Source organism: Bidens hawaiensis, unplaced genomic scaffold (assembly GCF_021521415.1).
Source record: "Bidens hawaiensis isolate Kalapana, Puna unplaced genomic scaffold, B.hawaiensis_p1.1 tig00010132_1, whole genome shotgun sequence".
Lineage (NCBI taxonomy): Eukaryota > Viridiplantae > Streptophyta > Magnoliopsida > Asterales > Asteraceae > Bidens > Bidens hawaiensis.
This window is the reverse complement of record NW_027491767.1, coordinates 280,770-394,916: the sequence shown is the minus strand read 5'-3', so window position 1 is coordinate 394,916 and position 114,147 is coordinate 280,770. Positions and strand designations below refer to the sequence as shown.

Here is a 114,147-nt window from a genome sequence, read left to right as displayed (position 1 = left end):
TTTTTTTTACACTTTTGAGTCACTAACGTTTCATTTCATGACATTGTTCATATATACCTTAACGTTTACTATCCTAACCATTTTTATAACTCACACATGACCCTCACGTGAGGGGTAGTTTCGTATTTTCATCTAGGTGAGTGTCACTCGGTGAAGGAATTGTTGTCCTTTCCTTTAATTTCAACTGGGCTCGACAAGAAAAAAAAATGTTATACTCGATTGTTCTTTACAATGTTCGCGGTTATGGAAGGTTATTGAAACTTACTAAATCATGAGAATATTAAAATTTATCATATCATATATTTTTTTTAATTCTTAAACATTAATCATGTGTTATCTAGATTTCTTAAATATTTATTGTTTGACTAATGGCTAATGGCACCCAACATACAAATCTCACCATAAAATGTGGATTGATTTATTCAACTTGTGGTAATATATGAGTTTTTAACGACCTAGCTAGTTATATAATAAATATCTACTTAAGAACCGTTAAGAGTTTATTTTTTATCGTATAAAATGCCAACAAAATTAAAAATTGTTTTGGTCTAGTAGTTTGTGTGAATTTGGTAGGAGTTATTGGTTTGATAATTGACAAAGTGTTTTTATTAAGAATATGTGTTATAGGTTAATTTTCTCATTTTTCATTATTTTAACATCATCGCCACTCAAGTGCTTCATCCATCATTCAACCCCACCACTTAACCTATGTTATAACTTCATTCTCTATTATTCTTCATTATTTAATAACAAATATAAATAAAAATAAAGAAAACAAAAACAAAATAGCTGATTGGATGAAGAACAATGATGAACGTGAAAGTGGTCATTGATACCCAATCACTAATAAACAAAGGGAGAGGACACGGTGTTCTACACGACTACACCCCATAGCCTAAAGATTTATGTGCACGAAAACGAAAACATGACATTCGTAACACATTCTCAAAATTAGGTACTCCCACATGTAAGTACTTTTATATCTTTTAAAATGCTTTGTAAAAAATTAAAATCAATTGCTTTTAACTTTAAAAAATATGCATTACTTTAAAGATTGATCTAGGTATGATTAGGCCATGATCTATCATAAAGTTGCTGTAGTAGTAGGAGTAAAACTTTTTTTTATTTAATGCAAATGCAAAAAAGCCAAAAAGCAAATATTGAAAAGTGATACTACTTGTCCCTCCAATGCTCCAATACAATTTATATATTAATTAATCATCATTACTTTTTGCAATTTCATTATTTTACTCTAAAATCTTTTATTTAAAATTTTTATAGAATCAACATTTTTAAACAACCACTAAATAAATTTGATTCAAATAACATAAAACATACGAGTAGGTGGTTTGTGGTGAAATGATAAAAAGAGATTTGTTGTTTCATGTGACCTAGGTTTGATCTCTGTCCCTATTATTTTGTTTCAGCGTCATCAGGTGATAATTGAAGACTAAGCGAGTAGGTGACGTTTATTAGTTTAATCCTTGAACTGAACGAGTTTTATCTCACCGCACTATCGTGTCTTCGGATGAGTGTTCAAGGGCATTGGCCTTAGGTGAGGGTTTTCCTCAGATTGGAAGGCGAGTGTATGTGATGAATTTAGACGGTAGTCTATTTGGAGAATTCATTGTTTATTCAAAATAAAAACATAAAACTTACAAATAACACACCATAAACAAGCGTTGGGCCAAGCTAGCAGCTACCCGCAGCCCAAACCGGAAAAATAACAGTCCACCAAACTCCAAAAACAGCCCAAAAATTACATTTAAAGCCAACCCAATCTTCCCACAAACCAAGACTGGCCCAGTGGCCCTGATCTATTTTATAGATATCAATCTATCGTTAGTAAATTTCCCGGCAACTAAAAGTAGGGGTGGTGTTAGTGTAATATTTAGGTTTAGGTTCTCGGGTTGTTCACGTCGGGTTAATCAAGTTTCGGCGTTATGGAGTTAAATCCAAAGATAGACCCATTTACGAGTGAGTTTTTCATGTTTTGGACGGAATTTTAACTTGGATTGATCCAACGATTGTAGGTTTATTCAAATTTGATTGAATGGTTGCTCCGCTACTAATGAATTCATTAAATAACTGCATAACAAGGCCGACTAAGGCTGATTGTTGTGTAGGTGTTTTAATGCTCATGTTAAAGTGTCATGTCACTGTCATGTAGGCAGTGAGGCTTTAATTCTTTTAAGCCCAAATTTCGTAAAACCCGGTTGTGGTTTCATACCCCGCCACCATGTTAACATAAATTATATATTTTAATCTTAATCTTTTAAACAATCAAACATCATGAAATGTAAATTAAAATATAAAACTAGCTAAATTAACAAATTAAAATTAAACAAACTACTAAAAGTTACAATAAAGTACTAAAAATTTTACAACTATTTTAATCACCACCATCATTTTCGAACCGTAGCAAATATCAACTCATCATCTGACTATGAATTAGAATAAGTGTGGTGCCCGGGATAATAAAAGTCGGAAATAAAGAGAAGAATTGGTAGAGTGTTGTACATAAATGGGAAAATCAAATCAATCCATTAATAACTATAAATGAACTCATAACTATTATTATTATTATTATTATTATTATTATTATTATTATCCTTGTAGGAGTTGAACCATTAAACCAGTTGGTCCTGAACTGTTTTATTGACCAATTTTATAAAGAGAGTCCAAAACCTGAGTCGGTGAGTTCAGTTGACTTGTCAGACTTCACTTTCGGTTCAGAACATAGTAATTTTGTGGGACAACAAGAATATTAAAATTAACATTTTGGTCGTAACTGGATGCCATGATTTCAGTTTCTAGCTATCACATGTAACATGCCCGCATGTGTCATCAATTATGTTGGATTATAGAACTTTGGCCTTGTGTGTCATTTTCTTATCATTTTCTATTCCTTGTTCAATACTTTTTAATCATTGGTCTGACTTATGAAGATGAAAATGGACATATGGTTGATATTTATATATATTTAAAGTTAGTTTATGTATAACTTATAAGGATAAAATAGTTATATGACATGGATTTCACATAATTTTATCGTCTTCTGGTTAGCGAACAGTTAGGAGTAAATCCGTAATTTATAAGAAAATACATAGAATTATAAGTACATACCAAAAAAAAATCATTCAAATTATGTAATATGAAGAGTTGGTGTATCAAATAGTTATGTCTTAAGTTTTTCAATTGGAAACAAAAAAACAAATTAATTGGTGTGTATAAAAGAGTTACTATGTTGTAGGAAATGTTACTTCAAAAATAGTCATTTTGGTTGATAATGAGAGAAAAGGTGAAAAAAACTTCATGATAAGCTTGGCTACATTAAATAAATATCAAAATGACTTGTCATTTTTTTAAAGTACTCATAAATATAATTATACAAATTTTTTTAACAAAACAGATATATTGATTTGCGTTTAGTATTTTTATGAGCGAAAAAAATAATATTGATTTGCGTAAGAGATCATATAGAGAATGCAACACCCTAATATGGCAAAAGTCTAGTAGCCGAAACTCAAAAGCATCACTAGCTTATACTTTGACCCGAGTAGCATGGACCACGTAGTACCCCCGTTTAATTGAAATAGACCCACATTGACATGGACCATGAAATTTGTCGATACAAATAATAAAAAAATGGGTTTTTAAAACGTTTTTATAAATGAATAATGAATATTTTAGTATTAAACCAAATTATGAGTGGTTTGGAACTCTTGTTTGGTTGATGTGAAGCATTTAATGCCTTAATGGGATGTTTCACTGGTTTGCAACATGCAACAAGCGTTAACATTTAACAACGCTAATGGGCCACACTCAAACCGACTACACGACGCCGTTTCTGCCACCGACAGGGACCAACTATATTAAGGCACACAGTTAAGGTTATTTTCATTAGAACTGACTCCTTGAGTATGAGTAACTGATTACAGATTTACGACGAATACGTTGCTTCGTTAATTACATATAGAATCGCATCTACAAACTACAGTGACGTCTTACAATGGTCCTCTTGTCGGGATCATTAGATGTCACCATTAAGGAGAATCTTTATGGCCTTTAGGTCCTGTTAACAATAGCGACCTATAACCATTTTTAAAAGCATACGTTGTCGTTGTCTCTGTCAATGTTATTTGTCTTTTTTTATTACAGTCATAACATTCAATGTACAAGTACAAATATTATCTTTTTTTACTTTCTTTATATAAATTAAATTTGTAGGTTTGCTCTTTATCTTTCGTATACAACCAAATCATGATCGGCTTTAGTGGTTATAGTCACAGTAAAATATAACAAACCTTGATTGAAAATCATAAATACTTTACAATATTTAAAATAACAGTTGAATTTAAAATTTTAAAGAATCCCATTAAATATTAGCCATAAATAAATCACCTTTTAACATTCAATCATACAGACGTGTACTCATGTTTCATAAAAAAATTCTAAAAAAAGCATAGAATTAGAAATTTTTTTCGAACGGTAACTTTAATTTAATCGGCCGACGGCCAACTAACAAAACGTTATAGTCAAAGCAAACTTACAACTAAATTACAAAGAAAAATTACACAGATCGTTTTAAAACTCTTGATGGGTACTTGCAACCAAATACCTATTTAGAATGACAACGGTCACACAAACATGAAACTACGAATGTCGGTATCAATACTAGTTGGAACTGTTTGGTAGCCTCTGAATGAACATTAAAAGACTACATCTTAATGGTTAATATTATCTTAATGGTTAAGAGGTAGGCATAAGTCTGAATGGTTAAGAGATAACCATTAAGAGATAGCCTCTTAACCATTCAAACTTAAGGTAACCTCTTAACCATTAAGAGGTTATGAACTATTAAGAGGTAATCTCTTAATGGTCATTCAGAGGCTACCAAACAGCTCCTCGGCATATGCTCATCCAGTCATCCTAAAATTTATATCAAAAAATAAAAAGTATTACATACTTACATGGTAACATATATTCATAACAAAATTTCAATTTCCAATCATAGATTAATCAAAACAAAAGCACATCCAAACTTATAACGTGATCCCATATATTGTGGCATATAATCCTGTACCTAAACACATGCAAACTATACTAATGTATTATTATTATACTATTATCATCACCGACAATAATAACCACACTAATTTTGACCAAAAAATTGACTAAAACCAATCAAATCACACCTTTAATCTACACCGTCCATTTCCATATCTTAATCCTGACATCCACCTTACACTTACCTCCGCCACTCGCCACCGTCGCCGCCGCCGTTTTACCTACCGGAACCTTAATCCCGTCACACGTAACTCTAATCGTCAGTTTCTTCGTCTTCAAGCTTCCAATCTTCACCTTCACTTTAGTATCCATCTGGGTTTTCAAATCCACACTCTTCTTATTCTTAAAATCAAATTTCAGATTAATATCATCAACGGTTTGACCGGTCAAAGACACGACGGTTCTCAACGCCGTCGTGTTCTTCTTCGGCGAGACAAACGCCGGAATATTCCCATCTCCGACGTTAACGCCGTGGGATTTGAAACTAATAATAACCCGATCGTAATATAATAATATCTTCTTATTAGGGTTATGAACTGTAACAGTGAGATTGAATTTGGTGGTTAATTTATTTGATGACGTCAGGTTGAACTGGGTGACGTGGAGTTGGGATATTGAGAACATGGGACGGTGAGGACGGTAGATGACGTATGTTACGCCGCCGGCGACGGCGGCGATGAGGATTAATATTATTATGGTGACGGTGAGATAGAGGCAGATGGAGCAGCAGAAGCTCCGGCGGTGGGTTCGGCGAGGTTGTGGACGGTAGACTGGACGGGTGGTGCTGTGGAGTAGGGGTTTGGTGGCCGGAAAAATGAGGTTTGTGGTCGGTGCCGGAGCTCCGGCGGGTTTTCCGGCGGGGTGGATTTTTTCTGCCATTGGGGAATTGAGATGGTGAATTGAACTGGGTGTGTGTTGGTTTAAGCTGGTTGTGTGAGTTGACGGTGATGGTGATGGTGACGGTGATGGTTAACCGAAGAGGTGGTGGAAGGTAGTTATTGGAGTTGGAGGGAATATTAATATATCAAATTCTTATTATTATTGTTTGTATTTATATTGTGTATTGTGAAAGTTGGGGTTTTGACGGTTTTGGTCCTTTTGTTACTATTATTTTGTGATTGTGATTGTCACCAGGGTTGTAAACGGGATGACCCGATCTACTATAGGCTTGAGCTTGGTTCGATTTTTAATCGAGTCTTTTTCGAGTGTGATTTGAGAGAGGTGCGAGTTTTTTTGAACAACTATAATTGCCACTTTTGTAAAAGATAAGGATTTGTAAGTTAATTTGAACATGTATAGAAGATTACACGAATGCGTCTATCTAAAAGTGGTATGTTTTATATTCCTTGATTAGAGTTGTTGTAAAGATAAAGATGTGAAAAGATAAGTATCTTTGGCGATTTGTAAAGATAACTAGTAAATCGTCATGTCACCGTCACGTAGGATAATTAGTCACTTGATTAACTAGGTTTAAATATATACTAAAAGAATTAAATAAATAAATAATAATTTGTGATTGGTTGTTAATGGGATGGACCAACTAATACTTTGTGGATCACCGATCACACTTTTACGCACATGGCACTTGGCTTGAGGTCTGGTTTGTTTGAGGCGATGAGGTGTTCACGGAGCCACCATGCCATGGTGGATGGCGCCTTCAAAACACACATGCTTATTAAACAAATTATTTCTAAGTAAATGCATCAAATGTTTAATAAGTTGTACATTAACAATTTTACAAAACGTTTGTTTATTTGATAAACAAGCATACACAATACAAGTATATTATTTAGGTATATGCAGCTCTAGTTAAAACTGAAATCGAGTTTTCTTTTTTTGAATTTTGAATTTCTGTCATCTATAAGACTTAAAGTCAAACCCCTTGTTGTTTTAAAGGTTTTGTCTTTACCAATGAGCCACCAGCTCCTTTGATAAGAATGATATTTGGTTAAATGCATATATTGAAAAATGTTATAAATATATTAACATTATGGTTATCAATATATAATATAGATTAGTTTTCTTCCCAAGTTTTCCTATCCTATATATACATCTCATTGTACATCTTTGTATGATACACCTTATTAATGAAATCTCTCTCTTTTCTTCCCACATCTCTTTCTTACATGTTTGGCTATTAGGCTTGTTTCACAACAAAAATATTATTTATATTTATTTTTCCTTCCCTAAAAATAAGGGAATTTGGTGTATATACGTACATTAAAAGTTGGGCGGTCTTTTCCTATTTTTTATAGTTGGCTTTTGACAATTTTGCATGCTTGCATGTGTTATTAGTTTAATGATATTAATTAACAACAATATGAGCATTAAATATGAATTTATATAAATAACCTATGTGTGATATCAAAAAGGGCATTCGTTTATAGAAGTATATTTGGGTTGATTAACAGTCACGAAATTGTCAAGTTGAATATCAATCGATATATATACCAAGATTAGTTGTATATACATCCGCTAGTACATATATTTAAGCATTTTTGAATAAACTAGGGTCACATGATAATCTTGTAATTTACTATATTATATTATTTATTTTATTACATATATACAGTATCGTCTATATATAGTATCGATCCTATGATATCAATTAATGAGATAAAAAAATCAATAGAAAATAACGTAGCATTTTAGTCAGCAAAAAGGTTACTTTAGGCAACAAGAGAAAGTTTGCAACACTTTCTTATCTATTCTATATCATTTTCAAGAAACATGATTAATTAATTTGAGGTAAACATTAACTTATTTAACGAAATAAACATTTTTCAGTTCCTTGGTATGTAAATTTTATACACATATACTATATATACATACAGAAGCCGTCACTAATTACCACTAGTACTTTTTGTAATTGTTTTGAGGATGTTAAACTTTGAATTCGAAAATATATCCGCAACTTGAAGGATATAAAATAAAACTTTACGTACATGACTAAGTTCAAATCAAGTGGTAGAGTTATATCAGTTTATTAATTAAGGTAACATTAAATTGTTACTGAGAGATATATGATTTCAGAAGTGAATCAGTGATACATATTTATTGGTTGAAGGTCGTTTACAATAAGGTGTTGCTTATGAAGAGGGTTAATCATCAATAAAGTTTTGAGGTTCGGATATTACCCCCACACAACCATTTTTTATATTTCTGCTGTCATAATAAATTAAAAAAATATGAAAAACTACACTTGAAATAGGTTTAAGCTTGGGTCAAGGTCGGAGTTCAATTCAATAGCTTTGAATTGTTGAGGTGTAAATGTGAAGGATTATCCGTGAGCTACTCTAGATCAACTAACTAAAAACTTGAACCATGTCTTAAGCAACCTCAAACCTAAACTAGAGCTCATATAACAAACAAGCTCAAGAAAGGATTTGACTAAACTCGCAAGGTTAAACGTAGCTATTGATTATATAAACATAAAATCCTATATTCTCTATATAAATAAAGAATATATTTTATTATCATGTATAAAGCTATAAGATACATTTTGTTATGTATAATGATCTTAGCCTCTTAGGATAAATTAATAGCCGTAAATATGTGCTGTTAAAATATAATATACAAAAGCCCAATAAAAGACTAAAGGACAACAAATGCGATACTATTATTGAACTTATTGCTATGTGCCTATATTGTTATTGTGCTTAGAATTAGATGAATTACAAATTTATAATTAGAGATAATTGTAATTTGCACTTGTAGTCAACACCATAATACATGAAACACCACCACAATAGGCTTCTCAAAGATATCAAATAACCACTTCATATAAATGCTTCATACCGAAAGTGGACATAACAATATATTATTATCAATAAATAATCTTCATAGGAATCAAACGTAGTAACATAAAACTACTAACTATTAAGAAGACAAGCGTGTTAGTTAAAAGTTATTGTCGGATGGAGGCGGACACTCAAAATAACAATGGCAAAGGTCACGACCTTTGCATTGTGAAGCAGAGCGTTTTCCATAGAAAGAATTGCACAACTCAATGCATAAGTCAAATCTACACATAGGCATAGTGTAATCCTTTTCACAAACTTGTTGACTCATAACCACCTCACTACCTGCAAACATAGATACATGCATGCATGGTTTTAATATCATATACAATATTGTTATGCTTTAATTATTAATAGTAAAATATAGTGTTTACATCAAAACAAAAAGAAAAGGAACAACAAGCTACGCCGCAAGATCTTGGTGCCATAACATTATATTGTCACATAATTCTTAAAAAAACATAATAATGAATAAAGGGAAAGATATTTTTACCTAGTGTCATGATAACCAGAAGAAATACGGTGACAATCAACGACCTTGCCATTTTAATATGTTTGTGTATTTTTTTTTTCTTTAGGTTCAATAGTACTACAATGCTTATATAGGAGAAGATATATATTGATGAAAGTTAATTATGTACATCTTAATTGTAATAAATGAAAATATTTATACAATATAGGAAATGATTGAATGCTTCCTAAAATCAAGCTTTTAAAAATCTGGCTGTCTTGTTATTTTATTTTTTAATTTTAGGAGTAAATTTGGTTCTAAAATCAAGCTTTATACGTACATCAAAAAAATTTTATTCTTTTCTTGACCTCTTATTATTGTTTGTATTTATATTGTGTATTGTGAAAGTAAGATTTTTTTTGGACAAATTTACCCCTCTTATAATTATTGTATAATCATTACTTGTATAAAATATACGAGATTATTAATGTAATCCGATCGCGTAGAGAAAGTGACGAGTATATCTTTACCTAAAATGTGTAAAGATTAGAGGTGTTGTAAAGATAAAGATGTGAAAAGATAAGTCTCTTAAGATGAAAACCAATTACAGTTATGTTAGTTTATAGTTTTTCTTCAATATATGTTCAACTATGTTCGTTTGTGTGTTTTGCATTCTCGAATGCTCGTTCATACTATTAATGAACGAATATAAATTAATTTATTTTCTTAGAGAGTGAACACAAACAAGAAAACATTGTTCCTCTTGTGATTGATCGTTTGTGTTGTTAAAGCAAATTAACAAACATGAGCCTGCCCCGTTAGATTCGTTTATTGACCTAGCAAGAACATACACGAGACACATAATGTTTTTGTCACACTCTTTCTAACCTTATTGTACATATAACTAGATACAGTATATTTCTTAGTTTCTACGAATCTCTAGTTAAAATATAAACCCTTGAATTGCGTGAAAACATTAGTTGTATTTTCCTATAAATAAAGGATTTGGTGTATATAAGATTATTATAAGTAATATATAACATTTATTACAAATTTAGTTTTACTTTGTAGACTAATAAAAGTTTAATAAGATGCAAATATGCGATGCTATAATTTTATTGTGCGTATGGCTATGATTATTTTCAAATGGAAGCTAAAATAGATCGTCACTAGTGTTGAAATATACTGAAGTTTCAGTTCAATAGTAAGTTAATATTAAAAAGATTAATGAGTTAATTAATTAGTTGTTGGGCTTTTCTAATACCAAGTATGGCATTGGCCTTAGGTGAGTTTTTTCCGGATAAAAAAACGAGTGTATCCGATGTGATGAATTTAATCAGCAGTCTATTTGGAGAATTCGTTAACCATTAAAAAAATAAAAAATGAGCTGGGCTATAGACATATCCAATTTCCGATAATTTATCTTCTTGGGCTTACTGTTATGAGAGAAGAGATATTAGTCAACGGCCCAAATAAACCCAAACAAATATTGTTCGGCAAAAGCCCAATAAGAGCCTTTAGTAAGGACAACGATTGTATTGTTATTCAATTATTGTGCTAATGGCATTAGATGAATTATAATTATTTGCAGGTCATTTACGTATTTACAGGTCATTTACGTAATTTGACATGTGAAGACAGGCTCAAAGACAATCAAATGGAAGGGTCAACTGAAATAGACCGTCACTAGTAGTGTTTTTTTTCTTAAAGGTGACGAAATATCATTGATAAAAACGACTAGCCAAAAGCTAAAAAATACAAGTAACTTACAGTGGAAAGTGGAAAAAGGGAAAAGGAAAACTACACCATTTAGACCATTCAATAGACGGGATATTCACCCAAATTTTAATCCAAAACAAAAAACAATATTGTACGTATATCCTCCAAAGTTTTTGAAACTGATGTCGCCTTCTTATTATATAGAGTCGACATACGTGTTTTGTTCATGTGGTTTGATCATTTTCGTCACTTTCATTCAAATTCTTTTTGTTACAAAGTTTTTGCAACCGATGTTACCTTCTTACTCAATATCTTTAATCCAAAAGAACAACATTATACGTCTTTATGTCCATATTTAATTCATCAAAATTTATTATCTTACCAAAACTATTTCTTAAAAATATCATTTTTAAAGTGGGTGGATGACAAATTTTAACTGAAATTAAACATTTAGTTTGTTATTTAACAAAACTATACTAATTACTAAGTTTTGATGAAATCTCATCATGTTTACTGATTAATCTTATTTTATAGCTAAGAAAACCCTGTTTCATTCCATTTTTTGTTTGAACAGTGTTAAGATTTAAAATAAAGGTATGCGACTATTAAAACATTTATGGTTACCGACAATAGTTAAAAAAGAATTAACAGAAAATAAAATATAAATGGGGTAGGTGATATCCAACACCACATTCCAAAACAAAACATCTGACCACGACCACTATTGCGGTCCTCCTTTGCCGTTTAATGGGACATTTTTTTTATGACTCGAGATCACCCTAGCAAATAAACTCACAACTAGAAAACTCCCTGTTCAACTTGGAGCAAACTGCTTCATACGAGACTTAAACACACGAGCTCTTATTTGGAAAGTCATAGCCTCATAGGTCTATCATTGAACCAAATGACCATTTGATAGGACATATTAACCTATAACAAAATAACATTGGAATTAACTTTAGAAAGAAAAATTGTGAAAATATAATTAATTTTTACATTAAGCTATAATAAAAGTTGTTTTTTATATTATTAAAAAGACTAAATTTTATTGTATTTTGTGTTATGTACCGATAAGTTTAAATTTAAAGAATGATCATGTGGTAAATTTATTTTAAGTTTATTGCATTAGGTTTAATTGTCATGGTTTTATAATGTAAACTATAAACTAAGTTAACTAACCATATAACTAAGTTCAAACTTTATTTAAATATATTATTTAATATAATAAGGTTTTTTTTATCAACAAAAATGTCAAAATCTATGTAGCCATCACTCATTCACTCACTCGCTCCCTCTATTTTCCTTTTTCCCTTATCTTGCCTTCGGATCATACAATAAAGGACAATGGATTCTGTTTGTGAAATGCATAGCCACAAATAAATATATATGTAATATTTTTTTATTTAATGATATGCATGTTTAAAATTATGTGCAAGTCATTTTCATTTTAATAATTTGCATAAACGGCCTGCATATTTTCTTTTTTCTTGCATTTTTATTTAGTTTGATCATATATCTTTGTAAGACATATTTTTAGACATTTAAATAATTTTCTTTAATAAAAGAAAATATAAGCACTCTCACCTCAATTAGATATATCAAGACATTAAGTTATTTAAATCAAATTTACTTATGTTATTAGCTTATAATCAGTATAATAAGTAACTTCATATATCTTTACATATAATGTTTTATTAATCCTTTATACACCACAAGTATATGATTAAAGCATAATAATTTCTTTATCAATTAACATGTACCAACTAGTGAAAATTATCACGTGCGGTGTAGCTGAAAACATGTATTAAAAAGTAGAAAAGTAAAATATTTACAATGATTAATAATACAAAGGTTTTCAAAGATTGTAGATGATTAAATCTCATCTCCATACAAATAATAAATTAAATTTAATGGGTTTTTAACTTCTCACAATAAATCTCCAAACAAATGATTAAATTAAATGGTTATTTTTCTACATTTCAGATAACTTCTTAGAGGAAGTCATAATCATCCTTAATGGGGCACTGAAGAAAGTTTAAAAAGATTTAATATTTAATAAGCAATATCCCCACTTTCTCTCCAATCAAAATGTTTTGGTCAAATAAAGTTTTTCATAAAAAAAAAAATAATAGAAACTAAAGTCTCATAAAACTTCTTGCAAAACATGTTTCTAGCCTTTCCTTTTGTTTTCTTGATTTCAGTATCAAAAAGATACCAAAATTCCATGAATATCTTGGCACAGTACAAGTGTTTAATAATTTAATTCAGTTATTGGTTATGGAGTGATCAAAGATTAAAGCTTTTTCTGTTGTGGCTTGCTAATGGAGTTTCAAGTGATTTACTGGTTGATCACATTCTTGATTTTGTTTCTTGGCTGTGAATCTTTGTCTTTTAGATATACAGGTATATATGTTTTTGAGTTTATAATTTTAATTTCCTGAAGAAATTTAGATGTTTTTAAAGCTCTTTAAGCCATTGGGAACCATGATTATAGTTTTGTTATTGTACTGTGAAATCAATGTTACATAATATCAATAAGTTGACAGTTTGACTATTATGGTCAAATTAGTCAACTTTTTAATCCAAATTTGTCATGATCAGTAACAAAAGGTCAAGAACTATGGTACTATTAGATCAGAATTTTTTTTTCAAATTCAAATTAACAAATGATATTATATTTTGTTCTACATGAATATATTCATATCAATTTGGAATCCTAAAAATAACTTGTTTGACCTAAAAAGTCAAACTATCTACAGATCATGGTGTCTCACAGGCCCAAACTCCCACTAGTGATCAATCTTTACCACCCTCAAAGCATCATGCAACAACATGGATCAAACGACATCATCATCATCACAATCATGTCGCTCCTACACCCTCGTATCCAGCTCAACCTCCAACTAACATGCTGCAGGGTTAGTTTTGTCATTATAAATATATCCTGAAAACTAGTTATCACATAAAGATTACTAAAGCTTTGATCTTTTTATATTGAATAGGATCATCCGGTCCTGCACCATCACCGGTTGATCTAATAAGTCAATATGGTAGGCTAAAGTTTGATCTTTTTATAGTTTCGTGACTTTTTTATTACTATATCATTATAAATTTATAATACATTGGTTAACGATAATATTATAATGTTTTAAGGGCCTGCAATATCTCCATCAAGCTCATCTTTGACAAAGGACACTGCGGCTCCACCCTCGTCGGTTTTCATGCTACCTTCACCACCTCCTAATGAAGGTAAACCGTATAGGTGATTAATATAGGTGACAGTTTAAACTCTTTCGATTACAAATTGGTGATTTTTTCGGTTATATTATAAAGCATATGGTATTAAATTATCAAAAATCTTGCTTTTGTTCCATTTTGGTCATTAAAGTTTATGCGTATTTTTTGGGTCATTTCTATTTTTATTAAAGGTGACCGAGTCAATCTAACCCACCCGTTTTAGCTAAATAAAAGTATTAGGTCTTGACCCGATCCCATTTAAGTTGTGACCCGTCTTTAGTAACACTATTAACCATAACCGAAGTTAGGGGTGTGCGTGGTGCGGTTCGGTGCGGTTTTTGGTTAAAACTGAACCAAAAACCAAAATTTCGGTTTTTGGAGTATTTGAAACCGTTCGGTTTCGGTTTTTCGGTTTTCATTTTGGTTTAGGTTCGGTTTCGGTTTATTCGGTTTTTGTCATTTGATCTTGAAAACTTTAGGTCAAAAAAAAGTTTTCAAAAAATAATAATTTTGTTATAAATAGTTTTGTTAATTGTAAAATAATAGACTATTAAACATTTTACCAAATATATTTGAGTTACATGTTTATTAAATACTTATAAATTACTTAATATAAAATATAAAAAAACAAAAATTTAGGATTTCGGTTCGGTTCGGTTTTTTCGGATTTTATTATATTCAAAACCAAAACCAAACCATTAATTCGGTTTTTACAAAAATATAAAACCAAATCGTCGGTTTTGTTTCGGTTCGGTTTTTTCGGTTTGGATTTTTTCGGTTTCTTGCACACCCCTAACCGAAGTAACTTAGTTGATTAAGAAAGCAATAATTTAATTATAAAATTTTTATAACAGATTTTTACCGCTCACTTATGGTTATATGCGTATAAATAACTTACCATGTTTTTCAATAACCGAGCCATTATACATTCGGTTTTAGCCTATAACCGAAATACCGAACCATGCTCACTTGTAAGTTGTAACTAATTTCAAACTTTATTTGTAGATTGTACAGCAGTTACCTGCACACAGCCATTAACATACACACCAGCAGGATCACCTTGTGCTTGTGTATGGCCAATTGAAATCAAACTACTCCTCATGATATCTCCATACCAATTCTTCCCATTAGTCTCTGAACTCGCCCACGAGATCGCCACCAGCGTTTTACTCAATGCAAGCCAAGCCCGAATCACTGGAGCCGATGCTGCAGGCAACCAGCTAGACAGCACCATCGTTCTTATCAACTTAGTACCGCTGAACCAAAACTTCGATGAACCCACTGCGTATACGATCTACCAAAAGTTCTGGAAGAAGCAACTTTCGATTAAAAAATCTCTGTTCGGAGCGTATGAAGTCGTAAACGTTACATATCCAGGTTTTGAACAACTTCAAAATATTGCTATAAACAAACGAACACGAACACATAATTGAACAAAGACTTTCTTTTCATGTTCGTTCGTTAAGAAAATTGGCATGTTCGTGTTCATTTATGTTTGTTCATTTAAAACCTAAATGAACAGTTTACAAACATAAACAAACAAACTTAAACCAACATGATTGAACAAACATACTCGAATACGAATGACAAAGATTTTCTTTTTCAATAAAAAATAACTAAAGTATATGCATATAATTATTCCTGTAAACGAATCGAACGAACACGAATGGAGGCATGTTCGTGTTCGTTCATTCAATATTAACTGAACACAAACTCAAACACAAACACAAACACGAACACTAACATATAATCGGACAAATTTTGTGTTCATGTTCGTTCATTAAGAAAACGGGCATTTTCGTGTTCGTTGGTTTAAAACTTAAGCGAACAGTTCATGAACACAAACGAAGAAAAACAAACAAACTTAAAAGAACATAACAAAACAAACACAAATATACATATACATATACATATACATATACATATACATATACATATACATATACATATACATATACATATACATATAATCTAAAAGAGCCCCTTTTAAGTTCATATTTATATAAATATAACTACTTACGTATTCATTAACATTTATGCAAACATAAACAGACGTAAATAAACGAACGGACGTTCATGAACATAAAGCCTGTTTAAACGTGTGTTCGTGTCCGTTCGTTTAATTGAATGAACATAAATATTTTTTTCATGTTCGTTCTTTTTTTTTTAATAATATTAACACAAACCAAGCTACATCTGGATAATGGGTAGCTTATTATTATTATTATTATTGTTATTATTATTATTATTATTATTATTATCATTAAAGAAACGAACTTCCCACCTAACAGTTCATGAACGTTTGGCTCGTTACAAGCCTACATATAATTTAAACGAGCCCGTTTTATATTCATATTTATAAAATATAACTACTACTAATGTATTTGTTAAAATTTAAATGAACATAAATGAGCGAACATAAGCGAAACAGTTGACGGTATATCTGATCTGAAACAGGGCTTCCGCCTTATCCGACTTCGAATCCTTCAAACTCCGACGTAACAATTGACCAATCGGATCCTGCAAATGATAATAATAACGGAGCGCATAATAAGCCGGTTGGAGTTGACATACATAGAATTGGAAGAGATAATAATAATAATGATAATGATAGTAAGCTGAATGGAAGCATACTCGTGGTGGTTATATTATCTTCTGTAACCGCTATTGTTGTTCTCACTGGATCTATTTGGCTTCTGTTGTTGAAATTAAAATGCTGTGCTTCTGATTTTGAACCGGAGAAGAACCGGCGTACACCAACGCCGTCACAATTGCAACCGTCAGGTAACGGTGTGCTGTGTGCAAGTTTAGGTTCAGTTAATTCGGTTACTTTGTCGTTTGTTGGTTCGGTTAATGCGGTTGATAATCAAAACCAAACTTGACGTAAATTTTTTTGCTTAGAAAACAGGGCGTGCATTGGTCGGTTTTAAAACCATTTTGTTTCGGTATTTTCGATTTTGTCGTTAGAACTTGAAACTTTTCGGTTAATTTTAGTTGATAATCAAAACCGAACTTGGGCTAAATTTTTAAAAATTGAGGTGTGCATGGGTCGATTTTGGGCTTGACTTTTTCTTAAAACTATTCGGTTTCGGATTTTTCGATTTTAGTTTTTTTTGGTTTTTGGTTTAGGTTCCCACCTCCCAGTGCTTTTAGTTTTGTCATTTGAACTTGAAACTTTTAGATCCAAGAAAAAAAATAGTCTGAAAATAATGAACTTGGGCTTACATCATTTGCTCATTGTCATTAGTAACTATCACATTTGGGCTAAAATATGGAGTTACATATTTAATAAATTCTTATAAGTTATTTAAAAATTAAAATAAAACATAATAATAAAGTGAAAATCTATAAATTCGGTTTCGTGTTTTGTTACATAAGACACCAGTTCAGTTTTTAAAAAATATAAAATCAAACCGACGGTTTTTGTTTCGATTCGGCTTTTATGGATTTTAGGTATCCATCGTTTTTTTGGTTTCATGCATGCCCCTGTTAGAATTAATGAAATGAAGGTATAAACACATGAAATGGATGTATATATACATTAGGTGAAGGTATAAATACATGAAATGGAGGTATAAAAGCTAGAAATATATAAAAAAAAAGATGAATGGTTTGGTCCGGTTAACGCATGGTACAAAAAAACCGATAACCGATTTCGGTTATTTTCGGTCTGATTTCATCAGTTTGGTTTGGTTTCGCTTAACTATTTGGTTATTGCTCATCCCTATCAGGGACCGGAGATTCATTGATTGTTGGAAGCAGGAAAAGTTCAGAAACGATGTCATTTAGCTCGAGTTTAGCTGCTTATGCCGGAACAGCTAAGATTTATAGCTTGAGTGAGATTCAAAAGGCTACATTAAACTTTGATTCCAGTAGAATACTTGGAGAAGGTGGTTTTGGTGTTGTTTACAATGGTGTTCTTGAAGATGACAGAAAAGTTGCTGTCAAAGTGCTCAAGAGAGACGACCGGCAAGGGAGCCGCGAGTTCTTGGCTGAAATCGAGATGCTGAGTCGTCTTCATCACCGAAACTTGGTGAAACTGTTTGGTATTTGCACAGATGACCATTTTAGATGTCTGGTTTATGAGCTTGTTCCAAATGGAAGTGTTGAATCTCATTTGCATGGTAAAACAACATGTTTTGCACGTAGTGGTGTAAACGAGCCGAGCTAGAGCTTATTTAGGCACACAGTCATCTTGTTTTCGTTTAAGAGGGTTCGAGCTCGTTTATTATTTATTAATTTATTAATTATTTTATTTTAATATTTTTATAATTATTTACATATATTTTTATAATTATAGTTTTTGCATATAAATATATTAAATTAAAAATTTATAAATAAAAAGCTTGTTTAGGCTCGCAAGCTGGCTCGAACTTGATATGCGAGACCCAAGCTCGAGCTCGTTTATTATATGAGCCATGATAAAAGCTCGAGTTCGTTTAAGCTCGACTCGATTCGAGTTTTTAATGGGCCAATCTCGAGTAGCTCACGAACACTGGCTCATTTACACCAATTCTACCATTTCTTTTGAATTTTCAGGTGCTGATAATATTGCGCCTTTGAACTGGTGTGCAAGGATGAAAATCGCTTTGGGTGCAGCTAGTGGTTTAGCTTATTTGCACGAAGATTCAAGTCCTCGAGTCATTCATCGTGACTTCAAGTCAAGCAACATTTTACTTGAAAATGATTTCACACCTAAAGTTTCGGATTTTGGTTTGGCTAGAACCGCATTAGATGGTCATATGCACATATCAACACACGTCATGGGAACCTTCGGGTATGTTTCCTCACTACCGTGTGTATTTTCAGTTTTTCACCATAAACACACACTAAAAGAAAATTATCAACACTTGTTTATACAGCTACCTAGCACCAGAATACGCCATGACGGGCCATCTTCTGGTGAAAAGTGATGTCTACAGCTACGGTGTGGTTCTTCTCGAGCTTCTAACAGGAAGAAAGCCCGTGGACCTGTTGCAGCCACCGGGTCAAGAAAATCTAGTCACATGGACTCGACCAGTACTCGCTAACAAAGAGACCCTAGAGTCGATCGTTGATCCAATCATCATAAACTCAAACACCCCATTTGATAGCATACTAAAAGTTGCAGCCATTGCATCAATGTGTGTGCAGCCAGAAGTATCACACCGTCCGTTTATGAGTGAAGTGGTTCAAGCGCTTAAACTTGTCTGCAACGAGTTTGATGAAATAAGAGAAATGGAATCTAGAATTTGCAGCCGTGATGATTACCTCGACTTCGAAACGTTTAATCAATCCGAGACTCAGCATGAAACGAGTGGCTATGATGCACGAATTGGGTTATCGGCTCGGATAGAAAACATCGGGGGCTTGGAGTCTGAATCATTCAGAAGACAATTCAATTCGGCTCCATTGAAAATGGGGAGAAAGAAGCGGTTCTGGAGACAGTTACGAGGTTTGTCTAGAGGAAGCACGAGCGAACATGAACATGATCATGGGTTTTCGTCTAATCTATGAAGATGTAAGGTTTAAAACTAGCCTGAATCTAACCGGTGATATATGCACCGTCAATTTCAACAATTATATTTTTAAAACAAACTCGAACACGGATGATATTATATTATTATGTCCATAGTATACAACAAAACCATTCTAAGTTTGACAAAATGCATGGCTCCTTGTACACTCTATGCCCTCCCTCTTGAATAACCGCCGGCTAAATAAACAAAGCTTGTCGTGTAGATTACAAAAGTAGGTTACCATGTGGCGGGACGTTATTTGTTTAACTGATGGTGGTTAATCCTGGTGTTTTGAAGGGCTTGTATATTCCGTTTCGTTTTCCAAGTTACCTGAGACGAGGCTGTTGATGTTTGTAGCGAATGTTGGTGATTTCCGGTGCTGGCGGGTGTTTGACCTTGTTCTGCTAGTTTTCTAAGAAGATTTGTGACTGTTGGAAGAAACTTGGTGGTTAATGAAAGGATTGCCGGAAGCTGTAACCACCAAAAAGACTAATTAGGGAAAGGCGTTACTATGTAACTAAACCATGGACTTTCAAATATTGACAAAAAGTCATTTTGTAAAGTTTTATGAACCAGATTTTATATAAAAAAAATAGAAAGGGATGTTTTTGTTATCCTTTAAAAAGTTTAAAAAAACTTGATCATGCAAAACAAGAAAGATTATTTTGAAAAAGTAATATCCAGGGACTTTATAGTTGATCACTTCATTAAAATAGTACTCATAACTCAAACCGACCAAAGCTGTACTATAACGTTGTTCGTGTGACCCGTTAACAATTCAAGTTCTTGAAAGAAAAACTTACCGCGCCATTACGGAATTCACCAGAAATGTCTAGTTGGACCCACAAGGCCTTGGCAAGCAAGTAACTCACAAATATAACGAGTAGCCACAAAGGATTCCTGCAAAATAAAATTCAGATAAAGTAAATCCTGATTTTATGTAAATGAAGAAATATGGTGGGAGAATTGTAAAAAGACAAAAAAAAACCTCAAAAGAGTCATGAACTCATTGAATCCAAGGATCACCATAGCAGCAATCGCCCATGGCGGTGGTAACCAATTGTTATTCCTCTTATTCGCTTCCTACAAACCATACCAGAAAACCTTTAAAAACACAGAACGGCACTGGCAAAGTCAAAACAAATGTGAACGGAATGGCAAATCCGTACCTGGGAAGCAATAGCTTGAGTGATGGTATATTCAGTCTCTCTTTGAAATCGACTCCACAATGATTTACACTGAACAGGGGTAATAAGTGTCTTTGTAGGTGGAACCTGGAAATTAGTCATAAAATAATGTATAATAAGATATTTAAATTCAATAACGGGAAAATGGATAAACGCTACACTATCATGCTGATAGGGTTTGATAAGTTATAGATTGAATATAGAAAGGATAATAAGGATAAAAAGAAAGAACGATTGTATTAACGAAAACGTAATGGTTACAAGTTCCGGGCCTAGCCCTATCTCACTGCATAAGCAGGAGCCATGGCAATGCCATATTCAACATAAACATACTCTCCTCTCCCTATTAGCTATTAATATCTATTTATAGAAATATAAATTGCACTTGACCCCCTCCTAAAATAGACAAACGACATTTAGACTAGAAACTAGATACGATTCCTATCACATGCAGAAAAAGAAGCATGTATGAATCACACAATACCTCTTCCCATATGCTTGAGGCTAATGGGTCCTTACTAGTGCCTTTCTTAGGATCCACTAATGTGAGGACAAGTGTATCCCCGATTTTATCAGTGTCTTCTTCATCCAAACGAATTGCAGCCAAGACAGAGAGCAACTTTAAGGACTGAGATTATAAAAACATAAATAAACAAGATTATCAGCCAGTGAAACACTTATCAAAAGACTAATAGGTCCAATATCAAAATGATTCTTACAGAAGAACGGGCAGTTTTAGTTATTGCTCGAATGTCCTCTTTTCCAGTCCAGACTAGTGGCATCGAATCGTTATCATGGTTGAATATAGATATAAACCTGTCATTTAAAAAAAATACAATTGAGTTATAGGAAAATATAAATGAGGTCACTGCAGCTAGTGCACATGCATTAGGGATGGCAATTTTGATCTGCCTATTTATGAATGCATGCATTACCTTTCCTTCATGCGGTACAAAACTTTGGCAGCTTCTTCTCTCGTCTTCCCTTCAACTAATCCTCTTGCATAATTCTTCAAATTTGAAATTAGGTTTTCTTCCTCTTGTTCATCCATTTCAAAACCAGTAAGTGCCAAAGAGAACTCGGAAACAGCCTTTTCAGTTTCTTGACGAAGAAGTTTTCTTATTGCGGGCCAGGTGTCATCACTAGCTCCTTCTAGAAGAGCTTCTACTGGACCATATAACGCCTCTTTCAATTTTGACTGCCCAAAAATGCACAAAAAGTTTTTTAGAATCTCCAGATCAACGAGTAATCAGTTCACAGATTATAAACAGATATTAAACTTACCTCATATAATGCGGTAAGTTCAGATAGTTTAGAGGTTCGGACTTCAGCAATATGTGACTCTAACTCACGTGAGAATTTATCCCTTACTTTACCAGGGCCCCAATTTGCTTCTTTGATGACAGCATCTGTAGAAATGTGTATTAAAGCCAAGAACTTGAATCAACATATAGTTTAAAAAAGAACTTTATCACATCTAAAATGCATTTTAATAATATCAAACTTGTGAAATATACTGCAATATGGGCGCAAGTTCAAACGTGAACCACTAAATATTTATAAACTGTTTTAGAAATTAGAACCAAATGATATATGAACATCTACATGTGAGAAAAGAGTCTATTCATATGTGAATGTGCATTTATAATAATATGTATTCATTCGGTTTCTATATATTTGGTGGTTCCATCTCCAGAAATTAATAGCTATATACCTTGGCATCGCTCATCGAATAGTCTCATAAACTTTGTGGTACAATCACGAGCAGCCACTGCAAACCCTAGCCCTCCATCCAAAGCATCATTAAGGGCTTTTTTTAGATTTTCCAGTGTCTCCGATCGTATGTGTTCCAACATTAATTGGTAAGATGGTTGAACAAGCTGAAAATAAAATACAATAATGAGATAAGAAAAGGATCATATCTGGCAAAAAGTCAGCCATATTGATATGAACAACCAACAAGAAACATTACTTGCAACAATTTATCTTCCAGCTGCTTTCTTTTTGCAGATCTAACACCGTCTTCAAAGTACGTAGCCTCTTCATCATAGCTGAAAAAATATTGTAGCAATTAAATATCAAGATGTTATGAATAATAAATGCTTGAAAAGTAGATTGTTATTACCTGGATAAACACTTGGAAAGCAGAGAACTAAGTTTCTTTCCAAAGCCTGGAACAAGATGAGATTGTATAGCCTCTTCTATATCAAGCCAGTCCTGCAACAATTACTTAGTTCAAATATCTTTAAAAAAGCATGTTTTGGGATAATTAGTTACTAAAATGTACCTCATTTGTAGCAAAGAAAGCATATTTCTCATTAGCAATTTCTTCACATCGTACAGTTGCCACCATAACCTACCAAATAAAGGAAAAATAAATAGTTTAAAATCCGACAGAATGTCAGATTATACTAAAAGGGTCTAGAACTATTACCTTGTGAGCTGGTAAATCAAGGTCTTTATTCTCCTTGATAACCTTCCAGATTTGTTGTGCACTGAAAGAAAAACCTGAAGCAGGAACCACCCCTCGCCTATCACCAGCTAGACCACCAGGTGCAATAGAGTGGAAGAATTTTTGCCTCAAACTAGCCACCTTCAGAAACCAAGGAAAAAAATAAAAAATACTAAACCATATGAATACATCAACATTCTTCTAAATGCTTCAATTGAACATGATCCTTAATCCTAAAGGCAAACAAGAACATGGTCTGGTTGTGTTGACCGATAAAAACACCTTTTGATCATTTTAAAAAACATATTTAGATATATGAACTAATGTTTCAACTTTGGTTACAAAAAGAATATGAATTCAATAGTAATCCACATCTTTCAATACAAACAGTTTAGGAGGTCGTGTGCATCAAAAGTACTTTTGAGCAACTTTCAACCTGCTTGACCCACAACCACCTTTTATTCATTTGAAAAAGAAAAAAAACAGATACATATATAATGTGTTAATCATGATTACAAAAACAATATTATTACAAACAATATTGCAGGATAATCCATTTGACCAGTTTGACAATAGCTAGCAGTTCTTATTTCACCCATTTGAAATATACAAAGACCCACACTGACTCATTCATAAGTATATGTGTACAAATATTGCAGGGTAAGTAGGTAAGGATCACATTTGTAAAATGTCCATCATGCATACCTGCTCTTTAAATTGGTCTTCCCTCTCTTCATAACTAGACAGTGCAACAACTTGAACCTGGCCATTCAATCAGTGAGAAGTTGTTATTTGATAGATAAGAATAAATAAATTATTGAATAAAATATACCAAGTGTTATATCTATGTTCTTACATTAAAAAACTCGCTCAATGGGGTGTGCCTGTGGGCTTCTGGCTTCGGAACAGAATCCCATATCTACATATTATCATAAATGGTGTGTTGTAATATTTTGTAAGATGACAGGATAAAAAAGATAAAGCCATATATGTATAGAAAGAAAAAAAAAGATACCTTCTGGATATCTTCCCTCAAAACAGGCTCTAGATTTTCAAGAGGAGTCTGTAAGAAGTATTGAGACATATATCAAATTCACATTTATGTTACCCTTACACAAAGTATAGACATTTTTTCCTGACATGTTTTTAATATAATAACTTACTCTTGTTTTATCACGTATTCCAAACATTAAAGTAGTTTTACGTGGGCTAAATAACCGCAGCATAACCTGGAAAACATAAACCACATGATCAACAAACGCACAATAAGAAATGAATAATATACATACATGTGTACACGCATATATATAATGTACCTGAAATACGGTTTTCAGAAGAGGTTTATTTGCAGCCTGCTCACGTCCAATATCATGACACCACCTACGTAACACAAATTTATCAGAAACACAAGTTGCTTCATAAAAAAAATAATTGGGTTAAGTGCTCCAACATGTGACACACGTTCCACATTTATTCTGTTATAGACAATTTCACTTCTTACAATTGTATGTTTTAAACATCAAAATTTGGGCAACTGTATGTAACTTTCTTACTGCAAAGATTTTACATAAAATTGCAAAAAAAAACAAAAAAACAAAAAAAAAAAGCAAAATGAAAGCTTGTTACATACAGTGGTAAGAAAATAAGTTGTAAAATTTTGGAACATTTTGGTGCAATTAACCGTAAAATTTTCAGATCAACAACACAGCTATCTGGAGCTAACAGCAGTCTTACATATTAATAAGCACTATATCCGAAACAGCAAGCGCAAAAAGGGCACTTTGTTTCTCGAATGCGGTATCATCCTGGAAATTTATAAATTCTTATTAAATAATATCAAACCAAATATAGACAAAACAGTAACTAAGACCAACCTCTCCTCGTTCTCTTCCATCGGTACCCTCAAGATCCATTACAATGGTGCAAGGTTCGATACCTGGACATCTTGCTATCCAAATACCTTTGGTAGTTTGGGACCTGATAAAAAAGATATATAATTTAAGCAAAGGAGAAGCTAAAAAACATAATAAAAAAATGATAAAATGAAAACATACCTTCCCCTGTAAGCGTCCATTTCCTTAAAGTTGGTATGAAATAGATGATTTAAAAGTGTGCTCTTCCCTGTAAAAAACACATTAATGTCAAGTTAAACTTGGTAAAGAAGTTATTGTTATTGAATTGTGATTATATTTGCTGAATATACATGGGTATATATAGAATACAATATTACACTCTAATCCCTCTAATATAACATAATATTAAACTATGTCTAATATGTCAGAACTAAAATAATTGTCATGAATTCATAGGCAAAAACATTGAAGTACACAATCACCATGGATCGATTATACGTGAAACTAATTTACTTTTGGATCGCATAAACTATACATACCACTGCTTTGTGGGCCCATGATAGCAACAACAGCATAAGAAAGTCCACATTCTTTAAGTTTAATTTGTTTAATGAAATTATCAAGTCCAACTGCATTGAAGGTACCATCCCCTTCTATAAGGTGAGTGGAGCAACATTCAGCTTCCGTGTCTGCAATAAGAGATCATTTGCATTTGCATGATATTAGTCAAGTATAGCATGCTCCCTTTAAACTAGTTCCAATTCAAAGCATACACACACATGACCTAAAGTTTATTATTTGAATTGTCACAACTTTCAAGTAATCACAACAAAATAGTCACTGGTTAAGTCTTAGTAATAACACAAGTAAACTTTCAGTTAGGGGTGTCCATGAAACCGAAGAAACCTATCCAAACTGAAACAAAAACCGACAGTTTGGTTTTACGTTTTTGTAAAAGCCAAACTTACAGTTCAGTTTTGGTTTTGCAGAACCAAACCAAATTTCTAGATTTTCATTTTTTATGTTTTATTTCATGTAACTTATAAGAATGTAATAAATATGTAACTCAAATACTTTAGCCTATAATAATAATAATAATAACAATCAATTAGTTATAAACTAACAAAATGAATTAAGCCTATATTCATTATTTTGAGCTAAAAAACTTTTCGGCCCAAAAATTTCAAGCTTCAAGCGCAAATGGCAAAACACGGAAAACACCAAAACCGAACAGTTTAAAAAATTCCAGATCCAAACATAGGCATGATAGTTTAAGTCAAATTTAACTTATCGTGTACTGCAAGTAAACAATCAATTAAGTTAATCAAACATTCAGCATGCTTATGCGGTTATACAGTTATACGTCTGCCGAAACAAGAACAATTTACACCTAATTTAACATCAAACAGTAGCATCAAATAGTAAAAAACCTAATTGAAAACAATAGCAATTAGCAGCATCAATTGAACTAAAATCATCAACAATTTCAAACTCCTGGTGCTATAAACCTAGCATAATAACACTAACAATCAGTTTAAAAAGCCTCGGTTGTATCAATTTTAGTCACCTAGGGTTTTGGACTTGATAATTGAGGAATTAAAGCATTAGGAAATGAAATTAATGGATCAAATGAAGTGCGTACTCATAGCTAAGAGTGTGATTTGATGTTTGATTTGTGGAAGAAGATGAAGAATGAAAGTTATGAAACAGGGTGAGATCTCAGGCAAGAATAATAATATTATTATTATTAGTTGAAAGGTGGGCGTGAGAAATGAAAGAAAATAATTGGAAAATGAATGAATGAGTATTGAATAGTGAATACTAGTATAATATAAAGCGGCGGTATTTTTATTTTTATTTTTATTATTTTTATTGTTTTTATTTTTAACGGTTTACAAGCATATAATTATCTAGTTATCGGAGTGATCTAATGGTAAAAGTAGTATTGTACAAATCGTTAGTCGGACAGTAGAGTGAGGACTAACGATTAATCGAGATTAATTGGATCAGACTTTAATATATTTTTTAATTTTATAAATGCACGCACACATATTTATATGTAATTTTCAGTTTTATGCATACACAAACATATTTTGGCCAAAACTGGTTGAAATCTCGCTGAAAACCGTTGGTTTTTGTTGGAATCTCGCCGAAAACCGCTGGTTTTTGTCGGAATCTCGTCGGAAACCGCCGATTTTTGCTGGATTTGATCGTTGACCGATTAATTAGCCGACTAACTCAAATTTTATCAATGAAGCGGGACTAGCGATTAATTAGTGCATAATCCGGATTTTTGCAACACTGGGTAAAAGGCATCACTGACTAGGTTACCCTAGCCGAACGAAACCTAAAAATCAACTGGTGGTAAAACTCGAATGCCATTAAAATCGAGTTAAGGATCACAAAAGCTCAATCTTTTACCCATTTCCTTTTAAAATATTGTTTTTGAAGTTTACAATTATAGGCTTTCTACCCACTATAGCAGGTAGGCTGAAATGAATATTGAATACTAGCATAATATATAGGCGGCATAAATAACAAGTATATTATTATTATTATTATTATATTATTATTATTATCTTTGTATTTTGTATTGTGTACCAAAAATAGTTATCGAAATTGATGCACGTGGGTTCAATGAAACATTTGTGTGAGACTAAATTCGCGTTGTTCTTATTGAGTAAAACTAAATTGAATTAAAACATAATGCAGTAAAACAGATCGAATGGAAGAGCTAGGGTTTGGAAACACGTACTCTTTGGAAATCACGCGGAGCAACACCTGGAAGGTAGAATGATTCGGATAATGAGACGAAGAAGAAGACTGAGATTAATATGAAGATGAATCGAGTCATTCTCGACTCCATCTTCGATCGATTGATCGATCGTAGTGTTAAATGAATATGATGAGATCTCGATGTGAAGATGATGGATGGAAGAAACCAGAAGAAGAAATAGAAATGGTGGTTACGTGAGACGTTTTATTATTATTATTATTATTTTCTTTAATTTAATGAGACTAAAGAATTATTTAAATGAGTTACCGGTTAAATTCACTCATCGAAATATACTAGAGGTGCACAAACCAAGTATTTTTAGAAACCGGAATTGGGATATGGTCAACAAAAAACAAAACCGGGTCGGGAAAGAACCGGTTCCGGGTATAGTCAGGTATTTGACCGGGTTTTTTTTGGGTTTCGGGTATGGCCGGGTCGGGTTTTGACCGGGTACTTCCGGTTCCGGTGAGTCCGGGTCGGTTCCGGACTTCCAGTTCCACGTATGGCTACGGGGAGAAATCCTATACCAGGTTGTACCCGCGGTTGGGTACGGATAGAAACCGCATCCGGGTCGGCTCCGGAACCATGTATTTTGTGCACATCTAGGATACACTCGTCTTCCAATCCGAGGAAAACCCTCACCTAAAACAAACGTCTGTAAACACTAACCTTAAGGCACGACAGGTCGACAATGATATAAACCTCGTTCAATTCAATGACTCAATTATTGAACGGCAGTACGCCACCTACTCGTCTAGTCTTTTATCATCATCCTAGTACCGATAAAACTAAATAATAAAGCGGGAATCAAACTTGAAACACATAAAACACATAAAACACAAGTCTTTTTGTACCACTCCATTACCGGTTTATTGGCATGAGACGTTTTATTGTTATTTGTATTGGTTTATTTTGTTACTTCCACTCTGCTTTTGGAATTGATTTTGTGTCTGGAAAATTATATAATTAAATATGATTGTGAGTACGGACACCGACGCCGTAGCCCGACTTTCGCGGTAATTAATCCAAGACTATTTTTTACTATTAGTTTTTATGACTTTTTTTTATGTTATTTTATTAATGAAGTGTTACTTTAATTTCTTATTATAAAAACTAAAACAAATAAATATATTTTCATAAATGTTTGAAGCTAATGTTATCAATAAAAAAAACATTAATTAAAATAAATGTTATTTTTATGACATTTTTACTATTTTTTAATGAAGCGTTTTTTTATATTATTTATAATCTACAATCAATATTAATAAACACTAGTTATTATACATGTGCATTGCTGCAAGCTCAAGTTTACGGTATAATAAATGAACCACCAAGTTTATATGGTATAATGGATGAACAAAGTTAAAATTCAATTATGTTTTAACATATCTCCAAATATACTCGGTAAACCAAAAAGAAACTAATTTACTCATCTCACACTTGAGAGTTGAGACGCACATTGTCTTTAACGTGTCTATGTGAAGAAATAGAAACAAAACCAAAAAAAAAAAAAAACTGGAGAACTAAAACTCCCATAATACATATGCAAGTGCCTTTTGATCACGCGTCCAAAGCATCGACTGGATTTACAACGCGAGCTATAACTAATATATAACGAACCTCACCCGCTCGCAAATAACAGTGTACACAAACACATCAAAAATGAACATAATCATAAATATTAAGTGCAGGCCAAATCAAAATGAGAACAAAACACAAACCGGCGACAAAAACTCACCCCCCCCCCCCCCATATCCCCTTGTTGTCGCGGGGGGGGGGGGGGGGTCACTTCAAATATCGGCCATTACGGATAGCCTAAAGTAACTAGAAATATTCCTGCTAGCATGCAAATGAACTCCTAATCTTCATATATAGGCTGCTGTTAATATTATGCCTCTGGCTGTTGACAATATGGTGTTGAGATACCGAAGAAATCAACGATCTGCTGCAGCATCATCCCTTGCTTCTCTAGTAACTCTCGCTGACTAACCAGCTCGGCATGTAACTGCTCTAACGTGACTGGCAGAGCCGTCGCAGGCCTTGCATTTTCCCTCGAACGTAACTGACGTGGTACCTCAGCCGCGTCCACAGGCTGAATATCAACAAACCTCCACTGGCCACCGTATGGGCAAAGTCCCATCTGCTGCATATCCTCAAACTTAAACCGTGCGGTCCTCTCACCCTCTGTCAACTTATCCCTCGGGTAATCGCTAAATACCCCCAAACTCTGCGCCAACGTGCCAATGAACGTCCCCATCGCAATGCGAGACCCCTTTCCACGACCTCTTTGTCTAGTAAAGGACGAAATCATGACCGTGGCCAGATTTGCCGGCCTCTTATGAACTAAACAATAAAGAATGAAAAGGTCTAGCTGGCTAACCTTATCGATACTCATATAACGTCCAACGACCGTGCAAGCTATGATCCGATGAAGAAAACGGATCAATGGATCACAAATTAGCGATGCAGGAGTGGCCGAGCGGTAAACACCATCTGCAATTGTAATCCAAAACTTTTTCAACTGCGCTAGTGTCACGCCATCCGGCCTCTCCTCATTGAAAACCCCTCTTAAACTGTCGGTGAATATCGCCTGCCTCGTTTCCTCAGCTGTGTACAAACCTAAATGAACCGCAAATTCAGGGATTGTCATATGATGTAGCCGACGTCCCAAGCTGAAAATGATAGCGTGATCGTTATCAAAATCGCTAGACGTATGCCTGAACGATGAAAAGAACTCCAAAGTCAGCTCGTGGTACTGGCGCCCGGGCGTGTCTAATACTCTCCTCCATCGCTCCGTAACCATCTCCTCTAAGCGAACTCTTTGTCCTAGATCCTCCATGAGCTCCCAATCGATCATGCGTGGCTGATGGTGCTGCAAATCTATCATCCTCATAAGACGTGTATGCTCCTCAGTGCCCGGCTCAAACTGTAGCAATGGGTGGTCCTTGAGCTTCGGCTGCTCGTCCAAGTCAATCTCAACCTTGGGCCGGGCGCCTTCTTTCTGTATCTAATCTGAGGCAGCTGCCTCACAACCTCCCTCGTAGACTCTACCTCCCGGCCCCTCTTGCGGTTGGATGCTGCTGCTGTAGACATAGGTGCCATATTCTGCAAATTTAAATTTTAACAATAAACACATACACAACAAATCCTTATTATTTTTCAAACATTTTTTGAATTTTTAAAAGCAAAATAAATTAAAAAAAAAAACAAAACAGAGAAAAATATTTTTAGAATTTTTAATTTATTTTTTTTTAAAATAAGCAAATAATGAGATACAAATCTGATTAAAAAAGGGTGGCGGTCCAAGCTTAACAATTGATCGACAACAAGAGCATAATGATAGTTCTGACTTTAAATTTTGTGTTGTTTAATGCATTTCGAGTTTTTGACCATAATAATAGTTTTAATTTTAGAACTTGTGTGTTTTATTGCATTTAGCTTGAGTTTTGCAATGTTTGTTTGTTAACCAGTTTTCAATACACGATATCTTTAGCCTATGTTTGAGCCTTTACACCACTTTTCCTTGTTAACCCGAGATTTAGAACCCGATGTCAGCTAGTGACATGTTTGTTTTCAGTATTTATGTAATGTTAGTCTTTGAGTTTTCAGCAAGCTTTAGTTGATTCTTTGTATTGAACAATAATATAAAATAAATAAATATATGTATTGCGTGATCCACCATTTGCAGTCTTACCTGGGAAGCAATAGCTTGAGTGATGACACACTCGGTTTCTTTTCGACATTGGTTCCATAGAGATTTGCACTCAACAGGAGTTATGAGTGTCCTTGTAGCAGGAACCTGAAATGAATTAACATTGATCAACTAAAGACTTGATATATAAAAGCTAAAACTTTCATGCAGATCGAAAAACACATGGTACCTCTTCCCACGTGCTTGAAGCCAATGGGTCGTGCAAAGTGGTACTCTTACTATTGTCTATCTTAGGATCCATTAAACTTAGGACAAGTGTTTCCGTAATTGTATCCGTTTCTTCATTCAAACGAATTGCAGCCAACATAGAGAGCAATTTTAAAGACTGAAAGATAATATTTGACGAGACGTGTTAAAAGACTAACACATATATCCTCTAATGAAAAATTATTCTTACTTCATACTGGCCAGTTTTAGCGGTTTCTTGAATATCTTCTTTTCCAGTCCAAACTCTTGGCATTGAACCTTCATCATGCTTGAATATAGATGTAAATCTGTGTGATTAATTTAATAGATTTAATATGAGTTAATAATAAAAGTTTAAGTGAAATAATCCTCATGTATTATGCTAACATTCTTGAAATCATTCTTAAACGATAACTATATGTAAAAAAATTTAAAAGTTTTACGGGTACCTTTCTTTCATGTGGTACAAAACTTTTCCAGCTTCTTCTCTAGCCTTCGCTTCAACTAACTCTCGTGAATAATTCTTTAAATTCGAAATAAAATCTTCTTTTTCTTGTTTTTCGATTCCAAAATCAGAAATTGCAAAAGAGAATCTAGAGACAGCCTTCGCGGTTTCTTGATGAAGAAGGTTACTTATCGCAGGCCAAGTATCATCACTGCTTTTTACTAAAAGAGCTTCCACTGAACCGTATGACGCCTCTTTTATTTCTGACTGCAGAAAAGTATATGAAGTTAATAACAATCTAGATCACAAGGAGAATATATAAAGTCATAATATATAAAAACAAATTTTAACTGATAGTACCTCATATAATGAAGTTACTTCAGATAGTTTGGCGGTTCGAATTACAGCAATATGTGAATTTAAATCACATGAAAATTGTTCCCGTAAATTAGCCGAGTCCCAAAAGGCTTGATTTATGGCATCTGCATATTCAGTACATGAATAAAACTGAGATAAAAACCTTGTAAAAGTAGCCCTTTTATAGAAAAACAAATATATCATTACATTCTTCATCAAATAGTCTCATAAACTCTTTAACACACTCACGAGTGGCCACCGCAAACCCTACTCGTCCATTCAAAGCATCATTAAGTGCTTTTTTGATCTCGGGTAGTATACGTTCCAACATCAATTGGTAAGCCGGTTGAACAAGCTACGTATAATAATACAATAGAATACAATAGAGTGAATTAAAATCAATAAAACGGTAAAACTTTGTTATTATTTTGTGAATATATATATATAGATATGAACAAGAAAACATTACTTGCATCAACTTCTCTTCCAAATGCTTTCGCTTTACGTATCTAACTCCGTCTTCGAAGTAAGTAGCCTCTTCATCATAACTGAAAACCAAATATTATCGAACCACATAAAAAAACAGAAAAAATTGGAACAAGCCCCCAGAATATAAATTCTTAGCCAGTCGATTATTATTTACATAATAATCGACCGGCTAAGATTAATATCATTTAGTTCTGTAATATGATAATAGGTTGTTATTACCTGGACAAGCAATTGTAAAGCAAAGAACTAAGTTTCTTTCCAAAGCCAGGAACAAGTTGAGACAGTGCAGCCTCTTGTAACTCAAGCCAATCCTACAAAACTTTAGTTAGTTCAAATATAAAAAAAAATATAATAAAAAGTATTCGCATGTATACCCTTGTATACTTATAGGGTTGAGATACTGTACAATAATGCCTTAACGTACGATAGGTACTCGAGACGCTTAAAGGCAAAAATACTAAAACACTCAAAACGCTCAACCAAAAACCTAAAACGCTCAGCTAAAAAGTAAAACGCTCAAAAACGGTTTTCGTGAAGAAAAGTAAAAAATTGATCGTTAACGATCCAAAACTGTTTATTTCGGTGAACCAATGATTAATTGGATATATATTGACGATTTCGAGATCTTGTGATGTGATTTCATGGATCGATTTCATGAAATATAAGTATTCTTGTATTTTTGTACGTTAAGCAATTATTGTATTGCATCTTTTCTCTATACTTATATATATATTTATATATATATATATATATATATATATATTAATCTAAAATGTTTATATTAATATGAACCTAAAATATGAACCTTGTTTGCAGCAAAGGAAGAATATTTCTCATTAGCAATTTCTTCACATTGTACAGTTGCCACCATAACCTACAAACTAAAAAAATCAAAATCTATACGACATGTCCGATTTTACTATAAGGGTCCATAACCATTACATTATGAGCTGCCAAGTCAAGATCTTTATTTTCCTTAATAATTTTCCAGATGTGTTGTGCACTGAAAGAAAAACCTGACGCCGGAACAACTCCTCGCCTATCGCCAGCTAGACCGCCAGTTGTTATAGATTGGAAGAACTTTTGTCTCAAACTAGCAACCTACAAACAGTAGAATTAAATAATTAAAAAAAGAATAAAAATCATGTATATATAAGTCACCAGGCAAACCAAGTTTTGTTTATGCAACTCTCTATATGAATATTCAAAACATATATTCAGGGGCATTTTTGTCTTTTTACAAATGTAACAGAAATCTTTAAAATTGTGGCGTTTCGTCATTTTCAGTTTCAGTGCAACTTTTGATGCATAAACCAACATATAATCAAGTTGATACTTGTAAATATTTAGGTGACCTTAAATCCTTAATGATAACTTCTAAATATTTAGGTGGTCTATGTCTATATCGCTAGCATACCTGCTCTTTAAATTGTTCTTCCTTATCTTCGTAACTCGACAATGCAACAACTTGGACCTGGCCACATAATCAATGAGAAGATATTATATAGTACATATGCATGCTATGCTATCTCAAAAAAACAATCAAAATGCGATAAAAGTTTATAAAAAATCAATAGGTTCTTACATTGAAAAATTCGCTCGGTAGGGTGTGTTTGTGAGCTTCCGGTTTGGGAACAGAATCCCATATCTACAATGAATATCACATTAGCACAAAGTAAAATTTTGCCACTTTAAAGGTGACAATATAAAAATAACTTATATATAAAAAAACAAGGGTAAAAAAAAGTTACCTTCTCGATATCTTCTCTCAAGACCGGTTCTAAATACTCAAGAGGTCCTATAGAAATCGAAAGATACTTTAATCAAATTCTCATCAAAGTATGTTATTCTTACAAAAGAGACAAACCTTACCCGTGTTTTATCACGTATAACAAACACTAAACTTGTTTTACGTGGAAAAATTAATCGCAACATAACCTGAAAAAAAAATCATAGCATAAACAAAAGATCCATGAATATAGACTAATTATATATATATATAGGGCTAGTATCAATTAGGAACCCAAATTTAATTAGGAACTTTAGGAACTCCTCTTGACCAATCAAACATTTTTATTCATTTCTTTTAATATTTTTAAAATGGGGGGTAGTATAGTCTTTTGAAAAACTAATTTGTAGTGCACGGTTTTGCGTCTAAAGTCTTTGTATTTATCATTAATGTTTATTTGATATTTAAATGTTTATATTTATCTAATTCGTTAAAGTTATGTCTAGTTCGCTAGGAATGTTAGCGAACTAAGACTAGTTCGTTAAGATTGAGTCTAGTTCGCTAGGGATGTTAGCGAACTAGGACATTATAATGTATTCCCTCCTGATTCGTTAGGGGATGTTAACGAATCAGGGGGTGGTTCATTAAGTTAAGTTATGTAACGAATGGGAAGCTGGTTCGTTAGGGGATGTTAGCGAACCAGGTCACCTTCTATATATAGTGAACCACTGTTCACTTGTAAAATAGAGAAGTTTGGAGAGAAATAATATTATTAGGAAAAGTTTAAAGTATTTACTCTCCCTCAAGCTTCAATTAACATTATAATTACATACATACATACTGATAATATATACTACATACTAATAGCAATCGAACTAAGGTATTAGAGAGTTAGATCCGGATAATTAATATTAACATATAGATCTAGATTAGATCTAAGCATTAGATATTGATTAGAACGAGTTAAACGGGATCAAACAAGTGGTATCAGAGCTTTCGGGGCTCAATTCGCTTGGTTTGATTGTTATTGTTATAGTTTTCGTGTTTATTTTCTGTTTGGATTGATTTTGAATCAATTTGAGCTGATTTGGATTGAATGTGGATGGATTAGAGTGAATCTGTTTTGGTTAAGGTATTATTGGTGTTTAAGTAAGTGGAATTGGATTGTGGATTGGATTTGTGATGTTTATTGTGTTTTCGGTTTGAGTCCGTAAACAGGGGATTAGTTTTTGTCGAAATTGGTTAGTGTATTGTGATAATCGGTTACGAAATGTGTTGAGCAGGATTCGCGTTGTGATTACGAAGATTTTGGTATATTATTTGTTAGATTTGGTTGACAATTGAGTGTGTATTACGGATCTGGCATTATTAAGTTTCTGGTTTGATCTTCATAAATCTGGAAAAACACGTTGAATGTTTGAAGATGCATGCGATTCGCTATAAAGTTCCAGGCGATTCGCTATGTCATTTAATTTGATTCGCTATCAGTTCTTGCCATTCGCTGATCAGTTCGCTAACTGATTCGTGTGAGGTAATCAATTCGTGTTATCTAGTTCGTTAAACTAGATAACTGATTCGTTTGACACGTGTTTGTCTTGGAATTTGTGTCATAACAACCTTTGCCACGTGGCATAAGGTGTCAGAGTTTGTTACAAACGGTTGTAACAAACTGATTCGCTATAGTGTTGATTCGTTATCAACTGTAGCTGATTTGTTAAGCTTAATTCGCTAAGTTTATCTAATTCGTTAAGTTGACTTGGTCAATTCGTTTGATCAATTCGTTAAGTTGACTTGGTCAATTCGTTTGATCAATTCGTTAAGTTGATTTGGTCAATTCGTTTGATCAATTCGTTAAGTTGACTTGGTCAATTCATTTGGTCAATTCGCTAAGTTGACTTGTTAAATTCATTTGGTCAATTCGTTAAGTTGACTTGTGATTCGTTAAACCTACATTTCATTCGTTATCTGTTTCGCCATTTGGGTGATTCGTTAACCTTATTTGTGATTCGTTAAGTTGACTCGCTAGGTTAAATTTTGATTCGCTAACACACTCACCTCATTCGTTAAGACTTGATCCGTTAAGACTCAATTCGCTACACTATTCACAGTTCGCTCAACCTTGTTCATTGATTCGTTAAACACAGTGTGTAGTTCGCTATAACTGTACACTTGTTTATTTTCTAATATGGCTGGTATGTATGCATTGGCATCTCAAAACATGTTGATGCAACAAATGTTGCAACTTGATACTGAAATCGGTTCACATTCCAAATGCCCTAGATTAATGAAATTCAGTGATTTTGCCAAATGGGAACCTCGGTTTCGTGCACATTTGGGTTCGGTTCATCCTGACTGCTCATATTGTCTTGATGAGGTTTATGTTGCACCAATGATTGGTGATGATACTATTGGGTATACTCCTAAAGCTGTCTCTCAATACTCACAAGAAGAGAAGAAAGCTTTAGAAATCGAGATAAAAGCATATTCTACTTTGACTATGGCTTTACCAGAGAATATCTTTCACCAAGTTGGAAGTATCAAGAGATGTGCATCTTTGTTTCAACATCTGCGTATGAGAAGCATGGGAAACACAGCTGAGAGTAAGAAAGTGATGCTCAATTTTCAATTTCGAAACTTTAATTTATTGAAAGGAGAAACAGTTGAAGAGATGACTACAAGATTTAGTCATTTAATTGCTGAAATGGACAAGATGAAAATGGAAATTTCTGAAAGAGATAAAATTGACACTATCAAGAGTGTGCTTCCAAGTTCCTACTCAACATTTCTCATGGTTTTGAAAGAGAATGATTATTTTCTGAATAAAGATTTGACAGCACTTGAATTTCTACAAAAGATCGAAGCTAGAGAATATGATCTTAAGTGTCAAAAATCTTCCAAAGAAAATCAAGATCCAGCTTTCTATGGTGGAAGTATGCCTCTCAGTTCAACAATCTCACCAATCACTGCTTTTCTTACTCATGCCGCAAGTGAAAAAGAATCTGCTATATTTAATGATCCAAAAGTTTGTTTCTACTCTGCTGGTAATTCAGGTGGTTCTGGAAGTTCTACTAGTACCAATCCATTTGCTACACCACCTAGTGTGAATATGAAGGAAGCTGAGCAAAACTTTGCTTTTCTGACGGCATTTATGTCTTCATATGAAAATTTGGTGAGTAGTAAAATTGCCACAAGTGAGTTAACTGATGAGGATTATGATCAGATAGACCCGGATGATCTAGAGATCATGGATTTGAAATGGAATATGGCTATGATCGTTCGTAAAGTTAAAAGATTCATGCAAAGAACTGAAAAAGATCTTCCAGCGTTAAACAAGAAGTTGGGTTTTGACAAATTAAAGGTGAAGTGTTATAATTGTCAAGAATTCGGGCATTTCGCGAAGGAATGTGACAAACCAAGAAAAGAATACACTGGACCTCGTGGTCAAAGTCAAAATGCTTCTTCACCACGAGGAAGTGATGCTGAAAAGAAGCTATCTTCTTCTACAACACAAGCAATGTTAGCAGACGAAACTGATTGGTCACAACGGCTACTATGCAATGATGTTCAAGCAAATTTAGCTATGTTTGGGTTACATGAAGATTGTCAAGATTCTACTGGTAGTGTGATGTCTTCAGATAATGATTCTGGATCTGATTCTGACGACTCTTTCGGCAAGACTTCTGAATCAATGTTTGCTTGCATGGCTAAGATCAATGAAGTTAGTAATTCTATTTCTTCTACTTCATTTGGTAAAGCATCATGTGTTGAATGTGAATCTAACAACTCTAAGTTAGAAGCTTTGAAAAATCAAAATGATAATCTTATAAGAGAAATTGCTTCTCTTAAGGACACTTATAGACAATCTCTTGAGTCTCAAATGAAATCTCGAGAAAAGATTGAAGCATTTTCGACAAGTAATCACGATCTCAAAGCCGAATTATCTGTGAAAATGACAATAAATGACCAAAAGTTTCAAGAAATCTTGAAACATCGCTCTAAGATAACTGAACTTGAGAATGAGGTTCTTGAGTTGAAGAACAAGTTGGGTAAATTTCGAAATTCTTCATTTTTGTTAAATGAAATTATTGAAGTTTCTGGAAAACAAAAGGACTCTAAAAAGGGTATAGGTTTTGTAGAAATTCCTCCACCATTTCACAACGACTATAAAATGAATCCTTTTGCTAGAAAGGAAGAAGAGGTAATTTTGAAAGAATCTGTAATTTCAAAAAATGTTGAATCTGTTAAATCTAAAGATGTTAAAACCCAATCTGTTCCTCAAAAATCTCATGTCCAAAGCAAAAAGGTGTTCGTTGAACACAATGACGAGGTCATTATCGAGGATGTGTTTGAACCAGAGATTATACACAAAAATAAGAACATTCCCAGTTCTAATCATATTCTGTGCGAACCTCACGAATTTGAGGAAGCAGTGTATGGTTCACACAAACCTCAAGAGAAAAAGGAAAATTCAAAGAAAGTGAACTCTATGAAGGCAAAGAAGTCAGTTAAACCGAAAATTTCTTATGAGGATTTAATGCGTTTCATTAATCCTTCTAGTTCTAAGCCATCTGCTGCTAGAGTTTTTAAGTTAAAGGGAATGGACACAATGTTCACTGAAAAAGATATTCCAATTGGTATCATTAAGCCTGAGCTAATTGAGAGTGTGTTTTACAATGAAACTTCCAAGGTTCGTGAACTTGAACGTGTGTATGCTCAAGCGAAAACATCAGTCTCATCTGATCCATTGACTAAGGCAAAACAATTTTTAACACAAGAAAAGAAGATTAATTTTGTGAAATCAACTGGAACAGATACACTAAAAAGCTTTTCAAACCATTCTAATTTAGATTTCTATTTAAAGAAGAAAGCTGAATTGACTGATGAGTTTGCTAACTGCATGACTAAAAATGTGAGTCATCATCAATCATCTATTCCAATTTCTTCTAAACATTATCATGTGGACATGCGAACGTGTTTTTTATGCGGTCAACAAGGTCATATTGTGAGAAATTGTAATTAGCAAAACTTTCAAAATCTTCATCCTTTTATCAAGGACAAATCTAAGTCAATTCCAGTGGTTAAAAAGATTCTGAAACGACCTGTGTCGTATGCTGATGATACTCATATTTTATTCTCTGATGTGAATCCTCAGAAGGTGTTTTATATCAATGAGACACACGGTCAAGTGAAACCAAAATTCATTCCAACTGAACCTATATGTCAAAACAGGAATTCAAACATTGTTCAGGAAGCATACTTAAGACGAAAGTCTAAGAAGCCTGTAACTTATTCACAAGTGGCTGAACAACAACTGAAAACTGTTAAAGTTAATGATCAAAGAGAAAACCAAAAGGTGCCCAAGACTAAGGCCTGTTTGAACTAATCACTTTTGTTTATGTGTAGGGTCCATCCAAGACTATTTCTGGTGAAAACTGGATCATGGATAGCGGATGTTCTCGTCATATCACTGGAAATCTCGACCTATTAACCAACGTAAGAAATATTCAAGGGGGTTATGTAGCGTTTGCTGGGAATTCTGGGGGCATGATCACACAAGAGGGTGATGTTTCAAATGGTCAGATTACATTTGAAAAAGTAAATTATTGTGACAAGGTTGATCATAACTTATTGAGTGTATCGCAGATTTGTGATAAAAAGTACACTGCAATATTTACTGACAAAGAGTGTCTTATCTTGAAACCGGGTTTTATTATTCCCGAGGACATGGTTGTCATGCGATCACCACGATCAAATGATATTTAAGTCTTAAACATGAGTTCTAAGATATCAACATCGATCGAAACATGTTTTGTCTCGAAAGCAACTGAGAAAGACTCGATTCTATGGCATCGAAGGATGGGTCACATTCATGTTAGAAAGATGAATTATTTAATGGCAAATAATTTAGTTGTGGGTGTTTCGTTAAAGAACTTTAAGTTATCTGATCACTGTGTTGCATGCAAAAAGGGCAAGCAGAAGAAGAAGACACATCCTTCTAAGTTATTGAATTCCATTAATACTCCTCTTGAACGACTTCATATGGATTTGTTTGGTCCAGTGAATCGTGCGAGTATTTCTGGAGACTGGTATTGTCTGGTAGTGACAGATGATTATTCAAGATATTCATGGGTGTTATTTATGAGTTCAAAAGATCAAACACCTGTTTTGGTACAAAACCTTATTACTAAGATAGAATCACTGTACAAACAAAAGGTAAGGAGAATCCGAAGTGATAATGGTACTGAATTCAAAACACTATTTTGGATTTCTTTTGTATTCAAAAGGGAATTCACCGAGAATATAGTGCACCTCATGTACCACAACAAAACGGTGTTGCTGAAAGGAAAAATAGAACTCTGATTGAAGCTGCACGTACAATGCTTGCTGATTCAAAGCTTCCTATTAAATTTTGGAATGAAGCAGTGAACACAGCTTGTTATACACTTAATCGGGTTCTAACAGTAAAACGACTCAAGAAGACAAGCTATGAAATATTAAATAACAGAAAACCTAATTTAAAGTACCTGGAACCATTTGGGTGTCCGTGTACAATGTTGAAGAAGGAATCGGGTAAATTTGATGAAAAGGCTATCGAAGGATATTTCTTGGGATATGCGTCTCCAAAGAAAAGAGTATTTAATTTTACATCTGGCTGTGTTGAAGAATGGTACCATGTGGACTGTCAAAAGTACACAACTCCTCCTCAAGGGAAAGGTCCAGACTGGATGTTTGACTACGATAGTTTATTTAATTCTTTTACTCCTTCGGCTGAACACATCGATGAAGATCTGGTTAGAGCATACTTTGAAGAACATTTGAACATTCCAAGCTCTTCAAGTTCTAATGCAGTTGAAGTTCAACCAGATGCTCCAACTGAAGAATCTCAAGTTGTTCCTCCAGTTGTTATTGACAGTGCTTCTACTTCTTCCGATGATGATCAAGCTGAGATTCAAGTTATTGATCTTGATAGTGATAATGCTTCATCTCCCGAATTGGGTGAACATTACACTAATTTATTTGATAATGTTGTTGTTCATAAATATCCTACTCTTCGGATGCATGGATATCATCCACAGGACAATATCATTGGAGAACCTGATGTGGGCGTTCGTACACGTCATCAAGTTGCTTCGTCAAGCGACAATAACGTATTGTGTGCTTACACTAATTTACACTCTTCGGGAATTGTGAATATTGCTAAATTCAATTGCTTTCTATCTCAAGTTGAGCCAACGACAGCTCGTAAGGCACTTGATGATCCTTCTTGGGTAGAAGCTATGCAAGAGGAATTACAGCAATTTGCACGATTGGGTGTTTGGGATTTAATAGACAAGCCTGCTAGAGTCAAGAAAGCTATTCCGACTAAGTGGGTATTTAAATGTAAAAAGGACGATCGAGGAGTGATTGTCAGAAACAAAGCACGTTTAGTGGTGCAAGGTTTTCATCAGCAAGAGGGTATTGATTATACTGAGGTATATGCTCCAGTTGCAAGATTAGAGCCGATTCAAATCTTCCTGGCTTATGCTGCTTACAAGAATATCAAGGTCTATCAAATGGATGTTAAAAGTGCTTTTCTCAATGGTGAACTACATGAGGAAGTGTTTGTTCAACAACCACCTGGTTTTGAAAATCCTGATTATCCAGACCGTGTTTACCGTTTAAACAAGGCCCTGTATGGTCTACATCAAGCCCCGAGAGCTTGGTATGGCATGCTCGCCGACCATCTGACTGATAATGGATTCAAACGAGGAACTGTTGACTGCACTTTATTTCATAAAACTGTTGGTGATGATCTTCTTCTAGTCCAGATTTATGTTAACGATATTATTTTTGGGTCTACAAACGACACTTTATGTAAGGAGTTCGAGAAGTCCATGCAAACCAAGTTCGAAATGAGCTCGATGGGAGAGATGAATTTCTTTTTAGGGCTGCAGGTTTATCAGTCTGATAAGGGAATCTTCATTCATCAGACTAAATATGTGAACGACGTCTTGAGCCGATTCAAGATAACTGCCGGAAAAATCCCTTCAACTCCTCTTCCAGTGGGTCACAATTTATCACCGGATGAATTGGAGGATACCGTTGATCCGACCCTTTATCGTGCTATGATTGGTTCTCTAATGTATTTAACTGCTTCTCGACCCGACATAATGTTTGCTGTTTGTGTGTGTGCTAGGTACCAAGCTAGTCCCCGAGTGACTCACCTGGCAGCGGTCAAGCGTATTTTGCAATATCTACGGGGAAATTCTGACATCGGGTTATGGTACCCCAAAGATAATACTTTCGATTTTACCGCCTACTCAGACTCAGATTATGGAGGATGCAAGATCAACTTCAAATCAACGACTGCAGGATGTCAATTCTTAGGAAACCGGCTTGTTTCCTGGCAGTGTAAGAAGCAGACAACGGTCTCTACTTCAACCGCTGAAGCTGAATATGTTGCAGCCTCGAGTTGTTGTTCCCAGGTTCTGTGGATACAACAACATCTTCCTGACTACGGTTTGAAGTTTCTTACTACTCCCATCTTGATTGATAATTCTGCTGCTATTAGTATCACCAAAAATCCCGTACAACATTCTAAAACGAAACATATCGAGATTCGATATTATTTTATACGGGATTGCTATGAAAAGAAATTAATTGATCTTGAGAAAGTACACACAGATTTTCAAAAAGCCGATCTATTTACCAAAGTGTTTGATAAAACACGTTTTACTTTTTTGCTTGGTTTAAATGGATTGAAGACCCTTGCTGAGATCCTAAAATTAGGATAATTATCTTTTAATTGCTTTATAGATTTAGTCTTATTTTTTATGTTTTAGGTTTTAGGGGGTGAAAATTCTAGAAAATACAAAAAGAATGTGTTTTTAGCTTGTATAGATAAAATCCAAAAACATTAAAAAATTTCAAAATTAAAAATATTGTGATTTCTGTTCTTTAATGTTCTTACTTTAAAAATTTTGAAAAACCAAAAAGAATGTGATTTATATTTTGTACAGAAAAATTTTGAAAAAGACAAAAATATTGTGTTTTAAAGTTTGTATTCGAAAAACCAAAAGATTTTAGATTATTTTCTCGCTGAAAATTAAGTCGGTTATTTAAGTTTATGAAGCATGCTTGCATGTCTTGGTCCTATGATCCACTCGTGAATTGTTGGTTAGCCATTTATTTAAACTCTTAAGTTAACTGGGGCGATTAAATTTATCTTTTCTTTATTTTTTTTATGCTCCTCAAAATTTTGAGTTTTTGAAGCAAAAAGGGAACATGATAGTACATTGATTATCTTGACCCAAAATTCAGTAAAAAGTAAGCTTAAAAGACTGCGTGCTTAATTGCATTGGTGCATTGGTAGGTCTTAAAACAACCCAGTAGAGTAAAGTATGTGATATAAACATAAAGAAATGCCAAATTGAAAGGGTGTTAGTCTCTAGCAAAAGTCTTGGTGAGGATGGCAGAAATGTAATAACCATTCATACTCAAGCCTTATATTTGTTGATCACCCAAAACTACAATAAAGCAAATAACAAGCGTTAGGATTCTGGACACTGTGAGTCTTTATGCGGCTTAACCATCTGGGTATTCATATGCATGAATATTTCACTCGCTTTCTAGAGCAAACCCAAAGTCATTAAACTTGATCACCGCTGTACTTCGTACAATGTAAATTACTGACTTGATCAAAATCCGCTGTTAGTCATACAAATGTTCCTCCCTTGCGTGCGTCTTAATACCATTAAGAAACGGACCCCAGGGGATACAATGTATGTAAGCCGACAGATGGACTCGTGCATACTCACTCACAGTAAAGGAAACTTGATGCATTGCTCAAAATTTCTACAATTGGTATCAAAATTTTGATCAACAATATAATAGTTTAAGTCAAGTTGGGGTGATTTGGCAAAAATCAAATTAAGCTTGAACCGAGATTAGAGGCTGATAATTTCTGATATTCTGTGCTCTAATTGAATTATTTAATCATATCACAAAAAAATACTTGAATGTGTGTTATTAGACTTATGTGGACAACAATACCAATGACCGACTTATCGTCAGTCATAATATCGCTGAAATATAAAACTGTGATGGAAGGGCAATTTGGTCAATATGATTCTCTGCTCAAACTCAACAAAATTACAAAAATATGTAATGCTTTTGATAAAAATCATTGAAAAATACAAAAAGATTGTCTATTTTTTTTATATATAGTTCGGATATTCTTCTATAAATACATTCTTTAATTCTCTAAATTTTTACAAAATACCAAAAATATTTTCGTCTTCTTTATACAAAATATTTAAATAAATATTTAAGTTAAGTTTCGGAAATCTGAAACAAGTTTAATGTATTTGGTTGTCGGGTTAAAAGGGTTTCTCGATAATTTACTTAATTCTTTTATTTAATTTTTATTATTATTTAATTCTTTAATTTAATTATTTAATTTAAAATTAAATAAAAGAGTTTAATTCGCTAAACTTCCATTCGTTATTTATGGTTAACGAACTAGGTGATTCTTTAGCGAACTAGCTTCTGGTTCGCTAACCTAATTCGCTTCCGCACTCTGTAACGGATCATCCCTTCGTTATACATATTTAACGAATCATGACACGAATCATGTCTTGATTCGCTATCTTTAATTTAACGAATCACATTGTGATTCGCTAACATAAGGTAACGAATTGAGTTAGCGAATGGGCTAATTCGCTAACTTTAAGTTAAACGAATAGTCTGATTCGTACAAGTTGTGCCTAGGGTTTCGTGCACTGCTATATAAGACAAGAAAATGAATAGTATTCCACTGTTCGTCTTCTTTCTTCATCTTTAAGAAACTATTCAAATTCTCTCTGATATTTTCGGTCTTTAAGTTTGAACATTTCAAAGATCAATTTGAGTTTCTAAGGTATAAATGTTCTTGGCGATATCATTTTCGTCAAAAATGACAATGAATTAACTGTTGAATTATGTAATTTTTGGGGTTAATGGGTTTTGAACTTTTGAAAACCATTGATGTATAATCTATGCTCATAACTGGATGATTTTAATGTTATTGTGATCGGATTCACATTCCGATACCCTTGGTGGACTTCAATCACGTTTGATTGTTGTTTGCCGGATTAATTATTGTTTGTGTTATTGTTGTGTACTGTTGGTTCGTTTTACCCTCAGTGCATATAGGTATTGAGTCTCAATCTCATCCACCTATGCTTACCAGTGTGATTCCGAGCTCAATGAGCTGTTTAGTGTGATGATTCGACGTTGGTCATGGCCTAATTGTTTCTGGGTTTATGATGATTGACTATTGTTGTTCATCTTAATTTTGACTTTGACTATCAGAAGTCAAAGAATAAGTCTTAATTATGACCATTCGTTAGTCTTAGCGAATTGGAACTGTTTCGTGTCCAATTCGTTAAGATTTTACACGAACTAGCTTAGCGAATAAGATGTCACACGAATCAGAGTTTGATTCGTTTAAAATATGACGAACTAGAGTTTAGTTCGTTAAAATTAATTAGTGATTCGCTAGGTCCAGTTCGTTAAGATATTTACTTGATAGCGAATCGCCTGATTCGTTATCTTTGTATAACGAATCAGTGTGATTCTTAACGAATGACATAAAAAAAATTTACTTTAAATTAATAATTTCAATATTCATTTAATTTAATTAAAGGATTTAAATCGTCTAATACGCGTAACTAGATTAATTACACATATCTTTTGATTATATATAGTGATATCTATTCTCATATTCGGTTTTTATTTATATAGTTAAACATGGCTGATCAAGAACAACAGAATCAACCACAACAGGAACAACCTCGTCAAGAACAACCACAACAACAAGATCAACAAGCTGACATGATTTTATTACCGTCTGATAAGAAGCACAACATCTGTGCTTATGTTGATCACGACGTGACTGATTTGAGAATGTTCGGAGCTATGTTGACTTTCTTACGCCGTTCGAAGATACATTATGCAATCACTGCTAAACCTAAGGTGTATCTTAGTATAATCAGGCAGTTTTGGAACACGGCGGTATATGTTGAAGAAAATAATTGGGTTTAAGCTACAATTAATTAGATCCCTATTACGATTGATGTTGGGGTCATTCGTCGAGTACTTCAATTTGACGATAGTGATGATTACCCGAGTGAATTTGACAGGACGTTGGTTAGGGGTCTATTCACAAGATTAAATTATGGGGGTGATATTCGTCGGTCTATGTTGAACAAGAATGGTTTGTGTCCACCTTACAAATATTTGCTGCATGTCTTGCTTCACTGTATGAGTGGACGTCGCGGTGGTTTCGATGAATGCAGACTAAGCTTGCAATCGGCATTTGTAGCTTTAATCCTGAACAAGCCCTTCAACTATTCAGAACTCATATTTGATCATCTGAAAGAGCAAGTTCAGCAAACTCTACCGTCAAAGATGTTCTTAATGTATCCTCGCTTTCTACAACTTATCATTCAGGATTTGATACCGAATTTGGTGATTGATCGATCATTGGTGAACGATGTTCTTGATATGGAACATATGAAAGCTGAAACGGTGCATCGTATGTTAATATATAGAAAAGACAAGCCACAGGACAAACGGATGATTGGTCATGTAATCAATCCGGATTATGTATGTCCTCCTAATGAGCGCTGGATCCATGATGATTCGGATTCCGAGCGTGAAGGGGGAGTAGGTGTGAACAATGATGATGGAGATGATGATGGTAACAATGGTGATGGTGATGATGGAGCTGGTGAGCGAGCTCTGAAAGAACAACAAGATGCAGTCGATGCTGCTCTAGCTGCCACCATGAAAGCTCAGCAAGAAAGAAAACGAAAGGGTAAAGCTGTAGCTACTAGTGAGCCACCAAAGAAGCCCCGTGTGTCTGCTAGGGCTGGAGTGATTATTGGAACACCACCACCACGTCAAACAACTACTCAAAGCTCGGCAGTGCCGCTAACTACTAGCACTCCGATGCTTACTTTGACCACGACGATGGTGTCACATGAGAGGCTCGGCTTAATTCCTCAAATGGCGTTGACCGAGATACCGAGGCTTCCTGCTGTGTTGTCTACAGTATCTTCCACCATTTCAATGAGACCTCCTCCTCTGCCAACAACTACTCTTCCTCCACCTCCGCCTAGTGATGTCTCATTCATGAGAATCACTCGGCCTCAAGGACCTGTTCAACCTGTTCATCCATCTGTATACAACTTGCCACCAGGTCGACAAACGGAAATGCTGCTTAATCTGCTACATTTATATGAAAATCAAATGGCAGCTGACCGACAAACTCAAGAACGACTCATGGAGAATCAACGAAAGATGATGAGTTATATTTCTTTCTGTCAAAAGGAGACCAAGGCGTTACGTACGTTTGTTGAGTCTCAGGGGGTGAAATTAAAAGAACAAGATGAGTTAATTTTACAATTAACTTGTAAAGAAGATGCCCTCAAGAAACTCAAAAATGATGATGATGATCCTGACGAGTCTGATGCAGGAGGTGAGCCTAAACAATCGCACGGTTCATCCTCTGGTACTGGTGTTAGTGGCGCTGATGATTCGAACAAGCAGATAATTTCATATCAAGATCCAACAGCTGCCAAGCCAATAGAAATGATTGAGGCTAACACGGTGATATTTATTGATGAATTGGGGATGGTTAGAAGTATGGTGAACAAAGATGAGATACAGATCGGTGAGTTTGTGGTTAGATCTTTGACACGGGAGCAGATTTCGATTCTGCTTGGGCTAAATGACGATCAGCTGACTGCATTAGAGACTGAGTCCGATGTCGAAGTGATCAATGAGGAAGAAATGGATGTTGATCCATTATTTATGAATACAGATTTTATTTATGAGAACGAGGAGATTGAGATGGAGGATGTTACAGCTGAAGAGTACCCGGACTTGTATCAACACGCAAATGCTGATCAAGGTGCTCCGGTATTTCATGAAGACGTAATTAAAGAGACTGAGGATGATCTGGAGAAGATTGTGCAACGGACAGTTCCTTCACTCAAAGAAGTGACTGATGATGACATTGAAAGATGGTTCAAACGCCAGAAAGTGGGTAAGATCATCAGTGCTTTTCGGTATGTAGATAAAGAAAGAAAGGATACTGCTGCTGCTTGGAATTTAATAATCCAAACTTTGGCCTATTGGCCGATATTAATCCTAACTTAAGAAATTCCCTAGAATAATTCTAACTTTCACTCTATTGGCCTCCACTGAGCCTTTTGTTAACAAGAACTAACTCAGTTAGTTTTATGACAAAATATGTCATTTCTACAAATTGAGAAGGACAAACGAAAAATAAAAATTAACTTACAAACTCAATGACACGGGCGCCAACACTACTGCGGTTGCCGCCACCGACACTGTGATCCTCGACACCGCCACCATCATGTCCGCCGCCGTCGACACCGCCACTACCACCGCAACCTCCGCCACTGCCTACAACCCCGCCATCGGTGGCGGAGGCTGCAGTGGTGGTGGTGGTTACGGTGTTGACGGCGGTGGTTGTGGTGGTGGTGGTGGTGGCGGTGTCGAGGGTCGCGGTGTCGGTGGCGGCAACCGTGGTGGTGGTGGCACCCGTGTCATTGAGTTTGTAAGTTAATTCATATTTTCCGTTTGTCCCCCTCAATTTGTAGAAATGACATATTTTGTCCTAAAACTAACTGGGTTAGTTTCTGTTAACAAAAGGCTCAGTGGAAGCTAATAGAGTGAAAGTTGGGATTATTCTAGGGAATTTCTTAAGTTGAGATAAATATCGGCCAATAGACCATAGTTTAGATTATTAAATTCCAATAAACCTTGTTTAAATTGATATTTAAGTTGATTATGTTTAGTGACAATTTATTCCACCCGCGTGTCACGCGGGTATATACCCTAGTTTATAAGCACTATATCAGAAAGCGTGAGTGTGAAAAGGGCACTTTGTTTTTCAAATGTTGTTTCATCCTGTACAAGTTATAAATTGTTATCAAATAATAGCCAATAATGAGATAATAGTAAAAATAAAATGTAAATTTTTTTTAACCTCCCCTTTATCTCTTCCATCAGTACCCTCCAAATCCATTACAATAGTGCAAGGTTCGATACCGGGACATCTTGCTATCCAAATACCTTTGGTCGTCTTGGACCTAATAATCAAAAATGTTGAATGATATATATCCATTCCACGAAAACATAATAAACGAGTGAAAAAAAAAATCAAAACATGCCTTCCCTTGTAAGCATCCATCTCCTTGAAGTTGGTATGAAAAAGACGATTTAGAAGCGTGCTCTTCCTTATAAGAAACACCTTAACGTCACAAATTTATATGTAACTTTTAAAAGATAGATTCCACATAAACAGCACATACCACTGCTCTGTGGACCTATGATCGCAACAACCGCATAAGAAATCCCACATTCTCCAAGTTTGACATCTTTCATAAAAGTATCAAGTCCGGTCGCATTGAAAGTACCATCACCGTCTATGAGGTGAGTGGAACAACATTCAGACTTGTCTGTCTGAAACAAAAGATTAAAAGTATACATTCACATGATCATTGATTGCGTAAATTAAGTTAAACTTGGAAGTGATAAAGGGTACAAGACATGAATACATGATGAAGCTTAAGTTCCACTTATGCATAAACTAATAATCTAGAAACATACCATTTCCGCCTGAACCGTTTATCATATAATGTGAAAACATATTAAAATCAGCCCCACTATGCAAGTCATGAGAAACATCTATTAATACAGTATCAATCGCATCGCCATCCTCCATATCCAACTCATATGGGGTCTGCTCGGCTCGAATGTGACATCCATTGAACAAAAACTTAACGGAGTTAAGGTCAAATGACTGCCTGTTACAATATGTATCCATCAGCCTTTTAAATTGCATGCTTCGTCTGATTCTAAACACAACTTCATTTTTATCCTTTGCTTTCACAGTCACACTGATGATATGACCACTTTGATCTCCAGCCAGCTTCTTGTTTTCCTCATTCATTTTTTTGCAAAATTTCACCACCAGTCAAAACTTTCTGAAAAAATTTAAATAAAAAAAAATAAATTAGCAAATGTTGCTGATTTATTGTTGCAATGAATCACATTAGAGTATTTGAAATGAGCTTCAGGGCATTTTTTAGATCAAATGTATACATACATACATGCATACAGGCATGTGTGTGCATACTATACAAAGATTCTTTAATAATGTGACTTTGTTGCAGTAATGATATTCCAATGGATGCATTTTACCTGGGGAACAAGAAGCACTCACTGTGTGACTTTTGGGATAACTTTCTTGAAACATGTTAAAAGTCTTCTTTATATTGAGTTTTAACTTTTAATTGTTTGGCTGGTGTTGTGGTTTGCATATTTTGCAAGTGTGCTCCTCATAGTTTAATAATAGTTACAAAGTTGGTGGTCTTGATTAATAGTTAAATTTTTCATAACTTCTTAGTAACTAACGTCGTTAAAACTTCAGTTAAATACGTATTAAATTACTTATTTACCCTTGAAAAAAAAAGGATAAAAAATAATAGTAATATTAAATCCGTGTGGTCCCCACTCCCCACGCAACCTTACTTCTTCATCTTCAACCAACAACCACCACCATCATCATCCCCACATACCACAATCATCGTATGACCATTTTTTGATAAGTCCCATACCATAACACGTCAAACGACCACGGGTCGACGATGAGTATCATGAAGGTGGAGAAGAGGTTGAAGGAGGACAGAGAGTGAGATGAAGCCATGGCGGGGGTGGTTGTAGTGCATGGCGGTGGTGGGTAAGGGTGGAGGTTGAATATGAAGGTGGGTGGTGTTATGAGTATTTAATTATTTAATATATTTTATAGTGTTTTTTTTAATCTTTTTGAACGTTTTTTTTTCTTTTATCAAGACAGAATTACAAATTTTGTCCTTTAAAAAAAGCCAAAAACCGGTTCGTGTCCTTTTCTAAGTTTCCTTGCAGGCGGTGTCCTTTAAACTTTTTTTTTCTACACGTTATGTCCTTTACGCTAACTGGGTTAGAAAAACTCAGTTAAATGCCCTCACGTGAGACGCATGTGAGGGCATTTTTGTCTTTTTGCCTACCCTTCTTCTTCTTCTTCTTCTTCAGATATGAACACCTCTAAATAAACCCAGATTCCGGTCAAACTCGCCAAGGGATCACCACCGCCACCATAGCTCCGCCACCAGCCACCGCCGGAGAACCCATAAACCCAGATTCCGGTCAAACTCGCCGGAGAAGACACAAACCCATCTCCGGAGAAGACACAAACCCAGATTCCACTCTTTATCCCCATCTCTTTCTCTCATCTCTCTTTCTCTCATCCCCATCTCTTCCAGATCCAACATCAGGGCAGCCACAAAACCACAAAACCTAATTAACCTACAACAACAATTCAACATAATCGAAGCAGCCACTTGCACACCATACCACCAAACAACCATAATAACACCATCGCACTTAATATCTAAAATTAGTGTTCTAAATAGCTTATTAGGTATGAAATTAGGGTTTCCGACGGACAACAACCACATCGCCGTTAAGATCTAAAATAAGGGTTTCCGGCGGAACACTAATCGAGGTCTTGGTACACTTACCGTCCCTTTATTCATTTGGTCACTAGTCCGATTGGACTTCTAATCATCGTCTAATGCTTCAATCACCACCAATCGCTACAAAGGGAGCTTCTTTTGGTCGCCGGAAACGAGAAGGCTTGTACCCTCTACTGTCGTCGCAAACAAGCAACCTCGTGATGCCCAAACCATGTTAGTATACACCGGTTTTGTGGCTGCCCTGATGGTGGTGGTGTTAGTAACGGTGGCAGGTGGAGGTCATGGTGGCTAGGAGAGAGAGAGATGAGAGAAAGAGATGGGGATAAAGAGTGGAGGTCATGGGAATACCGTAATTGTTACCGGATCTGTGTGTTAATAGATACAGAAGAAGAAGAAGAAGAAGAAGGGTAGGCAAAAAGACAAAAATGCCCTCACATGCGTCTCACGTGAGGGCATTTAACTGAGTTTTTCTAACCCAGTTAGCGTAAAGGACATAACGTGTAGAAAAAAAAAGTTTAAAGGACACCGCCTGCAAGGAAAGGACACGAACCGTATTTAATATATTTTATAGTGTTTTTTTTAATCTTTTTGAACGTTTTTTTTTCTTTTATCAATGGTAAAATGAATATTTCACACTCACTTAACGGATAAAGTTAACTGTCATCCATGGCAATAAGTGTCATTGTTATGAAAGTTGAACCATAGAAACAAATGAGTAGTAAATTGTAAACCTTTAAGAGCAAATTTGTAATTAGTGAATTATGGGGATCAAGCATGTAAGAACCCAAAACCACAAGGACCAACCAAGTAATTAGCCAAAATATAATACGGCATGAAAGAAATTATTAATCAATTTATGATACATGAAAAAAAATTAGATTACTAAAGAGTTGAATTCAAATATTAGAGATATAAACAGGTTGATCTTAAGTTTTTTAGGCTTGAGCTCGACTCATTTTGAGTTATATATCTATTGCTCGAGCTCGATTCGTTTTTTATCTATCAATTATTATACTTATATTTATTGCATTTTAGTTTTAACAAATATCTCTATATGTGCGTTGCGACGGAGTAGGTAAATGCATTATGGTAAAAATCTTGTGAAAAAATTTGCATTCCCAAAGTTGAGAGACTAAAATGTAAGTAGTGAAGCTAAAGTTGAGGGGCCAAAGACGATGGTTACAAGCATGTATGATCGACTAATCCATTGGTGTTAGAATTTGCAGAATCACCGTCATGGCCATCTTGTTTATGAAATACATAGCCAGGACTCTCGTATTAGAACATGTGAGCTCTAAACACGCATATCAGACCGTCTGATTTGCTCATGCTTGATAAATAATTTTCCTTTTAATTATTTTGTGTCATTAAACTTTTGTCCTATTATATTTTATCACATGCTATGCCACTATACAAGCGATCCCCACTCGTGGCTTGATTGAGGCTTGGATTCTCCCGGCAATATTCAAGTTTAATTCTTGCTTGTACCATTTTATATGAACAATTGAGTTTGGCTTTGTGTAAAAATTGTCAGTTCAAATCCCGATTTACCCAGGTTTTCGTCCCACCGTTTGTTACGTCACATAGTTCTGCTCTCTGTCAAGTGGCAGCCGATGGTATGATCTCCTGAGGAACACACAAGCCAAACTCCGAAGCCAACGTGGCCCAGTTAAGACAACAGAGTCTACCCGGAGTGGTGGCCTAACTAGAGGTGCACAAACCCGGTATTTTCAAGAACCGGAACCAGGTATAGTTATTTGAGCGGGTTTTTTCCAGGTTTCGGGTAGGGCCAGGTCGGGTATTGACGGGGTAAATGTGGACCCATTCCAGAGAGAATACCAATACCAGATCATACTCGCAGGTAGATATGTGTAGAAACCGGTTCTAGATCAGTTCCGGAATCAAATATCATGTAATAATAATAATTTTTTTTCCTAAAAGAACAACAATAATAACATAGACAAGTTCATTTATTATTCAGACGTATATAAAAACAAAACTTACATACATTCGTGTGTATCTCTCATAGCAGTGGAGCTTGAGTGACAAAAATGAAGGATCGAGTAGGTGGCGGGAAACAACAGCAGCAGCCGTCGGTGAACGAACGGTACTCACAGTGGAAGTCACTCGTACCGGTTCTCTACGACTGGCTCGCTAATCACAATCTCGTCTGGCCTTCTCTTTCCTGCCGGTTAGTATCGTACATTCTAGGGTTTTGTTTTGTTTTACAATTTCAGTTGCTGTTTAATTTAAGCTGCCGTTTGTTGCTTAAATTCATTAACTGTAGCTGCATTTTGTTAGATGTGTATGATAATATTGTTGAAACTTACTTTGGTTAGGGTTTAGGGTTTATGGTTTAGGTATGGTGTGTTCATGGTTAGGTTTGGTTATTAGCTGAAACTGAAATTAAAGTTATCGGTTAGTTTATTTTGTTAACCAATTGGTTTTCGGTTAAGTGGTTAGGTTTATTTGGTTAGTTTGTCGGTTTGGTTCGGTTAGTTTTGCTTACAGATACATGAAATGGAGGTACTGTATATATACATGAAATGTAGGTACAAATACTTGAAATGAAGGTATAAACACATGCAATGGTGGTATGAATACGTAAAATTATGGTGGTTTAAATACTTGAAATGGAGGTATAAATAGTTAAATACACGAGGTAGAGTTATAAATACATGAAATCGAGGTATATATACATGAAATGGAGGTATAAAACTATACATACATGGAGTGGATGTATAAATACATGAAATCGGCGTATATATGAAATAAATGAAACAGACATATAAAAGCTAGAAATATATGAAAATATGAATGGTTCGTTTCGGTTAATTTCGGTCAAAAGATCACTGATTTTCGGTTACTCGGTTTTTGGTTAGTTTGGTTTTCGGATAATTTCTGTTTGGTTTCGTCGGTTTTCGGTTAACGGTTTGGTTATTGTTCACCCCTGCCCCTGGTAGAGTAACTAAAACTTTGATTATTTTTTGTTGATATGACAGAGGGCAGGTGATTATTAATTCCCAATATTGTTTTAGGGCATAAATTTTTCCCTTGTAATGAAATGTGGATAAAGCGTGTACTGATTTTGAAATTTTATAAGTTTTATTTTTAGTTGGGTTAATTGCATGCTACTCACATTGGCTATTGTTTTGTTAATAGATGGGGGCCACTGATAGAGCAAGCTACTTACAAGAATCGCCAACGACTCTACCTTTCGGAACAGGTGTAATATTAGAAGTTTTAATTACCAGATATAAGCTGTTTTCTATTTGTTGTCCTATTTAATCATCCTCAAATGTTTTTACAGACTGATGGAAGTGTTCCAAACACACTCGTGATTGCAAATTGTGAAATTGTCAAACCAAGAGTTGCAGCTGCTGAACACATAGCACAGGTGAGTTACAGTGATCTGAAGTGGTTTGTTTTTTTCTCACACAAGGATGAATTCTTGATTTCTAATTTTTGTGAAATTATTTATTTAATGACTGTGTTTGACTTGTTGTAGTTCAATGAAGAAGCACGGTCTCCCTTCGTTAAGAAGTTTAAAACCATTATCCATCCTGGAGAGGTAATAATCCTTGCAATCTGATCATTTTAAAAGATAATACATAATATGACCAAAAGGACATTGTTGTGAAATATGAATATAGGTTATTTTGAGAAGGGAGTAAAAGTCCTTCAAACTTGGTTCTTTATTTCAAATTATATTGTAATCGTTTTTATTGTGTTAATTTGAACTCTAAAACTATTTTATCAGATGCACTTGTTTCTCCATCTACTTATCATATATGTTTATTTGATGTTCACTATTATTTGTGAAGGTAAATCGCATCAGGGAGCTTCCTCAGAACAGCAAAATTGTAGCTACACACACAGACAGTCCTGATGTATGCATTGAATCTCCTTTTTTATCCATATTTAGTTAGTTTTTATAGTTGAATCAATATATTTTATAATTCGTCCTTTTCCCCTTCAAACCAGGTTCTTATCTGGGATGTTGAAGCTCAACCCAATCGCCATGCTGTCTTGGGAGCCACAGAGTCCCACCCTGATCTGGTGAGTCGAACTGTAACCCGATTGACTCATTTACTCATGGAACGGGTCAAAGGCATTTTTTCTCAACTTTAAAGGCAAAAAGTTCATATTTTTTATATTCTTTACCTTGCAGATCTTGACTGGTCATCAAGAAAATGCTGAGTTTGCTCTTGCTATGTGCCAAACTGAACCTTTTGTACTATCTGGAGGTGATGTACTGCAACTAGATTTTATGTTTTGTTTTGCTAAACCAAAGTTTTAGTTATAATAACAAGTTTAGTTAATAGTTAATTTAATTTGTTGTTTTGGTTGTGACAGGCAAGGATAAATCAGTTGTGTTGTGGAGTATTCATGATCATATCTCGACTTTGGCAACAGATTCTGATGCCGGTGGTAAAAGCCCAAAGGCTACTGATGATAAACCACCTACTGAGAGCCCTAAAATTCAAGCAAGAGGTGTTTTCCAAGGGCATGACGATACTGTTGAAGATGTGCAATTTTGCCCAACTAGGTATGTCACAGTTTTTCTTTCTAACGTGAACATGATTTCTTTTATCCATATTGGTGGCAATCTCGGCCCGTTTACTTGTGTATGGGTTGATGCCGGTTGAGCTTTATCTCTACTAGGCCAACCTGGTAGCTAAAAAGAATTAAATTAAAATGAAGTTGGTTTTACGGTTACAACCTGCTAACAGAAATTTTATTTATTTGTTATCTATGTTATGAAGTGCACAAGAGTTCTGTAGTGTTGGTGATGATTCTTGTCTTATTCTATGGGATGCAAGAACCGGGTCTTCTCCAGTTGTCAAGGTAATTATCACACTTGTTATATAGGATTTCAACTAGTTCGTTTGTTTGTCTGTTATGGTAATCTTGTGTCGTATTTTTCTGGAACATGGGTTATATAGAATATACAAAGATATATGCGTGTATACACAAGTAACACAACAAAAGCTAGTGATTTGTGCTTTTCTCCTATCCTAAAGTACCATATATGAACTAAATGTATCCCATGTATAAACTTAAGGTTAGTTTATATGATTATTTGCAGGTTGAGAAAGCTCATAACGCTGATCTCCATTGTGTTGACTGGAACCCAATTGATGACAACTTAATCTTAACAGGGTAAAACACATATATGTTATATTATGCTGATTTAGTTACTAGTTTACTACATAAGATCGTATATTGACATTCACTAAAATATTTGAATATATTTCTTTTCAGGTCGGCTGATAACACTGTTCGTTTGTTTGATCGTCGAAATCTCACTTCTAATGGGGTTGGATCACCTGTCCACGTATTTGCTAATCACAATGCTGCAGTTCTTTGCGTACAGGTATTAACATTTTGGAGCCTTTTTTTCTTTTTGTTTTTTACACCGTTCTCACTATAGTACATTATTCATGGAGTTAAATAAATATATTTCAGTGGTCTCCCGATAAATCGTCTATCTTTGGAAGTTCAGCCGAGGATGGTGTGTTGAACATTTGGGATCACAATAAGGTGGGAAGCTGTATATAACTCTTCATGGTTAATTAAGTTTTATTTACATTTAAGGTCTTCTATTTGAAGGATAAAAAGAGCATTTATATGTAAACATGTTCTTTTAAATACAGATCGGTGAACGCTCTGGCCCAGCCTCTAAATTCGCACCGGGCTTACTGTTCCGTCACTCTGGCCACAGGTACAAAGTGTTGTTTTTCTTAGCATTTGATAGAGATTGCAATAATGGGCCGGTCGGGTAACCGATCAAACATGTAAATATTAAGTTCGGATCAAAACCGTTAGGACACCCACCCAAGAGTTGCACTAATAATAAACGTATTACATATGATAATAAAATCTATGCTTAATGGTGTCTTTGACCGTTTAATTTCAATATATTACTTTCAATTGCATTTATACAAATCAAATCAATGGTGTGTATCCTACGATCGCAGGGATAAGGTGGTTGATTTTCACTGGAACTCACATGATCCATGGACAATTGTCAGTGTGTCTGATGATGGTGAAAGTACTGGTGGCGGTGGTACACTACAGGTAGGGTCTTGCTATATAATTTAATAACAATGACTGATTTTATATGATAACCGTGTACTTAATTATTTTATTTGATGACTGTATTTGTAGATATGGAGGATGATTGATTTGATTTATAGACCACAAGAGGAGGTTATCGACGAGCTGGAGAAGTTCAAGTCACACATCCTCACTTGTTCAACTCCGTAGGGCGGAACTTTAGATTCTGTAAGCGTGATATGGTGTTGCTGTACTTTGAAGTTTCGTTGTAGTGTTGGGATTTGAAACTTGTACTTTTGTGTGTTAGACTCATGTGGTAGGAAAGACGGATTCACTTGTTAACGTAAGGGCAGTATTGGAACCAGAAATTCAATGCAGGTTGGTGCTCGTTCATGAGTGGGTCGTGAGTTCAGTATTAGATCATCTGCAACGTGAGGGCTTACGGGCCTGCCATCTCAGCATTGCACCATAGACCCTTCTTGTCTCTTGTTTCACGACCGTCCTTGTCTCTTTCCTTTCACATGAACATGCTTTCATTTTAAGCTCACACGTCCCGATTTTGTATAGCTGTTAAAATGTGATCTTATTATTAATATTATTATAATTAGTAGTAGTTTTTATATAACTGTTAAACTTTGATTTCCTTTATTTTGCTTCATTCACATGTACTTAGAGCCGAGGGTCTCTCTGGAAGCCACCTCTCTATTCCTTTGGATAGAGGTACGGTGTGCCTACATCCCACCCTCCCCAGACCCTACTTATAGCTTTGCTATCGGTGGGATTTTACTGGGCATGATTGATTGATTGACGTCCCGATTTTGTGTTTCCAACAAATATTGCTGTAGAGTTTTTTTCGTCCAAACATGAGCGCCTGAGCGGACTAGACTGTATTTTATGGGCGTTAATCATGTGTCGCCATGTGCTCTAATACGAGAGTTCCTGACTATGCATTTTGTAAACAAGGTCTTCCGGACAGTGTTTCCGCAACTTCAACACAGGTGGGCTAATCGAGCGTACATGATTGTAAGTTTGTAACCGGTCTTTGGGCCCTCAACTTTAGCTTCACTATTTACGTTTTAGTCTCTCAAACTTTGGGAATGAAACTTTTTTCACAAAACATTTACCATAATGCGTTTACCCATTCCGTCGCGACGCCCAAATAGAGATATATGTTAGAATTAAAATGCAATGAATAAGTATAAAGTATAAGTAAAATAATTGATAGACAAAAAAACAAGCCGAGCTCGATCATTACATGTATAACTCGAAATGAGTTGAGCTCGAGTCTATAAAAACACAGGGTAAGCTTGTTTACATCTATAATATTTGTAATCAGCTCTTTAATTATCTGAGTTGCATTATAAATTGGTTAATTGCTTGGTTGGTCCCTATGATTTTGGGTTCTTGCATTCTTGATTCCCATAGTTCCCTAATTACAAACTTGCTTTTAAAGGTTTACAATTTACTAATTTGTTTTTATGGGTCAGTTTTCAAAACAATAACACTCATTGTTATGGATGATAGTTGACTTTATTCTTTAAGTGAGTGTGAAATGTCCATTTTACCATTGATAAAAGACAAAAACAATTAAAAAAAACTTAAAAAAAAACATGTTATAAAAAATATTAAATAATTAAATACCCACTACACCACCCACCTTCATCTTCAACTTCCACCCTTACCCACCACTAGATCTCAGCCACCAGTGGTCGTTTGGTGTGTGATGTTCTGGGACTATCGAAAAACGGTAATGGTGGTTGAAGATGAACAAGTAAGGTTGTGTGGGGCCCACATGGATTTAATATTTATTATTATTAAACTTAATTTTTTTATCTTCAAGAGTAAATAAGTAATTTAATATGTATTTAACTGAAGTTTCAACGACATTAGCTACTAAGGACCACATATGTTACGAAAAATTTAAATATTAACTAGGACCACCAACCGTGTAACTATTATTATACTACGAGGAGCACACTTGAAAATATGCAAACCACAACACCAACCAAACAATTAAAACTTACGAAAAGAAGACCTTTTAACATTTTTCAAGAAAGTTATCCCAAAAGTCACACTCTCTCTGCATGCTTATTGTTTCCCAGGTAAAATGCATTAATATTATTCATCGATTTTTCTTTCTTTTAGTTATTTTGCTGGAATATCATTTTACTATAATGTTGATATCTTCACCACCATGTTTTAGTAGATGATTCTAGTATCAACTTTTGCATGTTTATATTTAGTTGCATTATAAAAGAATCTATCTCTGTATAGTATATGTATGTATTTATGTATACATTTGATCTATTTTTATGTTCTAAGGGGGTGTTTGGGATTCTTTATGAAACCATTTTATAACTTTTCAATAAGTTAATAAGTTACAAAACTGTAACTTATTAACTTTTACGTCTCACTTAAAAAACAATCCCAAACACCCCTTAAAGCTCATTCCAAATACGAGCATTCTCAACCCGTTCTCTAAAAATATGGGAGTGAGATTTGCAAACTATATGGTATGACCAGTGGTTGTGAGTAGAAATTAAAGAGAGAATGTTATACGAGAAAGTTAAATTTGGAATCTCACTGTTCATGCAGTATAATTTTTTAATATTTTCTGAAAGTGGCTGTGAGTGGAGAAAAGAGAATAATTGAACTGAAAATGCAGTGATTTTTAGTATAATTATATGATATATATATGAATAATGTGATTTATTGCAACATAAAATCAGCAACATTTGGTAAGTTTTTTTTTTTTTTTTTCTCAGAAAGTTTTGACTGGTGGTGAAATTTTGCGAAAAAAATGAATAAGGAAAACAAGAAGGTGGCTGGAGATCAAAGTGGTCATATCATCAGTGTGACTGTGAAAGCAAAGGATAAAAATGAAGTGTTGTTTAGAATCAGGCGAAGCACGCAATTTAAAAGGCTGATGGATGCATATTGTAACAGGCAGTCATTTGACCTTAACTCCATTAAGTTTTTGTTCAATGGATGTCATATTCGAGCCGAGCAGACCCCTCATGAGTTGGATATGGAGGATGGCGATGCGATTGATACTGTATTAATAGATGTATCTCATGACTTGCATAGTGAGGGTGATTTTAATATGTTTTCACATGACATGATAAACGGTTCAGGCGGAAATGGTATGTTTCTAGATAATTAGTTTATGCATAAGTGGAACTTAAGCTTCATCATGTGTTCATGTCTTGTACTCTTATCAGTTCCAAGTTTAACTTAATTTACGCAATCAATGATCATGTGAATGTATGCTTTTAATCTCTTGTTTCGCACTCGCGCTTTCTGATATAGTGCTTGTAAATATGTAAGTTTGCTAGTTGCTGATTTGACTTGTTTAGTTGTTTTAGATTTAGTTTATAAATAAGTTTGTGCTACATATATAGGTGGTGTCATGCTTGAGCAGGCTGCAATTAAAACTCTTCTGAAAACTGTTTTCCAGGTACATACATCATCTAGCCCTATATAGGGATGGTATTCTCTAAGAACCCAAAAATAATTAACAACTAAAAGAACCCATCCTATCCATTGATTTACATATCTGCTGTTAATAAGATCAGTGGCATGTTTGTAATTATAAATCAAACTGAATATTATTTATTTAATCTGGTAAGGGTAATATCGTCAAAAAAATTTATATACATGTGTTTGTATCCATGATATTTTTGAATTCTATTAGGGTTGATTCCAAAAACAGAGAAGACGATCAGTTTATCACCCCGATTGTTATGTAAATTGAAATTGAAATTCAAATTCGTATCCCCTTATCCCTAATTATACAGATTAGGAGTAATAAATATTCATCCAAATGGAAGTCGATTTCCACCAGTTAACTCATCGTAGGTTGGTCATCTGCAACATTGAATTTAGAGTAATCAAATTTAATTGCTTCATTATTTATTTTTTGTATTAGATTTTTGTCTTATCAATTGCTTTATTATTAATTTTATGCATAAGATTTCAGTATATTTCAATTATATTATCATAGCCATTACGTTGACTTATATATATGATAGTGTAAAGTTCAATTGCGATTCAATTGAGTTGTTAGGAAGTAGATTTGATTTGCAATGTAAACCAGGACATCAGTAGCTTTAAATTTTTTCAGTAGCTTTATTGTTATGAGATTTGCTTGTATTAATTAAAATATGGCTGAGTCTAGTATATTTTGCACGCGTGTAAGTTTTTGTGAATTATAAGGAATGTTATAAAATTTATATCGGTGTAAATTATAAAAATTATAGATGTCAATGTTAATATTATGGGATTTGCTTGTATTATTTAAAATATGGCTTAGTCTAGTATATTTTGCACGCGTGTAAGTTTTTGTGAAATACAGATATCAATGTTAATGTCAATGATATGGCTGAGTTTGTATATATTTTTTAATATGTTGATATACACAGGTGTATGTCATGTAAATTATAGATGTCAATGTTAAAATTATGGGTTCAATTTAATGTTTATTATCATGTGTTTCGGTTGTCAAAGTATCATCTAATATTGTTTTATCATGTGTGTAGGAAAAGCTACTGAGATATAGGGAAAAGTAATAAAAGATCTTTGAAAAGATCATCCATATTAATTGGAGATGAGAACAAAAATGATGGTAATGATCTGTTATTGTATTATTATTAGTAACACATTTTTAGATTTTGTAAATTATGGACTCAAATCCAACATGTTGTGTTAATGTGTACAGACTTTGTCATTGATAATCGTTCATGGATAGATAGTATGCAAAAACAAAGCCAAGGTATGTTACGTTTTCGTTAGTATGTTAAGTTTTAAGAAGTGTAAAGTTTTTGGTAATTGTTTGTAGTGAGTGAGTCTAAAAGGATAAAAAGGTCTGCTTCACCTTTAATGGTGTAAATGTAGATCATAATAAAGGTTAGAAAGTTACTTTGTTTGAATTTTATATATATCAAAATCAAGGGATATAAATATAAAATAAATTTTACATATAATGCTTACTTTGTTTGATTGGCTAATTATTGGATGTAGTGAGTGATTCAAAAAGGAGGAAGGTGACTGCTACAAATATGAGTTCTGTAAAATTTGAGGAGATCGACGGTAATAAAGTTGTTTACATTGCGTGAATATTTCATATAAAAATAGTAGGAATTATGACGTTTAACAGGTATTATCTTTCTATTTCAATGTCTTAGCTGGTGCTGGTACGGGTACAAGGAACAAGGTGTGACAACCCCAAATATAGGGCTATTTTTTATTTAATATAGATACCGAACATAGTGTTGGTCGAACCGAACCGTATGTCGATAGGCTTGGCCAAATAAAAACAAAACGAACAAGCACTAGTTTAACCGAAACGAACCCGAGCCCGATAACTCGAAAGTTTTAAGAAACATTCCAAGAATTATTTAATCATACCGGTTATCCAAAACATATAACTCAAACACCAAACGACATTCTATGTTATGTCCGGTGACCGAATAAAATGAAACAAAAACCAATAAACGAGAATCGTGATTTGTAAAACAATCACCTACAATATATTACCCATGATTTTTATACAAAGACTAGCCCCATTGTTAATTATCTAGAACATTTTATGTATAATAATAATAATAATAATAATAACAAAAGATATTATATACCAAAAATCAAAACAAATCTCCTGCAGCCCAATTAAATCTGCTAACCATCTCTGCCCCCATTCACGTTCCACCAATTCTCTTCCCCAATCAGAGCCTGTGCATGCCTTCAGTATCCAAGAAATTCTCTAATCAAATCTTTCCCTCTTCTCAATTTAAATCAATGTTATCATCTTTATTCTCACAACATCTTCAAGTAAACTATCTGTTATCTGCTTCTCTCTCTGACTCTCTGCTGAAGATTCTGAACCAGCCAAGAAACATCCATAATCTGGTAATCTAGTGTTCTATTATTATTCTATTCCGATTCTGAACCCCATTCGATTGTTGCTAATATTCTGGTCCCTCACAGCAGCCATATTCTTCCGTGTGTCTCGCTGTCTTGCTGGTGGAATCAGTCCAGAAGCAAGGAATCCGGTTGCTCGTGAAACCCTAACACGCACCAGGTACCACCACAGCCAATATTCGTTTCTGTTTGTATATTATTCTAAGTTTTGGCTCTGTGTTAAACCCGCATGTTAAACCGTGAACAAATAAGAAAATAACCTTGCTTTAAATTTATCTAAACAATGTTAATAAACAGATTAATAAATCAGATTCAGAGCAATAGGAGAGTAAATTTCTGAATAAATTAGAAATTATAAACAAAAACCTTGTTTTTAAACAAAACGGGCCAAGAAACCCGAACCTTAAAACTTCGTTTACATAATAACCGGAATCTGCAGAATCTATAACTGGTCTGGAACCTTAAAAATCGCGCATCATGCAGTCCCAAAACCATGGCCAAAATAATGGCCATTCGGTTATTCGTTTAAAGTCAAACTAGTTCAAAATCCGAGCAAAAATGCGATTTGTAACTTCTGAACTGTTAGCACAGGTTCCAGAAGTTTAAAAGTATTTGATTTTTGTCATTAAACGGAAAAATAACCAAACCCAAAAGCTAACAATAAAACCGTTCGGTAACTCGTTTAATAGATAAACTAGTTTGAAAACCGCACCAACAAGTGACCATCTTAGCTTCTAAATTTTAACATAATTTCCGGAAGTTTAAAAACAGTAAAAATAAGCCCAATAAGCTGCACAAGTTCAGCCCCGGAAAGTAACATCAACCGTATATTAAAAACCGTTATAAAACCCGTATTTTATAACTCGTTTAACTAAGAAATAAGCCCGTAAACCTAAACAAGATTATGACATTATTGTACAGCTTTAAAAATGATATTTTGAAAAATAATAAGCTGGCCCAAATCTGTCTTCCGCGAAACCTCGCATTAAAAATCGAACTAGAAGCCAAACGGGCCGAAACCGAGTTCGTTAGCATTAATACAGCCAAGGTTATGTTTTTAAAACCTATGTAATGTAAAAACAACTTATTTTTATGTATCAAAACTGGTCTTAAGTGGTTTGGTGACCAAAAGTGGGTTTTCGTTTAAAAAGGGTATTTTTGGAACAAGGTATCAAGTTAAACCGTAACTTCCGAATATTATAAAACTGGACCTTTAAAACAGAAGCTTATAATTTTAAAAAGATAAATATAAGCTATGGAATGTTTAAGGGAAGTTGGATTTACAAAACAGGCCCGTTTACAAACTTTAAAGTATTGCTCGTTTAAAACCGAACGGGCCGGGTTTTAAGACTAAAACGTTTCAAAACTGTAAGACCCACATTTTTTTTCCAAAAAATTTTGTTTAAAATATTTAATATAAATGTATAAAAATATTTTAGGGAAAAAACACCACCTCTTTGGGGCAAGATTTGACATTTAACCGCTAGTTACGGCGAACTGACATAAACCGAACGGGCAGTTTCAAAACTACAATAATATGAACATTCTGAATATATTTTTTTACAGTAAGTATATTGTAATAAAGTCATAATTTTAGTGTTTACATATTTTCCTAAAATTTACCAAGTCTTAAACCCAGTTTTCACCAAAACGAATGCTAAACGAAAATACGGGAACTAAGTCCTTACATCACCAAACTTTCTGAAATCTCAGACCTGAAAATAATATGTTTTCATATACCCTAATATTCTGGAAAAATTGGAGTATTAATTATAAGGGAATTTGTTTACGAAAACCATATTTTAAAGGCTTGCCGTTAAAAACCGACAACACCGATAACCACCTGTGTTGTTAACTTTGAAAACCCGAGGGCTGATGTTTCCAATCAGAAATGATCATGCTACTGATGTGAACAAATTATATAGTTCTAATGGTCATACGGTAACCCGCAACAGAACATAAGGCCTGAACTTTCTAAATATAGAAACTTTATTAAAACGTGGTCAAGTAAAACGAGGTTATTAACATAATTAGTAGTTGAACTAAATACTTAAACACAAATCATCAACATTATAACTTATATAAGTCTAAACTTTCCATAAAAGGAAACTTTATCCACCAGGAACTTAACACTTGGGCCAACGCTTAGAATTAAATACTCGTTTCACCATTGAATCTTTATTGAGGTTAAAACTAGTTGAGTTAAGTATTTATAATTCGTTATTTACCATAGGAACCACCACTTTCGGGAAGTCAGTCGTTGATTTACTTGGAGCATTTGGTGAGTCTCGCGTGTAATCCCTTTTTACTTAAATTTTGGGAACTAGTACATACTTCTAAACTTTTTATATGGTATGGAACTATCGCGGTGTTTTACTGCTAAATTTTATCCCAACTTTTTACACAATCATTAGCCCGAGGAGATGGGCCGGAGGCTTGTATGGGTAGTACTATTTGGGAGACCCCCACGCACAGTGACCCTATGTTGGGTAAACCACACTGAGATTTGCGGATCGTTGCGGCATATAACCTACGTGTTTGATTATTGCTTTTAGCAGGGCGATAGTCTGGGACGGTATAACTTCTAGTATGAGTTGGGGGATACTTATGCTAGTTGCAGGTTTGATTGTGGACTTGATATGTGATATACCATGATGTGTCAACTTTATTATTATGTGTCTTAAACTCACGAGCTCGCCAACATTATGTTGACGTATTTTAGTATGTACTTTTCAGGTAACTTAGCCATTGGGGAAGGGAATGAGGTTACGCCTTAGTCGCCTTAGTGAACCGTAGAAGCCATGGTTTTCAAGAATAAAGTAATGTAGTCATGGAAGACTACTTGATAAATAAAGATGTAATCGTTAGATGACATCCTAGACTAATTAATGGTGCTATGCATCTAAGACAATTTATGGGTCATGGTTGACTCGTTTGCTGTAGTTGTATCTTTGAATTTGCAAACTCTTAGCATGTTATGAATTTCCTTTTAAGTTTATTTATTTTCCACTGCTCATGGTTGATACCAGTCGGTCACGACTAGCCCCCCCCCCCCCGGTCGGGTGTGACACAAGGCTCTTAAAAATATTAAGAGGGAAAAGAGTTTAAAAGCTCGTGTTTCTACCGGGTGTCGTAAACTTAACTTTAATAGTATAATATTGTGTTTTGTTAACATTATAAGCATTTGATTTATGTTGAATGATTACGTTATTACATATGCGAATATGTTATGTATGCATTCAATACGTATATGTAAAACAAAATTAAATATATTAGATTTAATAACAAAGATTTACGTTTACAGAATGTCTTTTTTTCTTATTTTGTTTCGTATTTTTACTGTGACAGGTGAAAGTGGTATGAAGATAAAGAAATTTAAATGTGAAAACGATGCAAAAGACTTGATTAAGAAGAAAATTAAGAAGAGTATCGGAAAAGGTAGTTAATTCAATATATAATTATGAATTTAGCTCTATTATTCTTTGTAAATTAATTGGAAAATATTAACATAATTCTATATGCGATGTTGTTCTTTGCAGGAAGTAAAGCAAAACATAATGTTGCGAGATATGTAAAATGGCGTGGGATAAAGACACGTTCATCACCTCACCAGCTAAATAGATGTATAGCTGGACTTAAAGAAAAACAAAAGTTAAAAATAATTGAAATGGGGTTTGGGAATTTACTATCATTTAAAGTGGACAGGATTCCTGCAAAATTGGGACATTTTGTGGTAGATAAGTTTGACCCAGCAGCATGGAAATAAGGATTGATGATGTTAAGATCAGTGTTGATAGTTATGCCATTCATACTATTTTGGGCTTACCGAATGCTTGTTTAGATATACTGTCACTAAAAAAAGGGAACGACAAGTCGAGCATACGTAAAAAATGGGAAGGAAGATATGAGAAAGAAAATATTTGTACTAAAATGATTGTTGACAACATACTAGAATCTGCAGATGATGATAGCATAATGTTTGTGTTAGAATTTTTAGTTCTTTTTTGCAACTCAATGTTTCAGATTCATGTAAACGGATGGTGCAAGCTTCATGTTTTGAGTTTTGTAGACGAAGAAACGGATTTTGCAGGCCTTAACTGGTGCAGGTACGGATTATCGTTGATGAAGAAGTGTAAGAAAAATTGGGATAGAGCAAGTACAAAATCATTTTTCTGTGGTCCTTTAACCATTTTAACGGTATGCATTGTATTTTAAACTTTTAGTTCATTATTTTTGGGTATCACATGTGAATTTGTTGATATTATTTTTGTTATGTTTATGTGTAGCCTCTATATGTCAACACTATGACATGCAAGTTAAATGATGAGTGTCAAGTTCAACCAATCAAGTATTGGACGTTCGAAAAACTTAGCAAGAGAGAAGCTGATGAGCTGAAGAGAGGAGGGTTTGGGCTAGGTGAAGTTCGTGAAGTATCTGATGATAGGCAGTTAGTTGCTGTTGATGTGAATCAAACGGACCATTTAAAGGTAAAAAAGCCTCCTACATTCTTATTTGAAATCACAACAATTGTTGGTTGGCATAATCATTTAGTAATAGTAAAATTATTATGGGTTTGGTTTGTATGTTTTTCACGGGTGTAATTTATATTAATTATAGATGCCAATTTTAATATAATGGGTTTGATTTCTGGTGCAATTTATGTTAATTATAGATGCAATCTGATGTATTGTCAAATTTACACTAGTGTATAATCATGTGAACCAGTTTAATATTAATCAATGTCTTGTGTAAATATGATGATTGAATTGTTAAAAATACAGGAGCATGTTGGGAAAATGATAGAGATTGTTGATTGTATTTTGAAGGATAGAAAATTATTTGAAAAGTTCGTTGTTGAGGCTAATAAGAAATATCCTGGAAATGAAGAGATAAGTGAGTTGATTGAAAAGTACAATGGTACTTGTATAAGGTTGGAAGGTGCTAAAGAAGATGGTAGCAATGAAAAGGGTATAAAACCCCAAAATAAAGAAGAAATGGATGATAATGAAGGAAAAGAGTATAGCGTACAAGACGGTAACATGCAATAGACCCAGTTTTTTGAAGACAATTACCAAGAAATTGAGGATAGTGTAAAAAAATATGATACCAGTTTGGTTGGTATAGATGCAGCAATTCCTACTTTTAGTTTAGGTCTCACACAAGGCTGTCCTTCTGTAGAGCCTGATAAAATAGGTTTGATTTCAAGTACTCCGAAATTGGATACCGCACCTCGTCGAGTAAGTCTTGTTAAAGTTGGTTTGTACAAGAGGAACCCAATAAGGTTGAGACATCTTCCAAGTAAATTACGGTCCCCGATATTTATTCGACCTATCGACATGAATAAAGGAGTTTCATCACAAGAGGCACGTATATGGAATTACTTGTCAAGTGGGAAGAGGATCGAACCGTGAGAATCTTATGATTAATATCTATAATTTTAGTGATTTTTACATTATAAATGTTTTAATAGTACACAAGTGTAAATTGATTTATGGTGCATATATAGGAATTGTACTAGTTATTTAAATATCAATGTGTAGGATTGGTGAGAACAGAGTTGATCAAGAAATGATGGAAGTGGCAAGGGATTTCGGGTATGGTTGTGACTAATAAATTATTTATATAAGTGTAAACTATATGACAACATCTTTTAATTTATGTTTTTGTAGCGATCAAATTTTTGAAACAAATTCTGGAATAGGCACGACAAGGTTTTTAATGATGTCGTTGTTACCGGAAGTTGAGATTGAGAGTAGTGTTATAGATTGTTGGGCTGCAGTACTAAACTATGAGGAGAGGCACCGAGGCTCAGAATTGTTACACAGGCTTTTTTGCCATTCATGTGTTATAGTAAGTTGTTATGTTCATTAATAACTCAAATACATTATGCGGTTATTGGTTTTTAAAAATATATATTTCTTTTTTTTTCTATTTCAGACAAGAGATATGCTTGATGGAAAGCGATTTGCATCTGCTGCCAGGATATCATTGCTTAGAACAAACATGTTAGCTATTGTTGATCGAGATCCTAGTCTATTGAATTTGAAGCCATATGACCTGGTTTTCTTTCCAATAGTTGAAAATCACCACTGGTACTTAATGTGCTTTGATTTGTGGCATTTGGCAATCATAGTGATAGATAACATGCATGAATCAAAAAGCCCAGTTGGATTAAAGGACGACAAGGATTTTGATAAAAAAGACACCCCTATGAAAGTGGTATGCTCAATTGTTAAATTTTGTGTATTTATTTATAAAATATTATAACAAACACTTTTTTACATATGTGTATAACTGTTTGCAGAAACACATGTTTGTGGACTACTTAAAATTTATTGGAAATGAGAAATGGTTAGCTTTGAATCAGGTCAGCCCGCATAAGTTAAAAATTGGTTGGGCAACTAAGAAAAACTACTTGGATTGTGGTGTATATGTCATGAGGCACATGGAAAAGTATAAGAGCAGTAAGGAGAAGAATTGGGATTGTGGATTCAAATATGAGAAGTCGGGACTGAAGTCACAAATAGCCGGGTTGAGGAAAAAATATGCTGCAAGGATATTGCTTTCAGATATCAACCTACATAAGGACGTCGTGACAAGGGGAGCGATTGAGCTAGATAACAAAGTCAAAGCACTAAGGACGGCAAAGTTGCTTAAGGGTTGCTCACAGTTAAATTAGGTGGTTTTGCTTAGCTTAAACGAGACGTTTGCATTATGTTTTTCCTTTATTTTGTGGTATGAATGTTTTTCTTTGGTTTTTTTTTGGTTGATTTTGTGGTACGAACAAAACTTGAATAAATGTTTTTCTTTGCTTTTGTTTGGTTGATTTTGTGGTATGAACGAAATTTAAATATGAATTTTTTTTCTTTGGTTTACATATATGTACATACTAAAACAAATATAATATTACCATATGTAACAATCTGGTTTACATATAGGCAAAAAATGTGAACAAAAATTTCATGGTTTGATATAAAATTTTCTGGGCATCTAAAATTTCTTTGGTTTTTGGTGTAACTTTTAATATTGTATATTGTAAATTTAATAATAACTCATAACTCAAATGTTATAAGCAATTATGCATATATGTAAAAAACCAAAATTGCATACATGTAAAATAATTTTACCACGAGATTCTTAATTATCCTCAGTAGTGATTTGTTACAAACTTTTAGTGCATACTTTTTTGGTTCTTGAACATAATGAACCTTTATGTAGACTCGACAAATCTGACCATCCCATTAAGCAAACCTTTACATACATGTAGCCTTTCGACTACATGTTCTGAGTTCTAGTCAACCTTTGACCAACGCTGCTTAGATCCACTGACCATAATTACTTCCTTTTCGACAACCAAAGGAAGAGTTTTCCCAATTTCTCTACTCAATAGTCAATAATTGAAGTGAAAATTTATTTTGAACACAAGCATTCATGTTGTCATCCGAACCAGAAGTTTTATCAGTTGAACCAACTGTAAGGTTATGATTTTTGCATACATGTAAAATAATGTTTTACATACATGCTTAAACTAAGATGTTGGGAAATAAAGCCATTATTCTTTTTCAAAAAATTCCTATTTTCACACTTGTTTTTTCTCTTTCTTAAAATCATTAAAATTTAGAAAAATCATACATACTAGTTACAAGTTACGTAAATTGTGAAAAAAATTGTTTTCTGTTTTTTGTTTTTTTTTTTAATTTTTTGGATGACTGTGTATATAAAAATAATTGCCCATTCAATTACATAAGTGTAGCTACCAAGTTACATATGTGTTCACGTAACCCTATATATAAGTAACTTTGAATTTGGTATTTCGGTGGATGCATATTCAAATCCCATTCTTTTCTTCAAATTCGGGTACACCGGGTCGGGTCCGGACTCGACTTTTTTGTGCACCTCTAGATGAAATACAAAATCCTAGTAACCTTAATACAATCCAGATAAAAAATGTCATAAATTTAAATATGCATAATAAACAATCAAAATCAAAAGTACACAAAATAAAAAGAAGTTTTAAACCGCAATCAAAATTAAAAGTACACAAAATAAAAGAAGTTTAAACTAGACCGTTCAACAAAACATGTTAATGTAAAAAAAGAACATCACTCAGAACCGCCATCATGTTCTTCAAAACTAGATTCATCATCAGTTTCGTTTTGGTTTTCTGCCTCTTCCTCTTTCTTCTTTGGACAATTTCTTATGTCATGATTAGCATATTTTCCACAATAACTGCATAAACGTTTTTTCTTCTTAGCCTTCTCCCGTGCACCGATTAGCCTGCGTTTCCCACTACCTTTGTTCTTAATACCTTTAGGGGCTGTAATACAAACCTGTTCAGGTTGAGATTGTTGAAGCAATTCTTCAATCATGGCTTTCTGGTTTCTATGGTTTGGGTTGTGTGGAAATTCTTCAAAAATTTCCTTATTCAGTTCCTTAATCTTTGTAACAAATGCATTAAGTCTTTCGTTTTGATCCCTTAAACGGCCCAAACACTTCTGCACATCATCAACAACCTCAATCCTAATCCTTGATTTTTCGTTGTTGTCAACCCCAATCCTATTTTCAATGCTATACACACTGTTTGGCAGCGCATAAGTGTCCCAATGCTTGGATATGTAATGATCTGGAATTTTGTCAATATTCTCCATTCTGAATACAGAAAACACATGACGACATAGATATCCAATACGTGTATACAACATGCACGAGCAGCTAACAGTCGTATCAATCAAATTGATGGAAACCTACATTGTTATATCCCGAGTACAAATTTATCATCAAAAAAGTATGTAAATATAAGAAAAAAAATATTCATGATTTATATACATATAACAATACCTTAAACCTCCCAACGAAACCAGATCTTTTGTCCTTGTGATGAATCAAATAAACTTTGGTATCATCTACAACTTCAGGAATACCTATCATACAGGATGTTGCACTTTTTATCATCTCTTTTTGAACCTTGAAAAAAATGTCCCGAGTGTATACATAACCAGCATGTTGTTCGATAGGAGTGTTAAGACGATAACGAGGAGTTGTTGTGATAGTTTTGTTCTGCAAAACTCTTTGCTTTTCCCGTTGTGTGCCCATTGATAATTCAAAACACAACATGAATTGTACAAGTGTGTTGGAAGGGCTAGAATTAACTTTAAAACTAGCATTGGAGCTCTCGCATCTGGACGTGGTCTTCATCAAACAACACATGGGTATATCCCTAAAATAACCAGGGACCCATTGTTCACGAATATCATACATTTGTTTAAGCCAATCGTGATCATTCAATTTAAATTTTGTCATTAGCGCTACCCATTTTCGCTCAAACGTAGGTGGGTCAATAAAGACATTCCAAACTAGCTTGTGTATACTTCTACGCAACTCTTCATTTTTTAATCGTTCCTTTGATACCTATAAAACATAATTAATGCAACTATACATTAGTATTCAAAATGTTAATTTAAAAAAGGTTAAAATAATATGTGAATTATTATTTCTCCTTATATGCACTGAATGTAAGTGAAAAAGAATGACACTTATGTAAACAATGATTACCATATGATTTTTAGAAAGTTTATAAATACGTAATAAGAAAAAAAAGACAGGTGCTATAAAAACTGCTTTCGTTCAATTAATTTAACAAAAATTAAATTTCTATGCTTATTTATAACTAGTATATACAGATACATATGTGTCTAACCTTCAAACGAAGTTTATCCATAATGTGCCACATACAAAGTCGATGAACAGATTTAGTTAAAACGATAGATATTGCTTGCTTCATTGCTGGATCTTGATCGCTTAAAACTAGTGTTGGTTGCTTATTACCATGAGCTTCAAGAAAAGACTCTAACAACCACTTGTATGATTCGATTGTTTCATTGTGTAACAAACCCGCACCAAACGTTACACACTTCTTGTGATGATCAACTCCAGTAAAAGGGACAAAAATCATGCCGTACCTGAAAAGCGAATTAAAAATTAAAAAAGTAAATACATTAATATAAAAGACCACATATAAAAACTTACATATTTGTTTTGTATGTGGCGTCAAATGCTAAAATATCGCCGAATGCGCTATAGTTGCATTTTGCAACGTCATCAGCCCAAAATAAAGATCGCAACTCGCCTTTGACAGCAACGTAAACAAAATAGTAATTATGTAAGTTCTTCATACGTCCGTTCATGGTATTTAACACCATCTGTGCATCTTTATCTCCTATGAAAGCTTTCACAATCCTTGAACTATTTGTGTACTCTACTTTTGTACCTCGAACCATGTGATGACCGCCCTTTAACGCAGATTGTATTCTGTAGGCTCTTGTCGCACCAATACTCACCAATCGAGCTTTGTGTATAAATTCATGGTCACTAAAATCCAACTGACGATAACTACGTGTTAAGTCCTTATTCTCATCAGCAACAAGACCATGATTATGACTTTCCACAAACTCGTATAATTGGAAGCTAGGGGTACCTTTTACAGCTTTTAGTCTTACACGTGCTTGGCAATCGGTAACCTTGTAGTTGATGCTACGTGGAGACTTTTTAATTAGTGTATCAATGTCTTTGCCACGATAAATACCTGCTCTGTTACAAAGGATATACCTATTAGTAATAACACCCTTATGTCTCTTGATAGTAGATAACCGTGTATCAAATCCAGCCTTATCCGCATACAACTTATACATTGTTTCAGCATCCTCCCATGTGGGATATATCCTACCCACAACTGGTTTAAGGTCATCGTCAACGTTGGGCAACCAATATCTTGTTCCATTAGGTGATGTGTATGACTGATTGTGTGATGAATTTTCATTATGACTTTCAAGCAAATCTACATTTAAGTGATAACATTTAATAATTGACATATATGCAAATAAATCAACAGATCACAAATTCTTTCTCAATATCAAAACAAATAGAATTTTATTGAATAGATAAAACTAGAGTTTAACATCAGAAAAGAAAACCCAAAGCTAAAATTTATTTAAATGGACAATTCCTAGCATCATGATAACCAAAACGACCACATTTGCTACAAAATCTTCTCGTCATCTTCATACGAAACAAAGTATTAATACCTCTTTGATCACCACGTTCTTCAACACCAACTTCTTCAACACCAACTTCTTCACCACCATCATTATCCATCAACTCTTCGTGAACAACCTGAATAGGTTCTTCAATTTGGCATTGAATTGGAATAATATCCATATTTGAATGTGTGCTCGAATCCATAACTACAAAAAACAAAGAATTAATAATTATCCTATTAATATATAAGAACCTTACAATGAAAGAAAAAGGAACTGTACGTATATTGTGTTTTTGATTCAAAACACATTTAGTAGATAAAGGTATAGTAAAATAATTGGGACTCTTTGGATTAAAGAATTTATACATACCTGAGAATATGAAAATTAATTTTCTTGATTTGATGATCGATACTGATGAACGATATTTAAAGATCTGATAAATAATATGTTTTGATCTTGGATTTGTGTTTAGTATAACTTCCCTATGTTAATGGAGAATGAAAATAGGAGAAGTTATTCAACAAGATAATACGTTAATATTTATTAGTTTCTCAAAAGACTATACTACCCCCCATTTTAAAAATATTAAAAGAAATGAATAAAAATGTTTGATTGGTCAATAGGAGTTCCTAGAGTTCCTAATTAAATTTGGGTTCCTAATTGATACTAGCCCTATATATATATATAATTAGTCTATATTCATGGATCTTTTGTTTATGCTATGATTTTTTTTTCAGGTTATGTTGCGATTAATTTTTCCACGTAAAACAAGTTTAGTGTTTGTTATACGTGATAAAACACGGGTAAGGTTTGTCTCTTTTGTAAGAATAACATACTTTGATGAGAATTTGATTAAAGTATCTTTCGATTTCTATAGATACCTCTTGAGTATTTAGAACCGGTCTTGAGAGAAGATATCGAGAAGGTAACTTTTTTTTTACCCTTGTTTTTTTATATATAAGTTATTTTTATATTGTCACCTTTAAAGTGGCAAAATTTTACTTTGTGCTAATGTGATATTCATTGTAGATATGGGATTCTGTTCCCAAACCGGAAGCTCACAAACACACCCTACCGAGCGAATTTTTCAATGTAAGAACCTATTGATTTTTTATAAACTTTTATCGCATTTTGATTGTTTTTTTGAGATAGCATAGCATGCATATGTACTATATAATATCTTCTCATTGATTATGTGGCCAGGTCCAAGTTGTTGCATTGTCGAGTTACGAAGATAAGGAAGAACAATTTAAAGAGCAGGTATGCTAGCGATATAGACATAGACCACCTAAATATTTAGAAGTTATCATTAAGGATTTAAGGTCACCTAAATATTTACAAGTATCAACTTGATTATATGTTGGTTTATGCATCAAAAGTTGCACTGAAACTGAAAATGACGAAACGCCACAATTTTAAAGATTTCTGTTACATTTGTAAAAAGACAAAAATGCCCCTGAATATATGTTTTGAATATTCATATAGAGAGTTGCATAAACAAAACTTGGTTTGCCTGGTGACTTATATATACATGATTTTTATTCTTTTTTTAATTATTTAATTCTACTGTTTGTAGGTTGCTAGTTTGAGACAAAAGTTCTTCCAATCTATAACAACTGGCGGTCTAGCTGGCGATAGGCGAGGAGTTGTTCCGGCGTCAGGTTTTTCTTTCAGTGCACAACACATCTGGAAAATTATTAAGGAAAATAAAGATCTTGACTTGGCAGCTCATAATGTAATGGTTATGGACCCTTATAGTAAAATCGGACATGTCGTATAGATTTTGATTTTTTTAGTTTGTAGGTTATGGTGGCAACTGTACAATGTGAAGAAATTGCTAATGAGAAATATTCTTCCTTTGCTGCAAACAAGGTTCATATTTTAGGTTCATATTAATATAAACATTTTAGATTAATATATATATATATATATATATATATATAAGTATAGAGAAAAGATGCAATACAATAATTGCTTAACGTACAAAAATACAAGAATACTTATATTTCATGAAATCGATCCATGAAATCACATCACAAGATCTCGAAATCGTCAATATATATCCAATTAATCATTGGTTCACCGAAATAAACAGTTTTGGATCGTTAACGATCAATTTTTTACTTTTCTTCACGAAAACCGTTTTTGAGCGTTTTACTTTTTAGCTGAGCGTTTTAGGTTTTTGGTTGAGCGTTTTGAGTGTTTTAGTATTTTTGCCTTTAAGCGTCTCGAGTACCTATCGTACGTTAAGGCATTATTGTACAGTATCTCAACCCTATAAGTATACAAGGGTATACATGCGAATACTTTTTATTATATTTTTTTTTATATTTGAACTAACTAAAGTTTTGTAGGATTGGCTTGAGTTACAAGAGGCTGCACTGTCTCAACTTGTTCCTGGCTTTGGAAAGAAACTTAGTTCTTTGCTTTACAATTGCTTGTCCAGGTAATAACAACCTATTATCATATTACAGAACTAAATGATATTAATCTTAGCCAGTCGATTATTATGTAAATAATAATCGACTGGCTAAGAATTTCTATTCTGGGGGCTTGTTCCAATTTTTTCTGTTTTTTATGTGGTTCGATAATATTTGGTTTTCAGTTATGATGAAGAGGCTACTTACTTCGAAGACGGAGTTAGATACGTAAAGCGAAAGCATTTGGTAGAGAAGTTGATGCAAGTAATGTTTTCTTGTTCATATCTATATATATATATTCACAAAATAATAACAAAGTTTTACCGTTTTATTGATTTTAATTCACTCTATTGTATTCTATTGTATTATTATACGTAGCTTGTTCAACCGGCTTACCAATTGATGTTGGAACGTATACTACCCGAGATCAAAAAAGCACTTAATAATGCTTTGAATGGACGAGTAGGGTTTGCGGTGGCCACTCGTGAGTGTGTTAAAGAGTTTATGAGGCTATTTGATGAAGAATGTAATGATATATTTGTTTTTCTATAAAAGGGCTACTTTTACAAGGTTTTTATCTCAGTTTTATTCATGTACTGAATATGCAGATGCCATAAATCAAGCCTTTTGGGACTCGGCTAATTTACGGGAACAATTTTCATGTGATTTAAATTCACATATTGCTGTAATTCGAACCGCCAAACTATCTGAAGTAACTTCATTATATGAGGTACTATCAGTTAAAATTTGTTTTTATATATTATGACTTTATATATTCTCCTTGTGATCTAGATTGTTATTAACTTCATATACTTTTCTGCAGTCAGAAATAAAAGAGGCGTCATACGGTTCAGTGGAAGCTCTTTTAGTAAAAAGCAGTGATGATACTTGGCCTGCGATAAGTAACCTTCTTCATCAAGAAACCGCGAAGGCTGTCTCTAGATTCTCTTTTGCAATTTCTGATTTTGGAATCGAAAAACAAGAAAAAGAAGATTTTATTTCGAATTTAAAGAATTATTCACGAGAGTTAGTTGAAGCGAAGGCTAGAGAAGAAGCTGGAAAAGTTTTGTACCACATGAAAGAAAGGTACCCGTAAAACTTTTAAATTTTTTTACATATAGTTATCGTTTAAGAATGATTTCAAGAATGTTAGCATAATACATGAGGATTATTTCACTTAAACTTTTATTATTAACTCATATTAAATCTATTAAATTAATCACACAGATTTACATCTATATTCAAGCATGATGAAGGTTCAATGCCAAGAGTTTGGACTGGAAAAGAAGATATTCAAGAAACCGCTAAAACTGGCCAGTATGAAGTAAGAATAATTTTTCATTAGAGGATATATGTGTTAGTCTTTTAACACGTCTCGTCAAATATTATCTTTCAGTCTTTAAAATTGCTCTCTATGTTGGCTGCAATTCGTTTGAATGAAGAAACGGATACAATTACGGAAACACTTGTCCTAAGTTTAATGGATCCTAAGATAGACAATAGTAAGAGTACCACTTTGCACGACCCATTGGCTTCAAGCACGTGGGAAGAGGTACCATGTGTTTTTCGATCTGCATGAAAGTTTTAGCTTTTATATATCAAGTCTTTAGTTGATCAATGTTAATTCATTTCAGGTTCCTGCTACAAGGACACTCATAACTCCTGTTGAGTGCAAATCTCTATGGAACCAATGTCGAAAAGAAACCGAGTGTGTCATCACTCAAGCTATTGCTTCCCAGGTAAGACTGCAAATGGTGGATCACGCAATACATATATTTATTTATTTTATATTATTGTTCAATACAAAGAATCAACTAAAGCTTGCTGAAAACTCAAAGACTAACATTACATAAATACTGAAAACAAACATGTCACTAGCTGACATCGGGTTCTAAATCTCGGGTTAACAAGGAAAAGTGGTGTAAAGGCTCAAACATAGGCTAAAGATATCGTGTATTGAAAACTGGTTAACAAACAAACATTGCAAAACTCAAGCTAAATGCAATAAAACACACAAGTTCTAAAATTAAAACTATTATTATGGTCAAAAACTCGAAATGCATTAAACAACACAAAATTTAAAGTCAGAACTATCATTATGCTCTTGTTGTCGATCAATTGTTAAGCTTGGACCGCCACCCTTTTTTAATCAGATTTGTATCTCATTATTTGCTTATTTTAAAAAAAAATAAATTAAAAATTCTAAAAATATTTTTCTCTGTTTTGTTTTTTTTTTTAATTTATTTTGCTTTTAAAAATTCAAAAAATGTTTGAAAAATAATAAGGATTTGTTGTGTATGTGTTTATTGTTAAAATTTAAATTTGCAGAATATGGCACCTATGTCTACAGCAGCAGCATCCAACCGCAAGAGGGGCCGGGAGGTAGAGTCTACGAGGGAGGTTGTGAGGCAGCTGCCTCAGATTAGATACAGAAAGAAGGCGCCCGGCCCAAGGTTGAGATTGACTTGGACGAGCAGCCGAAGCTCAAGGACCACCCATTGCTACAGTTTGAGCCGGGCACTGAGGAGCATACACGTCTTATGAGGATGATAGATTTGCAGCACCATCAGCCACGCATGATCGATTGGGAGCTCATGGAGGATCTAGGACAAAGAGTTCGCTTAGAGGAGATGGTTACGGAGCGATGGAGGAGAGTATTAGACACGCCCGGGCGCCAGTACCACGAGCTGACTTTGGAGTTCTTTTCATCGTTCAGGCATACGTCTAGCGATTTTGATAACGATCACGCTATCATTTTCAGCTTGGGACGTCGGCTACATCATATGACAATCCCTGAATTTGCGGTTCATTTAGGTTTGTACACAGCTGAGGAAACGAGACAGGCGATATTCACCGACAGTTTAAGAGGGGTTTTCAATGAGGAGAGGCCGGATGGCGTGACACTAGCGCAGTTGAAAAAGTTTTGGATTACAATTGCAGATGGTGTTTACCGCTCGGCCACTCCTGCATCGCTAATTTGTGATCCATTGATCCGTTTTCTTCATCGGATCATAGCTTGCACGGTTGTTGGACGTTATATGAGTATCGATAAGGTTAGCCAGCTAGACCTTTTCATTCTTTATTGTTTAGTTCATAAGAGGCCGGCAAATCTGGCCACGGTCATGATTTCGTCCTTTACTAGACAAAGAGGTCGTGGAAAGGGGTCTCGCATTGCGATGGGGACGTTCATTGGCACGTTGGCGCAGAGTTTGGGGGTATTTAGCGATTACCCGAGGGATAAGTTGACAGAGGATGAGAGGACCGCACGGTTTAAGTTTGAGGATATGCAGCAGATGGGACTTTGCCCATACGGTGGCCAGCGGAGGTTTGTTGATATTCAGCCTGTGGACGCGGCTGAGGTACCACGTCAGTTACGTTCGAGGGAAAATGCAAGGCCTGAGACGGCTCTGCCAGTCACGTTAGAGCAGTTACATGCCGAGCTGGTTAGTCAGCGAGAGTTACTTGAGAAGCAAGGGATGATGCTGCAGCAGATCGTTGATTTCTTCGGTATCTCAACACCATATTGTCAACAGCCAGAGGCATAATATTAACAGCAGCCTATATATGAAGATTAGGAGTTCATTTGCATGCTAGCAGGAATATTTCTAGTTACTTTAGGCTATCCGTAATGGCCGATATTTGAAGTGACCCCCCCCCCCCCCCCGCGACAACAAGGGGATATGGGGGGGGTGAGTTTTTGTCGCCGGTTTGTGTTTTGTTCTCATTTTGATTTGGCCTGTACTTAATATTTATGATTATGTTCATTTTTGATGTGTTTGTGTACACTGTTATTTGCGAGCGGGTGAGGTTCGTTATATATTAGTTATAGCTCGCGTTGTAAATCCAGTCGATGCTTTGGACGCGTGATCAAAAGGCACTTGCATATGTATTATGGGAGTTTTAGTTCTCCAGTTTTTTTTTGGTTTTGTTTCTATTTCTTCACATAGACACGTTAAAGACAATGTGCGTCTCAACTCTCAAGTGTGAGATGAGTAAATTAGTTTCTTTTTGGTTTACCGAGTATATTTGGAGATATGTTAAAACATAATTGAATTTTAACTTTGTTCATCCATTATACCATATAAACTTGGTGGTTCATTTATTATACCGTAAACTTGAGCTTGCAGCAATGCACATGTATAATAACTAGTGTTTATTAATATTGATTGTAGATTATAAATAATATAAAAAAACGCTTCATTAAAAAATAGTAAAAATGTCATAAAAATAACATTTATTTTAATTAATGTTTTTTTTTATTGATAACATTAGCTTCAAACATTTATGAAAATATATTTATTTGTTTTAGTTTTTATAATAAGAAATTAAAGTAACACTTCATTAATAAAATAACATAAAAAAAAGTCATAAAAACTAATAGTAAAAAATAGTCTTGGATTAATTACCGCGAAAGTCGGGCTACGGCGTCTGTGTCCGTACTCACAATCATATTTAATTATATAATTTTCCAGACACAAAATCAAATCCAAAAGCAGAGTGGAAGTAACAAAATAAACCAATACAAATAACAATAAAACGTCTCATGCGAATAAACCGGTAATGGAGTGGTACAAAAAGACTTGTGTTTTATGTGTTTTATGTGTTTCAAGTTTGATTCCCGCTTTATTATTTAGTTTTATCGGTACTAGGATGATGATAAAAGACTAGACGAGTAGGTGGCGTACTGCCGTTCAGTAGTTGAGTCATTGAATTGAACGAGGTTTATATCATTGTCGACCTGTCGTGCCTTAAGGTTAGTGTTTACAGACGTTTGTTTTAGGTGAGGGTTTTCCTCGGATTGGAAGACGAGTGTATCCTAGATGTGCACAAAATACATGGTTCCGGAGCCGACCCGGATGCGGTTTCTATCCGTACCAACCGCGGGTACAACCTGGTATAGGATTTCTCCCCGTAGCCATACGTGGAACTGGAAGTCCGGAACCGACCCGGACTCACCGGAACCGGAAGTACCCGGTCAAAACCCGACCCGGCCATACCCGAAACCCAAAAAAAACCCGGTCAAATACCTGACTATACCCGGAACCGGTTCTTTCCCGACCCGGTTTTGTTTTTTGTTGACCATATCCCAATTCCGGTTTCTAAAAATACTTGGTTTGTGCACCTCTAGTATATTTCGATGAGTGAATTTAACCGGTAACTCATTTAAATAATTCTTTAGTCTCATTAAATTAAAGAAAATAATAATAATAATAATAATAATAATAATAATAATAATAAAACGTCTCACGTAACCACCATTTCTATTTCTTCTTCTGGTTTCTTCCATCCATCATCTTCACATCGAGATCTCATCATATTCATTTAACACTACGATCGATCAATCGATCGAAGATGGAGTCGAGAATGACTCGATTCATCTTCATATTAATCTCAGTCTTCTTCTTCGTCTCATTATCCGAATCATTCTACCTTCCAGGTGTTGCTCCGCGTGATTTCCAAAGAGTACGTGTTTCCAAACCCTAGCTCTTCCATTCGATCTGTTTTACTGCATTATGTTTTAATTCAATTTAGTTTTACTCAATAAGAACAACGCGAATTTAGGTTTTACGTTACTTAGAGCTAGATCTACTGTTTTTAATTAGTTTTGGACTGTTAGTAGTAACTGTAGGTCAATAAGGTTATAATGCTTTTGTGAATTGTGTTTGGATCTAGCCTTTTGGTTTCATATTGAGTTGGACTTTCATTTAGGGCTGACAATTTCTGACACGGCCGGTTAACAGAGTTATACAAGTTTTGAGTTTGAGCTTAGCAGGTTTCGTGTGGTAAACAGTAAAAGTAATAATATATGCCCTACTTTGTGGATGCTATGATTTGATTTTAGGCTTGGATGCATTTTTGTTTCAATTTTCAAATATGTTGAGTATTAGATATTAATTAAGACTTTTATGAACTTTTGGTTTTGACAAACTTTTGTTTCATTACATATGTGATATTTCTCATGTCTCTAAGGTCTAAACATGTCGTGTCGTGTAACCTGTATCTAAATATGTTTGTGTTCGTGTCTAGAAAAAAATGACACGATTAGTTATCGTCTCGTGTTCATGTCTAGCACAACAGGTAACCGTGTCTTATCATGTTGTGTTGACTTGTTATGCCAGCCCGACTTTTAGTCCACTTGCTTATTATCATTTTCTCATCGATTAGTTTTTCTTAAGGTATAGTTTGCATTATGCTGTGACCAAAAATTGCTCTGTTTACATTTTTTTTTGGGTCATAATAATGTCTGAATTTTCAGGATTTAGGTTTAAGCAAATTATTGATTATGTTGTGATGCTCTAACACATGCAAGTTCTTATTAACAAATCAAACTGCTTGTTATATCATGTTCTCATAATGAACATTTAAGAGCCTTCATCATTATCTTATGAACATGCGTGTTCAAATTATGGTTAAATACTTAAATACTATTTGAGAAACTTAGTTGGATTTGTTTAAGCTATTTTTTGTAAGCTTGTTATGATAATTTAACAAAGTTTATGTCTTTATGCCTGATCTGACCGTTCTATCAGGGAGATCCTCTTCAAGTCAAAGTCAACAAGCTATCCTCTACAAAGACACAACTTCCTTATGACTATTACTACTTGAATTATTGTAAGCCTAAGCACATTCAGAACAGTGCTGAAAACTTAGGGGAGGTGTTGCGTGGTGATCGCATAGAGAATTCGGTTTACACGGTGAGGGTCTTCTTTATTTGTTTTTCTTTTTTCAAACAAAGTTAGGGGAACACACTACAGCATGATTTGTTTTTGTTATGATCTAAGCTTCTTATCTTTATTTCAGTTTAATATGAGAGAGGAGATCCCATGTAAGGTTGCTTGTAGAGTAAAGCTTGATGCTCAATCTGCAAAAAACTTCAAGGAAAAAATCGATGATGAGTATCGCGTCAACATGTATGTGTTTTGTTCTCAAGTTTTTAATCTTTTTTTATGACCCACACAGATTGATTTTTATGGATGTTTGATATTTGCAATGCAGGATTTTGGATAACCTCCCGGTTGCTGTTCGTAGACAAAGACGAGACGGTAGTCAGTCAACCACTTATGAACATGGTTTCCGTGTAGGGTTCAAAGGAAATTATGCTGGGGTGAGTTTTATAAACCAAAGTTTCTAATAATTAATCTCAAACCCCTTTTGTAATAATTAATCTTTTATTCTTGCATTTACTTTTGTAGAGCAAAGAAGAAAAGTATTTCATCAATAATCACTTGAGCTTTCGAGTCATGTATCACAATGACCTCGAGACTGATTCTGCAAGAATTGTTGGATTTGAAGTAACTCCAAACAGGTATTAAAATTTATAAGTTACTTAATCTTATTCTAAGTTGTAGTTATTAATGTGAACATACAATACCTTGTTATTATTTTCTGTTTTAGTATCAATCATGAGTACAAGGATTGGGATGACAAGAACCCTCAGTTGACAACATGCAATCAAAATACCAAAACCATAATTCAAGGAAGCACCGTGCCACAGGAAGTTGATACTGACAAGGAGGTGGTATTTACATATGATGTCACTTTCAAGGTATGTTCTAGTGAACGAATCAATAAGAAAACAAACCATTTTGTGTTGTATTTGTTTAATAACAAGTCAATGTACTTTATTCTATCTTTTCTTTATGAGAATTTGCAGGAAAGCGAAATCAAATGGGCATCACGTTGGGACACTTACCTTCTTATGAACGATGATCAAATCCACTGGTTTTCAATCATAAACTCTCTGATGATTGTGTTATTTCTTTCCGGTATGGTGGCAATGATCATGATGAGAACTCTTTATCGCGACATTGCAAATTACAACCAGTTAGATTCACAAGACGAAGCCCAGGAAGAAACCGGATGGAAACTCCTTCATGGAGACGTTTTCAGGGCCCCAACAAAATATGGGCTTCTTTCCGTTTATGTTGGAACCGGTGTCCAGATCCTAGGAATGACAGTAGTAACCATGTTATTCGCATTACTGGGTTTCTTATCACCATCCAACCGTGGTGGTCTCATGACGGCTATGGTTCTTTTATGGGTGTTTATGGGTTTGTTTGCCGGTTATTCCTCCGCCCGATTATACAAAATGTTTAAAGGTACCGAATGGAAAAGGAACACGTTAAAAACCGCATTCATGTTTCCGGGTATCTTGTTCGTGTTTTTCTTCATTTTAAACGCGATAATTTGGGGTGAGAAGTCGTCTGGAGCGGTACCGTTTGGAACCATGTTTGCTCTCGTTTGTTTATGGTTTGGGATATCCGTACCGTTAGTGTTTGTAGGCAGTTACTTGGGCTTCAAGAAACCCGCAGTTGAAGACCCCGTGAAAACAAATAAAATCCCAAGACAAGTCCCGGAGCAAGCTTGGTACATGCAACCCGTCTTTTCAATCCTGATCGGTGGAATCTTACCATTCGGGGCGGTTTTTATCGAGCTGTTCTTTATTCTAACCTCGATTTGGTTAAACCAGTTCTACTACATATTCGGGTTTTTGTTCATCGTGTTTGTGATTCTAATCATCACATGTGCGGAGATAACAGTGGTGCTGTGTTACTTCCAGCTGTGCAGTGAGGACTACAATTGGTGGTGGCGCGCGTACCTTACCGCAGGGTCATCCGCTCTGTATCTTTTCCTCTACTCCGCCTTTTACTTCTTCACGAAACTGGAAATCACAAAGTTGGTTTCGGGGATTTTGTACTTCGGGTACATGTCGATTGCTTCATATGCGTTTTTCGTGTTGACGGGTACCATCGGGTTTTATGCGTGTTTATGGTTTGTGAGGAAGATTTACTCATCTGTGAAGATAGATTGATTTGACGTAAGCGCATATACGAGTATGAAAAGAGAACACAAATGAAGCAGTTGTTGCACCAGAGCCAGACTCAAGACTTTAGAGGTGTGTAATGGTTTTTATGAGATGATGTTTTATATCATAATTAGTAAACAAGATATTGTCTAATTTTCTGCTTTCAGTTTAGGTTTTTGGATTCAATGTTGCCTGTTTTATATTCTCTTTATCTCATGTTAAACATAGGCCAGTCACTTTTTGATGTAACAAAAATGATAATAAAAAAAATAGTCATTTAAAAGAATTGTTTTTAGCATAATCACAAGTTATATGTTCCTGCCAGATAAAATTTATATCATAAACAATGTTAAACTACTTTGTATTCATATTCTGTTTTTAAATAACCTATCACATATGTATGTAAATTCTTTGCCACACAATACTTTTACATTTACTTTTCGCCAGGGTTGTAAAAATCTTGCCTAGACACTGATTAATCACTAATCGTTATTTGGTCAAAATCAGTTAAAATTGAATATTTTATATATAATTTGGTTTACACATGTATATTTGAAAAATTACATATAAATACCAATCCGATTAATCCCTACTAAGGGAGGGTTTGGGATTACTTATTTTACCTCCTTATAACTTTTGGCATAAATTAATAAGTTACAAAATTGTAACTTATTAATTTATCCTATCAAGATAACTCACATTCTCAAACACCTTTTAACTTTTTCAAAAGTTAATAAGTCATAAGTTGCATAAAATAAGCAATCCCAAACACCCCCTAACTCCATACCCCATCGTCTACCGTCCGACTAGCACCTAGCGAGTTATACAAGACTGAATTTTCATGCATCTAATTATACATTCTAACCACCAAAATTTACAAGCTATGACTATCAAACAACTTGAAAAAAGTTCAACTTATAAGGCAAGACAAATTATTGTGGCATGTTGCTACTGCTTTTAAAAGTAAGGGTCATTCACATGATAGTAACTTCAACTCAACTCCAAGATGTAGTTGCACCCATAGAGAAGAAAACAAAATTCTATTAAGTTAAAATGTAGTCAGTATAATCTATAAAATAACCCACAAAAAGCAACAAAAAGTTACAAAAAAATAAAGCCTGAAATGCATATCTGGGCTTCAATTCTATTTGCCAGCCATCAACCCGACCCGGATTTCGGTTTCACCTTCTTTTGCCAGAAAGAATCTTTTTTCTCTTGAGCTAATAGCTCCTCAAAAGAAATATCAAATATACCTAAGTCACTGTCTTCTGTTGCTTTAATAGCTTTTGCCTTTGACTCCATGGAAGCACCAACTTCTAGCATCTACACAACGAGTCAAAGTCAAATGTGTGTTGGGTTAGATATGCTCTAGCAAACGTTTACATAGAATCCAAATGGGAGAAACTTTATTATCATATATCAAAATTCTCAAACATTACAAATTAGCCTCTACTTGTATATTAATTTATTAATCAAAATCTTATAAGAGAAGTAAATATAATGCAAATTAGTGCACAATTTACCTTCTTGTAAGCTGGTGAAAGCTTAAGTTGTTGTTGAAGCCAGTTATATACAAGTGCATCCTCTTCTAGCCTCTTTTGTTCTAACTCTAACTTGTATATCTGCAGATGACTAATTACTACCAAAATGGAATTTACAATATTTAAGACCAAATTATATTAATAACTTTTGTTACTAACCTGTTGGCGCAATCGATCAAATGAAGACCTGTCTGCCTTAAATAATAAAGCTTTTGTAATCGTAAACTTTCTATGGATGACCTCAGATCTGGTTGATAACAAAACCAACTGTTAAAACCTCATTCTACTTAAATATCTTTTAACTACATAAATTTTTATATTTTATACTACTGGACTGCAATATGTATTTAAACTTATTACATACTTGTGCTTTAGCTCAGTTCTTGCTTCAATCAAGCAGTTCACGAACTGACTAACCTGCACGTATAATTCAAATGTTTTAACTTTATATGTACAACATAAAATCCTATTTCTTAGTTCTTTTGGCCAAGTAAACGAAACAAACTTACTATCAAAACAATAACTTCGAAACAAAAAGATTCTCGGATTTTAATAACTATCGATAAAAGTGTACTACCTTTTATTAACCAATCTTGTCTGTTTTAAAGTATCTCTAAACAATTTGTGTTCATTTGTTGGCCTAAATTTGGCATTTTTTTGGACCAGGGCTATATTGGTAAAGTGATAAAAAGAATTCATGCATAAATGTAATACCACTATTGGCAGCTGCAAATTAAACTGAAAGTTTAATCATATTTGTTATAAAATTGTACTTTCTCTTTGCATCCATGTTTCCTAATATTTGGCTCCTAGTCACTATAACGAAAATTAAATGCACACTTTTAAAAATATGATTTACGAGCTCTATTTTACTTACCTGCCATGTAATGCCAAAATAAATTAAGATTTTGTTGAAAACTTAAAAATCAAGAAGATCGTTTAAAGTAACAAAACGAGTGAACCGCTCTAATGAATGCAAATAGTGAACATTTTCTCAAAACCTATAGCTATTTTTTTAACCAAAATCAGAGTCATAACCGATTCTTGTCAAATAACAAAAAGACGGACATCGGTATTTGTTAACAACTTAACATAAAACATCACTATTTCAACATGCCATTCTGTTTCCTGCAACACTTAATCAACTAATAAGCCAATAAAAAACTGAAACTATTGCACGAATTTATTTTAGAAGTAGGTAGTTTGTAGAAAACCAAGGTGTTTCCAGGTGGGCATTGGAAAACTAAGCAAATCTAGGTAGTCCACTGTCTCAAGCAGCGGACTTCAAGTTTCTTTCAAGTCCGCTACTCCAAGTAGCGGACTTCAACTTTATTTCAAGTTCGCTACTTGAAACAGCAGACTACCTAGATTTGGTTAGTTTTCCAACGCCCACCTGGAAACACCTCGGTTTTCTACAAATCACCTACTTCTAAAAAAAATTGTATTCACACACACCAACCATGGTTGTATAAATCCAGACTATGCACCGATTAATAGTCAGTACCCCACCGACTAGTTGTTGATTAATCACTACGGTCAGAATTGAATATTTTTAATATAAAACTTGGTATATATATATATGTATATTTAAAAAAATTACATATCAAATCCATTCTGATTATCGCTAGTCCCTACCTCACCACCTGACTAGTGAGTTCTACAATGCTAAATATAACACTTCTAAAGAAAATTTGTCCCCCCCCCCTGGCGGTACCCACTGACTAGTTGCTGATTAATCACTATTTGGTCAAAATCAGTTAGAATTGAAAATTTTATATATAAAAAGTGTGAGTGTGTGTGTATATATATATATAGTTGAAAAATTACATATAAAATTCATTCCGATTAATCGATAGTCCTTACCCACCACCTGACTAGCGAGTTCTACAATGCTAAATATAACATTACAATTTACACAAATATAGACATAAATAAATAAGTAAATAAACCTGAAGGAGAGTTAATCCATTGGAGCCATGAGACTGAACAAGCTGATCATACTGCTGCTTAATCCTCCTCTGCATCGCACTCGAAGCCGAAGTAAACGGATACAAACTCACTGAATCCTTATCATCCTCTTTCTCTTTCTTATTCTTATCCTCTTTCTCATTTCCAATTCCATCAAACAATTCATCATTCTCTTTTTCAATTTTCACCGAATCCTCGCAATCGGAAACCGGCTTCTTCTTTGTTCTTTTCTTCTTCTTCTTATTATTCCTCTTCCTCTAACACTCACCATCCGTATGTTCACTCTTCTCCGTCTCATAATTATTAACTGTACGGACAATGTCAGTGATCGGTGACGGTGACGGTGACGGTGAATGAAGGCGGCGTCTGGTGCAGAGAGAGAAAGAGATGAAGGATATTATTAATATTATTATTATAATTAAGAGGAGTAATGGAAGCATAAGAAGGTGATTAGGGTGGAATAATAATATCATTGGTGGAATTGAATTCAGTAAGTTAAGAGCAACGAGTAGTCATTCGTAGCTCCGGCAACGGCGGCGGTGGTGGTGGTGACCGGAGGTTGAAGATATTTACTTATTTATTTTTATATTTTCTGTTATGGAAATGAGAAAATGGTGGAAACTGGAAAGGAAAGTGTTTCAAGACTCAAGCGTTGTTTTCAAACTTTGATTATTATTATTATATTATTATTTTTACTCTTATTATAATTATTATTTATTTATATTATCACTTTAATTTGTACTATACATGGTGGAAATACAACCAACCTTTTCCTTTTAAGCTTATCTTCACTTTATTGCATTTTTTTCCGTTAGACGATTTGCAGTGGATGAACTATAAAATATGGCGTTTTGTGTCATGTGATGTCCAGTCAGTAAAATGTGAGTTTTTATTTTAAGAGTGTAGTGGTATTGGAACCCCTATACATATCACACACATTATAATATAATAATAATAATAATAAAAGGAAAGAAAGGAAGAGCGACAAATATTTCTCGTAGCCTGGGGGCGGTGTTCACCAAAGAAATCGCCCCTTCTCGCCTACTACACATGGTCTTACATGTGACAAAAATATTATTATTATTATTATGTAATTAATTAATATTTTAATATTTAATATAATGAAAAATTAAACAAATATGATATGGAACTGGTAAACTAAAATTAAATTTGTAACTTTTATTTGTGTCAAATTACGGAATGTGGATGAAAACATAAAACAAGTTGGATGTTGTGGAGGCTGTTTGTCTTATTCTCAAGTATAAATTCTTACATTTGATGTCAAATTTCAATTGGTGGATTTTCTTCAGTGATTTTGATATGCTTTGTTTTGTTTTGACCGTAAAAACATGCAGATCGTAAATGTTATTTCTTTTGAAGTCTAGATTATGGTTTCGAACTTTTAAGATTCACGGTACGTTGAAACTACAATTTGCATACAATGGTATATATTAATCAAGAATTTTTTTTTGTTTTATTAAAGAAATATAATAATATATATTAAATTTGTGCTTTTGCTCGAAACTCATCTTTTACACACACGTATGTTATTAAAGACACCCAATTCCTGCGTTAATTGTATGCTTTGAATATGTTTTTCATAGTCATAGTCAAAGTAAATCAATTCCTAGCCAAAGTGTTGTTATTACTTATTAGTATTCATTAGGCCAGATTATGTTTCTTCTCCATTGTATGAGTTTTGAATACAAAATGTGGTTGTAATTAACTTTTTTTAATATATTTTAAATAAATTTGTGTACAGAATAATTTGAGTTTAAACTTCAGTTGGAAGATACGAAATAAAAAAAAAGAACATCAACTATAAGGTCTTGTTGTCAATTTGGAAACTTTGTTAATAAATATGACACTCATAAAACAAGGTCTTTTCGGAAAACATTCATGAAAGTGTTTACTTTCATGTTACATATAATAATAATATAATATAAATATATACACCAATCTTCAAATCTATGCCTTTGGACCAAAATGGTGTGTTGCATTGCATATTTCTACAACTTCACCTTTCTCAAAAGCACATATCTTCAAAACACTTCTTTTTTTTTCTGAAGACATGTCATCATCATCATCATCATCATCGTACTCAGTATATCCCACCAATAGCAATGCTATGGTAGGGTCTGAGGAGGGTAAGATGTAGACAGCCTTACCTCTATCCCATAGGGATAGAGAGGCTGCTTCCGGTGAGACCCCCGGCTCGATAGTAGTTTTGAATCAAGCCTTGGACATAAGACACATAACACTCAATCATCGGGACACCGGCTGATTGGTGCATGTGCCCTTGTCTTTCGGCTATCAACGCCACCACATGATGCCTGATTAACCTTCCGCCACTTTTAACGTTATTTTCACGTGATTAGTAAAATAACGTCAAAATTAGTGCAATTTTACTTTTGCCCACCCAAGGGTTCACACATATATACATTATATGTGCGCACCGCAAGCAGGGCGTAAAAATATTAGAATTAGATTTGATTCAAGCTGACAATTGGTCAGCTACAAATGACCTCCACAGATAGTTTCTTCATTACACCCGGGCATGGATCGCCTCCGAATATATCTGGATTTACGGGTACTGCACAAGATTGTTGGCCAACGCAAACCTGCAAAAGATGTCGAATTTGTAAGAGAAATATATATCTTAATCAAGTAATTTGTGGGACAAATCGACAATGATGACAAAACTATAGATCTTGATCAATAAATTTGCACAATTTTGAGATCTTGATCGAGATACATGCAAAAATGTAGATCTTGATCATAAAATTTGCAAAGTATTGAACTTGATCAAGTAATTTGTAAAAGTATAGAGCTTGATCAAGAAATTGGCTAAAGTATAGAGCTTGATCAAGAAATTTGTAAAAGGATAGAACTTGATCACAAAATTTGCAAAAGGATAGAACTTGATCAAGAAAGTCTCAAGACCATGATCAGTGGCAAAACTTGGACGAGTTCGTTGGGGGGGGGGGGGAGGGGGCTCAAAATGTATTTAAAGTCATAAACGACGAGGGGGGGGGGGGATCAAGTTTTCATTCGAAAACGGGTAAATCTACACTACGTAAACAATTTCCGGGCGAAAAATGGATAAATTTACACGATTGCGCAAAAACGAGGGGGGTTGCGCCCTGGCCCTCACTAAGCTTCGCCCTTGACCACGATGCCAAAACTAAAGATCTTGATCAAGAAACTTGCAAAATTATAGAGCTTGATTAAAAATTTGCAAAATTAAAAGGTAAGGACCAAGAAATTACCAAAATTACATATTTTGAATCTTGATTAAGAAATTTGATGGAACATAACTGCAAACCTATAGATATTTTTCAAGAAACTTGAAAAAGTATAGATCTTGATCTAGAAATTTGCAAAATCATGCATCTTTGAAACATTTGGTGGACCATGATCCCAAAACAATAGATCTTGATCTTTGGAGTTGAAACTTATAGATACAAATCAAGAAATTCACTAAAACTAGCAAGCATACCTTGTTGAAGACGTCGTATGAGTTATGCGCATGGCAGCTACCTTCCCGGAAGCTACCACAACCGCCTTGAGGCGTGCCAAAGCTAGCAAACTTAACAGCAGAAATCTTTTGATTAGGATTACACGAAAGGTGGGCTTTTGGCCTCAACGGTTTCGTGGCTTGACCCGAAGCTTGCATCTGATAGTTCCTCAACGATGGCTGCCACTCGAAGATATCAGCACACGCACTGTACATTACACGCTTCACTAACGATATCCCATACGGTATTCCACCGAGTTCTTCAAAAACAACCAACAAGTTCCCTCTAGGCTTTAACCATGATCGAGGTACGTGATACCTGAAACAAGTTGAAAGATGATCAAGATCAAAAGCATTTTTTTTGTCTAAATTTCGACATAAATTTCCCTGAAAACCAAATTGTACTCAAGGTAACGTATCTTTTTATATCGTGGGACTAAATAGTATGTTAGTTTGAATACAACTCGGTTTCAATAAAATTTATATCGAAACGTAGAAAAAATTAGTTGTAATATGAGAAACTTTCGCACCATCTCTGAGACGCCTCTCCGCAGTTGCTCAGGCATTTCTTCTCATCATAATAACCAGTGTAATTACAAGTGGTACAAGGGCCGCCGGTAGCCTTGTATGCCGGCCAGTACCGTCCGATGCTTTCACCGTTGACCCATATTTGACCTTTACCCATGCTGTTCATGTCTAATGCCAAAGGTTCATCTCCCGCAGGAGCATCAAAAACCGTCTAAAAATGGAAAAAAAGAGCTAAGAAATTATATTTTTCAAGTAGAAGTTATAGTTTGTGAATATTTGATTGTGATCATATCTACCTTGTACCACGTTAACGGTTGTTTTTGAGCAACATATGAACCTTGAACCCATTCCACTGATGTACTTCCACTGAGTGAGTGAAGACTTAAAATTTCGCCTTTAAGCCCGACCTGAACACATTATAAAAGTATGAGTTCTGACTTAAAAACATTTTTTTTCAAATGTATAAATTATAAACAGGTTAAACGGGTTATGATAGAAAAAAATAATTACAAGAGAAAACCGACTCAAAAACTCGTATGATAAAAAAAAAACAACCGGGTCAACTCGCAAACCCCCACGTCGACTTTGCCTCTTAATATATCAATATACAGAAACTGACCTTGTAAGACCATTTTTGCCAAGATAAGTCCTTCCTTCCTTCGTTTAGACCAGAAAGACTAACGGGTCCAAGAACGCCAGCGTTCCACATCTCGAAATGCGGGCCGATATTCTGACAGATAAATAAACATAAGTTTCAAGATTTCCTTATACATTTCATGATCACAAATGTTTTTGAGATAGAACATACCGGAAGACTAACAGCAATGCTTAACAGTGAAATTTTGTTAAGGCCCGCTCGTAAATTAACAGCATTTTTGAAAGTTATTTTCGGATTTTCAAGACTTCCATAAACAGTCCCTGTTGAAAACAGATAAAGTAAAGATTTCTAGAAAAATAATATGACTTAGTCATTTAACTCTAAAAACAACCCGTTTAACTCATTTATCTAAACGACTCAAAAATGTTTTATAATATAGTGTTTGGCACCTGATAATTGACCGTTGATGAAAACATGCAAAGAGTGACCAGCAGAGAAGACGGTTAGTGTCGGTTGTTTCCCTCTTATTAAGAACCCTTCATTGGCGTCGATTTTAACACTGATTCACAGTTGAAATCCATAAATTAATAAACTTTTTAAAATAAAATTATTGATTTAAACATTATGCATATAGAGATCTTGGTCCACTTACTCAGTCATGTACCACAAGTAATCAGAAGCATCTCTAGTTACATTTAACTGCTCCAATAATCCAACGGTTCCAAACGTATCATCATCATAATATTCTGTTTCATCATTGTACGATTGCCATGCGAATCCTGTCGACTCACGAGTCATCCTCATCATTGTGGTCTGAGCACCTACCTGTTTATATTGTTACAGGTATTCAATATTAAATAGGTATCTATAAATTATTTGGTAGCAAAGAGAATTGAAACATTTGTTATATCTAAATCTTACAAAAAAATTTTACTAATACATTGTACACGTAAAATGTTTATATTACATATATAACCATTTTTATGGTAGCGTGTATCAAACTAATTTTTCAAAGAATTTTTAAAATTCATGATGATAATTACTTTGAGCAAAAATTAATACGCTAAAAACGTATTATATTGACTTTTAAAAATCACATAATCTGAATCTTTTAATATATATTTCTCACCCTTGCAGTATTATAAACAGTGGTCTTGCAATCAGGTAATATGCTGACAGACCATGGAGGCAGATTGTAATGCTGATTTTGAAAATTAACGTTTGCAAAATCAGATTTGTCATCATTTGCAAGAAACGCAGCACAGCCTCCGGTTTTGTTCTTGTAAACATATGCCTGCAAAGAAAGCGATTAATATAAGGCGCGAGCGCACTTGGAAATTGAAAAAGATTGGTTATGAGCTAACAGGATGAAAAAAGATCAGACCTTTTGATAGTTTCCAAGTGAGATAACAGACGGGTCCCCGTTTACTAAAACAGGCTCGCATAGTTTTATTGCTCTGTGCAGATCTTTCAAGTGTCCCCATTTAGCTTCCCTTTTTAGTCCTGCATATCGAATAACATACATTTGTGAGTTAATATTTCAAAATGTTAAAGAAACATAAGACCGTTACATTAAGTGACATGATGCCTTCCTAAATGATGTGTCAAATTTTAACTAATTTATATCAAAATCAAAATTAATAAACTTGGAATGTACCATATTCATCCAAAGGGGCATCATAGTCATAGCTTGTGGCGATAAACGGGCCACCCGCAGTTCTACCAAAATTGGTTCCCCCGTGGTACTGTCAAAATACAAGAAAAAATATTAGTTCACATTATGAATAGATGGTTGTTAAGAAAATATAAAATAAAACAAAACATTTTAGTTACCATATAATAATTAATAAACGATCCGCCTGTTGGAATAAATTTAGCAACGGAATATGCCAACTCTTCAGCTGGTCTATAAGGAACTGCTCCACCAAACTCAGTGAACCTACATTAAAAAAAGAAGAATTTAATAAAAAAATAAAAAAAATAAAAAAGTGGAAAATTGTAAATAATACTATAATAGTATTGAATAAAAGTTGAAAAATAAATATAATAATATTACCATCCTGACCACGCTTCGGTCCACATTTTCGGTTTGTCATATTTATTGGGAGTGAAGTAATCACAGTAAAAACCATTGCATGTATTAATCTGTGAATACCAAAAGCAAGATTTACTTTCTTGTAAACATGAATAACAAAAAACTTTGGTAAATATTATATTGGGGTGGCAATGTAAAAGGTAGCCATGTACACTGGATAAAGAATCCAATGATGACATTAGGGGAATAAAAGAATGCAAAGAGTCAATAATAAGGTGAACAAAATGACAAAAAGGAACATTAACATGAACATGGACTTACAATGGGATCAGGGGCATCATCTTGCTTGCACATGATCCATGGGACACCGGTTTCTAGACCCACCGCCATATCAGCAGCCCATTTTGAATAGGCTCGGGCTGGTGCTCCAAGTTCATACTCCATTGGCCCGTATTCGTTCTCAATCTGTCACAGTCAAGACTCATCATGCTAGTTGCTAGTGCTGGTGATTTTGGCCCGTTTATGTAAAATGGGTCGATTTTGGTTACATTTTATTTCTGACAGATAGGAAATAGCTACAAAGGAAACGGGTCAAAACGGCCAAATTAAGCACTACATGAGCAACTTTGACCCCTTTGACCAAAAACGGGCTGATTTTATATTTTATTCGTTTGTAAATACTAGTAAAATGGTAGGGAATAGCTACAAGTTATTAATATTGGATTTACACTAAATAGTTTTAGACTTCAAAAAAGAGAAAAAATATATTATGGGCTGTCCAGACGACCCGTTTGACCAGTTGATCAACGTATAACAAAAACAGAGTAAGTGATTCTGACCACCTGAGATAAAATAATTGGACCGCCTTGATTCTCATACAAGCCTTCTGATTTCATCATGCTCACTATTTGCCTTGTGAATTTTTCCATGGCAGCCTAAAATGCATAAACCAAATTAACATGACATAAAACTAGTAAAAATAAATAAATAATTTTATTGAAATTTGAGAATGAGACCTTGAAAGGAGCATTATCTGTTCTAAAACTAATTCCTGGCACATATTTCAACCAAACAGGAAATCCCCTGAAAACACAATGGCATATTGGTAATTTTCTATTTTTTAATTTTTTTTGTAATGAAATTTGTAAATAATTCATACCCAAAGTTCCATTCAGCACAAGCATATGGGCCTATTCTGAGATGAACATAGAGTCCAGCTTCCTTAATTAGCTTAATAAACTTAACCAGATCATACCTGTCTTCAAAATAATACTGAAAAAACAGGAAAGTTAATAAAAAATAATAATAACTTTCCCTTAAAGAAACGCCTTTAAAAGAAAACCAAAATACTTACCTTACCAGGTTGTGGTTCATGTCCATTCCAGAAAACATATGTTTGAATCACATCAAGACCTCCTTCTTTAGCCTTCTGAATGAGATCTGGCCACATCTGAAACATAAAAAAGAAAACTTTTATTAACAAAAAAATATAATCTTGAAACCCCATTCACATTTCTTGGTGAAAAACACTCAAGAAATTAAAAAATACAACAACCCATTAAGTGCATTGATGGGTTGTACTGAAACATCAAAAAGATACAATTTTTATGTAAAAAGAAACATAATCTTGCAACCCCCATTAACATGTCTTGATGAAAAACACTCAAAAAATCAAAAAATGCAATAACCCATAAAGTGCATTGATGGGTTGTACTGAAACATCAAAAAGATACAATTTTTATTAAAAAAATAAATATATTCTTGAAACCCCATTAGCATTTCTTGATGAAAAACACTCTAAGAACTTAAAAACACAAGAACCCATGAAGTGCATTGATGGGTTGTACTGAAACATCAAAAATATACAATTTTTATTAAATAATAATAATAATCTTGAAATCCCATTAACATTTCTTGATGAAAAACTCAAGTGTGTGCATTGATAAGTTGTACTGTACCTCAGGTGTGCTTCTTGGGTAATGAATGGATCCAGAAATAAGAATCTTTCCTCTGCCATTAATGGAGATTGCTCTATGGTCATAAGCAACAGATGCAGTACAGAAACAAACCCATAAACTCAATGAAACCACCAACAATAATAATATCCTAAAAGTTTGCATTTTCTTGAAACAAAAACCACACTCAGCAAACTGCATTTTTTCCTCTGGTTACTAATATTAATATTCTTTCCCTTGGCAGCAAGTTCCCTCCACTTTATTCTATTCTTTTTTCTTTTTATATATTTTGGAATAAAGAAAGATACCAGGAAACACACTCTCACACACACTACAGCTGTGTTCTATTAATGGAGTTTATACACAATAAAAAATATATAAATTATAAAAATGAATTGTTGTCAAGTGTCTTCTTCTATCTTTACTTGATGACAGTAAATAAAGGGTGGAAGAGTGTGAAAATTTTGGGGAAAAATGAGTGCTTTGTGGCTGCTTTTTAAATACAAGGACATTTTTGCTATAAAAGTTGTAGCAGGGTAAAGATATGATGTGATTTTTTGTTTTTGGAAATTACATTTTTTAAGTATGAAAAATAAACAATTTTGGAAATAGATTTACTTTTGGTGTTTTTATGTCATATAAGTTGTATAAAATCAAGGGTGCATTAGTGTTATGTATAGAATCGGTTTAAAATAGAATAAAAAGAGACAACTGAAAAGTTTCTCTTAATAATTCATATCGTCATATGGAAATGCTATCATAACTAAAAAAACGTTAGGAATATGTCGAGGAATATGAAAATGACATAATACACTTGAATTTGATGTTTTGATTGTAAATTGTAATACACAGACAGTTACGTCACATTTTTGTTTTCTCACTGCCTTAATTATAATGGATTGTGTAAATGTGCATTATGTGACTTTGAACTAAATTCAATAACGCGTAACCACAACTACTAACACGTAGAAAAATAACTACCAACATGTAGGAAAAATAAGAGAACTACCAAATGGTTATGTGCTTATGGTTATTGCATGGGTGTCGCAACATTGGGAATGAATCCAAGGAAATGATACAACCACATGATTCGTTAAATTTTAATGAAATTGAAATATAAATTTCTTTGGTTGACTGGTTGTTGTAATTGAAGATATATGGTTCTGGATCTGAGCACGAATCTAAAAACAACTTGTTCTAAATGTTAACTCATATCCATCTATTTAATCATATGTGAACTTCTAACTTGTTTTAATGTATTACTCATAATAGTTAAGGCTTGAAGCAACCTATGTTATATGACATCATTATATCAAACTCTATTGTTGTAAATGAGTCGGCTAAACATGTGATGCATAGGATTGTGAAATCCTCCTGCTGTCAGGGCTTTGAGTTGTGGATCCAGTCTTAACCTCAACTTTAATATTATGACTCTTTCTAGCTTATAAATTATAACCTACTCACTAAGCTGGTTATCAATTTTGACTTGTAATACAAGAAAGTGTTCGACTTGTAAGCCTTGTTTATGTACAAAAATCACCAACATGAAGCCTTGTACCACATGACACCCCATGTGGATGATGTGTACTCCTTTAATTGTTTGTGTTAAACTATTAAGGGTGTGATCAGTTTACACGGTACCAATCTCCAAAGCACCCAACCGATTTTGTTGAATGTGAAAGTGAAAGGTTAACATTTAAAGTATCTGGTTATTAAAATAAAATTATATGTATAATACTATTTATTAATAGTTTAATTATGCAAAGTGCAGTATATGTGATTTGTATGGTAGGAGTATGTCAGTTTGTCATTAAAATATATAGCTTAATTGACTTTATTGTATGAAGGAATGTTCAAATATGTATTTTAAATTGTTTAATTGATATTGTGAATGAAAATCATATGTATCATTAAGTAAATTATGTTTTTTAATTAAATAAAATTGTTGATTATTTAAATTCAAATAATCAATTTCATGCCACAAAACTGATTATTGAATGATAATATATGATCACCTATATATTTACCCTATATAATTCACTCCTGGATTTACATGTTTTACTATAGATATTTGATTAAAGTTATTTTCTATATCATAATTGCTTTCAAGGCACACGTTGAATTCAAACACCCTCTTATGTTGGTCTTCAACTTTACACACTACAATGATCACAACACACATTCTTGATGTGTGACATTTGATTTCTAAATATAAGTGGAAATGAGTTATAAAATAAATTAAAGAAGAAAATATTCTATTAAGTATTCCTTTTATTCGTAGGTATGATATATAACATTAAAAATTAATCATTTATGATAGTAATGGAAAGAGTCAAGCAAATTCGGTAAGCACAGGTTGAAACGCTCCTGATTGTGCTACTGAAACAATTTTGACAAACTGGGATATTGGTTGAATTGGAAATTTGGGATTCAAAATAACCGATGGTTTAAGATTGCGAATCGATAGTAATGATGTCATACAGTTTTTAAAGGGTCATGCTATGGACCCACACCCTTTATACGCCCCGTATAGGGCTATACGGGGCATGTATGAGGCTTATACGCCCCGTATAGCCATATATAGGACGTATTGGTGGGTTTTTTTTTTTTGCAAAACGAATGGAGTCCCTAGGAAATCTCTTTATAAATATAGATTAAATGAAAAACAACTTTTGATTAAGAATATTTTAACAAGCTGAATATATATTCATAAGGATCTAATTTACCTAGAGTATTAGGCTAATTAACCCTATTAACCATATCCAAACCTATAAAAAATGTCGAACAATTTATTTATCACCCGAACAATTCGTAATCAGACACTAGCATGTTTTTGTAGACACCAACTTGTCAAGGCCTATATGAATCATGCATGCCTATACGAGGTGAATAGAGATCATGTGCACGACAATGGTACGGAAATGTCATACTTGCAGTTTGACCCATCTATATGTCTCGTATAGTTCTTCGTGAATGAACTATATGCATCGTATGTGCCCCTATACGTCCACCTATACGCCTACATGACTGGTACATGTCTATTATACAACTCAAATACGTCTATACACCCCGTATAATTAACGGTCAACGATGTTTGAAAAAAAACTAAGCCTATACAAATAAAATATTAAGGTAGTTGTGTCTGGTGAGCGGGAGCCCGTAATCAATAACTAAGCATATACATAGGGCTGCTCACGAGTCGAGCCCGTGTGATTTCAAGCTCGAAACTAAACAAGGTAACTCAGCTAGGCTCGAGCTTAATTTTTAAGTTAAACGAGCCTAAGATCAAGCTAACATGTCGAGCCTAGCTCGGGTCGATTTTGCTGGGTTACAAAATCGAGTCAACTCAGCTTATCATGACCGATTTACTGGCACAATAATTAATAAAGTCTTCTTCCACAAGTGATCAAACCATCGTAACAGCTCAACCGGAGAAACATCACCGGCGTGTTAATGGCTACTCAACCTGCTTCTTCTTCAGCTACGCCGCCACCACCACCACCGTCACCGCAGTCAGTCCGACGCCGTAGCAAATTATTTTGGCCTCTTATCATCTCTCTGAATGTTTCTATCGGAGGTAACATATTTAAGTTTTAATTAGTTGATATATGCAAAAAACTAAAACTATTTGTCTGCATGTGTTTTCAATTTACCAGTTTGATTTAGTAGATCGGATCAATCGGTTCGGTTAATAACCAAAAGCAAACCTTTCTAAAAGTTTTAACTTAGAAATAAATGAAATAGATGCAAAGATACATTAAATTAATGTATAAATAGATGAAATGGAGATACAAATACATGAAATAGAGATATAAGTAAATGAAATGGAGGTGGATGTATAAAAGCTAGAAATATATGAAAATATGAATGGTTCGGTTTATTTCAGTTAACCGATGGCACCGAAAATAATCGAGTTTCGGTTCATTTGATGTCGGTTCATTTCGGTTCGGTTTCGTCGGTTTTCAGTTCGGTTCGGTTGTTGCTCACCCCTAACGGTTCGGTTTGGTTTGGTTTGGTTATTGCTAACCCCTACCGATCAGTACCGAACCGAAAGAATCCGTACTGACGGCAAAGGGGTATACATTAGAGTGATCTATAGTCTAAATTTGATTCTTGTGTTGATTTGTGATGATAAAATAAGTTTACAAAGCCCTATTTATAAACCGACTAAGCCTAAACCAACAAGGATACTTATTAGTTATTAGACTAAACGAGAAGAAAACTAACTCAAAAACCCATAGGTTTTGCAAGTACGATAAATTACCCCGTACCTACGCAAGATTAGTCTAACATACGTGAAACCGTAAAAACTGAACCGAAGCAAAAACCAACTGTTGGCTTTTATGTTTTTGCATGTAATAAAAACCGAAAAAACCGGACCTTCGTTAGTTTTTTATTTTAAGTATTTATAAGAATTGAATAGATATGTAACTCAAATATTTTAGTCCAAATGTATAATAACACTTAGCTATTACTTAAAAATGATTTAGGCCCAAATTCACTATTTTGAGTCAATAAAAAAAATTCGGCCCAAATTCATTATTTTGTAAAAAAATTTCGGCCCAAAATTTTCAAGCTTAATTGGCAAAACTGACAAAACCGAAAAATCAAAACTGAACAGTTTTCAAAACTGAAGTTTCGGTTTTTTGTTCTGCTTTAGCCCAAAACCGACCCAAACCTAACCGTGCACACCCCTAGTTAGCTAAACAAATTGAAATCGATCCTTCGATTTTGTATAGCTTACCTTTACACAAGACCAAATAAGGAGGAAAAGACTGAAGGAGATAAGCCTGCAACTGCAGCTTCCTCAACCACAACAACCACCAACGTATCACCTACTTCAGTGGACAGTGTATCAACATCACCTCCAGCAATCAGCGAGCCGATGAAACCGATCCCAATGGATCAGCAACGAGAGCTCTTGAAGTGGATATTGGAGGAAAAACGAAAAGTGAAAACGAAAGATCCTCAAGAGAAAAAGCAAATTGACGAAGAAAAGGCTTTGCTTAAACAACTGATACGATCAAAGTCCATCCCATCTTTGTAATGATTTAATGTTCATACATTAAAAATTGTAAATTTGGTTTGTTGTATATTCTGTGAAAATTGGCATATTGAGTGTAGTTGTTTTAATTGTGTGTGAATGTTCTGGTTTGTTCTAACTGGTGTGTTAAAGGAATGTGTTTGAATGTGTTCTATGCAATGATTTTTATTTGACAAATAACACATACTAGTTTGCTAATCAATATTCAATCCTCTGTTGATTTAATTAATTTTTGATGATATATTCTACATGACATCTTCTGTTAATGGTAGCTTTTAATCATGCAGTATATATTTTGATATTAATATCCCTTGAGACAGAGATATGGTTTACCTACAGGTTGTATGTAGCTTCCAAACTTGGTAGTTCAGTTAGATTTTGGACCATCTGTTTCACTGCATTAAAGGGACAAACTGGTAGCAAGTAGTCAAAGGCAATAAGTGATTTAATCATTTTGTCAGACATCACATGGTGTGGTGTGATGGTGGTCAACATTATCCTACTGGTTCATTTGTCCACCAGCTGCACCAGATTAAAAAAACTGGATGCCTCATAACCTTTAACCAAACATTGATTGTGACTTGGTTTACCAATCCTAAACATCCATGGTTCATTTGAATACCGTATTTTCGGGTATTGAAAAAACCCTATTTTTGAGGTTTTTTCAGGCTTTTTGTCGGGTGTTTTTCAAGTATAAATTGGATTTTTAAGGGGCTGCACTTTTGTTGGGTATTTTTCATGTATTTTTCGGGTAATTTCATATATAGATCGGGTATTTGAAAAACCCGGTTTCGGGTAATGGAAAAACTCGGTTTTAGGTATGGAACCGGTTCCGGTTTTCGGGTATTACCAAGTAGAAATCGGGTCAGGTTCCGGGTATGGGGTTTGGTACTAAAATGCATACAATATCCGTACCTTACGGGCAAGGTCGGGTACGGGTTCAAATAGTAAAAACCCGGGTATAATTCCGAGTTTTTTTTTTCGGGTTTGGGTTTATTGTTCACCTATACCTTAAACCATCTGACCCTCCGGTTCCTGCTTCGACCCGTTACAGAACATGGGTTCACAGGCAATTCCTTCATTTCATTTAAGAAAACTATATACTACATATATCTAAATTACAACCACAACCTCATGTTAACTACCAAAATACTAGTAGAAATGTTTAATTACTCCTTTACAATTAGAAATCAATATAAATAGATAATATCGACTATTACCGAGCATACTAGGCATCTAGTATCGATATAGCTGAAGCTCTTTGCCTGTGAAGAGCTTGCTACTGAATCCTTTCAATTTTTCATTCATCAACCCGCCAGCGAATCGTTGTTGATCCAACAGTAGTCTGCCACTTCGGTTGCCTATATCGTATCCAGGCGTCGACACACAACTGGCTCCCTTCATCATATCGCCCTCTAGCATGCGTAACACCTTAAGGAAAATATATGTTAATCGTGTGAAAGACAGATATAAATGTCGAAAGGAACATGGAAGTACCTGAGACATGCGAGGTCGTAAATTAGGATCCCTTTTGATGCATAGAGAAGCGGCATTCACCATGCAGTATATCTCGTGAGCTGAATAGCATGTTCCTAAACGAGGGTCGATTAACTCGTTAATCAGACCTTCTTCCAACAATGGTCGTGCCTGCGAAATGTTGGAGAAAACAGACAATCAATAACATTATTAATAAATTATGTTAATATGAACAAAAAGTGTTAGCGGGTCAGCCTGACACAACACATTCCATCACTTAATAATTTGAACAAGCTACCAAGAACTCACCCATTCTGCAAGGCATTGTTGGCCCTTAGGCCGCTTAAGATCCACTGCTTTTCGCCCTGTTATAAGCTCCACCAATACGACCCCGAATGAATATACATCCGCTTTTTCAGTGATCTGCCCGCTTTGTGCATACTCTGGAGCTAGGTATCTAGTTTTAAAATAAACTCTTATTCACAATATTATAAATATCGTCTAAAACAAAATCAGAATAATAATTTTATTTTTTTTTAAAGATTCGTTAGACTTACCCAAATGTTCCAATTACTTTGGTTTCTTCTTCTATATCTCCGTCAGGTTGCCACCTTGCAAGGCCAAAGTCTCCAACCTAGCAACCAAAAATACCAGAACCGTTTAAAGTCCACTCTAAAAAGGACTAAAGGTTAATATTGGTCATTTCCAAATGAACAATTCTGCTTGCTTAAAAAATGTTGAAATGAAAACAGAATCATATTTTAAACAAAACAAGAAGGCGTAAGGGGCGTGAGTTTAGTTTGGAATACCATAGGTTCAAAATCATGAGTGATCAAGATGTTGTTTGGTCGCATGTCACGATGCACTATGCAACCTACTCTGCATTCTTCATGAAGATATCTTAAGCCTCTAGCAGCTCCCAAAGCAATCTTTTGGCGTGCCGACCACTGTAATGTATCCTGATCATGCCCTGCATATGTCACAAGCCCACATACATTTATAGCTTCCTTAGCATCATATAAAGGGCATACTATTCAAGAAAGATAGTTTAACAATTACCATAAAGATGAGAATCCAACGAACCGTTGCAAACATATTCATAAACCAACAGCCTCCTTCGATCTTCCATACAAAATCCAATCAGCATAACAACATTCCTATGCTGTGCACAGCTCAGCACTTCAACTTCTGAGCAAAATTCTTGATCCCCTTGAGAACTTGCCAATTTATGCTGTTTTACAGCAACCGCCTGTCCATCTGGCAGCACTCCTCTGTGTACAGACCCAAATCCTCCTTCAGCCAAGAAATTATCTCGAGAAAAACCGTTAGTAGCAGCCTCTAGCTCTGCATAAGTGAACCATCTTGGCGGTTTTCCAAACACCGGTGCTTTGTGTTGGCATTTTGAGCACAACGGTGGTGGGACCGAAGGTGTGCTTCGTGACATAGATATTGCATCTCTAACATTACCTTTGAATTGAGTAAACTCTACATCGGTTCGCAGACTTGGCGATTGACAACTTGAGGTCAAAATGTCAACCGCCCATGGTTGGAACCTTAAGCTAGAAAAAGATGAAGAAAGACGCTCACTCTCCGAGTCTGAACCCGAGTCAATGAGATCCCGGTTGTCCTTTATGGATAAAGATTCGTATTTCTGAGACCCACCAATTATAGGAATGAAAAATGGTGAATTACATTGGTCAGAACTTGATACTGATGAAGTCGCAGGTTCGGTTGCAGTTAATGCATCAGGACTACTAGTTGGAGTTACAAGTTTTTTAGTGGAAAATATAGATAGTTTTTTGACATTTTGTTGACTTTGAGATGGTTGATTTGCTTCGGGTTGTTTCTTAGGTGACCCGATTAAATTCAAGCGTATAATTTTTGGCTTTGATTTCTTCATTGTCACAATGTTGCATTGCAACTCTTCCATACATCGTTTTTGTTCATGTTTCAGCTTTCTACAAGAAAAAATAGATTGACACGTCAGCATGGTCTATTTCAAATTTCAAAAGTATTGGTCAACATAATATATTGATTGCAGTTTAGAGGATTACTTGTCCAATACAACCCATGTAGCTTGAATTTGTCTAGCCTCTGCAGCCACTGCTCCATACGGTGATCCAGAAACGGTTTTTATCTTCACATTTATCTTTATAATATCATGGCAAACAAAAAAATTTATATTTTAATTATTATTCAGATTATGAAACACCAACCAATATGAAATATGTAGGATTGTATGGACCACAGACCTTATTGGGATCATACATGTTGTGTAGCTGAAGGATCATCTGGGAACAAGAATCGGCTATATCACTTTTCCCTAAATATGACCTCCAATGTCTACTAGCACAATCTCCGGTAAATATCGGAAGACCCCATAATTTTCTTCCTAAAATAGATAAAACAACCAATTGTTAATAACTTTTGTACATCCATCAGTTTCTAAGAATTTGCATTTGAAGTATTAAAAAAATTCAAATGTGACAGATTTGTTTATTTATATGTCCTACTGTATGACTTATTTTGACGATATAGTAGTCAAAACACGGTGCAGAATCATAAATAAGTCTAAAATTACCTGAAATTAGTGAAGGGATAACAACAACCAGTGTAATGCAGTGTCCCGGTTGCGCGACATGAGTCAAAGTCCAAACCAAAGCAGTCTTTGAAATTTCCCTAGACGCTTTAACAGCAACAACCACCATCTCGACAGCATTTGAGCCCTTCTGCGGCTTTACAGCACTCATTTCTTTACTCATCGAGATCAGAACGCATTACAGTAAATCGGATATCTACAATAGAAAACCGCATAAATTAATAAAATAAACATATAATGTGATATAGTAAACATATAAACAAGACAGAATAATTGATGCCCATAACTGTCTATTTAGCCACAGGCCCCCAACTATATAGTTTCAACTGTCAGTGATATAAAAGAAAAATAATGCTCATCTGTTCTGTAAGAGTGATTGTAATTAATACCTGGTACCTTCACCTTTTTTACCAGCACAGTTAATTCCTTAACAAACTCCTGTACAAACTGTACAAATATAGAAAAGTAAATAATTTCAGGAGGCTTGTGTAGGTGTGTTTACACAGTTCACTTTTTATTCCAAAATCTGCAAAACTACAAACAAATAGATCCACAAAATGAACAACTCAAAAATTCAAATAGTTCATGTATGATAGTTAGGTGTAAACGCGCCAAGCTGCTCGCGAACGACTCGAGCTGAGATCAATAAAAAGCCCGAACTAAGCCGAGCTTTTACGAGCGTGGGCCAGGCCCGCGCCTCAAATAAAGCTCGTTTAGTTATTGAGCTCAGGCCTTGTATAGGAAGCTCGTTTAGACTACACAGCTGAGCTCAAGCCGAGTTTTTGCTCGTTTAAGGTACTACACGAGCTCGAGCTGAGCTTAGGCTCATTTAAGTTTTATATCAAAATATATAAACATAACTAAAAACGAATATAAATTAATTAATAAATAATAACGAGTCGATGCGGAGCTCGAGCTGAGCTTAGGCTCGTTTAATGTTTTCCTCAAAATATATTAAAATTAATTAAAAAGGTATATAAATTGATTAATGAATAATAAATAGTCCGAGCCCAGGCTAAGCTCAAGCCGAGCCTCAGCTTGAAAGTACAACTCACAAGCTGAGGTCGAGCTCTCGTCAATCAAAACGAGCCAGGCACGAGCCTACTCCAGCTCTGGCTCGTTTACACCCTTGCTTCATAATAATACGTACAGTTTCTGATTTCTAAACCTTTGGAGAAGGCTAAAGAGCTGACGTAAGCAGATTCAAACTCGTCGTTCTTAATGCTACTGAATGACTGTACAAACATGACGTCACGTTAGTAAATCACAAAATAATTTAACATTTGAACAACTGAACAACTTAAATATCTTGCCTAGTATAATACATAACTTATAAGTTTATAACGCAATTATCAAACAATGTAGAATTATAATAATTAGTTAATTACAATGCGTGACGAAGATCAAGCTATGATATAATAATAATAAAGTTACAAATATGAAGAAACAGAAACAATTACTCTGTGTGTATGAATTATATGATCTGAAAATGTTTTGAAAATTTGGAGAGAATTGAATTGGTTATTATGGAGGTTTTTGAGATTTACGAGAATGCCCTTGGTGTTGTACAGATTATTATAACTGACACCTTGGGTTTTGGTAAAAGTGTTGTATGGAGAGTGGTGAAGTTTGTTTAATTAAATGAATAAATGCACCTATCATTTACCATTGTCGATAGCGACAACTTATAGGGATTTGAAGGAATTTAATTGTTTCATTTTGGTCCTTATAGATTTAACAGTTTAAAATAAAGGTCCCTGTATTTGATTAGTCCTAACAATATGGTAACATGGTTTCATACAAAGTAAACAAATAGAGCTGACATGCTGATAGCAAAAAATCTAATTATTGTTAGTAGATTTATAAAATATGATTTATATACTATTAAATTGTTTTCCAAACCAAAATCTTAGAATAATATTAGTATGTTACTAACATTATTGATAGCAAGTAGAGGTGTGCATAACTGCATATAGGTTTCTATGCCCAAGCCGGTTTGGGTTATAAACCGAATCGGTTTGGTTAAATTTGGTCAAAACATGTTTGGCTATAAATTGGTTCAGGTTGGAGATTGATTTTAGGAGAGAAATATGCAAACCTGTAGGAGCTTATTAGGGTCGGGTTGAAACCCGTCAGGTAGGGTAGGGTTGGGAACTAGTTTGGGTTAAATCGATTTTGGTGTGATCTCATGCTAGGTCAGGATCCGGATTACTGGGTTTAAACCGCCTTTTTTTCGGTCTCTAGTTATTGGCATGTTAACTATAAGTTTGGTGGTATGCAAATCACCTTGCTTAGCTTATGTGCGAATTAAGGTCTATTCAAAATCTAGACATGTCTAATGTAATGTAACTATCAACTTACAAGTTTTATAGCCATGTCGTTATCATAAATCACATTCACTTTGACATTTATGATAAAAAAAAGGAACAGAAAATGAAATGACAATGTGCCCATTCTATAAATTTTATTTGGTTTTCAAGAAATTTAATTAAAGATATTTTTTATTTTAGAGAATAAACTAATTTCTAAACATAAACGGTCTGATTATATGCAAGAAACACGTTTCCTTTGTGAATTCAAATCAAAACTCAAAAATAAAGGTCAATGGTTACTTTTTTATTTATTCCAAATTCAAATAACTCAACTTATTATAAAATTGAAAATTCTGTATTAAGGGCTTTATATGACAAAAAAGTAAAAGTGAAAGGGATGTTATTTAAATTTTGAAATGATAACAGCGGGCTGTGTGTATGGACTTCCAGTGAAACGAAGAAGTGGTGGGGTTGGGGGATGGAATTTTTTTTAAGACAATTTTCTTATATTTAGTAGGTTATTGGACTTTTTAAATTTAGAGAGCCCAGTTGTTCCACTGTAGCCAGCCTATATTGTTTTAACCGGACACACGTTGACTTCATAGTTTGGCTTTGGCGTTTTCCGGGAAAACCATACTGTCGGTTTCACTTGGCAGTCCATGTGCCGCCATAAGAGTAGAACTCTCTGACTAACACACGGTGAGATGAAAACTCGATGGACTCGAGATTCAAACTGACAACCTTGCACAATGCCTAGCTCAAATCCTTTATTGTCATAATTTACCAACAGTGACACAAATAAGGATCGAGTTAATATAGACACACAATTTAGTTTATTTTATTATAAGTATAATATTAAATTAACCTAAAGTTTTTAAATTGTTATGCTTTATTTGTTTTATTCAGTTTTAGATAAATTTCACCTGAAACAAGTTGTGCTTGTGGAGTATAGTGTTTTAGAAACCTAACAATTACTTTTTAATTGTTCTATTTACATTTTCTACTAATATTAACTGTTTAATCATTTTTAACATAAAAAATATAGTTATATTTTAAATTCTCATCACCGAGTGTTATGTAAATTGGACTTCACATACTTTATTATGGAAAAACATTTTTCAACACTTACTGCAACTGATTAAACAAATGTTACTTTCAATATATGGCACACCAACATAACATAAAACTGTTTATTTGTTTTAACCGTCAATTTTAAAAGAATAGATAAATCATTTACATTGGTAGATCTTGTATCTACTTTCAAATTATCAATGAAGGGTAATTAAATGGTAGTGGCAGCCGAAGCTGGTTTAGCCGGTGTCAAATCTTAGGTTTAGTCAATGAATTTATAAGAATTAACAGGACAATGGGTATTACTCTATTTCAGTAACGAGTTTATGATACTTTTGTATTTCTTAATTCGTTTTTAAATGAATTTATATATGTAAAATTTTAAATCTTAACTATTTTTTATTGAGGAAAGTGTCAAATTTTCTTGGGTGTTGCTCAATGCTTTTATTGCACATATAACATTTTTCTTCATAGGTCTTGAAGAGGTAGGTCCCAGCAGAGCCCAGTTGGACCCGCAAGACTCACCTCAAAGAGGGATGTCTGCGCAGTTGAACCCGCAAGACTCACCTTCAACAGGGACGTCTGCGCAAAGGCTAAACTCGCAAGACACCTTGAAGAGAGACGTCTGCGCAGAAACCAACTGGATCCGCAGGACCCACCATGCTCAGAGACGTGACGTCCTTACGCGCAGTACGCAAGCTGTTCCCGCAGGAAAAGCCTCCCAATGGTCGACGTACTCCGCCTGTTCCCGCAGCAACGGATACTAGCCATCAGGGAAGGCTACCCGCGCAGCAAGGCTACACGCACAAGGCACTTAACTCTTAAATAATTCAGTAATGTCACCTGAAGAAGGAGTGAGCAAGCCGGGAATACTCCCGCACAAAGCCGGGAAAACTCCCGCCCAAATGAGCCAGTCCGTACGCTACTGGAGGATCTTTTGTACTGTACCTGACGAGGTATGGACAAAAGATCTGACCAAAGCTGCGACAGCTCACTGACAACAGTACAACGAGCAGCACGCTCTAGTACTTAAAGTCACTATTAGCCGCTGCCTACTCACCAACCCCTGTCGGGGCACGTCCATAGCCTGCAGTTGGTGGAAAAGGAATAGTACACAGCCGGCCTGGTCACTATCAGCCGCTGCCTACCCACCAACCATCAGCATGGCACGTGCGTAGCCCACAGTTGGTAGAACAGGAATACTATTCAGCCGGCTGTACCTTCTTGGAAACCTACCTTCGGCTATAAATACTCCAACACCTTGGAACGGTATGATCATCTGATATCATCTCATTATCTTATCTTCTCTAGCAATTTCTTAATATATACACTTATATTTAAGAGCAATCTAGTCTGATTCTCACGCCGGAGGGTGGTCACAAGGAGGTCCCCCCATTCTCAGTGACGAGCTCACGGTGTCTGTTTTGCAGGTCATCAGAAGAACCATCTTTGCCGGACCTAACCCCTCGTGGGAAACATCTATTTAACCCCCAGATTATCCGTAATCTGCCCGGGGTCAATTAGTGTTTCTTCAGGTCTCGACGACCTCTATGCACCTAAACCCGCTCTCCTCTCTCTTCTACGTTTGCTTTCACTCTCCGCCTCATTCTTCTATATGTTTTGTGGGTGCTCTAATAATTTGTAATAACACTAGTATCATTAAAAAAATCAAACAAAAATATTTTTTTATTTTTTTTTTGAATGTTTAAGCTTACTTCCTACTATTTAGGATAAACCGCCATTGCCAGGGATCGAACCCTGGACCTCACACCCAAAGGCCTAAGCCTTTACCATCCCACCAAATATTGCATTGTGGTTGAAAGATGGTTGATAAATTTTGTCTCAATCTTAAAGTAAGCTTCCTCTTTTAACATTCTCTCCTCACATGTTTTCGTCTTATGTTCTGTTAGTAATCAACTTTTACTTTTTTCTGAATTTGATGTCCCAATGATACGATCGGATTCCAACCACACAACTTAAAGTGACAAAATCATATGCATGAAATTTTAATATTTAAACACAAGATGAAAAGAGATGAAAATTGGGTAAATAAATTCAAATTTTTACAAGCTCTCCGAATGTTTTGATATAAAAATATATTATCTAACTATCTATATAATTGTCTACCATAAAATCCTAGGTGTCGCTCTCAGGTTGTTCCCCCCGTTCTCTAGAGCCACCAGATTGCTTAATTTATAAATAGAAGTTTCTCATGCATTTGACCCGAATTCACGGGTATGGGTCTTACCAAACCCGGATAGTCTTTAAATGAGTTATAATATCTCAGTTAGTTGTAAAATATTTCATAACATACAATACTATTCACGAGTCATGGGTCTCACCAAACCCAGATAACTCTTAAACGGGTTATAACATCTCATTTATTTGTAAAATAACCCCTTAATTATCTAAGAATAATTTTCACAGGTTATGTGTCTTACCAAACTCTAATAGCCCTCAAATGGGTTATAAGATCTCATTTATTGATAAACACTTTCATTATCAAACCCTAATTTAATTTTTTTGCTTTACATGTTCTTCGTTGCTGGTCTATCATTTTCATCGTCGGTTAACTTCCAATACTACCCACCATCGTCAACTAAATCAACGCCTCTTTTTTCATTAGACAAATATTTATGTTCATGTTTGTACATTTAAAAAAATCAACATGCCCGTGTTCGTTTATGTTTGTTCGTTAAAAATCTAAAAAAACCTAAACATCTCGACTGATAAA

General features: G+C 34.4%; 11 protein-coding genes and 1 pseudogene across 12 annotated transcripts; 5 read left to right on the top strand and 7 right to left on the bottom strand.

Annotated features, from left to right (window-relative positions):
• Nucleotides 1-5,174: 5,174 nt before the first annotated feature.
• Nucleotides 5,175-6,194, bottom strand: LOC143534313 (NDR1/HIN1-like protein 13). Its single transcript, XM_077028825.1, has one exon. The coding sequence runs from the start codon at nucleotides 5,947-5,949 to the stop codon at nucleotides 5,206-5,208; it is 744 nt and encodes a 247-aa protein (XP_076884940.1). The 5' UTR covers nucleotides 5,950-6,194; the 3' UTR covers nucleotides 5,175-5,205.
• A 6,863-nt stretch (nucleotides 6,195-13,057) lies between these two features.
• Nucleotides 13,058-19,807, top strand: LOC143534368 (receptor-like serine/threonine-protein kinase ALE2). The gene is made up of 9 exons (XM_077028870.1): nucleotides 13,058-13,443; nucleotides 13,785-13,958; nucleotides 14,043-14,090; nucleotides 14,194-14,289; nucleotides 15,283-15,654; nucleotides 16,735-17,061; nucleotides 18,009-18,401; nucleotides 18,817-19,054; nucleotides 19,140-19,807. The coding sequence occupies exons 1-9, from the start codon at nucleotides 13,362-13,364 to the stop codon at nucleotides 19,771-19,773; spliced, it is 2,364 nt and encodes a 787-aa protein (XP_076884985.1). The 5' UTR covers nucleotides 13,058-13,361; the 3' UTR covers nucleotides 19,774-19,807.
• LOC143534367 (protein ROOT HAIR DEFECTIVE 3-like) lies at nucleotides 19,804-26,928 on the bottom strand (annotated as a pseudogene). The gene is made up of 23 exons (XR_013135541.1): nucleotides 26,910-26,928; nucleotides 25,807-25,956; nucleotides 25,469-25,535; nucleotides 25,289-25,391; nucleotides 25,149-25,219; nucleotides 24,731-24,794; nucleotides 24,578-24,643; nucleotides 24,430-24,477; nucleotides 24,271-24,333; nucleotides 24,120-24,176; nucleotides 23,397-23,555; nucleotides 23,250-23,318; nucleotides 23,088-23,179; nucleotides 22,935-23,013; nucleotides 22,677-22,842; nucleotides 22,247-22,371; nucleotides 21,898-22,160; nucleotides 21,682-21,778; nucleotides 21,447-21,590; nucleotides 20,945-21,049; nucleotides 20,764-20,858; nucleotides 20,579-20,675; nucleotides 19,804-20,246 (listed from the first exon to the last, which is right to left on the bottom strand). The product of XR_013135541.1 is annotated as a protein ROOT HAIR DEFECTIVE 3-like (transcript).
• A 4,004-nt stretch (nucleotides 26,929-30,932) lies between these two features.
• Nucleotides 30,933-50,967, bottom strand: LOC143534343 (protein ROOT HAIR DEFECTIVE 3 homolog 1-like). Its single transcript, XM_077028852.1, has 19 exons — nucleotides 50,625-50,967; nucleotides 50,327-50,473; nucleotides 50,186-50,265; nucleotides 49,866-49,922; nucleotides 49,291-49,629; nucleotides 34,984-35,049; nucleotides 34,818-34,880; nucleotides 34,650-34,706; nucleotides 34,175-34,333; nucleotides 34,038-34,106; nucleotides 33,452-33,543; nucleotides 33,213-33,291; nucleotides 32,951-33,098; nucleotides 32,747-32,868; nucleotides 32,391-32,653; nucleotides 32,153-32,249; nucleotides 31,925-32,080; nucleotides 31,738-31,842; nucleotides 30,933-31,148 (listed from the first exon to the last, which is right to left on the bottom strand). Exons 1-19 carry the CDS (start codon nucleotides 50,965-50,967, stop codon nucleotides 30,933-30,935), a joined length of 2,658 nt encoding a protein of 885 aa, XP_076884967.1.
• A 3,572-nt stretch (nucleotides 50,968-54,539) lies between these two features.
• LOC143534365 (WD-40 repeat-containing protein MSI4-like) lies at nucleotides 54,540-58,959 on the top strand. Its single transcript, XM_077028869.1, has 15 exons — nucleotides 54,540-54,722; nucleotides 55,694-55,757; nucleotides 55,842-55,928; nucleotides 56,040-56,102; nucleotides 56,356-56,421; nucleotides 56,516-56,590; nucleotides 56,703-56,778; nucleotides 56,888-57,080; nucleotides 57,298-57,379; nucleotides 57,621-57,694; nucleotides 57,797-57,908; nucleotides 58,001-58,075; nucleotides 58,189-58,256; nucleotides 58,513-58,612; nucleotides 58,703-58,959. The coding sequence occupies exons 1-15, from the start codon at nucleotides 54,583-54,585 to the stop codon at nucleotides 58,799-58,801; spliced, it is 1,374 nt and encodes a 457-aa protein (XP_076884984.1). The 5' UTR covers nucleotides 54,540-54,582; the 3' UTR covers nucleotides 58,802-58,959.
• A 13,650-nt stretch (nucleotides 58,960-72,609) lies between these two features.
• Nucleotides 72,610-75,721, bottom strand: LOC143534342 (protein FAR1-RELATED SEQUENCE 5-like). The gene is made up of 5 exons (XM_077028851.1): nucleotides 75,589-75,721; nucleotides 74,534-75,341; nucleotides 74,205-74,466; nucleotides 73,346-73,915; nucleotides 72,610-73,251 (listed from the first exon to the last, which is right to left on the bottom strand). Exons 1-5 carry the CDS (start codon nucleotides 75,719-75,721, stop codon nucleotides 72,610-72,612), a joined length of 2,415 nt encoding a protein of 804 aa, XP_076884966.1.
• A 79-nt stretch (nucleotides 75,722-75,800) lies between these two features.
• LOC143534341 (protein ROOT HAIR DEFECTIVE 3 homolog 1-like) lies at nucleotides 75,801-80,507 on the top strand. Its single transcript, XM_077028850.1, has 16 exons — nucleotides 75,801-75,818; nucleotides 76,281-76,346; nucleotides 76,421-76,468; nucleotides 76,573-76,635; nucleotides 76,747-76,803; nucleotides 77,120-77,278; nucleotides 77,347-77,415; nucleotides 77,898-77,989; nucleotides 78,149-78,227; nucleotides 78,342-78,489; nucleotides 78,572-78,693; nucleotides 78,787-79,049; nucleotides 79,191-79,287; nucleotides 79,360-79,515; nucleotides 79,598-79,702; nucleotides 80,292-80,507. The coding sequence occupies exons 1-16, from the start codon at nucleotides 75,801-75,803 to the stop codon at nucleotides 80,505-80,507; spliced, it is 1,758 nt and encodes a 585-aa protein (XP_076884965.1).
• Nucleotides 80,508-83,209: 2,702 nt separating this feature from the next.
• Nucleotides 83,210-86,901, top strand: LOC143534364 (transmembrane 9 superfamily member 7). The gene is made up of 7 exons (XM_077028868.1): nucleotides 83,210-83,426; nucleotides 84,494-84,658; nucleotides 84,765-84,874; nucleotides 84,960-85,068; nucleotides 85,157-85,269; nucleotides 85,359-85,509; nucleotides 85,618-86,901. Exons 1-7 carry the CDS (start codon nucleotides 83,316-83,318, stop codon nucleotides 86,773-86,775), a joined length of 1,917 nt encoding a protein of 638 aa, XP_076884983.1. The 5' UTR covers nucleotides 83,210-83,315; the 3' UTR covers nucleotides 86,776-86,901.
• A 954-nt stretch (nucleotides 86,902-87,855) lies between these two features.
• LOC143534340 (uncharacterized) lies at nucleotides 87,856-91,330 on the bottom strand. The gene is made up of 6 exons (XM_077028847.1): nucleotides 91,298-91,330; nucleotides 90,260-90,535; nucleotides 88,675-88,727; nucleotides 88,470-88,557; nucleotides 88,293-88,391; nucleotides 87,856-88,092 (listed from the first exon to the last, which is right to left on the bottom strand). The coding sequence occupies exons 1-6, from the start codon at nucleotides 91,328-91,330 to the stop codon at nucleotides 87,928-87,930; spliced, it is 714 nt and encodes a 237-aa protein (XP_076884962.1). The 3' UTR covers nucleotides 87,856-87,927.
• Nucleotides 91,331-92,754: 1,424 nt separating this feature from the next.
• LOC143534361 (beta-galactosidase-like) lies at nucleotides 92,755-99,284 on the bottom strand. Its single transcript, XM_077028865.1, has 19 exons — nucleotides 98,915-99,284; nucleotides 98,311-98,406; nucleotides 98,116-98,228; nucleotides 97,973-98,039; nucleotides 97,799-97,891; nucleotides 97,278-97,421; nucleotides 96,978-97,066; nucleotides 96,755-96,860; nucleotides 96,579-96,666; nucleotides 96,306-96,424; nucleotides 96,051-96,215; nucleotides 95,574-95,746; nucleotides 95,371-95,480; nucleotides 95,132-95,241; nucleotides 94,943-95,053; nucleotides 94,620-94,730; nucleotides 94,326-94,534; nucleotides 93,778-94,114; nucleotides 92,755-92,899 (listed from the first exon to the last, which is right to left on the bottom strand). The coding sequence occupies exons 1-19, from the start codon at nucleotides 99,110-99,112 to the stop codon at nucleotides 92,789-92,791; spliced, it is 2,550 nt and encodes an 849-aa protein (XP_076884980.1). The 5' UTR covers nucleotides 99,113-99,284; the 3' UTR covers nucleotides 92,755-92,788.
• A 3,000-nt stretch (nucleotides 99,285-102,284) lies between these two features.
• On the top strand, nucleotides 102,285-104,222 carry LOC143534363 (uncharacterized). Its single transcript, XM_077028867.1, has 2 exons — nucleotides 102,285-102,488; nucleotides 103,651-104,222. The coding sequence occupies exons 1-2, from the start codon at nucleotides 102,365-102,367 to the stop codon at nucleotides 103,956-103,958; spliced, it is 432 nt and encodes a 143-aa protein (XP_076884982.1). The 5' UTR covers nucleotides 102,285-102,364; the 3' UTR covers nucleotides 103,959-104,222.
• Nucleotides 104,223-104,991: 769 nt separating this feature from the next.
• Nucleotides 104,992-109,311, bottom strand: LOC143534362 (inactive protein kinase SELMODRAFT_444075-like). Its single transcript, XM_077028866.1, has 10 exons — nucleotides 109,199-109,311; nucleotides 108,013-108,564; nucleotides 107,684-107,823; nucleotides 107,486-107,580; nucleotides 106,491-107,389; nucleotides 106,241-106,401; nucleotides 105,989-106,065; nucleotides 105,741-105,888; nucleotides 105,453-105,602; nucleotides 104,992-105,386 (listed from the first exon to the last, which is right to left on the bottom strand). Exons 2-10 carry the CDS (start codon nucleotides 108,191-108,193, stop codon nucleotides 105,192-105,194), a joined length of 2,046 nt encoding a protein of 681 aa, XP_076884981.1. The 5' UTR covers nucleotides 108,194-108,564; nucleotides 109,199-109,311; the 3' UTR covers nucleotides 104,992-105,191.
• Between the last annotated feature and the right edge of the window lie 4,836 nt (nucleotides 109,312-114,147).

Bases quoted from the DNA above. Each gene is read 5' to 3' on its own strand.
- LOC143534340 (XM_077028847.1), bottom strand. From the start codon at position 91,330: ATGTGTAGTAGGCGAGAAGGGGCGATTTCTTTG. The intron at 88,728-90,259 runs GTTTATTTACTT...TTATACGTGCAG, and splicing joins ATGGATTAACTCTCCTTCAG to GTTAGTCAGTTCGTGAACTG. The intron at 88,093-88,292 runs GTAAATTGTGCA...CTCGTTGTGTAG, and splicing joins TTTCACCAGCTTACAAGAAG to ATGCTAGAAGTTGGTGCTTC.
- LOC143534365 (XM_077028869.1), top strand. From the start codon at position 54,583: ATGAAGGATCGAGTAGGTGGCGGGAAACAACAGCAGCAGCCGTCGGTG. The intron at 55,758-55,841 runs GTGTAATATTAG...ATGTTTTTACAG, and splicing joins GACTCTACCTTTCGGAACAG to ACTGATGGAAGTGTTCCAAA. The intron at 57,909-58,000 runs GTATTAACATTT...AATATATTTCAG, and splicing joins CTGCAGTTCTTTGCGTACAG to TGGTCTCCCGATAAATCGTC.
- LOC143534341 (XM_077028850.1), top strand. The intron at 76,469-76,572 runs GTAACTTTTTTT...TATTCATTGTAG, and splicing joins TGAGAGAAGATATCGAGAAG to ATATGGGATTCTGTTCCCAA. The intron at 78,490-78,571 runs GTAATGATATAT...CTGAATATGCAG, and splicing joins GAGGCTATTTGATGAAGAAT to ATGCCATAAATCAAGCCTTT.
- LOC143534342 (XM_077028851.1), bottom strand. From the start codon at position 75,721: ATGGATATTATTCCAATTCAATGCCAAATTGAAGAACCTATTCAGGTT. The intron at 74,467-74,533 runs GTAAGTTTTTAT...TTCGCTTTTCAG, and splicing joins GCCACATACAAAACAAATAT to GTACGGCATGATTTTTGTCC. The intron at 73,252-73,345 runs GTATTGTTATAT...ATAACAATGTAG, and splicing joins GTTTCGTTGGGAGGTTTAAG to GTTTCCATCAATTTGATTGA.
- LOC143534364 (XM_077028868.1), top strand. From the start codon at position 83,316: ATGGAGTCGAGAATGACTCGATTCATCTTCATATTAATCTCAGTCTTC. The intron at 84,659-84,764 runs GTGAGGGTCTTC...TCTTTATTTCAG, and splicing joins TAGAGAATTCGGTTTACACG to TTTAATATGAGAGAGGAGAT. The intron at 85,270-85,358 runs GTATTAAAATTT...TTTCTGTTTTAG, and splicing joins TTTGAAGTAACTCCAAACAG to TATCAATCATGAGTACAAGG.
- LOC143534313 (XM_077028825.1), bottom strand. From the start codon at position 5,949: ATGGCAGAAAAAATCCACCCCGCCGGAAAACCCGCCGGAGCTCCGGCA.
- LOC143534362 (XM_077028866.1), bottom strand. From the start codon at position 108,193: ATGAGTAAAGAAATGAGTGCTGTAAAGCCGCAGAAGGGCTCAAATGCT. The intron at 107,824-108,012 runs GTAATTTTAGAC...TATCTATTTTAG, and splicing joins TATCCCTTCACTAATTTCAG to GAAGAAAATTATGGGGTCTT. The intron at 105,603-105,740 runs GTGAGTTCTTGG...AACATTTCGCAG, and splicing joins AACAATGCCTTGCAGAATGG to GCACGACCATTGTTGGAAGA.
- LOC143534343 (XM_077028852.1), bottom strand. From the start codon at position 50,967: ATGAATGAGGAAAACAAGAAGCTGGCTGGAGATCAAAGTGGTCATATC. The intron at 50,474-50,624 runs GTATGTTTCTAG...TGTTTCAGACAG, and splicing joins AAACGGTTCAGGCGGAAATG to ACAAGTCTGAATGTTGTTCC. The intron at 34,881-34,983 runs GTAACTTTTTTT...TATTCATTGTAG, and splicing joins TGAGAGAAGATATCGAGAAG to ATATGGGATTCTGTTCCCAA.
- LOC143534363 (XM_077028867.1), top strand. From the start codon at position 102,365: ATGGCTACTCAACCTGCTTCTTCTTCAGCTACGCCGCCACCACCACCA. The intron at 102,489-103,650 runs GTAACATATTTA...GATTTTGTATAG, and splicing joins TCTGAATGTTTCTATCGGAG to CTTACCTTTACACAAGACCA.
- LOC143534361 (XM_077028865.1), bottom strand. From the start codon at position 99,112: ATGCAGTTTGCTGAGTGTGGTTTTTGTTTCAAGAAAATGCAAACTTTT. The intron at 96,216-96,305 runs GTCTGATCTTTT...CTTTCTTTGCAG, and splicing joins CACTTGGAAACTATCAAAAG to GCATATGTTTACAAGAACAA. The intron at 94,731-94,942 runs GTCAGTTTCTGT...TAATGTGTTCAG, and splicing joins GGCAAAAATGGTCTTACAAG to GTCGGGCTTAAAGGCGAAAT.
- LOC143534368 (XM_077028870.1), top strand. From the start codon at position 13,362: ATGGAGTTTCAAGTGATTTACTGGTTGATCACATTCTTGATTTTGTTT. The intron at 15,655-16,734 runs GTTTTGAACAAC...GATCTGAAACAG, and splicing joins CGTAAACGTTACATATCCAG to GGCTTCCGCCTTATCCGACT. The intron at 19,055-19,139 runs GTATGTTTCCTC...TTGTTTATACAG, and splicing joins CACGTCATGGGAACCTTCGG to CTACCTAGCACCAGAATACG.